General features: G+C 42.6%; 2 protein-coding genes and 1 long non-coding RNA gene across 7 annotated transcripts in view; 2 read left to right on the top strand and 1 right to left on the bottom strand.

The window, feature by feature from the left end:
• The first annotated feature begins 56,682 nt into the window (after positions 1-56,682).
• On the top strand, positions 56,683-122,461 carry LOC124280395 (galactocerebrosidase-like). Of its 5 annotated transcripts, none has more exons than XM_046716301.1 (20): positions 56,683-56,829; positions 56,974-57,259; positions 64,127-64,195; positions 64,717-64,780; positions 66,356-66,444; positions 66,891-67,021; positions 91,912-91,945; positions 103,777-103,815; positions 105,338-105,468; positions 106,162-106,279; positions 107,525-107,562; positions 107,909-108,033; positions 113,205-113,344; positions 115,103-115,195; positions 116,284-116,388; positions 116,843-116,984; positions 118,298-118,475; positions 118,816-118,985; positions 119,726-119,805; positions 121,842-122,461. In XM_046716301.1, exons 2-20 carry the CDS (start codon positions 57,125-57,127, stop codon positions 122,064-122,066), a joined length of 2,106 nt encoding a protein of 701 aa, XP_046572257.1. In that variant the 5' UTR covers positions 56,683-56,829; positions 56,974-57,124; the 3' UTR covers positions 122,067-122,461. The 5 variants fall into 5 exon arrangements, with proteins under 5 accessions (XP_046572257.1, XP_046572256.1, XP_046572254.1 ...); XM_046716300.1 differs by lacking the exon at positions 91,912-91,945 and adding an exon at positions 67,587-67,620 and having other exon boundaries at positions 56,684-56,829; XM_046716298.1 differs by lacking the exon at positions 91,912-91,945 and having other exon boundaries at positions 56,684-56,829; positions 66,891-67,055.
• Positions 122,462-125,650: 3,189 nt separating this feature from the next.
• Positions 125,651-126,249, bottom strand: LOC124280396. Its single transcript, XR_006899671.1, has 2 exons — positions 126,050-126,249; positions 125,651-125,737 (listed from the first exon to the last, which is right to left on the bottom strand). It is a non-coding gene; the product is annotated as an uncharacterized LOC124280396 (long non-coding RNA).
• Positions 126,250-135,441: 9,192 nt separating this feature from the next.
• The window catches only part of LOC124280394 (zinc finger MYND domain-containing protein 15-like), an 11,036-nt gene continuing 2,298 nt past the window's right edge, over positions 135,442-144,179 (top strand). The window contains 8 exon segments of the mRNA XM_046716296.1: positions 135,442-135,479; positions 136,346-136,562; positions 137,361-137,565; positions 138,390-138,536; positions 138,922-139,088; positions 140,038-140,166; positions 140,805-141,023; positions 141,775-141,863. Coding sequence (XP_046572252.1) covers positions 136,379-136,562; positions 137,361-137,565; positions 138,390-138,536; positions 138,922-139,088; positions 140,038-140,166; positions 140,805-141,023; positions 141,775-141,863 — 1,140 coding nt within the window. The 5' untranslated portion in view covers positions 135,442-135,479; positions 136,346-136,378.

Below are 144,179 nucleotides of genomic sequence, written 5' to 3'. Positions count from 1 at the left end.
AAATACATGGTGGTAACCTTAAGGTTCTGTCGATACACACATGGCTAAACATGCTGGTCACTTAAGGTCCTGTCGATACACTTAGAAATAGATGGTGGTCCCAAGGTCCTGTCGATACACACATAGAAATAAATGGTGATCACCTTAAGGTCCTGTCGATACACACATTGCCATACATGGTGGTCACCTTAAGGTCCTGTCGATACACACATAGAAATAAATGGTGATCACCTTAAGGTCCTGTCGATACACACATTGCCATACATGGTGGTCACCTTAAGGTCCTGTCGATACACACATAGAAATACATGGTGGTCTCAAAGGTCCTGTAGATACACACATAGAAATAAATGGTGGTCACCTTAAGGTCCTGTAGATACACACATAGAAATACATGGTGGTCACCTTAAGGTCCTGTCGATACACACATTGAAATACATGGTGGTCACCTTAAGGTCCTGTACATACACACATAGAAATAAATGGTGGTCACCTTAAGGTCCTGTCGATATACACATAGATATACATGGTGGTCACCTTTAGGTCCTGTCCATACACACATAGAAATACATGGTGGTCACCTTAAGGTCCTGTAGATACACACCTAGAAATACATGGTGGTCACCTTAAGGTCCACCAGATACACACATAGAAATACATGGTGGTAACCTTAAGGTCCTGTAGATACACACCTAGAAATAGAATTGTGATCACCTGTAAGGTCCTGTCGATACACACATAGAAATACATGGTGGTCACCTTTAAGGTCCTGTAGATACACACATAGAAATAAATGCTGGTAACCTTAAGGTCCTGTCTATACACACATGACTAAACATGGTAGTCACCTTAAGGTCCTGTAGATACACACATAGAAATACATGGTGGTCACCTTAAGATCCTGTCGATACACACATATAAATACATGGTGGTCACCTTTAAGGTCCTGTAGATACACACACATAGAATTACATGGTGGTCACCTTAAGGTTCAGCAGATACACACATAGAAATACATGGTGGTCACCTTAAGGTCCTGTACATACACACATAGAAATAAATGGTGGTCACCTTAAGGTCCTGTCGATATACACATAGATATACATGGTGGTCACCTTTAGGTCCTGTCCATACACACATAGAAATACATGGTGGTCACCTTAAGGTCCTGTAGATACACACCTAGAAATACATGGTGGTCACCTTAAGGTCCACCAGATACACACATAGAAATACATGGTGGTAACCTTAAGGTCCTGTAGATACACACATAGAAATAAATTGTGATCACCTTAAGGTCCTGTCGATACACACATAGAAATACATGGTGGTCACCTTAAGGTCCTGCAGATACACACATGGCTATACATGGTGGTCACCTTAAGGTCCTTTAGATACACACATGACTATGCATGGTAGCCACCTTAAGGTCCTGCAGATACACACATGGCTATAAATGGTGGTAACCTTAAGGTCCTGTCGATACACACATATAAATACATGGTGGTCACCTTAAGGTCCTGTCGATACACACATGGCTATACATGGTGGTCACATTAAGGTCCTGTACATACACACAAGGCTATACATGGTGGTCACATTAAGGTCCTGTCGATATACATTTGGAAATACATGGTGGTCACCTTAAGGTCCTGTCCATACACACATGGCTATACATGGTGGTCACCTTAAAGTCCTGTCGATACACACATGGAAATACATGGTGGTAACCTTAAGGTCCTGTAGATACACACATAGAAATACATGGTGGTAACCTTAAGGTTCTGTCGATACACACATGGCTAAACATGCTGGTCACCTTAAGGTCCTGTCGATACACACTTAGAAATAGATGGTGGTCCCAAGGTCCTGTCGATACACACATAGAAATAAATGGTGATCACCTTAAGGTCCTGTCGATACACACATTGCCATACATGGTGGTCACCTTAAGGTCCTGTCGATACACACATAGAAATAAATGGTGATCACCTTAAGGTCCTGTCGATACACACATTGCCATACATGGTGGTCACCTTAAGGTCCTGTCGATACACACATAGAAATACATGGTGGTCTCAAGGTCCTGTAGATACACACATAGAAATAAATGGTGGTCACCTTAAGGTCCTGTCGATACACACATAGAAATACATGGTGGTCACCTTAAGGTCCTGTCGATACACACATTGAAATACATGGTGGTCACCTTAAGGTCCTGTACATACACACATAGAAATAAATGGTGGTCACCTTAAGGTCCTGTAGTAGATATACATGGTGGTCACCTTTAGGTCCTGTCCATACACACATAGAAATACATGGTGGTCACCTTAAGGTCCTGTAGATACACACCTAGAAATACATGGTGGTCACCTTAAGGTCCACCAGATACACACATAGAAATACATGGTGGTAACCTTAAGGTCCTGTAGATACACACCTAGAAATAAATTGTGATCACCTTAAGGTCCTGTCGATACACACATAGAAATACATGGTGGTCACCTTAAGGTCCTGTAGATACACACATAGAAATAAATGCTGGTAACCTTAAGGTCCTGTCTATACACACATGACTAAACATGGTAGTCACCTTAAGGTCCTGTAGATACACACATAGAAATACATGGTGGTCACCTTAAGATCCTGTCGATACACACATATAAATACATGGTGGTCACCTTTAGGTCCTGTAGATACACACATAGAATTACATGGTGGTCACCTTAAGGTTCAGCAGATACACACATAGAAATACATGGTGGTCACCTTAAGGTCCTGTACATACACACATAGAAATAAATGGTGGTCACCTTAAGGTCCTGTCGATATACACATAGATATACATGGTGGTCACCTTTAGGTCCTGTCCATACACACATAGAAATACATGGTGGTCACCTTAAGGTCCTGTAGATACACACCTAGAAATACATGGTGGTCACCTTAAGGTCCACCAGATACACACATAGAAATACATGGTGGTAACCTTAAGGTCCTGTAGATACACACATAGAAATAAATTGTGATCACCTTAAGGTCCTGTCGATACACACATAGAAATACATGGTGGTCACCTTAAGGTCCTGTAGATACACACATAGAAATAAATGCTGGCAACCTTAAGGTCCTCTAGATACACACATGGCTATACATGGTGGTCAACCTAAGCTCCTGCAGATACACACATAGAAATACATGGTGGTCACCTTAAGGTCCTGTCGATACACACATAGAAATACATGGTGGTCACCTCCAGGCCCTGCAGATACACACATGGCTGGTGTTCACATCAAGGTAAAGCAGATACACACATAGAAATACATGGTGGTCACCTTCAGGTCCTGCAGATACACACATGGCTATACATGGTGGTCAGCTTAAGGTCCTGCAGATACACACATGGCTGTACATGGTGGTCACCTCAAGGTCCAGCAGATACACACATAGAAATAAATGGTGGCCACCTTTAGGTCCTGTGGATACACACATACAAACACATGGTGGTCACCTTAACGTACTGCAGATACACACATGGCTGTACATTGTGGTCACCTTAAGATCCTCTAGATACACATATAAGAATACATGGTGGTCACCTTAACGTCCTGCAGATACACACATCGAAATAAATGGTGGTCACCTTAAATACCTGTAGATACACACATGGCTGTACATGGTGGTCACCTTAACGTGCTGTAGATACACACATAGAAATACATTGTGGTCACCTTAAGGTCCTGTCGATACACACATGGCTATACGTGTAGCCACCTTAAGGTCATGTAGATACACACATGGCTATGCATGGTAGCCACCTTAAGGTGCTGTAGATACACACATGACTATACATGGTGGTCACCTTAATGTCCTGTCGATACACACATAGAAATACATGGTGGTCACCTTAAGGTCCTGTCGATACACACATAGAAATACATGGTGGTCACCTTAAGGTCCTGTCAATAGACACATAGAAATACATGGTGGTCACCCTAAGGTCCTGTAGTTACACACATGGCTATGCATAACAGCCACCTTAAGGTCCTGTAGATACACACATGGCTATGCATGGTAGCCACCTTAAGGTCCTGTAGATACACACAAGGCTTTAAATGGTGGTCAACTTAAGGTCCTGTCGATACACACATGGCTATACATGGTGGTCACCTTAAGGTCCTTTAGATACACACATGACTATGCATGGTAGCCACCTTAAGGTCCTGCAGATACACACATGGCTATAAATGGTGGTAACCTTAAGGTCCTGTCGATACACACATATAAATACATGGTGGTCACCTTAAGGTCCTGTCGATACACACATGGCTATACATGGTGGTCACATTAAGGTCCTGTACATACACACATGGCTATACATGGTGGTCACATTAAGGTCCTGTCGATATACATATGGAAATACATGGTGGTCACCTTAAGGTCCTGTCCATACACACATGGCTATACATGGTGGTCACCTTAAAGTCCTGTCGATACACACATGGAAATACATGGTGGTAACCTTAAGGTCCTGTAGATACACACATAGAAATACATGGTGGTAACCTTAAGGTTCTGTCGATACACACATGGCTAAACATGCTGGTCACCTTAAGGTCCTGTCGATACACACTTAGAAATAGATGGTGGTCCCAAGGTCCTGTCGATACACACATAGAAATAAATGGTGATCACCTTAAGGTCCTGTCGATACACACATTGCCATACATGGTGGTCACCTTAAGGTCCTGTCGATACACACATAGAAATAAATGGTGATCACCTTAAGGTCCTGTCGATACACACATTGCCATACATGGTGGTCACCTTAAGGTCCTGTCGATACACACATAGAAATACATGGTGGTCACCTTAAGGTCCTGTCGATACACACATAGAAATACATGGTGGTCACCTTAAGGTCCTGTCGATACACACATAGAAATACATGGTGGTCACCTTAAGGTCCTGTCGATACACACATTGAAATACATGGTGGTCACCTTAAGGTCCTGTACATACACACATAGAAATAAATGGTGGTCACCTTAAGGTCCTGTCGATATACACATAGATATACATGGTGGTCACCTTTAGGTCCTGTCCATACACACATAGAAATACATGGTGGTCACCTTAAGGTCCTGTAGATACACACCTAGAAATACATGGTGGTCACCTTAAGGTCCACCAGATACACACATAGAAATACATGGTGGTCACCTTAAGGTCCTGTAGATACACACATAGAAATACATGGTGGTCACCTTAAGGTCCTGTCGATACACACATAGAAATACATGGTGGTCACCTTAAGGTCCTGTAGATACACACATAGAAATACATGCTGGTAACCTTAAGGTCCTGTCTATACACACATGACTAAACATGGTAGTCACCTTAAGGTCCTGTAGATACACACATAGAAATACATTGTGGTCACCTTAAGGTCCTGTCGATACACACATAGAAATACATGGTGGTCACCTTAAGGTCCTGTAGATACACACATAGAAATAAATGCTGGTAACCTTAAGGTCCTGTCTATACACACATGACTAAACATGGTAGTCACCTTAAGGTCCTGTAGATACACACATAGAAATACATGGTGGTCACCTTAAGATCCTGTCGATACACACATATAAATACATGGTGGTCACCTTTAGGTCCTGTAGATACACACATAGAATTACATGGTGGTCACCTTAAGGTTCAGCAGATACACACATAGAAATACATGGTGGTCACCTTAAGGTCCTGTACATACACACATAGAAATAAATGGTGGTCACCTTAAGGTCCTGTCGATATACACATAGATATACATGGTGGTCACCTTTAGGTCCTGTCCATACACACATAGAAATACATGGTGGTCACCTTAAGGTCCTGTAGATACACACCTAGAAATACATGGTGGTCACCTTAAGGTCCACCAGATACACACATAGAAATACATGGTGGTAACCTTAAGGTCCTGTAGATACACACATAGAAATAAATTGTGATCACCTTAAGGTCCTGTCGATACACACATAGAAATACATGGTGGTCACCTTAAGGTCCTGTAGATACACACATAGAAATAAATGCTGGTAACCTTAAGGTCCTCTAGATACACACATGACTAAACATGGTAGTCACCTTAAGGTCCTGTAGATACACACATAGAAATACATGGTGGTCACCTTAAGATCCTGTCGATACACACATATAAATACATGGTGGTCACCTTTAGGTCCTGTAGATACACACATAGAATTACATGGTGGTCACCTTAAGGTTCAGCAGATACACACTTTGAAATACATGGTTGATACCTTAACGTCCTGCAGATACACCCATGGCTATACATAATGGTCACCTCTTGGCCCTGCGGATACACACATAGAAATACATGGTGATCACCTCAAGGCCCTGCGGATACACACATATAAAGTATTATTACACCTGTAAAAGGTTTGACATTCTTCACCCTCTGATACCCAAACAACAAAACTCACTGCAAATATATATGTTCGTTTTGCATATGTATATGTCAATTGTATATTTATCAGATATTTTATATGAATCTATTCATAGCACGGTATATTGTATATGTATCAAAATATGTATAAGGTTCTCTTCACGGTTGAGTTATGATAATGTAAAAAATATTAATACTATCATTTTATATGCATAAGATTGTTGTATTTGAATTCAAGATTTGGTGAATATAAAAGTATTCATTACAGATGCCTGGATGTAGTACTGTCTTGATGTGTTCAATCTTCTTCTCAGTAATGGTGATTGCGAACTACGGTGTGGCTATGATAATGTTGCATCTTATGTTGGTAGGCTCTATTACGAACCTATTGCCGTGGCACTGATAAACCACCGAGAACAGCGATATGAAACAACACCCTCGTCAGGGCCAGGCTGTATAGGGTCTGATGCAGAGTAAGGTGTATCGCTACTTGATCAGTTTATCACTCATATTGGCAAGCCGGGTCTAGATTGTAATTTTGAGATCTCGGTTCATTACGCACATTTTGGCATACTTGATATATGATGACTAACTGTCAATCAAGATGCACATATACATTTCCTAATTACCTTTTACTGGAATTGCATACTGTAAGTATGATATGCCCTGGGTGATATCACAATGCTGATTAAACCTGAGACAGATGCCATCAGGGATTAGCTGATGCACAAATACACGGAGGCCAAGGTGAATCTAGTGTATCTCACTACAACACCGTAAATAGATAACAATCATCCGCTTCAATTTGTAATTGACCAACACATAACAAATAAATCGTGTTCTGCTTGTCATTTAACGCCGGAATATTCCAGCAATATGGCGGTATCGTGTATCTAATCTAATCTGAACCGCACTATCCAGTGATTGATACTATGTAACCGTTCTTATTATCAATAAATATTAATAAATAAAGTAGAGGATATTCCATTTGTGTGTGTGTTGTGTGTGTGTGTGTGTGTGTGTGTGTGTGTGTGTGTGTGTGTGTGTGTGTGTTGTGTGTGTGTGTGTGTGTGTGTGTGTGTGTGTTGTTATTTTGGAACCAAGTTGCATGATTGTATAGAGATTTAGAAAAGGATCGTTCCATTCACGTGTTATGAATCACGTACAAACACGCTAATTTCGTGCAAGTGTTTTTCATGATGGGCGCGTGAATGCCGTCGGGGTAACATTTACAGTGGAACGGAACAGTGTGTTGCTGTACATTTCAGTAATGAAACCAGAATGAAGATTGTTAGATAGTGGTTTATTCAGCAAGAGACGTAGGCCATCGGCCCATGACACAGCAGTTATACAGCAGCCACAATACATACTGCCTACATCAACAGATTTTTTCTTAATTGCATAGAATTCGCAACATACATAGCCAACTTTCTTATAAGATCACTGTGCACTGTTCTCACTTGACATTAAACGATTAAATTTAGCTAATGTTGGAAATACGTAGTATTTCCTTGGAATAAACTGTTCACGTAAATCGACATAAGCCTGGCATACTTACAAGAAGTGGTACTCATCTTCGACATAGTTCATTTTACAAACATCACAAAATCGTTTATTTCTTGGAACATTTGAATATCTACCCATCTCAATTTTCAGGAGGTGATAACTACATCTAAACTTAGCTAAAGTGACACGGAATTTCCGAATAGTTATAAGCTTAATATAATGCTCTGGATGTAAGTTTAACTTGTACATAGAATAATTATATGTTTTAGAACCTTGTGACAAAGATGTATGCCAAACTTGCTGATAAATACATTTAGCTCTATCCATAAATTCTGATAAAAATGACTGAATATTATCAATACACTGGTTATCCCAAACATAGCCGAATCCCATTTTAAATATAACATTTCTCAGTTTTGAGCCCAATTACATTTACCATGACTCATATCTAATATTAACATGTTATAACATTTTTTGGGCAAGCGTGAGTTTGGCATGGATAGCAGTTTCTACCAATATTTTATACAACGCTTATAGGCAAAGATATATACCGGGTATCTCCCACACTCGCCACGAACAACATGGTTTGAAGTGGACGTTTTCACACCAAGAAAATATTTGCATGCTTGAACATGAACTCCTTCAATAACACTGCTAATCTTACATTCAAAATCAAAGACTAGTCCCCATATTTCAGAACCTTACAATAAAATTGACATTGCTTTACTATCAAAAACCTTACAGAAAACAGCATATGGTAATGGTCTAAGCTTCGACAGACATTTTAAAACACCAAATAATGCTTTTGTAGATTGCAACGATGAACTAATAAACTGCTTATTCCAAGTTAGATTCCTAGAAAATACCACACCTAAATATCTATAAGATGAGACACATTCAATAGAGTTTGCCATCAAAATACCATTTTTCGCCCCTCGAAAGAACTCCTCCGTGTTTAAAGACAACCACTTTAGTTTTATCTAAATTTACAGTTAAATTATATTGGTGACAATACTGTTGTAACACGTTGATTCGATTTTGTAACCCTCCAATCGTGTCAGATATAAGCACGACGTCATCCGTAGCTGTAATAAGAATATATGAGTATTATCAATAAATATTATCAATAGATATCAATAAATAAAGTAGAGGATATTCCATTGGGGGGTGTTGTTATTTTGGAACCAAGTTGCATGATTGTATAGAGATTTAGAAAAGGAACATTCCATTCACGTGTTATGAATCACGAGCAAACACGCTAATTTCATGCAACTGTTTTTCATGATGGGCACGTGAACGTCGTCGGGGTAATATTTACAGTGGAACGGACCAGTGTGTTGCTGTACATTTCAGTGGTGAAACCAGAATGAAGATTGTTATGATATTTCTTTAAAAGCCAATTAAAGCTTTTTGACACAGGGCGTCGGTCACATCAAGAAAGGGTGAGTACAATTGGCATGTTGGGTATTTGAACATAACAGAGAAAGGCACGACCTTTTAACGTTCCATGGTCAGTAATTAGGAGATTACAATCACGATATCGACCACATGTAACGTTGTTGACAGACGTCAATCTGGTCAACCAAGGGCGGCAACTGGCGCACAGGACCGTTTCATCGGAACGAATGTGTTACGAATGTGTCAAAAATGAAGAAATCAAAGAATGTGTCTCTCAAAATTTAGATGTACTTTGCAAAGCTACCGTGAGTAGACAGACGATTCGTAATCGGCTACATAGATGAAACATGCATGTCCGACGTCCATGTGTTATCCCAACACGGACGACCGTCTTTGGTGTCACGAAGAGGCAGCGCTGGGCCAGTCGTCGTTGAGCAGTTATGTTTTCGGATAAATCCAATTTACTTTGAACTTCCTTCGCGCAACAAGTTTGGCGTAGGCGAAATGAGGGTTCCATGCCGTTAACGTTAGACAGAACGATCGTTTTAGGGGTGTCTCAGTATGGTTTTGGGTGGGATCATTGTGATTGGCAGTATACCTTTACAAGTTACTCATGGACATGTCACTGGGCAGTACTGCCGTAACACCATCTTGGAGGCACGTGAGGTGCAATTTTCGTGCTGACGTGGACGTCGTTTTGTGTTTCAGTCTGACAAGGCAAGAACACACATGGCTCGTATTGTTACTGAGTACCTCCAACAGTGGAACTTAACCACCTTACCATGGCCAGCACACAGGCTAGACTTGTCGTCACCCTCACCAACCACTGACCCCACTCAGCGAACTTGGCGCTGCCCTACAGGAAGAATGGGATGGAATAAATAAATCTGGATTCACTTGATATTAATGAGTTAGAATTTTCATGGCTAATTCGGTGATGGACAGTACTGTGCTTTGGGTCAGTCATCTAACAAAATCTATGGTCATCTGACGTTCAACAACTAATGCAAATGTCAGTGAGATGTCCCTGTTACACTGTCAAATCAGTTATATAATATATGAAATATCAATAACTGTGACACCTTCTCCTTGAATACCCTTACGTTTCTTAATAGTGAAAAAATATAGAAAAGTAAGCTGCACATGCTTTATGTGAATTGTATTTCTGTCGAAACAGGGATAAATTCATACGCAGTAAAGCATTATCACTCACTTTATTTCTGCTGTTTCTGAATGCAATATTTACCCCATTGCTTTATACAGTCAGCCAAATGGTGTATTCTGCAGCAACTGGCACTGATGTCCAACACCGACACTGTACGAGCCACAAGACCAGGCTACGTGCCATGTTGTTTGATTAATAGTTGAGTAGTAGACTATTATTAGTTGTAGACTAGTAGTAGTAGTTGTGTAGTAGTTGAAGTAGTTGAGCAGTAGTAATAGTACTAGGAGTTGAGTAGTAGTAGTAGTAGTGTTAGTAGTAGTAGTAGTAGTAGTAGTGGTAGTAGTAGTAGTTGAGTAGTAGTAGTAGTAGTAGTAGTAGTAGTAGTAGTAGTGGTAGTAGTAGTAGTTGAGTAGTAGTAGTAGTAGTAGTAGTAGTAGTAGTGGTAGTAGTAGTAGTAGTTGAGAAGTAGTAGTAGTAGTAGTAGTAGTAGTAGTAGTAGTAGTAGCAGTAGTAGTAGTAGTAGTAGTAGTAGTAGTAGTAGTAGTAGCAGTAGTAGTAGTAGTAGCAGTAGTAGTAGTAGTAGTAGTAGTAGTAGTAGTAGTAGTGTGCAGTAGTAGTAGTAGTAGTAGTAGTAGTTGTAGAAGTAATTGAGTAGTAGTAGCAGTAGTTTCTAGTAGTAGTAGTAGGAGTTGAGTAGTATTTGTAGTAGTAGTAGCAGCAGTTTCTAGTAGTACTAGGAGGAGTTGAGTAGTAGTAGTAGTAGTAGTAGTTGAGCAGTGGTAATAGTAGTAGGAGTTGAGTAGTTGTAGTAGTAGTAGTAGTAGTAGCAGTAGTAGTAGTAGTAGTAGTAGTAGTAGTAGAGTTGAGTAGTACTAGGAGTTGAGTAGTAGTAGTAGTAGCAGTAGTAGTAGTAGTAGTAGCAGTAGTAATAGTAGTAGGAGTTGAGTAGTAGTAGTAGTAGCAGTAGTAGTAGTACTTGTAGCAGTAGTAGTAGTAGTAGTAGTAGCAGTAGTAGTAGTAGTATATGTATTCGTAATAGTAGTAGTAGTAGTAGTTTCTAGTAGTAGTAGTAGGAGTTGAGTAGTAGTAGTAGTAGTTGAGCAGTAGTAATAGTAGTAGGAGTTGAGTAGTAGTAGTAGGAGTAGTAGTAGTAGTAGTAGTAGTAGTAGTAGTAGTAGTAGTAGTAGTAGTAGTAGTAGTAGTAGTAGGAGTAGTAGTAGAGAGTAGTAGTAGGAGTAGTAGTAGGAGTAGTAGTAGTAGGAGTAGTAGTAGTAGGAGTAGTAGTAGTAGGAGTAGTAGTAGGAGTAGTAGTAGTAGGAGTAGTAGTATTAGGAGTAGTAGTAGTAGTAGTAGTAGGAGTAGTAGTAGTAGGAGTAGTAGCATGAGTAGATAAGATAGGTAAACAGCATAGCAGTAATGTATAGCTGTTCAAGGCTGATCTGATTCATTGTACTAATTGTTATTAAGAGAGGTGGTATTTTGGCATTACTTTCGCGATGATAAACAAAACCCTTTCCCAGTCACCCTTGGCTAAAGCTCGAGCCGGCACGTCACAGACTCGTCTTACAGTATGTCAATTTCTTCTCTGTGTCATAACTTTCCTCCATCTCACGTCTGTAACGTCAATCATTAACGGTCATACGTTCTGATTTAATATCAATTTCGACCATAGATACGCTTCCAAAACGCTTTCATGCTTATGAAAAGCGCAAATTAAGTTCACCTGGACTACATTCTCCATGTGCTAAGCACCTTCACCTTAAACTTCCGTCTGACCAATACATTGAAAGAATGAACCTAGTTCGCTGAAGTAGACGCCGTGATATAGGGGCGCCTATTGCTGTCAAAGCAAACACTTCCGATGCTCTCCCACTCGCTGGCACTGATGGATACGCCAAGCGACTCAATACGAAATTTGATTTGTTGGACTTGAGGTCCGTACTCTTCGTTTGATTTCAAGCTGCTCTTTTCATGCTTTCATTTGCCTCGGCAAACTATTCCGTCTTATCGGGTCCAATTTGTCCCCACAAGAACCGATACAGAACTAACGCGATTTATGAGGGTAATTGCTTAAGCTTTGAATGGAAAAGAAAGGACCTCTTTCGGATTTTCTACCCGATTGAGGATATGGGTTGATTGGTCAAGTTTGATTATGTTTTGTGATGGGCAGTTTATACTCGATTAACGACACTGCCCACAAGGAATGGCTGTTTGTTCTTTGATGTTTACTTGCTCACAGTAATGGTACGGATGATGGATTCCGCGGAACACATTCTCACATATCCAACGCTATCCCGATAGTAGGAAGTAGCCTCGTCAACATAGAAAGCCGAGAGTTATTGGCTTCTTAAAGTATCATTTGACTTTGAAAGGACAATCATTATGTCTGAAAGACGAGTCTTCATTGAGAACCACAACACGTGGCAATGTGTCAACAGTGGTGTAAACAAAAGCAGACATACATATGGTGCTGAAATGTTTAGAATGGTTATAATACAATATATTGTATGTTTATCTGGGTACACCCATGGATAAACAAGCTGGACATAGATAGATATAGATATGACGAAAGGTAGATAATTCCGTTAGACAGATACAGGTGTGAATTTGACACTGTGTAACGCTTTTATAAAACACGTGTAGAATGGTTTGTTATATATAACAAGTTTTATGGATAACAACTTCTTTATTTTCGTGAGTGCGACGTTTCGATACAGATTCTTGTACCGTTGTCAAGCAAGAGTGATACATGAAGTGTAGGAGGTGCATATATATACTGTATATAACAATGAAACAACATAATAGACAAAGGAAACAACATAATTGCCATGATTGGCTAAGCAGTAAGCTGATGAAGCCAGTAAGTACATAAAGGATAGTGAATGGAAGCCAGAGATGTAGTTACAATGAGATGTTTATACAATGGATGCGAAGTTTATACAATAGACTGGCTTGGTGGAGGAGTGGATCATAAGCAGATGGAATGAAGTATCCTTGGTCACGGTTGATGGTAGGCTTGTGGCGTTTGATGTGAATGGCTTCTGTGAGCTTGCGTTTAGTGAAGTCCGTTTGGTTGTTGGCGAGAATGGTGATGTCGGACCACTCTATTTGATGATTGGGGTTGGCTTTGATGTGGTCAGAGATAGCTGATTTGGTGTCGGAATTAGCAACAGAGGTGCGATGTCCATGCCAACGGAAGAAAAACAACCCACCGTCAACAACAACAACCCGAAATGTGTTATTTACAAAATAGACTGTGATTGTGGACAATGCTACATAGGTGAAACATCCCGACCCATCAACACCCGAGTCAAAGAACATCGCACCTCTGTTGCTAATTCCGACACCAAATCAGCTATCTCTGACCACATCAAAGCCAACCCCAATCATCAAATAGAGTGGTCCGACATCACCATTCTCGCCAACAACCAAACGGACTTCACTAAACGCAAAAACACGTGTAGAATGGTTTGTTCTGTATTCAATCACTTCATCTAACGGTGCTGTAGAGATACCAATTTATGTCCATCTCCAATTTATGTCCATTGCAATAGTTCACTGTAACTATGTACTTGTGTTGGTGTCGCCTTTAATATTACAACAAATGAGTATTGCTCTTTCGTAGGCTCGTTTACATCTATTTTGAGATCCTCACAAGCATAGGTGTTTCTCTTAATTGTGCAGTAGCAGAATCTCTGCATTTGTTCACAGTAGACTTTAAGCAAAACATTACGACATTCAGGCCGCCGTGGTAGTATTGGAAAACTGCTGTGCGGCGTCAGGGGACATATGAAAACTATATGTAATGCGTGTGCTACCGGTCGAGGATATTCTTATACTTGCTATACCACGTGTCACCATTCCTTCATTTTATGTTCTCCATGAAGTTCCACTAACATGGAATCTGTGTCGGTATACGTTGAGACTAACTATTCTCTGGCGTTGGCTTTATATCACAGTACAATATAATATTGGAAATACAGATTTTTTATTGAGATAAAGTTGGTAAGAACTATTTCGGTTTAGCAAAAGCTATAATTTGCATCTCTCCGACTTGCTCCAGCTCTCACACAAAATCAACGTGTTCCTGTATTTCTTCTTGTAATGCGATAGTGGTAAATAATCACGCATAGTATTTAAAGATGTCGTTTCTGGTAAGCGCTTTTATAAATTACACTTCAGCACAAGATTGGCCAACTCAATGCGGAATATCTGCTGGTGTTTCTTGTAGCATCATCTTCTTTCCGCGTTATATATGTTGTCAGAATAACGTCAGTGCCATAGAGTGGCGGTGTCACCTGTCTTGAGCCATGTGTAAATGACAGAGTTCATATCTGACACAAACTACTGCAACCCATAAGTCAGCGTGATTGCTTTACCATGCTGAACGTTTATGCTGGTAATAATTAAACTTTACAATGGTATCCAACACCGATAAGTAGATGTAAATCGAAAATGCCAGGAATAGTTTCTTCTTCTTGATATATGGTCATACGTTGATGTTCTTCTACACAAAAGTACTTAATGCAGTGGTGTCACTGATAGTCTGATCATGAAACTGTTCTGTTGACCACCGGGTTTCACGTCCTGTCTCCATGTCACTGCAACAGTAAGATTGTGTTTCCATCAAGAAAGGGGAGGGTTGGTGGTAGGACGACTGTATGTTACTTGTCATGCATACGTTTTGGACTATTAGACACACTTTCTTACGTCACGTGCATAAATCATAAGCGTGATTGGCGCTTGGCGTAGCTCTCCTACGTAGAGCTTGTAATTTGTTTTTTCGTTATTATTTCATACATTTTTTTCTAGCTCCAATCAATGTACTGTTGTTGTCACCCAAGCAGACTAAACTCTGCTAAATGGCCAAGCAATATTCGCTGGTGATGACCTGTTGCAGCCAGTTTGGATTTGATGTAACAAATGTATTCTGTACATCGGTGTGTTAATAACATAGAAGGATTAAAGTCACTAACAAACTAGTGGTAGGTTCGGTTTGCCAGTATTAACACAAAACAATATCGATGTATCTACAGATATGGGCATTCTCGCTGCCTGGTTGAACGCCATGCAACCATTAGCAAGCCAAACATGAGTTGGTCACATGCAGTGAAGCTAACACATTAAAAACACATGCAGCATCGGTCCTGTTGGTATGAAACAGCTATGTTTCAACTATTCAGTCAATTACATTCAGGCTAGACTGGAAAATGATATCACATAACTGAATTCCCCGAAGACTTTCATTTCAAAAAGAAACAACAAACATTTCATTTTTAAATAATATTACTGGCACCGGTTCTTTCATTTCCACTGTTGTCTATTTATAATGGTCTCCCTGGATTTGCCAGTGAAAATAACTCAGGCCACTTAGTGTTATTGCTGTGGCACTTGATGCCTTAATAACAAAATTGAACAACAAAATATCGACATGACCCAGTTAGCCGCATCCAGATGTCATGTAAGTGTTGTCATTAGCGAGCTGAATCAGTGACTGAACAAAACCGCTGGCTCCAGCATTGTGGAAGTGTTATATACTCAGCAATATTCCAGCTATACACATGGCGCCGGCCTGTAAGTAATCAAGTCTGGACCACACAATGCAGTGATCAATAACATGAGCATGAACCTACGCAATTGGGATACGATGACATGTGTCAACCAAGTCAGCGAGCATGACCACTTGATACCGTCCGTCGCCTCTTACGACAAGCATGGGTTGCTAAAGACCAATTCTAACCTGGATCTTCACGGGGGAGACAAGCATCGGTTGCTGAAGACCAATTCTAACCCGGATCTTCACGGGCGAGACAAGCATGAGTTGCTGAAGACCAATCTAACCCGGATCTTGACGGGTATGTGAACACATCTAGAGGTGTTTCCTGTGTGTGAAGACGTGCTATATACACAGTTCCTCATACTTTGTCAGAAATCTCGACTTAACAAGATTAAAAATCCGAGAATTGTATCAATCCGAGAAACTTTTGAGAAGAACCCATTCATGTTTATCTTAAAACTACATAGATGTCATCGGGAAAGTCCGTCAGTGAACTGAAGACGAAAGTGGATATATCACGTCAGCCATGGGCAGCACAGCAACTTGCTTTAAGGATGGGAAAAGTCAATACCGACATTTGCAATCATTAGTATACTATAGGGCTGTACGGAGTCTGACACAAAGATCCCATAGACTTCGCATCAATACGGTATACGCAGGAGGTTAACTACTGTGTAAGAGGTATCACCTCGAGAAATCACACACACAGTTTCATTTGACAATTACTTACGATGTTCTAATTATCTAAAATGGAAATCGGGCACTGGTAGCGGTCTCTCGGAGAAAATCGATAGAAATCAAAAGACAAGGAACAATGAGTTATGTGCATTTTTTTCTGAATTCAAAAGACAAGGAACAATGAGATGTGCGAGTGTTTTTTTCTGAAAGGGGACGTACTAAAATTGACACGTTTACATAAACCAGAGTCAACCACTTACACTGTCTGTCGTTGATAAACGTGAATCCTGCTTCGCGAGAAGAAACAAACGAGCGCAGTGACCGGTACATCAATGTGTCATGTGTCTGGGGTTGCCTACATAGTTTATGTCCTTGGAACAACTGGAAAAAAGCAAGAGGTTTTACAGGCGTAGTTACACAATATATAGTGGTAAAATATAGTATCAGGCTGAGAAGTTAACATAATTGCTATGCGGTGTACATAAATTCAGAACATTAATACTAAATGCATTATCAGATCCTCGTGTCTCTAGTTACCCCGAGACCCAACGTCTAATATACGAGGTGTAGAGCACATATATCCACCATGTACCAGATAACTGAACATCAACGGGCACGTTACAACGGCGTTAATGGCTGCTCCCGACCACATCCATTGCCTGGTGAACCTGCCGGAATTGTCTCACTGACTTGTTTGCTGTGCGTCTTCTCAACCCAACAAGGGTTCTGGAAGACGGTACTGACACTGGCAAGTATGGTGTAGTATTTGTGTTAACGTACACATTAGGCAAGTATGGTGTAGTATTTGTGTTAACGTACACATGTGGCAAGTATGGTGTAGTATTTGTGTTAACGTACACATGTGGCAAGTATGGTGTAGTATTTGTGTTAACGTACACATGTGGCAAGTATGGTGTAGTATTTGTGTTAACGTACACATGTGGCAAGTATGGTGTAGTATTTGTGTTAACGTACACATGTGGCAAGTATGGTGTCGTAGCTGTGTTAACGTATACACAATACACATGCATGTGGTTACTTTCACTCAGTTCTTAAGCTATTTCGTAGTACATTCCTACCATCAAATATATATTCATTTCATGTGATCATTCAACAACCTTGCATGGTCTTAACAGGGGCTCATATTTCAGTGGGTCGTTTTATAATCGAGCGCAAAACGCATTTCTCTCTGCCAGTGGCGAAACATAATTATTTGGCTCTGAATGATCATCTCACGTTTATTCTAGTGCTGCATCACGTAATAGCACTCATTCAGCCATATGGTACTGAGATGTGGAGAGGTTAACCCGCTTGGATCATAACATAGCCAGTAGACTAAACACTCCTTCCCCTAAAGTACTATGATCACTGAATGCGGATCTGAACGTGTCCATTCTGTACGGCAGGGTGATCTACCCTGCCTCTGGGGCTTTCTGATAATGGTAATCTATTTTTGAAGTATTAGTTATTTCCAAAGTTTATGCCGCCTTACACTCCAATTTACTGCCTGCCTGCTTAACACATAAGTTTTCCTATCAATTATGCTGACTAATGTCACGTCATATTGTAGTGATGGCACATTATTGATTATTATTTCCTAACAGACATGTCTCCTCTCTCCTCCGTCTTGGCCATGGGTGCCAGGACTTCCGCGCCTTGCTATAGCTTGTTTATTGTATAACCACCTCTGTATCATATCCCAATCAATATTAAACATCTATAGCGTATGTGATTCTGCACCATCTTAGCACTGATTAAAATGCTACATTGTAACTACTGTCCAGTACTGACCAGTGTGTACGGCGCCATAGCAGCAAGCGTGTGGTCTGGACCAACAGACAGCTTCAATTATATAGATACAATGCTACTCAAGGAACTAATTACAACGTCTTTAAATAGCCTGGATAAGGACGCCGTACCGTGGAATCTAGTGTCTGTTTAAGGGACAAGACCATATGATGGTCTGAAAGGGTGAAGGGGGTGCGTTTAGACGTTAATTTATCCCCCCTTGAAGATCAAATGGCTAGTCCCTAAGATAATTCTGTCACTGTTTCTATTCTCAGATCTTCAGATGTTCTACAGACCAGTATAAAGCATCACGTGACTATACTTGTCACCATCATATAGAGTCAGTCGAATGAGGTAAAACCCTTCATGTAGTAGGGAATGAGTAACGCCCAATATCGGAGTTTGGGTGTGTCGAGAATACCAATATTCTGACAGGTGGTTAATATATAACTGAACACCAAAAATCGATGTCGTGCATATATTTCACACCTGGACGTTCACTCTGACGAACCGGGTAAACCTGTCCCCCTGCGTTCTGCTCTAAGAACGATGGCGTCAGGTTTTCAAAGTTCATGTGCAGATTCCCGAAGAGACTGCCATAAGTAAGGACTTCCCAACCTCCACTAGTATTACACTGGTAAATACATGACGTAGCTTTCAACTATAACATTTACCAAAGACTGTGCAGAAGTTATATATTAGACAGGTAAATATGGCACAGCCTCGAGCTTGTTTCATTTCCAATCTGAATATGATACGTGATCTCGGTCCGCCAACACACGTCTTTTTATGGTCACACTTGTAATGGTGGCTGGACAAAAGAAGCTACCAGTCAAACTTGTCTTACGTGATATTAAATTGATAGTTAACAACACACACTGGAAGCACAGATGTGATAGTAAGATGTGACCTCTAGATACCATTACGCCTGAAAGGAATGGACAAATAATCTGGATCAACGCCTTTTCCCAACACGTTAACCTGAAGTTGTCGAGGAGGTATTCTACGGAATTGTTGTTACCGGTAAAACATGCTTTTGCAGCGCATTATAATTGCATGCCTTTTTCTTTGTGACGAGTAGAAACAGCCAGCGCGATCCTGCACGACTTTATCACACGTGTGGCGTTGCTTGATACGCGAAATATCCCATGAGTTGAGTCGAAATAAAACCGTTAGAATGTTTCCCCAAGAGGCACATCTGTTCTCTGTGTCTTATACAAACATTGGTAACGGTGATACTGAACATAGTCCTGTTCCACAATACAATAAAAGAGGATAATCACTTGCGTATGTTCTTATCTGGGGAGCGAACAAAAAGCAAGTGTCAAACTACTTAAATAAAGTTCGGACATTGTACGAGTTGTCTCCGTCTCTCCCAAGCGACTTTGGGGCAGTTTCTCCACACGCTGAAATGACCAAAGACGCTGTACATCGGATTTAATCAATATCCCGAAGGAATGGGAATTTGATATGGTTTTATAAAGACAGTAATGTCACTGGTAGTGGAGCTTTTCATTCGGCAACATGGAATGACTGTATTCAATGCCCGGAAAGACAATGGGGCGGGTATTAGATGCTGAGGATGACGTTGTGATGGGTGAAGGAGGAGAGAGGTGGACACTGGAGATGGAGCAGATTCGAGAGGGGCGACCGCCATCTTGACACTCACAATTGCCATCCTGTGTAAATGCCCGTTTAGACCATTATCAGCGTGTATAGAATATATGTACACCAAACATTTAATTCTTGTTAAGGATCATTGTTAAAGTTATCTCACAGGATACATTCCCCTAAGGCATTCTACATCAGACAGGCAATGTATGATATATTATATATTATTCGTTCCCTTGCAGATGACACTATTGTATTGAAATACAAACATTCTTGCTGATAGATAATGTGTTGATAATTCGCGCTGATCATATATTTCATCCAATCGTTGCAGTAATGAAAGATAGTTCCTGTTCGCGATAAGTTCAGGTAACGCAGATAAGGAATGCTGCCAATGAAGGGATGTGTATTGAATCAGTTTATCGACTGGGGGCTGTGTATGAGTTATTGATATTTGTAAATGATTATTCCTTTTACAATATAAGTTCATATGTCCAGCTGGTATTCTGTGTAATCACTGTTACTAATGTTTGATCTACACCTTATCCCTTTTAGCATTGATTACAAGTGTTGTTTTTGCCTACTTTGACAGTCGTAATTAGATTATGTCAGAGATATGCGTCTATGTTACACAGTCAGTAAACATGAGAAGTTGATTCCGGTCATTGTCACTTCAGACTTTCATATAATCTGCGATGTATATTGATAATGCTTTCTTCGATTTTACTAATGATAGCGTGTTGTGTTGTGGAGTGGAGTGGAGTGGAGTGGAGTGGAGTGGAGTGGAATCAAAGTATATAACTAAAAAAAAGTATTTAACAGTGGTGAGCAATACCCACAACCACGGGTGAGATGGTGTAAATCCTGCTGGGTAATCATGGTGATCACAGAGATGGTGTAAATCCTGCTGGGTAAATATGGTGATCACAGAGATGGTGTAAATCCTGCTGGGTAATCATGGTGATCACAGAGATGGTGTAAATCCTGCTGGGTAATCATGGTGATCACAGAGATGGTGTAAATCCTGCTGGGTAATCATGGTGATCACAGAGATGGTGTAAATCCTGCTGGGTAATCATGGTGATCACAGAGATGGTGTAAATCCTGCTCACAGAGGTAATCATGGTGATCACAGAGATGGTGTAAATCCTGCTGGGTAATCATGGTGATCACAGAGATGGTGTAAATCCTGCTGGGTAATCATGGTGATCACAGAGATGGTGTAAATCCTGCTGGGTAATCATGGTGATCACAGAGATGGTGTAAATCCTGCTGGGTAATCATGGTGATCACGGAGATGGTGTAAATCCTGCTGGGTAATCATGGTGATCACAGAGATGGTGTACAATCCTGCTGGGTAATCATGGTGATCACAGAGATGGTGTACAATCCTGCTGGGTAATCATGGTGATCACAGAGATGGTGTACAATCCTGCTGGGTAATCATGCAGGAAACAGACCATGTCTTCATGATCTCCAGAGGCGGTCTAGAGTTGGCGGCCAGTGGTCAAAACCCTCTTATGATATGAATTACATGTATACCAAATTCACTGTTGTTAAAATTATTTCTTTTAACATTGATGTAGTTTTTTATACCTTAGCTGTGATATCTATCTTAATGTGTTACTGTCCTTTGTCGACGGAACATGATAATACCTAATTAACTTGCTAACATCATCTTGCAAAATCCCTGATGTGATTCAAAATCTGAACTCTCTCGCGGTGACATATAAGTTTCAATTGTCATTCGGAAACGCCTATACTCAGGCTATAAACGGGCTACTGACTCCAACCTCCAGGCAATATTTAATGCTACCTATACAGATTATGTCGCTTCTCAATTACACCAGGCGTGCCACATGGCCTCACAGTGGGCATCTGACCTGCGGTCATCGCAGTACAGGAATGTTGCAATATTTATTTCCTTAGAAGAGCACGTGTGGGGAAACAGCTGTGAAAATGGTCAAGAAGAATTAACACAAGACTCATCAATAAATAATTTTCCAAAAGACACTGACCTCTGAAGACCTCTGCATCTCAGTGTCAGCTACATAATCATAATATTATGCTATTAACATGTTTCCTTTGTCAAACGTTCTTCTGCAGTAATATTGCACTGATTGTTTCAGGTTCGGTATCCACAGAAGTTACTGTAACAATGTACGCCGTATTAAAGCATTGCTACATCCTATATGTTTATATGACACTGATATTTAACGTTTCTTTGGGGGGGGAGGAGTCACTTCACGACATTGCCATGTGATAAGACGGGTTCCGCACAAATGCCTGTTGATGAAACATTCGTTGCATCTGATATGATTTCAATTTATTATAAACCAACTACAAACGAAACCTACGGAGATAGTCCGTGTAATGTGATATTTGCCGTTTTGGAATAGCTGAGTAATTATTTTTCACTCATCAGCCTGGTTTTACTACCAACATGACAACATTTCAATGGACCAACCGATATTGTGTAGAAAGTATGTGGAGAGGCGAGATGGGTTTGGTCGTGGAGATATTTGTGGAAAAATATTAGGGGCAAATACAACATTAAGACAAGAGTGAGACAGACAACAAAATTTGTATTGATGAATCAATATATTTAAATGTTGTGTTTTTCCTATGGAAGTGTTGGTTCTTTTTTTGATAAGGGTTGATGGGATGTCTTATGTCCCTAACGTCTCGCAGAAGCTGGTGAATCAGGCATATTACCATTTATGAGAGTCAGTCGGCAGACTCATGGGGCAGCAGGCGCTCCACGTAAACCCTTGCTCGGCAAGGGAGGCGAGGTTAATAGCTGAGAGTCTGCTAGTATCCAAGATCTGTGACTGGCGAGACTGAGCGCCTACATATTTGAAAGATTTTTTAAATGACCTAGCTGTATGTAACAAATGTTACATTGTCCACCTCTAATTACCGAAGAAATTAGTATGGTAAACTATAATGTGCGAAGTGACATCTCTCAAAAATGAGAATAAGTTGCAAAATAGATACGAACGTCCTGGTATATAGCGATAATGATAACTCGTGGTGGGGTGGACAGTATCAGCCAACGGGAACATCAAAAGGATCCCGACGGTGTCACTCAGCAAATATTCAGAACAGGGAGATGTTTTACCGTTGAATCACAGCAAGGACAAAAGGAACAACTTTGTTTAGGGTTAACAACAGAGCGGAAATATGTGATAAATGTGAGTGTCATTTGTCATTCTTTGACTCCAAACCGTGTGGCTGTTGCAAGTGAAAGAGTGTGGTTTTGGTTTGCCTTTAGCAGTTTTCCACCAATATCACTTCGGGAAACACCAGTAATGTACTACACCTTGTACCCAGGAAGGGAATAGAACCTTCGAAGTGACAAGCGATCCCTTTTACCACAGTGGTACCCCTCCGCTCATTTGGGACAATACGATTCGTGTATGGAAAAAAATGTCGACACACATATGTATCAAGTTTGAGGTAATAACCAAATTGGCATGATGTAAGTGCAAAAGCCTTAATTAGATTCTGGACAAATGTCACCTCCTAAAAATGGGAAGCTGCTGATCAATATTTAGTTCATTATGCGTCATAACCGATTGTAAAGTAATCCACTTTAGATCATTAAACGTATTTCGCAAACACTGTCTCAGATTCCTTAAACGGTTTTGAACAAACTTTTCGGAACTACCAGCACTAACATTTAGGAGCATGGCCGGCCATGTTTCATTATCATGTTGTACTGGAGCTGGTGATATCCGTTGCAATAACAGTGGTGTTTAAGTAATGTATTTACAGATATTGAAAAGCAAACCGACACTATAGTTGGCCGCAGGACTGTATGGATATCTTACATTTCCAATATTTCATCAAACTGCCTTCATCTGCTTCATCTTTATTACCTCCCTCATCCAGCTTATTGAAATGTTACTTTAATCTTGGAAAAGGACGTCATCTTGATGTATCGGTCTTATATTTCCCAATCGTTATTATTACTTATCAGAAACGACTTTGATCTGTCAGATCTTAACTTAAATATCAAGTGTTCAAATTCCTAATAAAACTATCCCTATCAAGACAACCAGTAACATTTAACATGCCTTACAATCCCATTTACCGGGGATCAGTCGAAGGAGAGTCGCCTAGACGAGATGGAAGCGGGATCCAGCTTTGCTGAACGGTATCCTACAAAATATTACAGTTTACAAACTTCAAGATACGTGGAATGGGAGGAAAGAGGAGTCACCATATAACATAGTCAATGTTACAATCACAAACACGTAAATGGGTACACTTTCACGTCGGCCATACATTATTATGCATGCATGCATATAGTTAAATATTATGACATATATACACATCAGTCATACATTACTGCATATATACACAGCGGCCTTACATATACATGTATGCACTTACATGCAACTTTATGCCTTATAGTCGAGTAGTTTTACGTTTACGTTCACATCGGTCATACAGTGGTGCGGTCATACAGTGGTGTACTTTCACATCGGTCATACAGTGGTGCACTTTCACATCGGTCATACAGTGGTGTACTTTCACATCGGTCATACAGTGGTGTACTTTCACATCGGTCATACAGTGGTGTACTTTCACATCGGTCATATAGTGGTGTACTTTCACATCGGTCATACAGTGGTGTACTTTCACATCGGTCATACAGTGGTGCACTTTCACATCGGTCATACAGTGGTGTACTTTCACATCGGTCATACAGTGGTGCACTTTCACATCGGTCATACAGTGGTGCACTTTCACATCGGTCATACAGTGGTGCACTTTCACATCGGTCATACAGTGGTGTACTTTCACATCGGTCATACAGTGGTGTACTTTCACATCAGTCATACAGTTGTGCACTTTCACATCGGTCATACAGTAGGGCACTTTCACATAGGTCATTTATTGTTGCACATATTCCAACTGTCATTTATATATAGGAACACATCCGAATAGTTAAGTGTACATTCACACAGATCATAGAATGGTGTACTTTCACATTTGTCAGACATAAGGGTATGTTTACATCGGCCTCACGGGAGTTCACTCTTGCATCTGTCATTCAGACTGCACCTTTATCGTAGTATATTTTGCAAGAGTAGTGTATACATGTATTCTCATCATCATGTAGTTGGGCTTCTACACAACTAATATGTAACATTCTTCCTCCTGTCCAGTAATGTATTAAGTGAGGCTGTTTCGTCACCATGTTCATATTTTATGGTGCCATCCATATGAGACAACTTACGTCTCTGCATGACAAGCTTGTTTTGTCTCTTCCGAATGACATGCAGACGTGATTTTTTAGTATGTCGATGTCGTAACGTGTAAATGCTAAGAGCAATTTCGAACATGTATCTTCTTAATCTGGATTCCTCAGACTTCTTCGTTTTATTGGATAACCTCAATACAAAATGGCATCTTAATTGTAATTCTACGCATGCGTAAAAGGCCACCCGAGAGAAGGATCGATGGCAGTCTCGAAAAATCTCGTCAGATAACGTAGCTTTTTTCCTAAGAATAATTGACAAAAATTATTTGCTATTCGAAGCGATGTTGTATTTCTTTCATTGAGCCTAACCCAAAGTGGACATTTTCTGGTTCACTACGCAAGTAGCAGTTCTCTAAATTTCCAGTTTACTGCTAAAATAAGCCAAATTACTCCATATCAGTGATACCCTAACTCTATTGAGAAAACACGGTTTTAGAAGGACTTGAGGAAAGAAAGAAGATTGATAGAGCCCATTTATTATCGAGTTTGACATGAACATCAAATGATGGTTTTCTGAAACTCTGGACGCATATATCCTCAAACGGAAGAAGAGTGGTTTTAATTGGGCTGACCTAGAACATTAGATGAAGCGCTACTAATCTAACACATAATTTTGGTAATCAATAATGTATCGTGCCTGTGTTAAAACAGTGAGTTGTGTTTTGTGGTTAACAAACGTCATGTCAAAATGAACTCTGTTTCCAAGCGACGTGAAACCTCCTGCCCTGTATCCACCAGCATGTAGCATTATGCATCTTTTTTTAAAAAAGAGTGACTGCACAGTATGGAAAAGTCGAAGAATTAAACGATCTTAACATATTTTTTATATTTATCTTTAAAACATCTTCTTAAAACTTTTCTACCCTTCCATGATAATGGGAAGACACCAATTTCACCGCCTATAATTCACTAAGCTAAATAAAAGTCAAAGAAAATTGATACTTTTGCCGCTCTGTACCTTTATACAAAGGCGGCGACTCAATCTTTAATCCTCCTCATCGAAACGATGGATTAAAGGACTTCCGCCCGCCATCATTAAAATCAATTTGCCAGCTTTGTCTCTCAAATGGTCTTTGTCAGATGTGATTGAGCTTGAAAGATTGCAAGCAGTTCAGAGTCTCAGAATTTCAGGCCAGAACGAAAACTATCGATCGTTGTTTTGAAGATGCTAAATCCTTTCATTGAACCTTGTTCAAAATGGCGTCGGCCTGGGGTGGTATATTTAACAGACCATTGTGAAATCGGCAATTCAAGATGGCGAATACCGAGCTCCAACAGAGATGAACAAAATGTTTGAAACGAGTTAAGCTCACAGTTAGGTGCTGGTGTAATGACTTTATTGTCACCAGAGGGCCTCACAATGAGTCAAGTCACGTGCAAACAGTGGTCAAGTAACGGGAGGTTATGGTACAGAGAGTGCGATAATTGTGCTAAATTGATTACTGTAATCTAACCATGCAAAGACATTTAATGAACTCTTCGATCTGGCCTGTTAAAGTCATTCTGTGTTAGAACAGTAACCATGTTCCAATAAAACACTTCGTGTCTTACTAAAAGTAAGTTTTGAATGTAATAATCAAATTTATCAAACGATTTGAAATACAGTTATACAATACACATGTACACAATCACGTATTCATTGTGTATCTTAGCTACTATGACCATCCAGAAATCCCAGTCAAATCTTCTCAGCATCCCGACGACGCTTTAGTGTGAGGGTGAATATATTTAAGTCGAAATTCGTGCAAAATGAAATAAACCTATTTGTATACTCTGTTAGTGTCATGCGACAAAATGCACATGGGAATGACATTCTAACATCGCATATGAGCTCGTAATGGTGCACGTCATCGATTCATCGTGATATTAATCGCCAGGGACAAAGAGCCAATTACCTGTTTTCAAGTGACATCATATTTGACCTGTGATTGTGTAACTATTTATTAGATAACAAGATATTGTGCACAGCAACTGTCCTCTCAGAGTGTTCCCTTCAGCCGTGGCCATGTGTTAGATAGCTCCATACTCCCCGACAACGATGCAGTAACTGGAATGATTAAACAGGTGTTGAGGTAGAGCTACCTGGGCGTTAAGGCTGATAAGACTTGAGGTGGTCTGCAGGAGAGTGTCTGGATATTTGTGAGTGGGATGCCGGGTGGTAGCAGTGTGTCTGTTATCTTAAAGAATAGGGTCAGATGGGTGTTGGAGAGAAGTAGTCTCTGAACGAGGGATTGTAAACATTGGAGTGTGAGTGAGTGGTTGTAGTGTGCATGGTAAGTTCAAGATGGGACTATCAGTGTGGTGTTGGTGGTGGTCGTGTGGGATTTGGGTAAAGATGGGACTGTAAGTGGGGTGTTTGGTGTTGGTAGTGTGGGTTGGTCGGAGATGAAGCGTCAGTGGGGTGTTGGGTGGTGGTAGTGTGGGTTGGTCGGAGATGGAAGCGTCAGTGGGGTGTTGGGTGGGGGTAGTGTGGGTTGGTCGGAGATGGAAGCGTCAGTGGGGTGTTGGGTGGTGGTTGTGTGGGTTGGTCGGAGATGGAAGCGTCAGTGGGGTGTTGGGTGGGGGTAGTGTGGGGGTTGGTAAAAGATAGGGACTGTCAGTGGGGTGTTGGGTGGTGGTAGTGTGGGTTGGTCGGAGATGAAGCGTCAGTGGGGTGTTGGGTGGTGGTTGTGTGGGTTGGTCGGAGATGGAAGCGTCAGTGGGGTGTTGGGTGGTGGTTGTGTGGGTTGGTCGGAGATGAAGCGTCAGTGGGGTGTTGGGTGGTGGTTGTGTGGGTTGGTCGGAGATGAAGCGTCAGTGGGGTGTTGGGTGGTGGTTGTGTGGGTTGGTCGGAGATGAAGCGTCAGTGGGGTGTTGGGTGGTGGTAGTGTGTGGGTTGGTAAAAGATGGGACTGTCAGTGGGGTGTTGGGTGGTGGTTGTGTGGGTTGGTCGGAGATGAAGCGTCAGTGGGGTTTTGGGTGGTGGTAGTGTGGGTTGGTCGGAGATGGAAGCGTCAGTGGGGTGTTGGGTGGGGGTTGTGTGGGTTGGTCGGAGATGAAGCGTCAGTGGGGTGTTGGGTGGTGGTAGTGTGGGTTGGTCGGAGATGGAAGCGTCAGTGGGGTTTTGGGTGGTGGTTGTGTGGGTTGGTCGGAGATGAAGCGTCAGTGGGGTGTTGGGTGGTGGTTGTGTGGGTTGGTCGGAGATGAAGCGTCAGTGGGGTGTTGGGTGGTGGTTGTGTGGGTTGGTCGGAGATGGAAGCGTCAGTGGGGTGTTGGGTGGTGGTAGTGTGGGTTGGTCGGAGATGGAAGCGTCAGTGGGGTTTTGGGTGGTGGTTGTGTGGGTTGGTCGGAGATGAAGCGTCAGTGGGGTGTTGGGTGGTGGTAGTGTAGTGTGAGAATTGGTTAAAGATGGGACTGTCAGTGGGGTGTTGGGTGGTGGTAGTGTAGTGTGGGAGTTGGTTAAAGATGGGACTGTCAGTGGGGTGTTGGGTGGTGGTAGTGTGGGAGTTGGTTAAAGATGGGACTGTCAGTGGGGTGTTGCGTGGTGGTAGTGTAGTGTGGGAATTGGTTAAAGATGGGACTGTCAGTGGGGTGTTGGGTGGTGGTAGTGTGGGAGTTGGTTAAAGATGGGACTGTCAGTGGGGTGTTGGGTGGTGGTAGTGTGGGAGTTGGTTAAAGATGGGACTGTCAGTGGGGTGTTGGGTGGTGGTAGTGTGGGAGTTGGTTAAAGATGGGACTGTCAGTGGGGTGTTGGGTGGTGGTAGTAGTGTGGGAGTTGGTTAAAGATGGGACTGTCAGTGGGGTGTTGCGTCAGTGGTAGTAGTAGTGTGTGGAGTTGGTTAAAAGATGGGACTGTCAGTGGGGTGTTGTGGTGGTGGTAGTAGTGTAGGTCAGTTGGTTAAAAGATGGGAGCGTCAGTGGGGTGTTGGGTGGTAGTAGTGTGGGAGTTGGTAAAAGATGGGACTGTCAGTGGGGTGTTAGGTAGTAGTGTGTGGAGTTGGTCGGAGATAGAAGCGTCAGTGGGGTGTTGGGTGAGTGGTTGTGTGAGTTGGTCGGAGAGATGGAAGCGTCAGTGGGGTGTTGGGTGGTAGTAGTTGTGTGGGTTGTTAAAAGTCGGAGATAGAAGCGTCAGTGGGAAGTTGTTTGGGTGGTGGTTGTGTGTAGGAGTTGGTTGGTTAAAGATGAAGCGTCAGTAGGGTGTTGGTGGTGGTTGTGTGGTGTGGGAGTTGGAAGAAAAGATGGGACTGTCAGTAGGGTGTTGGGTGGTGGTAGTGTGTGGGTTGGTCGGAGATGGGAGCGTCAGTGGGGGGTGTTGGGTGGTGGTGTGTGGAGTTGGTCGGAGATGGGAAGCGTCAGTGGGGTGTTGGGTGGTGGTAGTGTGTGGGTTGGTCGGAGATGGAAGCGTCAGTGGGGTGTTGGGTGGTGGTTGTGTGGGTTGGTCGGAGATGAAGCGTCAGTGGGGTGTTAGGTGGTAGTGAGGGGTTGGTCGGAGATGGAAGCGTCAGTGGGGTGTTGGGTAGTAGTGGTGTGTGGGTTGGTCGGAGATGGAAGCGTCAGTGGGGTGTTGGGTGGTGGTAGTGTGGGGGTTTGGTCGGAGATGAAGCGTCAGTGGGGTGTTGGGTGGTGGTAGTGTAGTGTGGGTTGGTAAGGAGATGGGAGCGTCAGTGGGGTGTTGGGTGGTGGTAGTGTGGGAGTTGGTCGGAGATGGAAGCATCAGTGGGGTGTTGGGTGGTGGTAGTGTGGGTTGGTCGGAGATGAAGCGTCAGTGGGGTGTTAGGTGGTGGTAGTGTAGTGTGGGAGTTGGTTAAAAGATGGGACTGTCAGTGGGGTGTTGGGTGGTAGGTAGTAGTGTGTGGGAGTTGGTTAAAGATGGGACTGTCAGTAGGGGTGGGGTGTTGGGTGGTAGTAGTGTAGGAGTTGGTTAAAAGATGGGACTGTCAGTGGGGTGTTGCGTGGTGGTAGTGTAGTGTGGGAGTTGGTTAAAGATGGGACTGTCAGTGGGGTGTTGGGTGGAGTTGGTGGTAGTAGTGGGAGTTGGTTAAAGATGGGACTGTCAGTGGGGTGTTGGGTGGTGGTAGTGTGGGAGTTGGTTAAAGATGGGACTGTCAGTGGGGTGTTGGTAGTGTGGGAGTTGGTTAAAGATGGGACTGTCAGTGGGGTGTTGGGTGGTAGTAGTGTGGAGTTGGTTAAAAGATGGGACTATCAGTGGGGTGTTGGGTGGTGGTAGTGTAGGGAGTTGGTTAAAGATGGGACTGTCAGTGGGTGTAAAAGGTGGTGTCAGTGGTAGTGTGGGGTGGTAGTGTGTTGGTTAAAGATGGGACTGTCAGTGGGGTGTTGGGTGGTGGTAGTGTAGGGAGTTGGTTAAAAAGATGGGACTGTCAGTGGGGTGTTGGGTGGTGGTAGTGTGGGAGTTGGTTAAAAGATGGGACTGTCAGTAGGGTGTTGGGTGGTGTAGTAGTGTGGGAGTTGGTTAAAGATGGGACTGTCAGTGGGGGTGTTGGGTGAGGTAGTGTGTGGGAGTTGGTTAAAAGATGGGACTATCAGTAGGGTGTTGGGTGGTAGTAGTAGTGTAGGAAGTTGGTTAAAAGATGGGACTGTCAGTGGGTGTTGGGTGGTGGTAGTGTGGGAGTTGGTTAAAGATGGGACTGTCAGTGGGGTGTTGGGTGGTGGTAGTGTGGGAGTTGGTTAAAGATGGGACTGTCAGTGGGGTGTTGGGTGGTAGTGTAGTGTGGGAATTGGTTAAAGATGGGACTGTCAGAGGGGTGTTGTTTGGTGGTAGTGTAGTGGTTGGTTAAAGATGGGACTGTCAGTGGGGTGTTGGGTGGTGGTAGTGTGGGAGTTGGTAAAAGATGGGACTGTCAGTGGGGTGTTGGTAGTGTGGGAGTTGGTTAAAGATGGGACTGTCAGTGGGGTGTTGCGTGGTGGTAGTTTGGGAGTTGGTTAAAGATGTGAGTGTCAGTTGGTTGTTGGGTGGTAGTTATGAATTTTGACAGGCATACTAAATGCATCATTATTTCAACAACAAAAGTCTTGAAAGTTTTGCTTAAAAATATTAAATAGATTACTTATGTGTATTCTCTCGGGGATCAAAAGACAAAGTGATGAATAAGTAACATTTAGTACCGTTCATACAGCATCAGACAGAACGACGGACTGTAGGAAACAGCGATAAATAATAGAAGCAATGTAGCAATTGTGCCACTTTTTTCTTTGACAGTATAACCTTCTTCTGACACTTCCAGCATTTCCGACCAAATTTATTACTTGAAAGTTAGCATGACAAATGAAATAAACATTGTTTCCATTTTTTTAAAAGAATTTCTTTCGTCTGAAATTGAATTTGGAAATAACATGCAATAAATATCTGATGTCAGAACGTTACTTTAGTGAAAAACAACCCAATTCTCTCAAGTTCCTTCTGAAAAATATTATCAGCAAACTTTCAATATTTCCACGAAAGCTACAAAACTACAGCCACTTATTACACACGCTCAATATCCATTTGACAGAGGATATAAATCATACCTGACCCTGGCTTAGCTCTCCATTATTTATCGCTGGAAGCTTGCCCTTACTGACAACAAACCTGTTGCTATTCATTGTACACCAATCCGGATAAAGTCCGAGCTTTCCCGAGCATATATATGAGGCAATTCGTGCCCTACAGGCTCTTTTTGACACTTTTTTGACATGAAAGTGCAAATTCGGCCCGGTAAATTCAGATAAGGGGAAAACGATATTCTTGCTGCAGACATGATGACAATTTTAGAATGTTCCGGCTTTACGACTGAATTTACAAGGGTCTGAAATATGGAATTTTTGACTGTGAGAATCCTGGAGAATACAGATTAAGGGCAACCAAATGAACGCGAAGAACGTACTGTAATATATTTGTAAAATTTCAGAGAATACATTTAATTGGTATGCGGACGAAGTTCTTCTGCTACACAAGCCTCAATAACGGTTGTGTATAAAATGGCTGTATTTAGAAAATGTGTTCCACGAGATGTCAGCTATGAAAATAAAGGAGTAACATCAATCAACACCCTCATGGTACAAAACCAAATTAGGTCTGAATGATTCCAAGACAGTTATGATATAGGTACATGTCCTATGGCTACCACATTATATATACTGTACATATACATGTAGTTACATCAAAGATGTCATATAGCTAACTGGAACATATAATATCGATACCTCGAACAGCGATACAGCTACAGCGATATCGATACAGCTACTTAAATATGTCATATAAAGCTACTTAAATCATGTCATATACATACCTCGAACATATAACATAGATTATCTCGAACATGCATTAAAGCTATTTAAACGTGTCATATAGTTACCTTGAATATGTCATATACATACCTCGAACATATAACATAGATTATCTCGAACATGCATTAAAGCTATTTAATCGTGTCATATAGTTACCTTGAATATGTCATATGCATACCTCGAACATATAACATAGATTATCTCGAACATGCATTAAAGCTTCTTAAACGAGTCATATAGTTACCTCGAATATCATATACATACCTCGAACATATAACATAGATTATCTCGAACATGCATTAAAGCTATTTAAACGTGTCATATAGTTACCTCGAAAATGTCATATACATACCTCGAACATATAACATAGATTATCTCGAACATGCATTAAAGCTACTTAAACGTGTCATATAGTTACCTCGAATGTCATATACATACCTCGAACATATAGCATAGATTATCTCGAACATGCATTAAAGCTACTTAAACGTGTCATATAGTTACCTCGAATGTCATATACATACCTCGAACATACAACATAGATTATCCTGAACATGCATTAAAGCTACTTAAAACATGTCATAGTTACCTTGAATATGTCATATACATACCTAAAACATACAACATAGATTATCTCGAACATGCATTAAAGCTACTTAAAACATGTCATAGTTACCTCGAACGTGCAACCTGATACCTCGCACATGCCATGAAGCGAGTTAAAAGACGTCATATTGCTATCTCATATAGTTACCTCGAATATGTCATATAGTTACCTCGGGCATATAACATATATATCTCGAACATGTCAAAAGTTTAAAGCTACCAGGAACATGTCATATGACTCCATGTTATCGTGGTATTACATGGAAGGAAAACAGTCAGTGTCATAACCACGGATATTAAAAACACATCGGATACTCCGTGCTTAAGAATATATCTATGTATCACGTTTTTATAGCTGAAAATTATGTCTTCAAGTTCCAGAAAGTTGTTTTTATGATGGTTTTGAATTATGTACGTAATATTGTAACACACCGTGTATATCATCCATCGCGGCAGATAAACAGCTGACTGTTTTATGAGTTTCTATTGATTTCGACTCTTTCTCTGTCTGCATGTTTTGAAATTGATCGAGGATCGTATGAGGGTAGGGCGACGTGTTTTATATCATGTGCGTGAAATGGACAAGTTTAAAAGATCTGCGTTACACGAATGGAGAATAAGTGACGTTGAATCCTCTTGAACGTGACACTGATTTAATCTACACAACCTGTACTGACAGGCGTTAATATCATCTCAGTGAAACACTTAGTAGCAATTGACATCTCTCTGTTACCAGCGACATGTTGAAATTAACATGCTGCAAGAGATATTACCGATGTAAATGTTCAGTCGATAGGCGATTTTGAAAAGCAAAATGGTTTTGTGAAAATCGTAAAAGTTCAGCTTCCTGCTCATAATTTAAGAACAATTGTGAGTTGTATTTACGAAACACCTTCGAATAAAATATCCTAGATATCACATTTTCAACAAACTAATTATTTCACTGACTCAAGTTTCATTGAAAACACAGGTAGTGATAAGAATGTACTAGCAAACCCCACGGTTTTTACCACATACATTCACATCAGTCATCAAGATTAAAGCTCTTTCATGGAAATTGATGTCAATTTTCTTATGAGAACAAGTCCAAATAAATTAGATCCACACATATCAATCATAGTTTTCTAAAGAAGACGATGTTAGTCAGCTATGTTGATGTCTCGAGAAACGTCTTCGTATCCCCAGCCGTGGCAGCATCGGAAGAATGACGTGGTCAAGGGATGACTGGCTATTGGGCTGCGGCGGGAGATAACAATGAGAGACTATCGAAAACATTCCAAACCTTCAAAGCAATGAGCCACAAGTTGATAGAATGTCAGACACCAAGCCCACAGTCGTGAATCACACAGACAAGCTAACCATCGTCCGCATCTCGACTCTCTTGACTTGCCGCCCCTTGTGTAGGGTGGGGGTTAAGACGTCACAGCGTCGTCTGTATCAGCAGGCCCGATGTTGGCACCGCTCAAACAGTGACCATATGCTCTAGGTGACTTGAACAGGTATAGGTACATACTGGGTGTGTGTTTTCTGTGACTCTCGGTGTGAATAAACGGATAATAGCCCGTTAATTTATACATTGAACATTGCTTCAGTTTTATCACGCCGTGAACTGATGTCGACCACGCATTGGGTGATGTCGACCACGTATTGGGTGATGTCGACCACGTATTGGGTGATGTCGACCACGTATTAGGTGGTGCGGACAACGTAATAGAATACTAACATGTAAATGTTTATGTATAGGGGATTGCCTTGTCCATTGCAGTAGTCGCTGGACAGGGTGCATCATTAGGCACTGTTTTGTTAAGGTCAGGAGGTTACAATTTACAGGTAGTGATACTGCTGTTATTGCCAACTGCGAATGATAACGACATCACCATATGACAATGATATATATTTGTCTAATCTGTGTTTGCGCAATGCAGTTGGTGAAAATTTAATCAAGTCAGTATTTCACTGTCTTCGAGAAACATAGTCTCATCTTAGCAATTACCGACAGAATACGACACCAGCCTTAAAAGCGCCTTATTTATTCCCCGGCGACCTTGGACGTTGCTTCTGGTATCAGGAATTGTTTAGATTTTTTCTGGTGTTTACTCGCTTATGTACACATGACCTTGATAAACAATGTTATAGAGTGAGGCGTCAGCACACAAACAAACCTTTAGCGGTTGAACAAATATAGTCGCATATACATTTCATGTTTAACTTAAACTCGACATTTTAAAACACCCTGTCCAACGTCACAATGATGTAAAGCCCTTCACTCATACGAAAGGGTTGCGAATGCCTGACACCTGGTTTCATGTGTCTTGTTAAGGTCCTAGATATTAGTAGGCCTGCACTGATCGCGCTAAGTGGACAGTTTAATGCGATAACCAAGCTGTCAGTCGTGTCAGTAATATGCATATCAGAGAGATAACATGTAATAGCAGAATCGATAGGCATGGCTTGTGAGTCATGTCGGAACAATAACACTGATGAGCCAGGCCCTCCTTGCCCCTCTCACTCGCAACTGAATCACATTCACAGTCATGCTTCAAGGAAATTGTGGCAAGCTTACATAGTTCTTTTTATGATAAGAACATAATTTGAACCAATTAAAACCAATACTTGTTTCAAGAACTACAGGGTATTTCAACAGTCGTGTTAGTGTGTGTGTGTGTGTGTGTGTGTGTGTGTGTGTGTGTGTGTGTGTGTGTGTGTGTGTGTCTGTGTGTCTGTCTGTGTGTGTGTGTGTGTGTGTGTGTGTGTGTGTGTGTGTGTGTGTGTGTGTCCGTCCGTCCGTCCATCTTTGAGTCTTTTTGATATATGTCAGATGAACAAAAGTGAAATGAGGAATACGATCGCCGCAGTGAATGGCGTAAGCAAATGGGAGAGTACCCATTATATCATTTCGTAACTGTATATTGCAACAGCTTAGATGTACCCGTAACCCGCCACTTAGTTGTATAATCACTATACTACAGATACTGTGGAAGGAATATATTATAATGCACATAAACTACAATCATTGTGCAAAAACTGTCTTAACGTATCATCTCTGTGCAACAGATGTATGTGATTGCAACAAATGTCTTAAAGTATCATCACTGTGCAACAGATGTATGTGATTGCAACAAATGTCTTAAAGTATCATCACTGTGCAACAGATGTATGTGATTGCAACAAATGTCTTAAAGTATCATCACTGTGCAACAGATGTATGTGATTGCAACAAATGTCTTAAAGTATCATCACTGTGCAACAGATGTATGTGATTGCAACAAATGTCTTAAAGTATCATCACTGTGCAACAGATGTATGTGATTGCAACAAATGTCTTAAAGTATCATCACTGTGCAACAGATGTATGTGATTGCAACAAATGTCTTAAAGTATCATCACTGTGCAACAGATGTATGTGACTGCAACAAATGTCTTAAAGTATCATCACTGTGCAACAGATGTATGTGACTGCAACAAATGTCTTAATGTATCATCACTGTGCAACAGATGCATGAGATTGCATCAAATGTCTTAAAGTATCATCACTGTGCAACAGATGTATGTTACTGCAACCACTGTGCAACAAGTGTTTGCACCTACAGTCAGTTTTGCAACAAGTTGGTTCCAACTGGTTATATGTAAAGGTATCAGTTTGCAACAAATGTCTCAACTCAAAACAAATTCATAACTAATGTCTTTACCCTACAACAATATATATTGTGCAACAGAAGTCTCACCCTTCAACAGTTATGAAATACATGTCGTGACTCACAACCACCAAGACGTCATTGTCTTAACGAGTAACCATTCTGTGAAGTTAGTGTATCAGCTTGCAACTATGTCTGAACCTACAATCACCTGCCAACGCATGTCTGAACCAAGAATAGCCGCGCGACCAATCTCTGAAGCTGAGTCGTCGAGCAACCGGTTTCCGGCCTAGGAACTGGGTTGCATCCCCACACAGTATCAACCAGTGCTGACTCCCGGAACAAAGTGTAAAGAAAAAACATCATGTTATTCGATTACTCCAGGAGATGCATCAAAAACCATTAGTCAGAAATAATTCAGAGCTCAACCTCACGTTTCCTGCTATTAAATGCTAAAAAGCAGCGCAATGGTTGGGTTAAACCGAAAATTACTTAGTGCTGACAAAGATGAAATTAAACTCGTTTTTCGTTAGCAGTCGCAATCTCGACGGATTCTGTCTATTCTCGGAGGATACCATCATAGTACACCGTGTACATGTCGATTGTAAATGCCATGTGCCATAAAGAATGATATATGCTACCCGTGTAGGGCAAGGATATAATTCACTGTATGTAACATGTCATACATACCACGTTGTCTCTCATTGTGGACGAAGGGACCTGCGTGTCACTTGTATGGAAATGTATCGATTGACTATACCTACAAGACCACACCGACCTATGCCTCACATTCAAATCTTTGGAGATCAGGATAAATTGTAAGTTTGTAACTATGGAACTCCATTCTCCGGAGCCAATAAGCAAATTTTGCAGAAGCCCAGCGACATAAAAACCTATTAGGATGACATATACACAATATTGCTTCTGATCACCACCGAGGACTAGCATTCCCCAAGAGACTAAACAAAATTTGTATTGAACTAACTGGTAAATGGTTGTCATAATAAATCATTAAGATAATCAAAAGTGAAGATATAGATCCATCAACCATACCTAACAGATCAGAACTATGTGAGAAAAAAATGTTCTGCTTTTTGTGTCCTGCCTTGAAAGATTAAAACACCGTTCTTGACCTGACCACATACCACGAGCTGGTCGTATCAAGACCATCACGAATGCGTATCTGACCAGGCGCCATACCCTACCCACCAGCTTCATATTTAATACAGCTGTGCTTTTGATACTATCTTTCTTAGAGTTAGGTTCAAGTCATCAACAAATCCATGTGGTAATTCCAAGTAAATCTTCGCCAACGTTATCAATATGACTGTTGAATGCATCTCCCACATATGCCTGAGAGCTTGTTCACTCCGTATTGCGTGTCAAACCCAATAATGTTCGCATGGCTGAGCAGACTGGCAGTTACACGACCTGTAAGACAGAATAGCATTAATCCTTTAAGAGATCAGCCCTGTTTTATCGGCAATATTCTGCCCTTATGAAACGATGCAAGATCGAGATTTGAGCGTGTCCGACCAGCGATCACTCAGAGAGATGCGCTTATCGAACAATGCCACTCATTTCCTTACCATTATGGGGTAGTAGAGGCTGGCCACTTTCCTCAATTACCCGGCCGATTGTTTAATTGTTGGCTTGAAGGTCGGCAGTGGGTCGATTAAGACTGAACGGTGGTCATTCAGAAGAGTGGACGTCGGGCAGTACTGTATGCAGGCAGGAATAACGTGCTGTATGGGCAGAAGCTGATGGCGAGCGGGAGATACTCCCAGCGTCTTTGTCGGAATATGCTAATTATGCTAATCTCGCAGTTTCCCAAACATTTAATTTGGGCGTAGAATTCTATCAAGCTGAAGATCTTTAATTTTATTCAGATGATATTCAGATATGAATTCGATATTCTGTTTCCTCGAGAAAGTTCATCAACTTCGGAATAGAAGCCGGCTAAAGTAATATTTCCTTAAATTACAGATCGATTCAATTTGCTAGATTGGTAATGGATACTGTGACGTCTTCTAAGACGACCCCGCGAGTTGACGTACCGCTGCAGTACAGGGGTGGGGATTCGCTGCTGCCACATGTCGCGGTCGTATTGGGTGTACCCAGGGGAGGGCGCGGCAACGTGTAAGGTATACTCTTTATAATACGACATGTGCATCACGAAACATTTCCATTCCATGTCGTCCTCTCAGTTGGTAGTATTCTTTTCGAGATGGATATGATTACTATTTAATATTCTTTTGTCAGGATGTGTTTTAAACTTCCATTTAGAGCCACGGAAAGTAATAATTTGTGTGTCAAATGTTTTCACAAAGGGAGGAGAGGGGGATAATTGTTGTCATTTTGAATGCATAATCTTGAAGCCCGGGAACATGTATTTTCCTCATGGATATCTCACCATCTCATCCCGTATGAGTAGTTAGATTGAACATAGGTGAACACATGCGGTATGTAGATGACGGCAGGTTATACATAACTGTCACATAACAGTAAAACAACGTCCACACGTCACGTCGGCCACGTTGACAGTTGGGGAGGTAATAAGTAACGGAAGCGGGCTACGTAACATGTCATTAAATCAAATTCTCTGAGTGGCATTTTAGAAGTTGGGATGTACGTTATTGACAAACCTTTTGGATAACTACTTCCTTTCATTTCGTGAGTGCGACGTTTCGATACAGATTCTTGTACCTTTGTCAAGCAGGACACTTAAAGTTTCAAGGTTGGTCCTTTTCAGGGGGAGATGAGGGGTGAGTGGAAAGTTTCGTTTTTTGACGTGTTTTGAGTTTGACTCAAGCCATTGAGTATGCAGTACAAATTGGGCAGGCGACAAGACTATAGTATGTATCACATGACTGGTCTATGATGGTTGGTGATGGTGACCCCCTCAATACGGCCTGGGTGTAAAGTAGGTCTATCAGACTATGTGGGAATGGCGTGACACAAGGGAACATATGACACAGATAGCTGGATTGGAGATATGTACTTTGTAAACATAATGATTAAACAAATTAAATTTCTTTTGTTGCACGGAGTTAATGTGTTGTGTAAATGTCAGGTCATTTCTGATTATAACCATGCTTGCTGACGTTGCTGAAGCAGGTCATTATATCCGTAGATTGATGTTCGTGATCTCTGCCACAAGAAGTGCCAGTACATAGGTGGATCCCATGCTTGTCATAAGGGGCGACAATCGGGTTGTCAGGTTCACTGACTTGATTGTCACATGTAATCGTATCCAAATTGCGTAGGTCGATGTTCATGCTGTTGATCACTGGATTGTCTGGTTCAGACTCGATTATTTACAAACCGCCGCCATATAGCTGGAATATTGCTGGGTGTGGCGTAAAACTAAACTCACTCATGTGTTCTTCCTCCCATATGAAAACACTGCATGTATACCTACGTGATAAAATATATGTTTGCCATCAGATAACTACCAGTGAAGAACCCCTTCGGTGTACGTCGGTGGAGCATGCATGTACCCCTACAGACATGATTACACAATGCCATTTCAGAAAGTGGTCAACATATGTAACATATGTGATATTTGGAATTACACTTTCTTTGTAAAGTATAAATTCTAGTACTTTTTGTCTAGTACTTAGTTACAACAAAGTCTCAGTGGCTGAGCGGGTTAGGCGGCTGATTTTGTGTGCTGGCGATTAGGTGCCTGACTCTGAAGGTGTGGGTTCGAATCCCGGATGGGACTTAACCCCAAAAGTACTAGAATCTGTACTTTACTAAGAAAGTGTAATCCCAAATATAACATATGTTACCTTACAGACATGTTGGTGTTATTGTGTATCTACTGGAGGAATGCACGTCGCACTCACAAAGAGCGAGTCTTAAGTATCGCTGCGTGTAAGAGTCAGTCCAAGTCAGTGAGTGCCATGTCATCCAGTGCACGTGCTTCAATGCAAATGTTGACTTCAATGCAAGATGTCTCCGCTCGTACTGGGAAATCCTTATCAGTTCAAGTAATGACAATTCGTGTATTCAAACGGATTTCAGAAACTCTTGCGTCTGAAACTAATGGCAATACTTAGTTTCTGCGGTATTATGCATCAAGCTGATTCTTAAATTTGGCTTTTGTTTCGTAGATAGTCTCAAAGGCAAGCATATTTATCACCTCTTGTCCATGTTCATATATTCTCTCTTCACATGTTTACTAGAGGAATATAAAGAGACTGTTGTATGTCTTTTGCACTGCACTTTGTTTTACTGCTGTGTGTAGTTATAATGTGTAACTATATGGTCAATTAACTTCTTTGAGTGGGATGTTAGAAGCTGGGAAGTACAATACAGACAAACTTTATGGATAACAACTTCTTTATTTCGTGAGTGCGACGTTCTGATGACGTATGATTCGATACAGATTCTTGTACCGTTGTCAAGCAGGAATCGGTATATTTCCTGCTTGACAACGATACAAGAATCTGATTCGAATCATACGTCTATATTATATGGTCAGCATTACTCATACATAATATATTGGATCTAGCCAAACCAGATGTGCGCACACCAAAAGGCTTATAGGTTATCGTATATAATATGCTTATATGAATGAGTGTAAGTAAGTTATCGGGACATGTTGCACGTGCGGAAACATGTACACATATTGGCGCTAAAACACAACATATGTCCACACAGTATGCCAACAGGGTCATGGCGTATACACTGTCAGTATGGCTTAGCAGCGGTTCAAGAAGAACTTGTGCACTTTACCTGGTCGGAAATATCCGACATATACTCATGGAAACGAATAAGGGAACACATGAAAGTACAAGTGTTCCTTTATTTATTGCCAGAAATTCACCCACATTGCAATACATACCTTGTAAAGAAACCTGGAAAAGAATAAAGGAACACTTGTACTTTCATGTATTCCCTTATTTGTTTCCATGAGTATATATTGCCTTTTGTCAGTTAAAAGACATGTGTTTACCTTGTAAACGCGGTGCACATTGCACAGGCCTATTTAGTGTTACTGTACATTTGAACTAATTGGCGTTTACAAGAGATCCGTAAACAATCTGTTGATATCATTTACCCAAACTATACATTTATTGGTTGTTTTGGTGGGGTATTCTACTGTGTCACAGTGGAATTTTAAAGACCTACAGAACTTCAAACTGTCCGAACTTTTCGCAGACAACCATAAGCCACGAGCCATACTCTCTTAAATGTAGCATTGATTCACAGCTAATTCCACAACGTTAACTTCGTGTCTTGAATTTGCAATAATCGCGCTTTTTATGTGATTTAGAACCGCCCAAAGCCTTCCAGCCTCAAAGCGCCTACAGGACGAATGGTGATATCTCCAGAACAAATTTACACGGAGGAAATTGAGTGAATAGAGATTGGGCGAATCAATGTGGTGGTGGTTGTGCACTTGCTTCTCAAGCCCATACTTAGAGGGCTTCCCTGGCGGACATTCGCTGGCAGTACACAACCCAAAGAAGAAGTTGATAATCAAGATTTCAGTTGCGCTTGTGTTAGTTGGAACTTAATTACTTAATGACTGATAGCAGTGGAAGAGATCGGCGCTATGTAAAGACAGCAGGACACGAGATGGACGTTATTGTGCCGTCTTTGGTGATCTTACAAGTCCAAGTCTGGCATAGAACTGCAGCAGTAGTCCAAATGATCCCATGCAGTGATCACCAATACTCTGCTCCCACGTCCCTTCGCAATCAATACCCAGTACAAGCAACTCTCTGTCCCTATCACAAACGCAAATGCCTTTGAGCATCGTGATTAGGGTGTAATAGTTTGTCAACCGTAAGACGTTTTTCTTGCTCTTTTTTAACTTCAACCGGTCGTTCATTTTGTTATTCTTTCACGGCTTCAAGAGTGCAGGGAGTTTTGTGATTGTATTATGGGTTGTTACACGATTTTAAATCGCAACCTTTCTTCCAATTCCAGTGATCTTCAGTTATTGAAAAACATCAATATTTCGAAAAAAAATATTATTGGAGCATTATGCAGTATTTGAAAAAGAATTTACCATAAAGGGGTTTTCCCTCATGATAAGATTAATATTTCCGGGTGTTTGCTTAATCGAACGAATCAATTTTAAGACACGCCTCCATCGATCGAATACAGCGGACACCCATGTCCACAGGGAACAAAACACAAATGTCAAGTCACACAGCAGTATTTAAACTGCCTGCTGAGGGGTGTTTAGGGGACAACACGGTTTGCTGTTACCATCTACAATAAATTTACACCATATGTACCTGTTTACACATGTCCATCATAACAACTGAACGTTTTTACCTTCAGGAATTTTATCTTTTGTTGGATTACTCAGATGAAAATTAAACGGAACGTTCATGGGTTGATATAAACGAAATCTAAATACATATTTTAAGTAAACTTGTAACACCCAGTAAGCATTTGCCACTTCACAATGACATCTCATCTTTATGAATCTATAGAATGAACAATGGGGAAGGAGTAGGGAGAGATCGCACTATCGATATCGATACAGTGGGTTTGCCTTTGAGCTAGTGACAATACATCCGTGGCAAGGTAGGATATCAACAGGTAATGCTGATGCTATACTGGACTGTCCACAGATGAAATAGCACGAAACAGTTATTGTTATTCATTTGCTCTTGTCGTTCGTTTTTCTCCACAATATATATTGGTCACGTGGGTATTAATTAAAACAACAATAATATACATCAGAGGTACCTTATACACCCTCTGAACAACGTCAGCTGCCGTAATGGGCGACTAACGGGATCAGGTGGTCAAGCTCGCTGACTTGGTTGACACATGTCATCGCATCCCAATTGCGTAGATTTATGATCATGCTGTTGATCACTGGATTGTTTGGTCCAGACTCGATTATTTACAGACCGCCGCCATATAGCTAGAATATTGCTGAGTGCGGCGTTAAACAACAAATCACTCAACCAAACCAACCAACCTTTTCGCATGGTCACATATGGGGACATTCAATATAGGTTCATAATGCCATATTGCATGAAAGAAGAGGAAATATTTTGTGACTGCAGGGACCGAGCGATGGGCAACTTGTATGAAGTGCAACATTCATGGACATGCCAATGTCTTTGACGAAAACGACCTTTTACCCCGAGACTTTACCGAGTATTTCACTGCCGCTTCGCTAGGAGTGTCTGGTACGCCTGTCCTCTGCTTGTAATACCGCTCCACTGTTGGGGTTGTTTTGGTGTATTATGTGGAGTCGGCTTTCTAGTAGTTTCCTGGAACGGTGTAACATGTCCACAATGGTTGTCAATGTGTGTCATGCGCAGTCATGGTGCAAGACACGTGACATGTTCTCTGGTGGTATGTTTTAATGAAGCAAGACAAGGTTCCATGAGAACTGGTGGTCTTGTGTGACACTGTGAGATAGACACCGGGTGTCATGTCTCACGGATATTAGCCTCGCCAGGAGATGGTACTGTCCAATTGCAAAAGTAATTAGAACATGTCTCCATATGGAAACTTAATATGGCTGGAGTCGGGATTGGAACGGAATGTTGTGAGCGGATATTGGAGTGTGTTAGGAAGGTAAGACCTCAAGACGAACAGAGTATCAGTGCCCGCAGCTTCAGATATTTCAACAAACAAGATCCAAACTATGCTCAAAATCAGTGTTGGTAACGCACAGAATGAATCAATAGCTTAGACGCCCCATAGAACATAAACCTGTGATCGAACGTTATATGTCATATAACGGAATGTTCAGTCATCAACATAGTAAAGCTACATTTACCGTCAAAAGGAAGGGTGATGATACATAATCCGTGGTGATTACACTCATCAATAATAAGCATAATAAAAATCTCGCTGTTATACTTTCAAAACGTACAATAAACGATACACAAAGTCCACAAAACGATGATGGTTTCTTACCTATTCAATATTCCCTAGGCAAACTTTGGCTAAGATCCAATGCATTGAAGCCTAGACTTCTGTTTCTTAATTGATTCTTTGAATTTTTTTTAAATATGGACAAGTCCGGAAAATTAGCGTCGCAGCGAAATGAATGGTCACACGTTTTGCTTCTTCGTTTTCAATTTCTCAAGAGATGGCCAAATAGAATCGGCTGCAAATATTATGAAAAAACGAGGAAAATTGACAAGTGACGAAATATAATCACCCCCTATTGATGAAACAGATGACCAATCTGTTTCGCTAGACGGTAAATTGGGTATAATTTTAGTCCATCAAAGACGTTGTGAAACATTTGAAACTTTGGGCAGCTTAGTTGTCGTCTGCTCGAAAGCCGTATTGCCCTGAGTGAGTCAGCCTATAACGAGGCTGCCTCTGGCTAATGGCGCTGAATCAATATGCCGTTTGTGGGCACATGAGGTCGTCACAGAAATAGTGAACAAACTGTGGATAGGCTTAGGGGGTTATCAAAAGGGATTAGAATAGAGGACACACTATGACCCTCTCCAATTTTGATCTCGTTATGTTTTGATCGATATAGAATTACTCTGACTCATCAACAATAACTTCTGATATTTTTGACAGAGTGCAACAAAATACGTGTTGATCCGATAATTGCTCAAATGCATTTTAAATTATTTTTCATCTTGCTATGATTAGCGTTTAAATGCAGTGAATCATGACCCACTGAAATAATTAAAATTTGTTCAATCAGTTTTTTTAACAAAAAAACTTCTGTAAGCTGTACGGTGTTCTGTACGATGATGAATTTGACAAAATTGAAAAACATAGCAAATAAGCAACAGGAATGGTTACAGGTACACTCTAAAGTCTTCCAGCGGTATACTGCATAGTAACATCCGTGTGTAGCGCTCACATCGGTGTGTCACAATTTGTGTGGAGACAATACACAATTGACGACTCGACCATGTGGTCGTTGTGTGGAGCTCCATGACGAGGGAGACAGTGCACACTTGACGACTCGACCATATTGTCGTTGTGTGGAGCTCCATGACGAGGGAGATAGTACACACTTGACGACTCGACCATGTGGTCGTTGTGTGGATCTCCATGACAAGAGAGACAGTACACACTTGACGACTCGACCATATTGTCGTTGTGTGGATCTCCATGACGAGAGAGACAGTACACACTTGACGACTCGACCATGTCGTCGTTGTGTGGAGCTCCATGACGAGAGAGACAGTACACACTTGACGAGTCGACCATGATGTTGTTATGTGGAGCTCCATGACGAGAGAGACAGTACACACTTGACGACTCGACCATGTCGTTGTGTGGAGCTCCATGACGAGGGAGACAGTGTCGACCATGTTGCCGTTGTGTGGAGCTCCATGACGAGAGACACAGTACACACTTGACGACTCGACCATGTCGTCGTTGTGTGGAGCTCCATGACGAGAGAGACAGACACACTTGACGACAGACCACACGTCGTTGTGTGGAGCTCCATGACGAGAGAGACAGTACACACTAGACGAGTCGACCATGATGTTGTTATGTGGAGCTCCATGACGAGAGAGACAGTACACACTTGACGACTCGACCATGTCGTTGTGTGGAGCTCCATGACGAGGGAGACAGTACACACTTGACGTTTCGACCATGTTGCCGTTGTGTGGAGCTCCATGACGAGAGACACAGTGCACACTTGACGAGTAGACCATGATGTCGTTATGTGGAGCTCCATGACGAGGGAGACAATATACACTTGACGCCTCGACTAAGTTGTTGTGTGGAGCTCCATGACGAGAGAGACAGTACACACTTGACGACTCGATCATGTGGTCGTTGTGTGGAGCTCCATGACGAGAGAGACAGTACACACTTGACGACTCGATCATGTGGTCGTTGTGTGGAGCTCCATGACGAGAGAGACAGTACACACTTGACGACTCGACCATGTCGTCGTTGTGTGGAGCTCCATGACGAGAGAGACAGTACACACTTGACGACTCGACCATGTCGTCGTTGTGTGGAGCTCCATGACGAGGGAGACAGTACACACTTGACGACTCGACCATGTCGTTGTGGGGAGCTCCATGACAAGAGGTACAGTACACACTTGACGACTCGACCATGTTGTCGTTGTGTGGAGCTCCATGAGGAGGGAGACAGTACACACTTGACGATTCGATCATCTCGTTGTATGGAGCTCCATGACGAGGGAGACAGTGTACACGACTCGACTGACTCGTGTGGAGCTCATGTCGTTGTGTGGAGCTCGACCATGGGCATGAGAGACAGTACACACTTGACGACTCGACCATGCCGTTGTTGTGTGGAGCTCCATGACGAGGGAGACAGTACACACTTGACGACTCGATCATGTCGTTGTGTGGAGCTCCATGGCAAGAGAGACAGTACACACTTGACGACTCGACCATGCCGTTGTGTGGAGCTCCATGACGAGGGAGACAGTACACACTTGACGATTCGATCATCTCGTTGTATGGAGCTCAATGACGAGGGAGACAGTACACACTTGACGATTCGATCATCTCGTTGTATGGAGCTCAATGACGAGGGAGTCAGTATACACTTAACGCCTCCACCATGTCGTTGTGTGGAGCTCCATGACAAGAGAGACAGTACACACTTGACGACTCGACCATGTCGTTGTGTGGAGCTCCATGGCGAGGGAGACAGTACACACTTGACGACTCGATCATGTCGTCGTTGTGTGGAGCTCCATGACAGAGAGACATATACACTTGACGACTCGACCATGTTGTTGTTGTGTGGAGCTCCATGACGAGGGAGACAGTACACACGATTCGATCATTGACGAGCTCTCGACCATGTCGTTGTGTGGAGCTCCATGACGAGGAGAGACATTACACTTGACGAGCTCCTCGACCATGTCATCGTTGTGTGGAGCTCCATGACGAGGAGTCAGTACACACTTGACGACTCGACCATGTTGTGTGGAGCTCCATTGTGTGGAGCTCCACTTGACGATTCGATCAGACACACATGCCGACTCGACCCATGTCGTTGTGTGGAGCTCCATGACAAGAGAGACAGTACACACTTGACGACTCGACCATGTCGTTGTTGTGTGGAGCTCCATGACGAGGGAGACAGTACACACTTGACGACTCGACCATGTCGTTGTGTGGAGCTCCATGGCAAGAGAGACAGTACACACTTGACGACTCGACCATGCCGTTGTTGTGTGGAGCTCCATGACGAGAGAGACAGTACACACTTGCCGACTCGACCATGTCGTTGTGTGGAGAGACAGTACACACTTGACGACTCGACCATGCCGTTGCTGTGTGGATCTCCATGACGAGAGAGACAGTACACACTTGACGACTCGAACATGTCGTTGTGTGGAGCTCCATGACGAGGGAGACAGTACACACTTGACGCCTCGACCATGTCGTTGTGTGGAGAGAGAGTAATGGTTTGACATAATTGTGAACTAACCATCGGGGAACACTTGAGTTTCTTGTATCTATGTTACACGAATGTGACTTGTTTCCCTATAGATGATATGTCCATCAGATATATGACTGGCTGACATTTACATGGAGAATAAACCGCACTGATCTAAGATGGCAATACGTAAAACGAACTACGACTGGTTAGATTTCATTAATAGTAGTTAGATAATGCTATGGTGGAGCCAACACAGTGGCTCTATTGCGTATCAGTTTTACACAGACAGCTCAGAGAATACGCCAACTAGATCCACCAGTTGAAGATGAATCTATAACAACAGACTGTAACTTCAAAGGGCGCAAAACCCGCAATGCTCTAAAGCATCTTTTCAGAAGTGCAGGCACGCAAGCAAAAGAGGAATACACGTCCGTTTCCCAAAGGTTCCTGAAGTGAGTAATATTTAGATCTTAAGCATTTGTTCATTTTATAAATGTACCAGATTTATCATTCTGTAATATAAGTTGGATAGAAATCCTCCTCAGGTTTTGTTGAGGAGAATGTAGGCAATGGAATAAGGAAATACAGGTTGGGCTTTCACGTTAGCCCATATTTTCCCGAGCGTGGAGTATCAGGGGAAGACCTTCGAGTCGGTGTTATCATATGACAAACAGGGGTCCTCCCACATATTACAGGATTGTAGAATCACACACGCACGCACGGATTGTCAGTGACAAACTACTTCCTCTCTTCTAACTGAAACAACCTCAACTCCCCTACTACCACACTGCCTTAGCACCACAAGTTCTGCTTCCGGCTCTGACTCTATCATCAGAGACAGAGATGGGCCAAGTACTCGTTGGCAGCGACGTGACTGGCAGAGCGTCATCTTCACTGATGCAAACCGGTTCTGTCTGTTCAGAACGGATGGAAGACAGCGTGTTTATCGAAAGGAAGAACGAACGGCGGCATATGCATGTTGCGTTTAGAAGCTCCTTTGCTGCATTTTCCATTTAGAACTACCCGTTCATATTTGTTTCGGGATGCAGAAATTAGAAATGTTACGCTGCTGATACCTCTGCAATCAACGCTGATTGGTTGACTGTACAGATCATATGGCCACATCTTAATGCTCGCGTCTTACCATGGATTATTTTTGTGGTGGTTCGGCACGGTGTCAGTGAGTTTGGAAAACGGATGTACCATCTTTACGTGAAAGTGTTATATACATCAACTCGCTTAGGAGCACCACTTGCAGTGTACACAACCAACAAGTGACAGACGAAATCAACAATGGACAGATAGACAAAATATGCTTGCTTCCTTAGACCATCAATTATTCATATTGGTCAACTATACAGTACAATCAGAAGTATGTACCTGCTTGGTACCGAACTCATAAGAATGAATGTGCATTATTTCATTTCTGTAATGATCATGTCCAACATAACTCAAACTGTTTTGTTTCCATTAATATTGTGTATCAACGTTAACAATGCATTGAACATCTATAACAACAGACTGTAACTTCAAGGGCGCAAAACCCGCAATGCTCTAAGCATCTTTTCAAGTGCAGGCACGCAAGCAAAGAGATATTTTACGTCCGTTTCCCAAGGTTCCTGGTAGTATGTTAGATCTTAAACATTGTTCATTTATAAATGTTGCAGATTTATCATTCTGTGTATAAGTTGGATGAAAATCTCCTCGGGTTTTGTTGAGAATGTAGGCAATGGAATAGGGAAACTGGGTTGGGCTTTCGTTAGCCCATATTTTCCGAGCGTGGAGTATCAGGGAAGACCTTCGAGTCGGTGTTTATCCTTGACAAGCTTGGGGGTCCTCCCCCATATTACAGGATTGTAAGAATCACCCACACGCACGCGTGCACGCACGCGCGGATTGTCAGTGACAAACTACGCCTACCTCTTCTAACTGAAACAACCTCAACTCCTACTACCACACTGCCTTAGCACCACAAGTTCTGCTTCCGGCTCTGACTCTATCATCAGAGACAGAGATGGGCCAAGTACTTCGTTGGCAGCGACGTGACTGGCAGAGCGTCATCTTCACTGATGCAAGCCGGTTCTGTCTGTTCAGAACGGATGGAAGACAGCGTGTTTATCGAAAGGAAGAACGAACGGTGGCATATGCATGTTGCGTTTAGAAGCTCCTTTGCTGCATTTTCCGTTTAGAACTACCCGTTCATATTTGTTTCGGGATGCAGAAATTAGAAATGTTACGCTGCATGAAACCTCTGCAATCAACGCTGATTGGTTGACTGTACAGATCATATGGCCACATCTTAATGCTCGCGTCTTACCCATGGATTATTTTGGTGGTTCTGTACGGTGTCAGTGAGTTTGGAAAACGGATGTACCATCTTTACGTGAAGTGTTATATACATCAACTCGCTTAGCAGAGACACCACTTGCAGTGTACACAACCAACAAGTGACAGACGAAGGCTCAACAATGGACAGATAGACAAATAATAACACTTCCTTAGACCAGTTGATGTGATGGCAGGCACCGCCAATGGGATGGTGGTGACCAGTTAAGGCTATAAATGTCATACAGTAATTAATGAAAGTGACAGAGTGGTACAGGGTGGCTGACAAGACAATGTACAATGCGGTAGTGATAAGGATTAAGTATGCAGATTAGCGTCATATAGATAATTACAACTAACTCTCACATGGCTTGGCTACAAAGTTTTTGGTCTTTAGAACTATTTGGCTGTCCTGAATTAGATGCTATGACAATATAGAACTATTTGGACGATGGCTGTCCTGTATTAGACGCTATGACAATATAGAACTATTTGGACGATGGCTGTCCTGAATTAGACGCTATGACAATATAGAACTATTTGGACGATGGCTGTCCTGAATTAGACGCTATGACAATATAGAACTATTTGGACGATGGCTGTCCTGAATTAGACGCTATGACAATATAGAACTATTTGGACGATGGCTGTCCTGAATTAGACGCTATGACAATATAGAACTATTTGGACGATGGCTGTCCTGAATTAGACGCTATGACAATATAGAACTATTTGGACGATGGCTGTCCTGAATTAGACGCTATGACAATATAGAACTATTTGGACGATGGCTGTCCTGTATTAGAATTAGAACTATTTGGACGATGGCTATGACAATATAGAACTATTTGGACGATGGCTGTCCTGAATTAGACGCTATGACAATATAGAACTATTTGGACGATGGCTGTCCTGAATTAGACGCTATGACAATATAGAACTATTTGGACGATGGCTGTCCTGTATTAGACGCTATGACAATATAGAACTATTTGGACGATGGCTGTCCTGAATTAGACGCTATGACAATATAGAACTATTTGGACGATGGCTGTCCTGAATTAGACGCTATGACAATATAGAACTATTTGGACGATGGCTGTCCTGAATTAGACGCTATGACAATATAGAACTATTTGGACGATGGCTGTCCTGTATTAGACGCTATGACAATATAGAACTATTTGGACGATGGCTGTCCTGAATTAGACGCTATGACAATATAGAATTACACAACATACATATGTTAGTCACGATACATGTTTTCCATGTTAAAGCAACAGTTTACATATGACTGAACATAATATCCCTGACACATAGTCCATTCAATGACCGAAAATATATAAACCTCACACACTTAACACATGTAGCTGATACATTACCTGTGTGGGTACCAGTATTCACACCAGATACATTACCTGTGTGGGTACCAGTATTCACACCAGATACATTACCTGTGTGGGTACCAGTATTCACACCAGATACATTACCTGTGTGGGTACCAGTATTCACACCAGATACATTACATACCTCAATCTTACCAACTTAACAGGGTAATATCGAAGTCTGTATGATTTTACACCAAGCATTGTGACACGCCCTTGAAGACATGTGGTGTCAAAAGTCAGTTCACAAATTCAATATGGGTGTGTGGACAGGTCCAGAGAAACAGCTGGCCAGGGGAGTACCGGGACGTTCTGCTGTCTCAGTAAATCTGTCACAACACGAGCGACATGTGGTACGGGCATCATCTTGCTGATTTTCTGTAAGCCGTGGCATGACGTAAGCACAGTTTAGGTTGACTTAACGTGTTTACCACAACATTCAGATGCTAGAGAGTAATTGACCACTCTTCAATTTTCAATATCAGATGTGCGAAGTTCAGGTGTCAAAAAGCATGCAAAAAAGTGGGTAAGTTCAGATGTTTGATGGGCACTTAGAAGTGCACGAGCCACGTGCAGAACGTGACATCAAAGCAAAGTGCTTTGATTCATGTTTATTTAGGGTTATTTCAATAACTTTTTAAATAACGTTTATTTTATGCAATTATATATTATGCACAGTTACCTTTTTCTGTTAGTATATCTATGCAAGACCCCACAGACAGTTTTGTTTTCTCATTAGAATCGGGTTGAACTTTAGTGACGCTGTTTAACTAACGAATAAAACAAAATACAAACATTAACCATCAAACTGACTAAAGTTATAGCAATAATATCAGGTTACTAACTTGTTCGAGGAATGTATCTGCAGCTCACAAAGAAACCTGTTCCATGGCATGTGTCATTTAACAGTCTATTATGCAAAATGTGTATATAACGTTATAACAAGCGATAGTTTCTCAACTGGTCACGTGACTGTTTCAGGTTTTTCACATTGGTGTATAGGTTCATTGGTTACCCTAGATAGCTCGCCTGACAACTATGATGTCCATCAACTCTTTAAAAAAGTAAGTTAGTTACGCCGTAGACCCGGGTTCGAATCCCCACATGGGTACAATGTGTGATGCCCATTTCTGGTGTCCCCGCCATGATGTTGCTGGAATATTGCTAAAAGCGGCGTAAAACCAAACTCAGTCAGTCAGTCAGTTAATCAACGTATTGGCGGTTAATCCTTTGAAGGAAGGACGTTGGTTTTACACAATCACTTTACGACAGAATGTGAGTGGATTCTGTTAGTAAATCTACATACATAAACACTACCTTTTGACAAAATCCGCTGCGCAGGATAAACGTAATACATTTAAATCAGTCAGCGTGTTGTCGGTTAATCCTTTGATCGATGTTTGTCTTTTAACTCAGCTGATCATTCCTCATGCTGCACTTCTATGCGCATATTGCATAACATGTAATACATTTGCCACACCAGACATTAATTCATAATGTTGTTTACTCCAGACACGAGAAATGCTAAATGTGAACCTTTGTCTGGTAATCTGAGTGGTGTTACCACTAATTATACCTGTTATAAATTCAGTAACTGACCATCAAGTGAATGATGACAAATAAACAGGTGTAGGTTTATACTACCAAACACGGGTTACAAGGGAGTAGTAGTCGCTGTATTGCATGCAATTCTAATTGCCTAAAACACTTAGGGGTAGAGACTGTTTCGAGGATACGAACGGAACTTCATTGTTGCATAAGAAATACATGTAAGTATTTGCTGTGCACTGAAGATAAAAACTGTATATGCCTACACTCATGCGTTTTCAGCAGTTCATGTCGACATATTTTCATATTTTGACTGCAATCGTCATTAAGACAATTCCTATGAAATGCACAATGCAATTTAGAAAGTGGTCAAATGTATGCTCATCGGTGGAAGCCGCGGTGGCTGAGCGGTCTAGGCATCTGACTTTGTGTGCTGGCGCTTAGGAGGTGCCTGACTCTGAGGCAGTGGGTTCGAATCCCCGATGGGACTCAACCCAACGAAAGTACAATGCAGCATCTGTACTTTACTAAAAAAGTGTAATCCCAAATATAACATATGTAAGACAATTCATATTTTTGAATCCCGTTAATCATGTCGTGGTTGTTTGTAAACGTTTGTCATAAAAAATGAAAACGACACATATAAAGTGCATGCAGAAAATGTTTTCCACGTAATGCACGTGCAATGTGTCCGAAACGTCCAATGCGTAGAGACATCGACTATGAAGGGCCAAACCAATTTCATCATTTCATTACGAAATTTACGACGTAAACGAATATAAGAATGCCAAGATTGAATTCTGCTGACCGAAATATCGTCACCCCACCGCCCGACATGTGGACAGATTTGGTTGAGAATGCGTCATGGTGTGGGGAGCCATGTCCGACAAGGGTAGATCTGAGCTAGTGGTGGTTCAAGGCAATTTTACAGCAAATCGCTACATCGACCAAATCCTGCGACCTCATCTCTTCCCACTTTTTAACCGCCAGAGGGAGCTGTTTCAACACGACAACGCTCAACCCCACACAGTCAGCTCGTATAAAAGGTGCCTATCTCGCCAGTACAAACATCAGTGGCCTTCCAAACCGCCTGATCTGAACCCGAGCGAGTATTTATGGGACCAGTTGGATCGACGCGTCCGTAAACGTCACCATCGTCCTCAGACGGTATCCCTCAGACTTGCAGAACTTACCAACGCGTTGCAGGGGGGAATAGCGAAGAATTCCCCAAGCAAAAGTCCGACGACTTGTGCAATCCTTTCCAAGGTGGTGTCGAGCAGTGGACAGCTGCAAAGGGTGGTGTCACCAGGTATTGACCTGAATGCCCCCCTGTGTCCACACGTGCAGTGAGTTAACTGAATTGATGCTGACAATGACAATACATATGTTATCCGTGTGTCGAATGTCCTTCATCTACGTTCAAGCTCAGTCGACTTGTGTACACTTAAATACGTTTATTACATTTCCTTATTTTTGGACTGTGCGTTTCTTTTTTTCTTATTACCTAAGTACATTTTCAGATTTTTCCAGCAATGGCAAAGTATGGTTGATTTAGATTCCAATAAACCAAATGTGTGTTTTTGATATCATAGCTAAATACACATCAAGCTGTTACATGACATGATTAAATATCAACGTAAAAAACACAGAAATAGCATTAACTTCGATCAGTCATCATTACACCACACGCATTAGAAAATCCGAAAAGCCTACACTGCTGGGATACTGTGTTACAATCAGACAAGAAGTACCGGGAATATTTTCAAATGACGGCACCTGATGGGCATCCACCGTTCTCATGGTCCCTCATTGGTTGAAGAAATTCTGCCAAGGCGGACAGCTGCCCAGTCCCCGTGTCCGTCACGGTCGAGGGAGTAGGGACTGACAGCCTGACGTATTAGATTGTTGGCGCGAAACATTGATCGCTCTGGATCAGTGCCCCATTAATATGTTGCATCTAGCGTGATAAAATATTTGTAAACATTTCCCTCCATGTTAATTTAATGTGCTTCGTGTTCACTACAAATAACACTGTGAGGTGAAATTGGGTTTAACGTCATGCTTGAGAATATGTCGCTCATATGACGACGTGTATGCGTGTGTGTGTATGTGCGGCTGCTTGTACTAGCCCAGACTTAAGCTGGTCTTATAGTGCTAGCCCACTGAGATACCATGCCGCAGTGAAGCATGAAAACCAGCGTTTAAAATTCCCGCCTGCCCGACCGTCCGGAATGGTCTATTTTCATCTCGGACGGTCAAATATCAAAAGTAGCGTGTCCGGTGGTCTGGCAGATATTTTTACCCCTAAGTGTAAATATTTCATAATATCAGACAGGTTCTCGTGTCGTCAGTTTTAGGTGTTTAAGGTATTATGAAAATTATGTTAAACTACACACGATTGTACAGTTTATGTTACGATAACCAATCATAACACATGTACTTTCAGTTTACCCAAACTCGGCGCATTGCCTGTCAGTGCTATGTAGTTCGTTGCGATCCCTACAAACATTGAATGGCAGTTACAGTTTTTTATTGTTGAAAACCGGACAGGCAAGCTTGTGTCCGGACTGGTAATTTTTTAAAGTTATCAGTCCGACTGTCTGGCTTGGAATTTTTGGAGTTTTAAACACTGTGAATACCCCACTCAGACACATTATACTGACTCCGAGTCGACCAGTCCTTGTTGTACCCATTCATTCCGAGCGCCAGTCAGGGACCAACAAGTACCATATTTTAACGTCTTTGAGTGTGACGCGGTCGGGGATCGAACCCGCGACCTTCCGCTCTCCGGGCGGACGCTCTAACCACTACACCACCGGAGGCGGTCGTATGTGTTTGAGTGTCGTTTGGTAAGGGATTTAAGTTAAAACTGTACGGTGTACACTGTTATTTTAAGAGTAAAGTCCGAATAGAAGTTGACAGTTTTGGTGAGCCATGGTAGGTTAACTAGACATGATTCGGATGTTGACAGAGTAACATAATCGCACTGAATGTGGGATTCGAACCTACGACCAACTATTGTATCGTGCGAGCGAAGGGACGCAATTCTGTACAGACATTTGCTATGCCTCGATCATTTCAGCTATATGTACACACACTGGACCTATACAAACCGTTGTCCGTGGGGTGTAGTCGGTATTGAGACATGCACTGTGCCTGAATACACATTCATGTGACGCAGTAACCCTAGCAACCCTAGGTGTCACTGTTGTCGTCGTAAGCGTTGGTGGCCGACATTCCTTTGGACGATTTCACTAACACAAAGGTATTAAGTGTTAGGCTACGTTTAAAAATATAACATGTCACGTGAATCACATCCATTGACACGGATGAGTTTGTTGTAAAAAACATTAAAGACTTGCGTCAATATATTGCCTCCTGCACTCTCATTATTGGCACATTTGTTTAGGTTAGGTGAGACGGTGTACTGGTAGCGTCTTTTCTGGAACTACTTTGCCGGAAACTTATCGACGCGCCCGAACACAGTTGTACCTGTCGCCAGTGCAGCTAACATAGCAGATGGGCTTGGATCATCGGAGGGACAGAGAACTGTATCCGAGATGAAGTTACTGGCTGTAATATGTATCTATTTCACCATGAAGCGTGGAACTGATGCATCGTCCATTTATAACATAGATGATTCAGCTGGATTAGGAAAACGGTTCGACGGCATTGGAGGTCTCAGTGGGGGGTCGGTAAGTGACGCTTCGGTCTCTTCCGCGTTTCCGCAAAGGGGCATCTCAAAAGTTGTGCATCACTTTTAGGTGAAATAATCAACAGGTGCGAGACCAACTAAATTTATGACGTTTTGTTATACATACGTACATGTTGTTCGTGGTGTTTTATAATAAAAAATAGTTAAATAATTATGCATACAATAAAGTGATATAGGCCTATATATATATATATATATATGGAGATAAGGGAAGTAAAAAACATGATCCGGAAAGACTTCCGATCGTCCCAGCCAATTATATGCTTTCTTATTAACTAAAAATATATCTATAAGCAATATGAAAGTAAATTTGCTATGAATTGTATAAGGGTTATAGAGAATTTAATCTCACCCCAAGTTTCTACTGATATCAATTACATCACCACGAGTTGATAAAGTTACAAATATCCGAGGCATGCCGAGGATATTTTTACCTTTATCAACGAGTGTTGATATAATTGATATCAGTAAAGACGAGGGTGAGATTCTATTTATCATAAAAAATCATTCTTCATTAGTTTTCAATGAAAAATGTCCATCTCTCAACAATGTACTACCATTAGACTTGCAGTGCAGTGATGTCATATAGCATTGTGACCTCATCAAGTTGATGACATCGTAGCATTGTCAGGGCATTGTACAAGATCTACTGTCATTAAACGATATCTCCATATGTATGATCTCACGCAAGCGATATCTCCTGTGAAACACAGTTTTGGATGATAAACAGTTTTAGTATCCATATGGTGAACATAACCAGTGTCATATGTGCACATATAACTTTTACCTAGCAACCATTGTTTCTCTATTCCATCGTCTGTGACGTCATTTAAATAATTGAACCTGACTTCAATGAACAGTCACACTTGCTTACTGTTTTACTGCACAAATGTACATGAATAAAATGGATAATAAAGAAATTATTACACTCGCAAGTGTGCCATACGACTTATACGAAACTCCTGCAAAATCGCTCAGGCAATACAAAATTTCACATTCGTTTCATATAAGTCGTATGCCACACTTGCTCGTGTAATAATCTCTATTTACAACCCCAACCCTAACCATGCATAACCATGTCCACAAAACGAAAGTCGCAGGAACGATCGTAATTCGTTGTTAGCATCACCCAAATGGCAACAGTTTCCACAATAAGCCTATTTTCAAGTCTTGAGAGATACCATGAAGATCCAGGGCAGTCAGACTTGTTCAGCATGTTGTAACTTATGTAAGAGGCGACTAACGTCTTGTTTGTTGGTTTGTTGGGGATTGCCTAAAACTCGGGCTGGGGGGGGCAACGGCATTATTGGCTACTTTATCCACTAACGAAAACCATGCCTACAATTTATTTATGCATCTTACACCCATGATAATAGTGAACAATCAGAAGCCGCAAGTGTGTACCATAATATATTAGCTTTTTTATTGTGAGTAAATCAATTATCTAATTAAAACTCAGTAAGACCAATGGCCTGATCTAATGTGTCTGAGCAAGGTTACGTCTAAGAGTGGAAACGTTACATGAAACAGGATTCAAAACGTATAAATACTTCCGTCTGTACTGATACACATTTCTGTCGGCCCGGAAAAAGCTTTTTCATCTATATCCAAGCAAATGCCACCCCAGAAGGTCACTGTTCATCATGTTTAGAGAATATGCCAACTGGTAAGAGATCAATCTTTCCTTACACTCTCATCCTTATCTCTGTCACAATTGTTCAGTCCTGCTTGGCACGGGTGTCAAAAACAACCTCACAGATCTATCTTGAATTGTGTTTACATCTGTAGAATGGTATTACATCTACCTAAATGACAGTTTGTATTGTTACAATACATCACATGTAAAGATAGCTGGTACATTGAAGTGAAGCCATTTTCCCTCTCCATATAGCCTCAGTCAAAAGTGTTGTCTCTGTTCTGCCTGACATGGCCTGGGCTCTCAAAAGCAGGTGTAGGACAATTCCCCACACAGACATTTCCCCACATGACAATTCCCCACCAGACAATTCCCCATCACGTGAGTGACAATTCCTCACACCTTAGCTCTTTTTATGATTTTTCAGATCAACATAAGTTGCTTAGTTGACTAATGTAGCAGTCAAGACCCAGTGATTGAGTTCAAATTTATATTCACATCGGCAATATGACGTAAAACGGTTCTATTTAAATAATTTATAATGTTATACCTTAATTTCTGTCTGCGAAGGACAGTAAAAGAACTAGAATATCACTGTGAGAGATTTAAAAGTAGCATGTGACTTAAAAGTATATACTATTTATGACATTACAATATACAAACAGGCTATAGATCACCAGCAACTGAAGGTAGATCACCATACTATGGACCATGGGAACTTACAGTGCCTTTGCTACCTGCATGGACCCTAGCCGGATTTACACCATCCCTTCATCCGCTGGCGATAGGACCCTAGCCGGATTTACACCATCCCTTCCGCTGGCAATAGGGACCCAGATTTACACCATCCCTTCAGCTGGCTTATAGGACCCTAGCCGGATTTACACCATCCCTTCAGCCGCTGGCGATAGGACCCTAGCCGGATTTACACCATCCCTTCAGCCGCTGGCGATAGGACCCTAGCCGGATTTACACCATCCCTTCAGCCGCTGGCGATAGGACCCTAGCCGGATTTACACCATCCCTTCAGCCGCTGGCGATAGGACCCTAGCCGGATTTACACCATCCCTTCAGCCGCTGGTGATAGGACCCTAGCCGGATTTACACCATCCCTTCAGCCGCTGGCTGGCCTAGCCGGATAGGACCCTAGGACCCTAGCCGATTTACACCATCCCTTCAGCTGGCGATAGGCTAGGATTTTACACCATCCCTTCAGTCAGCTGGCTTATAGGACCCTAGCCGGATTTACACCATCCCTTCAGCCGCTGGTGATAGGATCCTAGCCGGATTTACACCATCCCTTCAGCCGCTGGTGATAGGACACAAAACGGTACACTAGAAAAACCACAATGAGGTGGGAGTGTTCAAGCAGATTGTCTTTATCTTGCAAAGGTGCCCTGACTTCTGATGTACAATACATAATAAACGTGTCTGATACTGACAATTAAACTGGACCTATTGATACTGATTATTGTTAAGGAGCGTGAAAAAATAAATAAATATATCATTAAAAAAACTCAATTTGTTGTTATTCATACTTTTTTATGTGTGGGGAATTGTCCAAGTGGGGAATTGTCCTGTGGGGAATTGTCCAAGTGGGGAATTGTCCTGGGAATTGTCCTGTGGGGAATTGTCCAAGTGGGGAAATGTCTGTGTGGGGAATTGTCTGGACTCCCTCAAAAGCACCTTATAAGATACACGATAAGCCTCTATGAAGTGGTATTTAGGTAGTAGATATAATACCATATTGCCTTTCATGTGTAACTCAAGTAATCAACAAAGCTGTAACAGCTTTAACCAATATTCAAACATGTCATATTTGTCCATTGACATTCGCCCAAATCCTCTTTGCATTAACATAAACATCCTGCCCTGATTCAGCATGAGGCATTAAAGGTTAATTAGGGAGCCCCAATATTTTAATTAAGGAAAAACACTGTCACTTCCTGCCTGAGGACATCACAAGCTAACATAAGTAAGTAACCTTCTCATCAAAGAAAACACATAGCAACAAGACGGTGGCTTTTGTATCACTTAGGGACACTCGGTATGTAGTCAGAATTTTCTTTTTATTTCATGATTAAATATACATTTTCAATCAAACTACCAGGGATGGCAATTTTCTGCTGATCCACAGATTTTTGCCGATTTTATATCAAATTGATCAATTCAAACCCCCCATTCGATGACACAATATTAATTTTACAGCTGAAAATAGATTTTCCTGTTGCCATCCCTGAACTATACATTTGTGAATGCAGGAAGTATATCTACACAGATGCACAGGTTTCATTTTAATATTCTGCAGTCCATTTTTAGTTGTACCTGACCTGACTTTTCTTGGCCCGAGTTTTAGGCACTCTCGGTTTGTAGTTTAACACTGCACTCACCAATGTTCAAGCTATTGGACTGTAAATAATCAAGTCTGGACCAGACATTCCAGTGATCAACATCAATTTAATGATCTACGCAATTGGGGTATGATGACATGTGTCAACCAAGTCAGCGAGCCCAGGCAACTAACAAGATCAGGTGATGAGGCTCACAGATTTGGCTAACACATGGCATCATATCTCAGTTGTGTAGATCAATGCTTTTGATGTCAATCACTTGATTGTCTGGTCCAGACCTGATTGTTTGCAGAGCGTGGTGACTTGTAGCTGGTATACTGTGGAGTGTGGCAGTTCTCACCCTGGTTATCTGGGTATGATGCGCGCTCAGGTTCTACATTCACCCAAGCAATGACTCCACTGGACAAACAAGTTTGACAGTCACAATATGTGTTGACTATAGAAAATCCCAAGAACAAAATGGTGGTTAGAACTCACATATTAATTCCCAAAGTAAATATTAATCCCCAAAGTATATAATGGATCATGTAGGTAAGATGTCATCTGGCATTGTCTTCACGTTATCAACAGATGGAGTATTATTCATGTCTTCTGGAATGCTCATTGTGGCACACTTCAAATAATGATTGCTGTAAAACAAAACATGTTCATTAAAATATGCATAGCTTGTGTTCATGTGAATATTGGCATCATTAGCCTGTGAGTATAGTTTTGATATAGTCATATTTGTTATAAACATATTAATCATTTGGCGTTAAAAAAATACAAAATGATATGGTCCGTCAAGTCACTTTTGTTTCACTTACAGCAGTTACCATGAATGAAAATGAAATGTCTTGATATATCGGTATATCCTGTCATGAACAGTAATCAAAATAGGTTAAGCAAACATGAATTTACCAAAAGCCATGAACTTCCAGCACATACGGGCAGTCCTGTCATCTAAGTCACAGCAAGTCACTGTGCAGAGTTGCCTCCCCTGTAATGCCAGAATCCGGTGATTATGGGTTCGAATCCTGGTTAGCCTGGAGTTTGTGTCTCAGTTTGTCATCCTCATACCAGTGCTTGTGGGTTTTATCAAAGCAATAAAAGGTTTGGAGACTGGCATCACTTCAAGCTGACAAACCACGGTATAACTGGAATACTGTTGAGAACACCATTAAACCCAACTCATTCACTCATACATCTCTCGGCATTTGCGACCCATGAAGACCCGGGGTAGAATAGGTCTTCAGCAACCTATGCTTGCCATATAAGGCGACTATGCTTGTCGTAAGAGGCAACTAACGGGATCGGGTGGTCAGGCTTGCTGACTTGGTTGACACCCGTCATCGGTTCCCAATTGCGCAGATCGATGCTCATGCTGTTGATCACTGGATTGTCTGGTCCAGACTCAGTTATTTACAGAGCGCCGCCATTAGTGCTGGGAATTGGTCAAAATCTCATAATTGATGATTGGTTGATTACAACCGATCAATCATCGAAAATAATTGGTTAGCATCATTTATGAAATTTTCCTGATTATTTTTGTTAATGGACAAAAAAATAAAGATAAAACCCTGTAGTTCTTTGGTGTTGTTGCAAATTGCACAAAAAGCATTGGCAAATTTCACATCTTTAAAGGATGACTAGTAGGTTACGAACATTAATTTCTTGGAATCTTGAAAATAAATTCAACCATGACTTGGAACGAGCTTGTAGTGGTCATGAAATGTAACAGACAAAACCAACCTTGTGAAAAATATTGTCAATGCAAACAAGTGTCCAGAATTGTTTGTCTTTGATTGTGAGAAAACATGATCGATTGCTTGGTCGTTTAGACACTGCAACCAATCTTCGATTATTTCAATTAATCGGACCACCACTAGCCGCCATATAGCTGGAATATTGCCGAGTGCGGCGTAAAACTAAACTCACTCACTCACTCACTCAGTCACTCACTCACTCTCTCGACATTTGCATTTGAATGCAGACATTATCTGTCTCCAAATTGGCCCATATATTTTAGGAACATTGATTCATGTACTTTTACTCATTTGCTCAGATTGTTTTGGGGCAGAGGCCGCCGAGTCATCTTCGGTAACATGATTATCAGTACAGGGTTACATCCCTTGGGCATGTCGGGATCCTATCACTGTGTGTTTCCATAAAAGATTCATTACTGTCATGTGTCAACCTGTCTAAACTGATATCATCTTCAGAGTTAGCTGAACAACTAAACCAGTGTTCGTGGTGAACTTCTGACACCAGCATCAACACATTAGGATATTATTAAACTACTCACTCCCTCATCTGATGTATTTACTGAGTCATGTCTCATTCAAGTCTTCAGGCTTTCTTGGACTGAATGGAGAGCTATCTTCAGCACTAACTGTTGCACCTAATGCTTCAATAATCAGTTTGAGTAAACACTGTTATTAATAGAGCCTATTTATTGTTTTAAAAAGACACTACTGACAAACAAAGTAATATTTATAAATGAAATATACCTTAACCTGTGTGTTGACAATAATCTTACACACACAACGGACGGAAGGACAGAATAAAGTTACTACATTTTTCAAGGTTGATGTTTTTGAAGATGTATGTGAACTGTAGTCTGAGGTGTATCATGCAGTATTTGTAAATTTGTTGTGTTTCATATCTGGCACTTGGCAGATATCAAACTCGGTGACAGTTTGTTCACACCATGTACTTTATCAGGAATTAAGTTTAGATATGATTATTCATTATTGTTAAACACAAATGAAATGATAGTCATTTAGATAATGCCTATATTACTATTATTAGTAACTTATGCTTTATAATGGTATGTTGTATAACAAGCTGTAGTGTCATGTTGGTCTTCCTGAACTTCCAGGCTACATCCAAACTGCTGAAAGCTTATCTCATCCAACAGAGGAACCAGGTGTTAGATATTCTCTTTAAGGTACGTGTTCATGCTATGTTATGATACAACCACTGTGTTTTATAGGCCAATCATTATTCACAGATGTGATAACTGTTTGTGTTCAAGGGGTCCAAATCTTACACGGTAGACCTTTCCAAAACATCATTTACCAATAATGCCATATATATTTGAACCCATCTTGCTGTACATCTTGTCGATACAAGACAATATTTGAACCCATCTTGCTGTACATCTTGTCGATACAAGACACTATTTGAACCCATCTTGCTGTACATCTTGTCGATACAAGACAACTATTTGAACCCATCTTGCTGTACATCTTGTCGATACAAGACACTATTTGAACCCATCTTGCTGTACATCTTGTCGATACAAGACAATATTTGAAACCATCTTGCTGTACATCTTGTCGATACAAGACAATATTTGAACCCATCTTGCTGTACATCTTGTCGATACAAGACAATATTTGAACCCATCTTGCTGTACATCTTGTCGATACAAGACAATTTTGCCATGGTTGTGGTTTGTTTTTGCAGCCCAACTTTGCAGCCTCACTACAGATTCTGAAGGTAGAGATTGGAGGGGACTCTGAAAGTTCGGGTAGGTTGGCTGTTAGACATTATGTGCCAATGTATTCACTCACTGTAGTGTACATGACCAATGTATTCACTCACTGTAGTGTCCAAGGCCAATGTATTCACTCACTGTAGTGTACAAGGCCAATATATACACTCACTGTAGTGTACATGACCAATGTATTCACTCACTGTAGTGTACATGACCAATGTATTCACTCACTGTAGTGTACAAGGCCAATGTATTCACTCACTGTAGTGTACAAGGCCAATGTATTCACTCACTGTAGTGTACATGACCAATGTATTCACTCACTGTAGTGTACATGACCAATGTATTCACACACTGTAGTGTACATGACCAATGTATTCACTCACTGTAGTGTACATGACCAATGTATTCACTCACTGTATTGTACATGATCAATGTATTCACTCACTGTATTGTACATGACCAATGTATTCACTCACTGTACATGATTGTATTCATCACTGTAGTGTACATGACCAATGTATTCACTCTGTGTAGTGTACATGACCAATGTATTCACTCACTGTAGTGTACATGACCAATGTATTCACTCACTGTATTGTACATGACCAATGTATTCACTCACTGTAGTGTACATGATCAATGTATTCACTCACTGTAGTGTACATGACCAATGTATTCACTCACTGTAGTGTACATGACCAATGTATTCACTCACTGTAGTGTACAAGGCCAATGTATTCACTCACTGTAGTGTACAAGGCCAATGTATTCACTCACTGTAGTGTACATGACCAATGTATTCACTCACTGTAGTGTACATGATCAATGTATTCACTCACTGTAGTGTACATGATCAATGTATTCACTCACTGTATTGTACATGACCAATGTATTCACTCACTGTAGTGTACATGACCAATGTATTCACTCACTGTAGTGTACATGACCAATGTATTCACTCACTGTAGTGTACATGATCAATGTATTCACTCACTGTAGTGTACATGACCAATGTATTCACTCACTGTAGTGTCCAAGGCCAATGTATTCACTCACTGTAGTGTACATGACCAATGTATTCACTCACTGTAGTGTCCAAGGCCAATGTATTCACTCACTGTAGTGTACATGATCAATGTATTCACTCACTGTAGTGTACAAGGCCAATGTATTCACTCACTGTAGTGTCCAAGGCCAATGTATTCACTCACTGTAGTGTACATGACCAATGTATTCACTCACTGTAGTGTCCAAGGCCAATGTATTCACTCACTGTAGTGTTCAGGGCCAATGGAGGGCTGTCAGTTCTACTGTCTGTGTTTTTCTTGTAAATGCTATTTAAAAAGTGGTCAATTGGATCTCGTGTTATATTTTGGGATTACACTCTATCAGTAAAATACAGATTCTAGTACTTTCGTTGGGTTGAGCCCCATTGGGGATTGAAACCCACACCCTCAGAGTCAGGCACCTAATCGGCAGCACACAAAGTCAGCTGTCTAACCCACTCAGCCATTGCAGCTTCCAAATGTACTACAACCTGTACTTTACTGAGAATGTGTAATCCCAACTATAACCTGTGTTATAAAAGTGTTGTGCCTGTTGCAGATGCCACGGAGGCTTCACACATGCACAACAGCTGGGATGAGAACTACAACCGGGGATACGAATGGTGGATGATGGCAGAGGCTAAGAAGGTACACAAATCAGTGTTGTGTCCAGATCTTCATGTGGCCCAGGCCATTAACACCGGAGGAAAGCAATGTCCCTCTAGTTCTGAAAAATAATGTCCTTAAACGCTGCTCAGACCTGTTCTGTCACTTTCACAGTTTTGTGACACTCAGATATTCTGTCCATTGTACAGATTTATGTAGGATTTAACAAAGTACCCGTGCCAGGAAAATTGGGATACATTGTATTATTTCATCATTGTTTTGTTATTATAAAATGCAATTGTGAAAAAGTAAGCATTAAGACGGTCTTGTCAGTCCCCTATACTGGTCCTGTTATAAGGAAAATACTTGTCGTATCAACAAAGTCTTGACCCAGTTGATGCAGACACAATTGTCAATAACTTATTGAAAATGTATGGTTTATTTTAGGTTCTAAAGGGAGAATAAATGTTGCTCTCTGGTTGTTTCAGAGAAATCCCAGCATCAAGTTGTATGGCCTTCCCTGGAACTTCCCAGGCTGGATTGGCAACAGCACACAGAACCCTTACAACAACGTGAATGTCCTGGCCACGTACATCAGGAAATGGGTGCAGGGAGCACGGGACGTCCACAATCTGACCATAGATTATATTGGGGTATGGAGCCACTAGGGAGTTAAGATATCCACAACCTGACCATTGATTATATCGGGGTATGGAGCCACTAGGGAGTTTAGATATCCACAACCTGACCATTGATTATATCGGGGTATGGAGCCACTAGGGAGTCTTAGATATCCACAACCTGACCATTGATTATATCAGGGTATGGAGCCACTAGGGAGTCTTAGATATCCACAACCTGACCATAGATTATATCGGGGTATGGAGCCACTAGGGAGTTTAGATATCCACAACCTGACCATTGATTATATCGGGGTATGGAGACACTAGGGAGTTTAGATATCCACAACCTGACCATTGATTATATCAGGGTATGGAGCCACTAGGGAGTCTTTGATATCCACAACCTGACCATAGATTATATCGGGGTATGGAGCCACTAGGGAGTTTAGATATCCACAACCTGACCATTGATTATATCGGGGTATGGAGCCACTAGGGATTCTTAGATATCCACAACCTGACCATAGATTATATCAGGGTATGGAGTCACTAGGGAGTCTTAGATATCCACAACCTGACCATAGATTATATTGGGGTATGGAGCCACTAGGGAGTTTTAGATATCCACAACCTGACCATTATTATTTTATTATAGGATATTTATATAGCACACATATTCATGCACTAGTGCATGCTCAAGGCGCTGGTATTTGATTATATCAGGGTATAGAGCCACTAAGGAGTCTTAGATATCCACAACCTGACCATTGATTATATCGGGGTATGGAGTCACTAGGGAGCCTGAGATATCCACAACCTGACCATAGATTATATCGGGGTATGGAGTCACTAGGGAGCCTGAGATATCCACAACCTGACCATAGATTATATCAGGGTATGGAGTCACTAGGGAGTTTAGATATCCACAACCTGACCATAAATTATATCAGGGTATGGAGGCTCTAGGGAGTCTTAGATATCCACAACCTGACCATTGATTATATCGGGGTATGGAGCCACTAGGGAGCCTGAGATATCCACAACCTGACCATAGATTATATCAGGGTATGGAGTCACTAGGGAGTCTTAGATATCCACAACCTGACCATAAATTATATCAGGGTATGGAGGCTCTAGGAGTCTTAGATATCCACAACCTGACCATTAATTATATATCGGGTATGGAGCCACTAGGGGAGTTTTAGATATCCACAACCTGACCATTGATTATATCGGGTATATAGCCACTAGGGATTGAGATATCCACAACCTGACCATAGATTATATCGGGGTATGGATCCACTAGGAGCCTTAGATATCCACAACCTGACCACCTTGATTATATCGGGTATGGAGCCACTAGGGAGCCTGAGATATCCACAACCTTTTAGATATCCACGGGTATGACCACTTGTCTTAGATATACAACGGGACCATGGATTCACTATGGAGCCACTGAGATATCCACAACCTGACCATAGATTATATCAGGGTATGGAGTCACTAGGGAGTTTAGATATCCACAACCTGACCATAAATTATATCGGGGTATGGAGCCACTAGGGAGTCTTAGATATCCACAACCTGACCATTGATTATATCAGGGTATGGAGCCACTAGGGAGCCTGAGATATCCACAACCTGACCATAGATTATATCAGGGTATGGAGCCACTAGGGAGTCTTAGATATCCACAACCTGACCATAGATTATATCGGGGTATGGAGTCACTAGGGAGCCTGAGATATCCACAACCTGACCATAGATTATATCAGGGTAGGGAGTCACTAGGGAGTCTTAGATATCCACAACCTGACCATAGATTATATCGAGGTATGGAGCCACTAGGGAGTTTTAGATATCCACAACCTGACCATTATTATTTTATTATAGGATATTTATATAGCGCACATAGGAGCACTAGAGCATATCCACAACCTGACCATAGATTATATCGGGGTATGGAGCCACTTGGGAGTTTTAGATATCCACAACCTGACCATAGATTATATCAGGGGGGTATGGAGCCACTAGGGAGTTTAGATATCCACAACCTGACCATAAATTATATCAGGGTATGGAGCCACTAGGGAGTCTTAGATATCCACAACCTGACCATAGATTATATCAGGGTATGGAGCCACTAGGGAGCCTGAGATATCCACAACCTGACCATAGATTATATCAGGGTATGGAGCCACTAGGGAGTCTTAGATATCCACAACCTGACCATAGATTATATCAGGGTATGGAGTCACTAGGGAGTCTTAGATATCCACAACCTGACCATAGATTATATCAGGGTATGGAGCCACTAGGGAGTCTTAGATATCAACAACCTGACCATAGATTATATCGGGGTATGGAGCCACTAGGGAGCCTGAGATATCCACAACCTGACCATAGATTATATCGGGTATGGAGTCACTAGGGAGCCAGAGATATCCACAACCTGACCATAGATTATATCAGGGTATGGAGCCACTAGGGAGTCTTAGATATCCACAACCTGACCATAGATTATATCAAGGTATGGAGCCACTAGGGAGTCTGAGATATCCACAACCTGACCATAGATTATATCGAGGTATGGAGCCACTAGGGAGTTTTAGATATCCACAACCTGACCATTATTATTTTATTATAGGATGGACCTGACCAAGCACATATTATGGAGCCACTAGGCATACTCCAAGGCGCTGGTATTTGATTATATCGGGGTATAGAGCCACTTGGGAGTTTTAGATATCCACAACCTGACCATTGATTATATCGGGGTATGGAGTCACTAGGGAGCCTGAGATATCCACAACCTGACCATAGATTATATCAGGGTATGGAGCCACTAGGGAGTTTAGATATCCACAACCTGACCATAGATTATATCGGGGTATGGAGCCACTAGGGAGTCTTAGATATCCACAACCTGACCATTGATTATATCAGGGTATGGAGCCACTAGGGAGCCTGAGATATCCACAACCTGACCATAGATTATATCAGGGTATGGAGCCACTAGGGAGTCTTAGATATCCACAACCTGACCATAGATTATATCGGGGTATGGAGTCACTAGGGAGCCTGAGATATCCACAACCTGACCATAGATTATATCAGGGTATGGAGTCACTAGGGAGTCTTAGATATCCACAACCTGACCATAGATTATTATATGGGGTATGGAGCCACTAGGAGTTTTAGATATCCACAACCTGACCATTAGATTTTATTATAGGATATGGAGCCACATTATATGGAGCCACTAGTGCATATAGATATCCACAAGCTGGTATTTGATTATATCGGGGTATAGAGCCACTTGGGAGTTTTAGATATCCACAACCTGACCATAGATTATATCAGGGTATGGAGTCACTAGGGAGTTTAGATATCCACAACCTGACCATAAATTATATCGGGGTATGGAGCCTCTAGGGAGTCTTAGATATCCACAACCTGACCATTGATTATATCAGGGTATGGAGCCACTAGGGAGCCTGAGATATCCACAACCTGACCATAGATTATATCGGGGTATGGAGTCACTAGGGAGTCTTAGATATCCACAACCTGACCATAGATTATATCAGGGTATGGAGTCACTAGGGAGTCTTAGATATCCACAACCTGACCATAGATTATATCAGGGTATGGAGCCACTAGGGAGTCTTAGATATCAACAACCTGACCATAGATTATATCAAGGTATGGAGCCACTAGGGAGCCTGAGATATCCACAACCTGACCATAGATTATATCGGGGTATGGAGTCACTAGGGAGCCAGAGATATCCACAACCTGACCATAGATTATATCAGGGTATGGAGCCACTAGGGAGTCTTAGATATCAACAACCTGACCATAGATTATATCAAGGTATGGAGCCACTAGGGAGTCTGAGATATCCACAACCTGACCATAGATTATATCGAGGTATGGAGCCACTAGGGAGTTTTAGATATCCACAACCTGACCATTATTATTTTATTATAGGATATTTATATAGCGCACATATTCACGCACTAGTGCATACTCAAGGCGCTGGTATTTGATTATATCGGGGTATAGAGCCACTTGGGAGTTTTAGATATCCACAACCTGACCATTGATTATATCAGGGTATGGAGCCGATAGGGAGTCTGAGATATCCACAACCTGACCATAGATTATATCGGGGTATGGAGTCACTAGGGAGCCTGAGATATCCACAACCTGACCATAGATTATATCAGGGTATGGAGTCACTAGGGAGTCTTAGATATCCACAACCTGACCATAAATTATATCAAGGTATGGAGGCTCTAGGGAGTCTTAGATATCCACAACCTGACCATAAATTATATCAGGGTATGGAGCCACTAGGTAGTTTTAGATATCACAACCAGACCATAAATTATATCAGGGTATGGAGCCACTAGGGATTCTTTTTTATATATTCCTCCTTGGGGTACTTATAAGCATTTAAATGTCCATTTAAAATCCCTACGACAGTTGTAACAATATTTGAATAAAAATATTTACAAAACAAAAACTACGTTTTGTCTTGTGAGACCACCCTTACAGGGCCCTCCGGCCCCCTACAGCCTAGAGCAGGTAACTCTAGACCGTAACCTCGTACCTCACTTTCCATGCTGTCGTTTCCTGACATGGGTCCATTACAAGAAAGTTTTCTTTTCCTGACGAGAATTATGAGTGGGTCAGAAACAGCAACTGTATGTATGGTTCTCTTTTTTACCTGCATGGGCGATTTGAAGGCTTGTTCTGAACTTTTTCATTCATAATTTTTAGTTGTAACTTGGTACCTGTCGCGGTCGGCTTGCGGTGCGTGCCAAGATGGTGCCAGGTCCCTTCAGCTATCATCACTGTTCATTGGTTTCCCGTGTGGTTTTTCAATGTTACAGGTGGTTTTAGTAATATTTACTTATATGTGGTTACATGTAGGGCGTTTCCACTGCTTGCATTTTCTATCTTACGATAATAAGTCGTAGTTATGTCAGTGCGTATTATGGTTATTGTCAACTGTATGCTACGTTGTCGCATTAGTTGTGTCGCCCATGCGTGTTTTTTCATATATGTATGTGTGTATGGGGTTGATTGCTGCACAGGTTGTTTACTTGTTGCAGTTTAAATCCTGTACTTCGTGCCTCGCTGCCATTCCCGTCAGGGACACACACGAGGTGTGCTTACGTTGCCTCACCCAAACTGAGCATGAGGAAGAGGGGTGTGCGGCATGTGCCACTTTCACGCCTCAAACTATTAGAGCACGACGAGTGGATCAGCTGATTCGGCAACCTGATTCGGGCGGGGCGTGATATCTGGGCGCAGGATCCCCCGTCCAAGCGCTCACAAAAAAAAGGGGTCTACGGGAGCCGCTTCCCATACGGAGCCGGCTCCCAAAAGAGCTAAAGGTTCCAAGGAGGCATCTAATCCCAAACCTCAACCTGCTCCTGTCTCTACCCCACCCCCACCCACCCTGTTGTGTCGGCATCAGTTGTGCCTGTTGAATCACTAACCACTTTATTCCAGGAACAGATGGCGTCAGTGAAATCTCTCATCGATATGGCGTTGGATGGGTTCCGTAAGGAGCTCAGCGCGCCGGTCGTGGGGTGTGGATCTGACACATCTGGGGGGGGTTGGCTGCGACCCGAGCTTCGGCTCGGGGAACGCGCCTCCCCCAGGGCAGCTTGATCCCGGCTTCGGCCGTGGAGATAGCGCGCCCTCGGCACCTTGTGGCGGCCTCGCTTCGGGCGTAGGTCCGTCACAGGTGGCTGGCGCCGGCGATGTAGGGTTGCCCCTGGCTTCGCCTGGTGCCCTGACTGGCAGTAGCCTCGGCACTGCCCAGCTCGGGGACACCTCGGCGCCTGGCAGCCAGTCTGGGTTGCCGGGGGGGCCTGTTGCGGCAGGCTCCTCTCGGGCGCCTCGGCGACTTGGGGCGAGTTCTGCCCGGCTGGGCGACTCGTTGCCTCTGGCGCCTCTTGACCTTTATGGTCTTTCGGGTTCAGCCTCTGGTGTATCCTCGGCGGTCTCTCAGGAGTATGAGAGTACGGCTGCCGAGGATTATGCCGAGGTGGACATGGAGGACGATGGAGGGAGGGAGGAGTCGGAGGCGGGAGTGCCGTACTCCTTTGGCTCGTCTCTGAGGCTTAGCGGGAAAAAATTGCCGAAGCCCTGCCCCAGGTGGCCGTTCCCACACAGGCGCCCGACCCCGCGGAGTTTCGACTCCCGGGGGAGGCTTTTGCGCCTACCAAGGTCGCCGAGGCGCGCCTCCACATTCTACCATCACTGGTAGGTGAGGTGGTAAATCCTCTCTTGACTGGTTCTCGCTCGAGATTTGATCTGCCCGACGTTGGCAAGAGGTACCAGTTGGGAGAGGAGGCGCTATTCGAGCCGCCAGTGGTGGACGAGTGTGTCTTTGCGTCCGTTACTTTGGGGGGATCGTCCTCGTCTTCCCTGGCCAGGCAGGGCAGGCGCCTTCCCCCTTTTCCTACTAATTCCCTTACGCTGAAGTCTGCGTAGCGGTCCTTCGAGGAGTGCTACCGGTGCGCAGCCCAGCAATTAAAGGTGACGGTCCACTCAGCCTACCTGTCTGCTCTGCAGGGGCAGCTGGTGGACCAGCCAGTGCTCGCGCGGCAGCTCACGGGGGTACACTCACATCTGGCTCGGGATAGCATTCGGTGCTGTGCCAGTCAGATGATGGGTGCCGTGATGGGCCTGCGCCGCCTGTGGTTGTCTGTGGCGCGGTATTCACCGGCCACGCAACAGGCGCTCCTGTCATTGCCCTATACCATGGGATCTTCCCTGTTCCCTGGGGCATTGCAGGTTGTACGGGAGGCCGCGGAGGCTGTTTCTACCTTCAAAGACTCTAAGCCTTTGTTGGAGCAACCCTCCGCTCCTCGCCACCGGCCTTCCCCGCTCGCTTCCGCTTATCCTTCTGCCCCGGCGAAGGACGCTGCAAAGTGGACTGCCCCTTTGCAGTCCAAGCGGAGCAGGCGCGCAAGAGGCAAGGGCAGGCCTGCTCAAGCTCAGCAGCCTTTTCGGGGCAGGGGGAAGCCAGCCCCGGCTTCCCACTGATCACTTCCCCAGAGCCCTTATTGCCCTCCCACTCACGCAAGCGGAGACTTGCCGACTGTGGGGGTGCACTGCCTCATGCCACACGTCCCTGTCGCTGGCCGGTTGTCCCTATTCCTTCGGGAGTAGGAGGCAGCCACCTCAAATCCCTGGGTCCTGTCCACGCTCAGGGATGGCCATTTGCCACGGTGGAGGCGAGATCCTCCGTCCTTCTCCGAGGTTCGGCATACGCCTGTGCCGACCTCCCGCGACAAGGCGGACGCGCTCCGTGCCGAAGTTCAGTCCTTACTGAACAAGGCAGCCATCGAGGTGGTTCCTGTGGGTCAGCAAGGAGAGGGGTTTTACTCCACCTACTTCCTAGTGACCAAAAAGGACGGAGGGTTCAGACCCATTCTGAATCTCAGAGGGTTGAACCAGTTACTGGAGGTGCCGTCTTTCAGGATGGAGACACTCAGGTCAGTGATCTCCTCCGTCGAGACAGGGGATTGGCTTACGTCAATCGATCTCAAAGACGCATACCTCCATGTTCCAATGCACCCCGAGTTCAAGAAGTACCTCCGGTTCTCCTTCGACGGGACGTGCTACCAGTTTCGCGTGCTCCCCTTCGGCATCTCCACGGCGCCAAGGGTGTTCACCAAACTTATGCTAATCCCAGCTCAGTTAGCCAGGTCTCAGGGCAGGTGTTGTCACCCGTACCTAGACGATTGGCTTCTCAGGGCCTCAGTTAAGCAGAGCCTCCACACTGTGCGTGATGGATACTCTGGTGTCACTGGGCTGGATTATCAACCTCAAGAAATCAGACCTCGTTCCGACGCAGGATCTGATATTCTTGGGGGCCAGATTCAACACGGAGCTAGGGATTGTTTCCCTTGCTCCGGACCGCATCGTCAAAGTCCAGAGGACTGTTACACAGTTTCTCCAGTCGCCCAATGCGTCAGCCCGAACATGGCCGGTTGCTAGGCAACATGGCGGCGACAGTGGACGATGGTTTGGCGTCTTGGCGTCTGAGGATCGCGACCAGTTCAGCAAGCGTTAGCTCAGCTGTGGTCCCACTCGCAGAGCTCACGAGATTATTCTCACAACGCCAGAGTGGTTAATTCCTCACTTTGCGATGGTGGTGGACGTCGGGGAATTTGTCAGGGGATCCCCTCGACACCCGACACCTTCCCTCTCAGTTCAGGACGGACGCCTCCCTTACAGGTTGGGGGTCCTGGAAGCGAGCACTCAGCCTCCGGCCTCTGGTCCGAAGCGGAAGTCAGCCTACACATCAATGTGTTAGAACTGAGAGCAGTCCGCAGGGTGTTCGACTGCTTCCGGGTGTTGGTGCAGGGCTGTGTGGTTCGTCTAGAAATGGACAATCAAACGACCATGTCTTACATTCTCAAGCAAGGCGGCACAGTGTCTCCGTCGCTCCTTCAGGAGGCGTGGCAGTTTCTACTGTGGTGCGATCAGTTCAGCATTCGGGTTTTGCCTGTTTATCTCCCGGGGGTAGACAACGTCCATGCAGATGCACTCTCACGGCGATATACTAGCCCACACGAAAGTGGATGCTCGACCGGGAAATATTCGGGATTATCTCCCAGTTGTTTGGGTCGTTCCAGGTGGATCTGTTTGCGTCTGGGGTGACGAACCAGATTCCTGTGTTTTGCTCCCCGGATTCCGGATCCGGGAGCGTTAGACAACGACGCCTTTCAGCTCGATTGGACGGACAGGGTACTGTGGGCGTTCCCCCCGATACCACTGATTTCCAGGGTCCTGTCACAGCTCGGCTACTTGTGCTTCTGGCACCCCTTTGGTCGGCACAACGCTGGTTTCCGGTAATTTTCAGGTTTCTGGCTCAGCCTCCTGTTCTATTACCTTTTCGACCGGACCTCCTATCCCAGAACGGGCCCACCCGAATCCCAGGATTCAGTGGGTGGCTTGGCCGCTGTCAGGGATCGCCTCCGTGCGAGCGGAATTCCTGCTCCAGTTGCAGACACAATTCTGGCTTCGCGGAGGGATTCGACAAACGTTCAATATGGGGATAGATGGGCCTGTTATTCGCGCTGGTGTGTCAACAGAGGGATTCTTGATCCCTTTTCTACAGATTTAGTCTGTGTTTTAGAATTCCTCCAGTCTCGGTTGGACGCCGGTCTAGCGGCTTCAACTGTTCGAGGATATTCTACAGCTATTTCTGCGTTTCATATTCCTGTTGACGGTGCTCTCTTGGGGCAGCACCCTCTTGTACAGCAGCTTGGGACTTGTCAATCGTTCTTGATTGGCTGTCCGGTCCACTGTTTCACAATCTGTCGGCTCTTTCACTCCAGCTGTTGACGTGGAAGACGGCGTTTCTTGTGGCGGTGACTTCAGGCAGGCGGGTTGGCGATATTCACGCAATGTCGGCCGATCCCGCGCTTACTGTTTTTCACAAAGACAGAGTTAGCATACGGCTGCCTGATACTTACCGTCCTAAGAAGGATAGTCCCTTCCATGTGACGGCGCCTATTGAGCTCCCAGCTTTCACTCAGCCTTCCCTGTCCGGTACCTCTCTACGACGTGCTCATGTCTGAAATGTCCGTAAGACACTTAAGGCTTATATCAAACGAACAAGGGGTACCCGTAAGGGTAACCAATTGTTTTGTTGTTATGGCGGGGTTCAGGCTGGTCTTCCGGCGACCAAGCAAACCATTTCTCGGTGGCTTGTCTCTGCCATACATATGAGCTATACTCAAACAGAGTATCCCGCCTGTAGGGTTGAAAGCTCATTCGGTTAGGGCAGTTGCTACATCGAAAGCTTACGCTGCAGCCCTGCCCATTGAGGAGATCTGCTCCGCGGCTATTTGGAGCCGTCCGAGTACGTTCATCCGTCATTACCAACTTGACAGACTCTCCAGTGAGTGTGCTCGGTTCGGTCAGTCAGTTCTCTCCAGTGGGCATGGTTCCACCTCTCTAGCCGATTGAGCTTTCGAGGAATTATGTGAACCATTCTATGCAAAAAATTTTAACACTGGTGTTGGGTTTTTAAAAATCTTGTTTACATATTCCCTTGGTGCCGGGTTTTATGTGGTGATGGTTTTTATTCCCATGTCTTTTGCATTCTGCTCTAGACTTTACTGCCCTTGGAAACTTTGCTAAATATATACATATTAAGGCATTTCGTTTCTGGCGGCTTATTGCGGGACCCTTATCTTGGCTTCGAGTAGATTACGGGAAGGAGGGAGGGTGTGTCTCGTTAGTTTGCTTTAGCGAGGTTTGGCTGGGCAATTTACATATGTTCGACCCTGACCCTGGCTCATGCCCCCGCCTGATTGGCTATGGTGGACACGTGACCGGGTAAGTGTGCTTTTTCTGCTATAATTACCTTGGAAATTCCACTTCTTGTCGGGGGTGTTTTCTGCAGACAGAATGCCGCTCCTTAGCTCCGTCTTTAGGAGTCTGTCTTATGCTTATAAAGTACCCCAAGGAGGAATATATAAAAAGAATCGAACTAACCTGTAGAGGTTTCAGATTCTTTGAATATATTCCTCCTCCGATGGCTGCCTCCGCCCACCTCCCCACATTCTGTCTGATGTCGTTCAGCATGGAAAGTGAGGTACGAGGTTACGGTCTAGAGTTACCTGCTCTTGGCTGTAGGGGGGCCGGAGGGCCCTGTAAGGGTGGTCTCACAAGACAAAACGTAGTTTTTGTTTTGTAAATATTTTTACTCAAATATTGTTACAACTGTCGTAGGGATTTTAAATGGACATTTAAATGCTTATAAGTACCCCAAGGAGGAATATATTCAAAGAATCTGAAACCTCTACAGGTTAGTTCGAGTTTTAGATATCCACAACCTGACCATTGATTATATCGGGGTATGGAGTCACTAGGGAGCCTGAGATATCCACAATCTGACCATAAATTATATCGGGGTATGGATTCACTAGGGAGTCTTAGATATCCTCAACCTGACCATAGATTATATTGGGGTATGGAACCACTAGGGAGCCTGAGATATCCACAATCTGACCATAAATTATATCGGGATATGGATCCACTAGGGAGTCTTAGATATCCACAACCAGACCATAGATTTTATCAGGGTATGGAGCCACTAGGTAGCCTGAGATATCCACAACCTGACCATAAATTATATCGGGGTATGGATCCACTAGGGAGTTTTAGATATCCACAACCTGACCATAGATTATATCGGGGTAGGGAGCCACTATGGGAGTCTTAGATATCCACAACCTGACCATAAATTATATCCGGGATATGGAGCCACTAAGGAGTCTGACCATAGATATCCACAACCTGGACCATAGATTGCATAGATATCGGGTATGGAGCCACTAGGGAGTTTGAGGATATCCACACAACCTGACCATTGAATATATCAGGTATGGAGCCACTAGGAGCCTTAGATATCCACAATCTGACCATAGATTATATCGGGGTATGGAGCCACTAGGGGAGCCTAAGATATCCACAACCTGACCATAGATTATATCGGGGTATGGATCACTAGGGGAGCCTGAGTCTTAGATATCCACAACCTGACCATAGATTATATTATATTGGGGTATGGAGCCACTAGGGAGCCTGAGATATCCACAACCTGACCATAAATTATATCGGGGTATGGATCCACTAGGGAGTCTTAGATATCCACAACCAGACCATAGATTTTATCAGCGTATGGAGCCACTAGGTAGCCTGAGATATCCACAACCTGACCATAAATTATATCGGGGTATGGATCCACTAGGGAGTTTTAGATATCCACAGCCTGACCATAGATTATATCGGGGTATGGAGCCACTTGGGAGCCTAAGATATCCACAATCTGACCATAAATTATATCGGGGTATGGATCCACTAGGGAGTCTTAGATATCCACAATCTGACCATAGATTATATCGGGGTATTGATCCACTAGGGAGCCTAAGATATCCACAACCTGACCATAAATTATATCGGGTTATGGATCTACTAGGGAGTCTTAGATATCCACAACCTGACCATTGATTATATCGGGGTATGGAGCCACTAGGGAGCCTGAGATAACCACAACCTGACCATAAACTATATCGGGGTATGGATCCACTAGGGAGTCTTAGATATCCACAACCTGACCATAGATTATATCGGGGTATGGAGCCACTAGGGAGTTTTAGATATCCACAACCTGACCATTGATTATGTCGGGTTATGGAGCCACAAGGGAGCCTGAGATGTCCACAACCTGACCATAGATTGTATCGGCGTATGGAGCCACTAGGGAGCCTGAGATATCCACAACCTGACCATAGATTATATCAGGGTAGGGAGTCACTAGGGAGTCTTAGATATCCACAACCTGACCATAAATTATATCCGGATATGGAGCCACTAGGGAGTCTTAGATATCCACAACCTGACCATAGATTATATCGGGGTATGGAGCCACTAGGGAGTTTAGATATCCACAACCTGACCATTGAATATATCGGGGTATGGAGCCACTAGGGAGTTTAGATATCCACAATCTGACCATAGATTATATCGGGGTATTGATCCACTAGGGAGCCTAAGATATCCACAACCTGACCATAAATTATATCGGGTTATGGATCTACTAGGGAGTCTTAGATATCCACAACCTGACCATTGATTATATCGGGGTATGGAGCCACTAGGGAGCCTGAGATAACCACAACCTGACCATAAACTATATCGGGGTATGGATCCACTAGGGAGTCTTAGATATCCACAACCTGACCATAGATTATATCGGGGTATGGAGCCACTAGGGAGTTTTAGATATCCACAACCTGACCATTGATTATATCGGGTTATGGAGCCACAAGGGAGCCTGAGATGTCCACAACCTGACCATAGATTGTATCGGCGTATGGAGCCACTAGGGAGCCTGAGATATCCACAACCTGACCATAGATTATATCAGGGTAGGGAGTCACTAGGGAGTCTTAGATATCCACAACCTGACCATAAATTATATCCGGATATGGAGCCACTAGGGAGTCTTAGATATCCACAACCTGACCATGGATTATATCGGGGTATGGAGCCACTAGGGAGTTTAGATATCCACAACCTGACCATTGAATATATCGGGGTATGGAGCCACTAGGGAGTTTAGATATCCACAACCTGACCATAGATTATATCGGGGTAGGGAGCCACTAGGGAGTTTAGATATGCACAACCTGACCATTTATTATATCAGGGTATGGAGTCACTAGGGAGCCTGAGATATCCACAACCTGACCATAGATTATATCAGGGTAGGGAGTCACTAGGGAGTCTTAGATATCCACAACCTGACCATAGATTATATCGGGGTATGGAGTCACTAGGGAGCCTGAGATATCCACAACCTGACCATAGATTATATCAGGGTAGGGAGTCACTAGGGAGTCTTAGATATCCACAATCTGACCATAGATTATATCGGGGTATGGAGACACTAGGGAGTTTAGATATCCACAACCTGACCATTGATTATATCGGGGTATGGAGCCACTAGGGAGTTTTAGATATCCACAACCTGACCATAGATTATATCGGGTTATGGAGCCACTAGGGAGTTTTAGATATCCACAACCTGACCATTGATTATATCGGGGTATAGAGCCACTAGGGAGCTTGAGATATCCACAATCTGACCATAGATTATATCGGGGTATGGAGTCACTAGGGAGCCTGAGATATCCACAACCTGACCATAGAATATATCAGGGTATGGAGTCACTAGGGAGCCTGAGATATCCACAACCTGACCATTGATTATATCAGGGTATGGAGCCACTAGGGAGTCTGAGATATCCACAACCTGACCTTACATTATATCGGGGTATGGAGCCACTAGGAGCCTTAGATATCCACAACCTGACCATTCAGGATATGGAGATTATATCCAAACCTGTCCATAGATTATATCGGGGTATGGAGCCACTAGGGAGCCTTAGATATCCACAACCTGACCATTGATTATATCGGGGTATGGAGCCACTAGGGAGCCTGAGATATCCACAACCTGACCATAGATTATATCGGGGTATGGAGCCACTAGGGAGCTTTAGATATCCACAACCTGACCATAGATTATATCGGGGGTCATGGAGCCACTAGGAGATTCTTAGATATTCACCACAACCTGACCATAGATTATATCGGGGTATGGAGCCACTAGGGAGCCTTAGATATCCACAACCTGACCATTGATTATATCGGGGGTATGGAGCCACTAGGTATGGAGAGCCTGAGATATCCACAACCTGACCATAGATTATATGGGGTATGGAGCCACTAGGGAGCCTGAGATATCCACAACCTGACCATAGATTATATCGGGGGATATGGAGCCACTAGGGAGTCTAATAGATATCCACAACCTGACCATAGATTATATCGGGTATGGAGCCACTTGGGAGCCTTAGATATCCACAACCTGACCATAGATTATATCGGGTATGGAGCCACTAGGGAGTTTTAGATATCCACAGCCTGACCATAGATTATATCGGGGTATGGAGCCACTTGGGAGCCTAAGATATCCACAATCTGACCATAAATTATATCGGGGTATGGATCCACTAGGGAGTCTTAGATATCCACAATCTGACCATAGATTATATCGGGGTATTGATCCACTAGGGAGCCTAAGATATCCACAACCTGACCATAAATTATATCGGGTTATGGATCTACTAGGGAGTCTTAGATATCCACAACCTGACTATTGATTATATCGGGGTATGGAGCCACTAGGGAGCCTGAGATAACCACAACCTGACCATAAACTATATCGGGGTATGGATCCACTAGGGAGTCTTAGATATCCACAACCTGACCATAGATTATATCGGGGTATGGAGCCACTAGGGAGTTTTAGATATCCACAACCTGACCATTGATTATGTCGGGTTATGGAGCCACAAGGGAGCCTGAGATGTCCACAACCTGACCATAGATTGTATCGGCGTATGGAGCCACTAGGGAGCCTGAGATATCCACAACCTGACCATAGATTATATCAGGGTAGGGAGTCACTAGGGAGTCTTAGATATCCACAACCTGACCATAAATTATATCGGATATGGAGCCACTAGGAGTCTTAGATATCCACAACCTGACCATAGATTATATCGGGGTATGGAGCCACTAGGAGTTTAGATATCCACAACCTGACCATTGAATATATCGGGTATGGAGCCACTAGGGAGTTTAGATATCCACAATCTGACCATAGATTATATCGGGTATTGATCCACTAGGGAGCCTAAGATATCCACAACCTGACCATAAATTATATCGGGTTATGGATCTACTAGGAGTCTTAGATATCCACAACCTGACCATTGATTATATCGGGTATGGAGCCACTAGGGAGCCTGAGATAACCACAACCTGACCATAAACTATATCGGGTATGGATCCACTAGGAGTCTTAGATATCCACAACCTGACCATAGATTATATCGGGTATGGAGCCACTAGGAGTTTTAGATATCCACAACCTGACCATTGATTATGTCGGGTTATGGAGCCACAAAGGGAGCCTGAGATGTCCACAACCTGACCATAGATTGTATCGGCGTATGGAGCCACTAGGGAGCCTGAGATATCCACAACCTGACCATAGATTATATCAGGGTAGGGAGTCACTAGGGAGTCTTAGATATCCACAACCTGACCATAAATTATATCCGGATATGGAGCCACTAGGGAGTCTTAGATATCCACAACCTGACCATGGAATATATCGGGGTATGGAGCCACTAGGGAGTTTAGATATCCACAACCTGACCATTGAATATATCGGGGTATGGAGCCACTAGGGAGTTTAGATATCCACAACCTGACCATAGATTATATCGGGGTAGGGAGCCACTAGGGAGTTTAGATATGCACAACCTGACCATTTATTATATCAGGGTATGGAGTCACTAGGGAGCCTGAGATATCCACAACCTGACCATAGATTATATCAGGGTAGGGAGTCACTAGGGAGTCTTAGATATCCACAACCTGACCATAGATTATATCGGGGTATGGAGTCACTAGGGAGCCTGAGATATCCACAACCTGACCATAGATTATATCAGGGTAGGGAGTCACTAGGGAGTCTTAGATATCCACAATCTGACCATAGATTATATCGGGGTATGGAGACACTATGGAGTTTTAGATATCCACAACCTGACCATTATTATTTTATTATAGGATATTTATATAGCGCACATATTCACGCACTAGTGCATGCTCAAGGAGCTGGTATTTGATTATATCGGGGTATAGAGCCACTAGGGAGTTTTAGATATCCACAACCTGACCATTGATTATATCAGGGTATGGAGTCACTAGGGAGCCTGAGATATCCACAACCTGACCATAGATTGTATCGGCGTATGGAGCCACTAGGGAGCCTGAGATATCCACAACCTGACCATAGATTATATCAGGGTAGGGAGTCACTAGGGAGTCTTAGATATCGACAACCTGACCATAAATTATATCCGGATATGGAGCCACTAGGGAGTCTTAGATATCCACAACCTGACCATAGATTATATCGGGGTATGGAGCCACTAGGGAGTTTAGATATCCACAACCTGACCATTGAATATATCGGGGTATGGAGCCACTAGGGAGTTTAGATATCCACAACCTGACCATAGATTATATCGGGGTAGGGAGCCACTAGGGAGTTTAGATATGCACAACCTGACCATTGATTATATCAGGGTATGGAGTCACTAGTGAGCCTGAGATATCCACAACCTGACCATAGATTATATCAGGGTAGGGAGTCACTAGGGAGTCTTAGATATCCACAACCTGACCATAGATTATATCGGGGTATGGAGTCACTAGGGAGCCTGAGATATCCACAACCTGACCATAGATTATATCAGGGTAGGGAGTCACTAGGGAGTCTTAGATATCCACAATCTGACCATAGATTATATCGGGGTATGGAGACACTATGGAGTTTTAGATATCCACAACCTGACCATTATTATTTTATTATAGGATATTTATATAGCGCACATATTCACGCACTAGTGCATGCTCAAGGCTGGTATTTGATTATATCGGGGTATAGAGCCACTAGGGAGTTTTAGATATCCACAACCTGACCATTGATTATATCGGGGTATGGAGTCACTAGGGAGCCTGAGATATCCACAACCTGACCATAGATTATATCGGGGTATGGAGCCACTAGGGAGTTTAGATATCCACAACCTGACCATTGATTATATCGGGGTATGGAGCCACTAGGGAGCCTGAGATAACCACAACCTGACCATAAACTATATCGGGGTATGGATCCACTAGGGAGTCTTAGATATCCACAACCTGACCATAGATTATATCGGGGTATGGAGCCACTAGGGAGTTTTAGATATCCGCAACCTGACCATTGATTATGTCGGGTTATGGAGCCACAAGGGAGCCTGACATGTCCACAACCTGACCATAGATTGTATCGGAGTATGGAGCCACTAGGGAGCCTGAGATATCCACAACCTGACCATAGATTATATCAGGGTAGGGAGTCACTAGGGAGTCTTGGATATCCACAACCTGACCATAAATTATATCCGGATATGGAGCCACTAGGGAGTCTTAGATATCCACAACCTGACCATAGATTATATCGGGGTATGGAGCCACTAGGGAGTTTAGATATCCACAACCTGACCATTGAATATATCGGGGTATGGAGCCACTAGGGAGTTTAGATATCCACAACCTGACCATAGATTATATCGGGGTAGGGAGCCACTAGGGAGTTTAGATATGCACAACCTGACCATTGATTATATCAGGGTATGGAGTCACTAGTGAGCCTGAGATATCCACAACCTGACCATAGATTATATCAGGGTAGGGAGTCACTAGGGAGTCTTAGATATCCACAACCTGACCATAGATTATATCAGGGTATGGAGTCACTAGGGAGCCTGAGATATCCACAACCTGACCATAGATTATATCAGGGTAGGGAGTCACTAGGGAGTCTTAGATATCCCCAACCTGACCATAGATTATATCGGGGTATGGAGACACTATGGAGTTTTAGATATCCACAACCTGACCATTATTATTTTATTATAGGATATTTATATAGCGCACATATTCACGCACTAGTGCATGCTCAAGGAGCTGGTATTTGATTATATCGGGGTATAGAGCCACTAGGGAGTTTTAGATATCCACAACCTGACCATTGATTATATCGGGGTATGGAGTCACTAGGGAGCCTGAGATATCCACAACCTGACCATAGATTATATCGGGGTATGGAGCCACTAGGGAGCCTGAGATATCCACAACCTGACCATTGATTATATCGGGGTATGGAGTCACTAGGGAGTCTTAGATATCCACAACCTGACCATAGAATATATCAGGATATGGAGCCACTAAGGAGTCTAAAGTCCATAGATATCCACAACCTGGAGCCATAGATTATATCAACCCTGATGGAGCCATTTTGGAGTTTGGAGATATCCACAACCTGACCATAGATTATATCAGGTATGGAGCCACTAAGGGCCTGGGATATCCACAACCTGACCATAGATTATATCGGGGTATGACCATTGATTATATGGGAGCCACTAGGGGAGGAGTTTACAATATCACAACCTGACCATTGATTATATCAGGGTATGGAGTCACTAGGGGAGCCTGAGATATCCACAACCTGACCATAAATTATATCAGGGTATGGATTCACTAGGAGTCTTAGATATCCACAACCTGACCATAGATTATATCGGGGGTATGGAGCCACTAGGGAGCCTGAGATATCCACAACCTGACCATAAATTATATCAGGGTATGGAGTCACTAGGGGAGTCTTAGATATCCACAACCTGACCATTATTATATCGGGTATGGAGCCACTAGGGAGCCTTAGATATCCACAACCTGACCATAAATTATATCGGGTATGGATCCACTTGGGAGCTTAGATATCCACAACCCTGACCATAGATTATAGTGCATGGATCCTCAAGACCTAAGGTATCTGACCATTGATTATATCGGGTATAGAGCCACTAGGGAGTTTTAGATATCCACAACCTGACCATTGATTATATCGGGGTATGGAGTCACTAGGGAGCCTGAGATATCCACAACCTGACCATAGATTATATCGGGGTATGGAGCCACTAGGGAGTTTAGATATCCACAACCTGACCATTGATTATATATCGGGTATGGAGCCACTAGGGAGCCTGAGATAACCACAACCTGACCATAAACTATATCAGGGTATGGATCCACTAGGGAGTCTTAGATATCCACAACCTGACCATAGATTATATCGGGGTATGGAGCCACTAGGGAGTTTTTAGATATCCACAACCTGACCATTGATTATGTCGGGTTATGGAGCCACAAGGAGCCTGAGATGTCCACAACCTGACCATAGATTGTATCGGGCGTATGGAGCCACTAGGAGCCTGAGATATCCACAACCTGACCATAGATTATATCAGGGTAGGGAGTCACTAGGAGTCTTAGATATCCACAACCTGACCATAAATTATATCCGGATATGGAGCCACTAGGGAGTCTTAGATATCCACAACCTGACCATAGATTATATATCCCATATAGGGGGTATGGAGCCACTAGGGAGTTTAGATATCCACAACCTGACCATTGAATATATCGGGTATGGAGCCACTAGGGAGTTTAGATATCCACAACCTGACCATAGATTATATCGGGTAGGGAGCCACTAGGGAGTTTAGATATGCACAACCTGACCATTGATTATATCATTATATCAAATTGTATGGAGTCACTAGTGAGCCTGAGATATCCACAACCTGACCATAGATTATATCAGGGTAGGGAGTCACTAGGGAGTCTTAGATATCCACAACCTGACCATAGATTATATCAGGGTATGGAGTCACTAGGGAGCCTGAGATATCCACAACCTGACCATAGATTATATCAGGGTAGGGAGTCACTAGGGAGTCTTAGATATCCCCAACCTGACCATAGATTATATCAGGGTATGGAGACACTTGGGAGTTTTAGATATCCACAACCTGACCATTATTATTTTATTATAGGATATTTATATAGAGCACATATTCACGCACTAGTGCATGCTCAAGGCGCTGGTATTTGATTATATCGGGGTATAGAGCCACTAGGGAGTTTTAGATATCCACAACCTGACCATTGATTATATCGGGGTATGGAGTCACTAGGGAGCCTGAGATATCCACAACCTGACCATAGATTATATCGGGGTATGGAGCCACTAGGGAGTTTAGATATCCACAACCTGACCATTGATTATATCGGGGTATGGAGTCACTAGGGAGCCTGAGATATCCACAACCTGACCATAGAATATATCAGGATATGGAGCCACTAAGGAGTCTAAACCTGTCCATAGATTATGTCGGGGTATGGAGCCACTTGGGAGCCTTGGATATCCACAACCTGACCATAGATTATTTTGGGGTATGGAGCAACTAAAAAGTTTCAACCTGCCCATAGATTACATCAGGTATGGAGCCACTAAGGAGCCTGGGATATCCACAACCTGACCATAGATTATATCGGGGTATGGAGCCACTAAGGAGTTTTAAATATCCACAACCTGACCATTGATTATATCGGGATATGGAGTCACTAGGGAGCCTGAGATATCCACAATCTGACCATAAATTATATCGGGGTATGGATTCACTAGGGAGTCTTAGATATCCTCAACCTGACCATAGATTATATTGGGGTATGGAACCACTAGGGAGCCTGAGATATCCACAATCTGACCATAAATTATATCGGGGTATGGATCCACTAGGGAGTCTTAGATATCCACAACCAGACCATAGATTTTATCAGGGTATGGAGCCACTAGGTAGCCTGAGATATCCACAACCTGACCATAAATTATATCGGGGTATGGATCCACTAGGGAGTTTTAGATATCCACAACCTGACCATAGATTATATCGGGGTATGGAGCCTCTTGGGAGCCTAAGATATCCACAATCTGACCATAAATTATATCGGGTATGGATCCACTAGGGAGTCTTAGATATCCACAATCTGACCATAAATTATATCGGGTATTGATCCACTAAGGAGTCTAAGATATCCACAACCTGACCATAAATTATATCGGGTTATGGATCTACTAGGGAGTCTTAGATATCCACAACCTGACCATTGATTATATCGGGGTATGGAGCCACTAGGGAGCCTGAGATAACCACAACCTGACCATAAACTATATCGGGGTATGGATCCACTAGGGAGTCTTAGATATCCACAACCTGACCATAGATTATATCAGGGTATGGAGCCACTAGGGAGTTTTAGATATCCACAACCTCAGCATTGATTATATCGGGGTATAGAGCCACTAGGGAGCCTGAGATATCCACAATCTGACCATTGATTATATCGGGGTATGGAGCCACTAGGGAGCCCGAGATATCCAGAACCTGACCATAGATTATATCAGGGTATGGAGCCACTAGGAAGTCTTAGATATCCACAACCTGACCATAAATTATATCGGGGTATGGAGCCACTAGGGAGTTAACTTATCCACAACCTGACCATAGATTATATCGGGGTATGGAGTCACTAGGGAGCCTGAGATATCCACAATCTGACCATAGAATATATCAGGATATGGAGCCACTAGGGAGTCTTAAATATCCACAACCAGACCATAGATTTTATCAGGGTATGGAGCCACTTGGTAGCCTGAGATATCCACAACCTGACCATAAATTATATCGGGGTATGGATCCACTAGGGAGTTTTAGATATCCACAACCTGACCATAGATTATATCGGGGTATGGAGCCACTTGGGAGCCTAAGATATTCACAATCTGACCATAAATTATATCGGGGTATGGATCCACTAAGGAGTCTTAGATATCCACAATATGACCATAAATTATATCGGGGTATTGATCCACTAGGGAGCCTGAGATATCCACAACCTGACCATAGAATATATCAGGATATGGAGCCACTAAGGAGTCTAAACCTGTCCATAGATTATGTCGGGGTATGGAGCCACTTGGGAGCCTTGGATATCCACAACCTGACCATAGATTATTTTGGGGTATGGAGCCACTAAAAAGTTTCAACCTGCCCATAGATTACATCAGGTATGGAGCCACTAAGGAGCCTGGGATATCCACAACCTGACCATAGATTATATCGGGGTATGGAGCCACTAAGGAGTTTAAAATATCCACAACCTGACCATTGATTATATCGGGATATGGAGTCACTAGGGAGCCTGAGATATCCACAATCTGACCATAAATTATATCGGGGTATGGATTCACTAGGAGTCTTAGATATCCTCAACCTGACCATAGATTATATTGGGGTATGGAACCACTAGGAGCCTGAGATATCCACAATCTGACCATAAATTATCGGGGTATGGATCCACTAGGGAGTCTTAGATATCCACAACCAGACCATAGATTTTATCAGGGTATGGAGCCACTAGGTAGCCTGAGATATCCACAACCTGACCATAAATTATATCGGGGTATGGATCCACTAGGGAGTTTTAGATATCCACAACCTGACCATAGATTATATCGGGGTATGGAGCCTCTTGGGAGCCTAAGATATCCACAATCTGACCATAAATTATATCGGGGTATGGATCCACTAGGGAGTCTTAGATATCCACAATCTGACCATAAATTATATCGGGGTATTGATCCACTAGGGAGCCTAAGATATCCACAACCTGACCATAAATTATATCGGGTTATGGATCTACTAGGGAGTCTTAGATATCCACAACCTGACCATTGATTATATCGGGGTATGGAGCCACTAGGGAGCCTGAGATAACCACAACCTGACCATAAACTATATCGGGGTATGGATCCACTAGGGAGTCTTAGATATCCACAACCTGACCATAGATTATATCAGGGTATGGAGCCACTAGGGAGTTTTAGATATCCACAACCTCACCATTGATTATATCGGGGTATAGAGCCACTAGGGAGCCTGAGATATCCACAATCTGACCATTGATTATATCGGGGTATGGAGCCACTAGGGAGCCCGAGATATCCAGAACCTGACCATAGATTATATCAGGGTATGGAGCCACTAGGAAGTCTTAGATATCCACAACCTGACCATAAATTATATCGGGGTATGGAGCCACTAGGGAGTTTAGATATCCACAACCTGACCATAGATTATATCGGGGTATGGAGTCACTAGGAGCCTGAGATATCCACAATCTGACCATAGAATATATCAGGATATGGAGCCACTAGGGAGTCTTAAATATCCACAACCAGACCATAGATTTTATCAGGGTATGGAGCCACTTGGTAGCCTGAGATATCCACAACCTGACCATAAATTATATCGGGTATGGATCCACTAGGAGTTTTAGATATCCACAACCTGACCATAGATTATATGGGGTATGGAGCCACTTGGGAGCCTAAGATATTCACAATCTGACCATAAATTATATCGGGGTATGGATCCACTAAGGAGTCTTAGATATCCACAATATGACCATAAATTATATCGGGGTATTGATCCACTAGGGAGCCTGAGATATCCACAACCTGACCATAGAATATATCAGGATATGGAGCCACTAAGGAGTCTAAACCTGTCCATAGATTATGTCGAGGTATGGAGCCACTTGGGAGCCTTGGATATCCACAACCTGACCATAGATTATTTTGGGGTATGGAGCCACTAAAAAGTTTCAACCTGCCCATAGATTACATCAGGTATGGAGCCACTAAGGAGCCTGGGATATCCACAACCTGACCATAGATTATATCGGGGTATGGAGCCACTAAGGAGTTTTAAATATCCACAACCTGACCATTGATTATATCGGGATATGGAGTCACTAGGGAGCCTGAGATATCCACAATCTGACCATAAATTATATCGGGGTATGGATTCACTAGGGAGTCTTAGATATCCTCAACCTGACCATAGATTATATTGGGGTATGGAACCACTAGGGAGCCTGAGATATCCACAATCTGACCATAAATTATATCGGGGTATGGATCCACTAGGGAGTCTTAGATATCCACAACCAGACCATAGATTTTATCAGGGTATGGAGCCACTAGGTAGCCTGAGATATCCACAACCTGACCATAAATTATATCGGGGTATGGATCCACTAGGGAGTTTTAGATATCCACAACCTGACCATAGATTATATCGGGGTATGGAGCCTCTTGGGAGCCTAAGATATCCACAATCTGACCATAAATTATATCGGGGTATGGATCCACTAGGGAGTCTTAGATATCCACAATCTGACCATAAATTATATCGGGGTATTGATCCACTAGGGAGCCTAAGATATCCACAACCTGACCATAAATTATATCGGGTTATGGATCTACTAGGGAGTCTTAGATATCCACAACCTGACCATTGATTATATCGGGGTATGGAGCCACTAGGGAGCCTGAGATAACCACAACCTGACCATAAACTATATCGGGGTATGGATCCACTAGGGAGTCTTAGATATCCCCAACCTGACCATAGATTATATCAGGGTATGGAGCCACTAGGGAGTTTTAGATATCCACAACCTCACCATTGATTATATCGGGGTATAGAGCCACTAGGGAGCCTGAGATATCCACAATCTGACCATTGATTATATCGGGGTATGGAGCCACTAGGGAGCCCGAGATATCCAGAACCTGACCATAGATTATATCAGGGTATGGAGCCACTAGGAGTCTTAGATATCCACAACCTGACCATAAATTATATCGGGGTATGGAGCCACTAGGGAGTTTAGATATCCACAACCTGACCATAGATTATATCGGGGTATGGAGTCACTAGGGAGCCTGAGATATCCACAATCTGACCATAGAATATATCAGGATATGGAGCCACTAGGGAGTCTTAAATATCCACAACCAGACCATAGATTTTATCAGGGTATGGAGCCACTTGGTAGCCTGAGATATCCACAACCTGACCATAAATTATATCGGGGTATGGATCCACTAGGGAGTTTTAGATATCCACAACCTGACCATAGATTATATCGGGGTATGGAGCCACTTGGGAGCCTAAGATATTCACAATCTGACCATAAATTATATCGGGGTATGGATCCACTAAGGAGTCTTAGATATCCACAATATGACCATAAATTATATCGGGGTATTGATCCACTAGGGAGCCTAAGATATCCACAACCTGACCATAAATTATATCGGGTTATGGATCTACTAGGGAGCCTGAGATATCCACAACCCGACCATAGATTATGTCGGGGTTCGGAGCCACTAGGGAGTCTTAGATATCCACAACCTGACCATTGATTATATTGGGGTATGGAGCCACCAAAAAGTTTCAACCTGTCCATAGATTACATCAGGTATGGAGCCACTAAGGAGCCTGTGATATCCACAACCTGACCATAGATTATATCGGGGTATGGAGCCACTAGGGAGTTTTGGATATCCACAACCTGACCATTGATTATATCGGGGTATGGAGCCAATAGGGAGCCTGAGATATCCACAACCTGTCCATTTATTATGTCGGGGTATGGAGCCACTAATGAGTCTCAACCTGACCATAGATTACATCGGGTATGGAGCCACTAAGGAGTCTCAACCTGACCATTGATTATGTCGTGGTATGGAGCCACTTGGGAGCCTGGGATATCCACAACCTGACCATAGATTATACTGGGGTATGGAGCCACTAAAAGGTCTCCACCTTTCCAAAGATCACGTCGGGTATGGAGCCACTAGGGAGTCTCAACCTGTCCATAGATTACATCGGGTGTGGAGCCACTAAGGTGTCTCAACCTGACCATAGATTATGTCGGGGTATGGAGCCACTTGGGAGCCTGGGATATCCACAACCTGACCATAGATTATATCGGGGTATGGAGCCACTAGGGAGTTTAGATATCCACAACCTGACCATTGATTATATCGGGGTATGGAGCCACTAGGGAGTTTTAGATATCCACAACCTGACCATAGATTATATCGGGGTATGGAGACACTAGGGAGTATTAGATATCCACAACTTGACAATAGATTATATCGGGGTATGGAGCCACTAGGGAGTTTTAGATATCCACAACCTGACCATTGATTATATCAGGGTATGGAGCCACTAGGGAGCCTGAGATAGCCACAATCTGACCATAGATTATATCGGGGTATGGATCCACTAATGAGTTTGGGATATCCACAATCTGACCATAGATTATATCGGGGTATGTAGCCATTAGGGAGTTTTGGATATCCACAACCTCACCATTGATTATATCGGGGTATGGAGACACTAGGGAGCCTGAGATATCCACAATCTGACCATAGATTATATCGGGGTATGAATCCACTAGGGAGCCCGAGATATCCTCAACCTGACCATAGATTATATCAGGGTATGGAGACACTAGGGAGTCTTAGATATCCACAGCGTGACCATAAATTATATCGGGGTATGGAGCCACTAGGGAGTTTAGATATCCACAACCTCACCCTTGATTATATCGGGGTATGGTGCCACTAGGGAGTTTTAGATATCCACAACCTGACCATAGATTATATCGGGGTATGGAGCCACTAGGGAGCCTGAGATATCCACAACCTGACCATTGATTATATCGGGGTATGGAGCCACTAGGGTGTTTTGGATATCCACAACCTGACCATAGATTATATCATGGTATGGAGCCACTAGGGAGCCTGAGATATCCACAACCTGACCATAGATTATATCGGGGTATGGAGCTACTAAGGAGTCTAAACCTGTCCATAGATTATATCGGGGTATGGAGCCACTTGGGAGCCTTGGATATCCGCAACCTGACCATAGATTATATTGGGGTATGGAACCACTAAGGAGTCTCAACCTGTCCATAGATTACATCAGGTATGGAACCACTAAGGAGCCTGGGATATCCACAACCTGACCATAGATTATATCGGGGTATGGAGCCACTAGGGAGTTTTGGATATCCACAACCTGACCATAGATTATATCGGGGTATAGATCCACTAGGGAGCCTTAGATATCCACAACCTGACCATAGATTATATCGGGGTATGGAGCCACTAGGGAGCCTGAGATATCCACAATCTGACCTTAAATTATATCGGGGTATGGATCCACTAGGGAGTCTTAGATATCCACAACCTGACCATTGATTATATCAGGGTATGGATCCACTAGGGAGCCTAAGATATCCACAACCTGACCATAAATTATATCGGGGTATGGATCTACTAGGGAGTCTTAAATATCCACAACCTGACCATTGATTATATCGGGGTATGGAGCCACTAGGGAGCCTGAGATAACCACAATCTGACCATAGATTATATCGGGGTATGGATCCACTAGGGAGTCTTAGATATCCACACTCTGACCATAGATTATATCGGGGTATGGAGCCACTAGGGAGTTTTAGATATCCACAACCTGACCATTGATTATGTCGGGTTATGGAACCACAAGGGAGCCTGAGATGTCCACAACCTGACCATAGATTGTATCGGCGTATGGAGCCACTAGAGGGCCTGAGATATCCACAACCTGACCATAGAGGAGCCACTAAGGTGTCTCAACCTGACCATAGATTATGTCGGGGTATGGAGCCACTAGGGAGCCTGGGATATCCAAAACCTGACCATAGATTATATTGGAGTATGGAGCCACTTAAAGGTCTCAACCTGTCCAAAGATCACATCGGGTATTGAGCCACTCAGGAGTCTCAACTTGACCATAGATGACATCTGGTATGGAGCCACTCACTTAGGGAGCCTGGGATATCCCCAACCTCACCATAGATTACATCGGGGTATGGAGCCACTTAGATATCCACAACCAGACCATAGATTTTATCAGGGTATAGAACCACTGGGGTTTCTTAGAGCCTATTCGATTGTGCTAAACCGGTTTTGGTTTCTGGAAAACCATGCACTCGTTTATGTCGAAACCTAAAACTGGGTTCTGAAACTTCAAAACCATCTCAGAGGCAGGTTTCACAGTTTCGGTTTCGTGTTCTCTCACAACAAACATGGCGGAAAAGACCTTGGTGGCAAAATAGAGCAGCAGTTTCTCTAACCAAAATAATGATAAAAATCAACTGAGAACTGAAAATATTATTTAAAACCCCAGTCTATTGAACATGACTATTTTATGTAACTTGTATACATATAATTACTTGTAACAGTATAATTACATATACGCAAATATTTACTTCCAAAAGCATCTCATCTCTTTATTATTTGTTAATTCCCTGATAAAATGACCAAAAATATTACCTTTGGCAATGCTGTCATTCAATTCGTTCCTCATATATACTCAGCAGCAAAATAAAATGTCAGTACGAATTCAAAATCAGAGAGGCACTGCAATCAAATCATTACAGAAATGGACATAATAAGCAGATCAAAAACATTATTTTTCCTTATCCTGACTAATGCTATTTTGCTTGTCTTCTTCTCCTTGCGAACGTTAGTGGAACACTTGAATCCCCTTTTTGAAGTCCCTTAAAAAAAGCAGACGTAAAATCACTACTCACCAAGAGTTATCTCCCTTCCCAGTTTTGGCGGGAAACGGCGCCACTCGTCTCCCAGCTCCTCACTCTCTCCTTCTTCGCTCTAGTGGACGGTTGGGAGAGCACCTGGGTCTCCTACACGGCACTATATCCTTTTCTAACTTAGATATTACCCTCTAAATTACCTGTATAAGGTTTCAGGCAGTATCCTTCTACAATATGCTTTGAAATTTATTATCAATTTTGACTGTTTATTCATGTTTTTACGTGATTGTTCAGTTTGTTTACATTTCATGATAACCTGTTTTCGTTGCAAATTTAGGTTCTCTGCTGCAGACCCGCATTTATTGTGCCCCAGTTGCACAACAACATGTACTTCCAGCTCTCGCTGTAATATTTGTCAGCATTTAACAGATTTTGATTTTAATAATTATCAATTTTCTCTGCTTAGACGCGTGCTAAGGATAAATCCAGATGGCTGTTGCAAGTCATGGCCAAACCGGCTGAGTCTTTAAGGAACCGTTTGTTATTGTCAGGACGAGATGCTTCCTTCCAGTGATCTCCGAGGCGTCTTAGGAAGATGGGCATGGGATAGAGTCCGCCATTACCTTGAGAAAGAGATCGTCTACTTGGACAACTCCTCAGCCCATACTAAGAAGAAGAGACCATCATCTTCTCAGAAGAAGCCTTCTGCAGTTAAGCCTTCATCGAAGTCTTCCGGGGCTCATCACAGAATCTGAGGACCTTTTGTACTGAGATCGTCCCGATTGATGAAATAGGCATATATGACGAACCTCCTATCCTCATCCCAGAGGTATTGCCTAAAAGAAGACGAAAGCCTCAGCTACGGTAACGTGGACCAGCAACCTTATCTACGCGAGGCGTCCGAGATACCTTTATGGCGCAGACATCAAGGACCCATGAGGCACAGTGATCCTTGGAACATATCGCTACCCTCTCAGATCGGCGATAGACCGTCACTATAGTCGAGCCGCAGACGTTCAATGAAGGACCTTCATGCAGCAATTTCTCCCAACAGATGATGGACCTGATGGAGGAAGCGGTTCGCAGGCTCCACGAGGAGGAAAGGACCTTGCATGATGGACAGCCAGGTGGCTCTCATGCTCAAGTCATCAACCTCCTCGCAGATCTCCGCGCAGATCTTCATGCACGAGGAGGACACTCACGATATTCAACTGGACATGATAAAGAGGACGATGGCGGAATCATATTTTCTGATTCAGAGATAAAATATTGGATGGCTAACGGACTGGACCTGGCTTCACCCTCTAAGGAGGAGAATGAAGCACTCACGTACCTATTGACGGATGATGATGTGGACACCATCACCCTACCTCCAATTGACCCTGTCTCGGACGTACCTGAGCACCTTGATGCAGCCTTCAGGAAGGCAACAAAGTTCCAGGCCCCAAGTATTCCGCAGTTCAACGCAAAGAAGTTCTCACTACATAATATGGACCCCTTCATGAAGGCACCAGAGATAGATGAGAACTATAAAATCATCAACGACTCGGACCAAATCTTATAAGATTGATGACAAAAAGCTGGCACAGATAGACACTATGACCAGGCGGACCTTCTTCGGACTTACCAGATCGAGGGCAATTAATGAGACGCTCATCTCCAAGTTCAGGAACTCAACTTCGGAGGAGGACCGGATGATCAACTCTGCCTTACTAACGCAGAAAAAGGACCACCAGTTTATGTCAGAGCATTTTGCATCCATATCAGCAGCATTGACGCTTGCCAGAAGACAGGGACTTTTGTCTTCATGCAACTGGAAGCCGAGCAGCTTTACTAAGACTCTCTACAGAGCCGTGGTCTACAACATCGGTCTTCGCGGGAGAGATTGACGAGGTTGCCAAGGAAGTCACGAAGGAATCCAGGGAGGTGATGATGATAAAGTCTATTGATACACTAGCCAGTGTCATCAGGCAGGCGTCCTAACGCTACTCCGGCAAATCTAAATTTGCAGGCATCCAAAGAGCAAGAGAAAAGAAATATGGGACCTCCAGAGGAGGAAAGGACTCTTTTCGTCGCTCATCCGGGACCTATAGAGGACGATCCGGACAAGGCAGGGCACCCAGAGGTGCCAGAGGCTCTAGACGATGAAGGACGGGTTCGGAACGACTGGAGTCTTCCACCCCCAGCCGTTCCTGTACAACCTTCCCAAGTGGGTGGACGTCTACAACGCTACTGGGAGAATTGGGGAATTCTTCAGGACCAATTTGTATCCAACATCCTGCACGCAGGATATCAAATACAACTACAAGCAGCCTCTCCATTGACGGACAGACCTCAGGGCTTCAACATCGCTGCCCATCGGATAGAGAGGCTGCGCGAAGCGGTCACATCTCTACTAGAGAAGGACGCTATAGAAGTGATAGATCAGGACCAGATCTCACCAGGGTTCTACTCCCCAGTTTTCCTTGTACCAAAGAAAAACTCCAAAGAAAAGTTCCGACTTATATACAACATGAGGACATTCAACAGAGATTATCTACGCAGACCGGCAAAATTCAGAATGATTCATCTGCCTCCATTACTACATCTCGTTCGTCCGTCGGACCATGGCCAGCATATGGCCAGCATAGATCTACAGGACGCATACTTGCGCATCCCTATACATCCGGAATCAAGGAAATACCTAAGATTCCTACTAGACAGACGACACTAACCAATGGAAAGTCCTTCCATTTGGAATATCATCGGCCCCCTGGTTGTTTACACGAGTGACGAAGCCCATCATCACATACCTACATCATCGAGGTCTACGCAGTGCATTCTACCTGGATGATGGGATTCAAGCTCATCAAGATCCCAGTCATCTCAGACTACAACTATACTTCACCATCAGGCTTCTCACTCAACTAGGGTGGCTAGTGAATCTCCTCAAGTCGGAACTAGAGCCTACACAGGACCTGCAGTTCCTAGGAATTCGGCTCATCACAACAGAAAACCGCATAGCGGTTCCAGAGGACCGTTGGCTGAAGATACAACAAATGGTATCTCAAGCTCTACTCTCTCCGTGGCCACTACGAGATTGGCAAAGCCTGTTGGGTCTCCTCACGTCAGCACAGGACATGACGCGCAGAGGGAGACTACAACTACGCCCACTACAGGTCTTCGTGAATGCCCATCTGGACGATCCGGACCCCTTCGGACTTCCGGACAGACTAAAACCATATCTACTATGGTGGACTCTGAGATCGAATGGTTGCGGAGGGACCTACTTAGCAGAGCCGAGTGCAAAACTCATCTCTACGTGGGACGCATCTCTTCAGGGATGGGGAGCGCCTCGACAACGAAGTGTCAGCTGGGAAATGGACGTTACAGGAGAAAAGTCTGCATATCAACATGCTAGAAATGAAAGCAGTCATAAACGCCATACTCTACTGGACCAGCATTCTAAAAAAATGCTCATCTGATGGTACATACGGACAACTCCACAGTGGCGTTCTACATAAACAAACAAGGATCGACAAGGTCGGCGAACCTTCTGGACCTTTTCTTTCATCTGTTCAGCATAACGGACGATCTGAACATCCACATAAAAGCATGCCACATTCCAGGAGCCAAGAATGTGATAGCAGACGCACTATCTCGTCCAACACAACCATCCCCAACAGAATGGATGCTACATCCACAGATCTTTAAACAGATCATACAACAGATGGGAGCTCCGCTCATAGACTTGTTCGCCACAAGATTCAACAATCAACTGGCAACATTCGTCTCTCCAATACCAGATCCACGAGCATGGGCAACAGATGCTCTGAGCATCTCTTGGGAAGGACTAAACGCTTACGCGTTCCCCCCTCCAGCTGTAATAACCTGCAACTGATTTTGGTCGCACCTTATTGGCCGGGGGGGGGGGGGTCCCATTCTCATACAAGAACTAGGACCTCCTCAACTGCAACTACCAGTGTGGACGAACTTGCTAGTACATCCGCACACCAAGCAAGCACATGGGAACCCCACAGTGTTCCGCCTACACGCATGGACCGTATCAAGGCTTGCTTGAATGAGAGAGGATACTCCGCCAGGGCAGCAAAAGCGGTCACGCTAGCTTTACGCAAATCAACCTGCAACTTGTATGACGACAAGTGGCAAAGTTTTGAGACCTATGCTTTGAGGAAGGGCTTCACAGCCATGAAAGCGACACACCCTCAAGTGGCGAACTGTCTTTGTCATCTAAAACAAACAAATCGGTTAAAAGGTTCAACACTCTCAACATACCTAGCGGCATTGAGCTCAGTTATCACCATGAGGACGAGTGTAAAACTGACTAAGGTACCCGAGATACTGGCCTTACTACGATCCTTCAAATTGGAGGACCAACAACAGAGATTTAAAGCTCCGGCTTGGGACCTCAATATAGTTCTACAGCATCGTACCAGTGACGCTTATGAACCATTAGATAGGACATCTTATGAGTTCTTGACACAGAAAACTCTATTCCTGATTGCCTTCGCAACAGCAGCACGGATGTCGGAAATACATGCTCTGGACTTTGAAGGGACACGATTTGATGCGCAACACAACATCGTACATATGGGACTAAGATGGGACTTTATAGCAAAGAATCAACTACCAGGTCAACCTGACAGACAGTTCCACATCCCAGCATTATCATCAGTCCTTGGGCCTCAGGATACACAGGACCTATCCTTGTGCCCAGTAAGAGCATTAAAAGTCTACCTACAAAGGTCTAGGACCAGGAGACGAAAATTCAAGTGCCTTTTCATCCCTATATCGGCAGAGACACCTACAGAGATCTCTCGCACAACGATATCAATATGGATGAGAGCTGTCATCCTAAGGGCCTATAAAGCAGCAGGACTTGATCCTCCATGAGCCTCCAATCCAAATGAAGTTAGAGCTCTGGCGTCAACACTCGCTCTACATGGAAACTGCTCCATCACTACGATAATGGAGGGCTGCTTCTGGAAATCAGACATGGTGTTTGCCAACCACTACCTGAGAGACATCGCCACCGAGGACGTCTCCTGTATTCACCAGTTCGGACCTCTTGTTGTAGCGCAACAACTGACAGTTCCACAGAGGCGCTGAGACAGTCTCTCGCCCTTTATCACGTGACTTGCAAAAGCCAACACTCTGGGGAGTTAGAGCTTTAGAGTCCATGTGCACGTCTAAGACAGACCAGCATGAGTGATAGACCCTGTACTTGTAAGGACGTACTCGTACATAAGAAGGGTCGCTTCTCCACTTGATGCATGCATCAAGAGATGGAGTTGCTCAAATCCACACATAATGTTAACAGAAGAAAGGACCAAAAGTTGACAAGTTGTGGTCCCCCCATCAGAGAAAGCTGGAAGCAAGGGCAGCAGCAACAGAACCTAGCAGTAAATTAACAGTGCTACCATGAAGTTCCCATAGGGGGGTATGCAGGACGTAAATCACCAAACTTGGAATCCAGAAGTGGCATGACCCACCACCAAATCCATGGGATTCTACAAGCAAAATAGCATGAGTCAGGATAAGGAAAAATATGTAATTTTCTGAGTAAAATTGATATTTTATACTTATCCTGACTCATGAGATCAGCCCTCCCAACCTCCCCTCAAGGCACTTTTGGATTTCCCAGCAAATCTAAGTGTCGGGCTTGAAATATGGAGAGAGTGAGGAGCTGCGAGACGGGTGGCGCCGTTTCCCGCCAAAACTGGGAAGGGAGATAACTCTTGGTGTGTAGTGATTTTACATCTGCTTTTTTGAAGGGATCTTCAAAAAGGGGTTTCAAGTGTTCCACTAACATTCGCAAGGAGAAGAAGACAAGCAAAATAGCATGAGTCAGGATAAGTATAAAATATCAATTTTACTCAGAAAATTACATTTTTTGTGTACAATATCTTGACACATCAATGAATAACTCAGCACAATTTCAAGACATTACGTGAATGTTTGCAGGTCATTCAGACCCTTGACTTCAGTAGCTAGTGTGACCACGACGAGCGGCAATAACTACAGCACAGCATCTATACATGGAGTGCACCAATCGATTGATGAAGGCCATTGGCACCTTGAACCACACTCTGAGAAAGGCCTGGCACAATAAATCGGCTGTGTTCGGCCTTGGTATGACATGATTCAGTCTCCTCTGAATTTCATCCCAAAGATGTTCAACTGGGTTTGAATCAGGACTAAGGGCTGGCCACTGCATAATGTTGACACCGTTCTGCTGAAGGAAGTCCCGTGTAGCTCTGGCAGTATGGGCCCGGGTGTTATCATGCTGGAAAATCTTGTTCCAGTGACATGCGAAATGTGGTATGACGTTGGGTCTGAGAGCTTGGTCGATGTACATAGCGCACCACTGTGATGCCGCCTCCTCTCCCTGGACCAAGGTTCCAGAACACCACAGGACCCACTCATTGGTTCAGGCCTATTCCACCCCATACCATGATGCTTGCACCTCCCCATGAGTCTCTTTCCATAACACATTGGTCTGAGTAACGCTGGCCACGTCGTAGCCATATTCTTGTTCTGCCATCTGCAGTTTATACGCAGTACCGACTCTCATCCACAGAACAGTTCTCCATTGCCTGTATCACCAGTTTTGGTGTTGTAGGGCAAACAGTAGACCCCTGTAAGGTCTACGGCAATGGAGGTTCCCGCTGTTAAGACGTCGGCGTACTGTATCAGTACTGACTGGTCTTCCGTGTGTTCCCACTGTCTGGCGTGCTGTTTCGGATGCCTGCATGAAGGGATTCTGTACATGCTGTTGTACAATATGGCGGTCTTGTCGTCGTTTGGTCACCCTTGGTCTGCCAGTACGGGGGCGATCATTTGTGGTGTTGGTGGCCCGGAAACGTTGCTGCAGCCTGTAGATGGTCCGAACATTGACCTGGGAGTGATTGGCAACGGCTTGTGCAGTGTGGCCATCTTCAAGTCTTCCTAGCGCCTGGTTCCTCTGAGCTGTGATGAGAAGGGCCATCCTGCTAACGTTGTAATGTGAATGTTTCAACCAGGTTTGGGGGTGCATTTTATAGGGCTGGTCCTTGTGAACAGCACGTGCAGCATGAGTTGCATGAAAAACATGGAGAACACTGTACCAACTCCGAGATCAGGTTGCGTTTTTGAGACCATTTCCTGGGTTCCATTCTGAGTTTGGGAAGGAATGTCTTTGCTCAGGTCAAGTTGGAGATGTTGTCAAAAATATACAATCAAAACATTAAATGAGTTTACAGTTATCCGTTTCTGCGAAGGAAAATTCCAAACTGACGTTTCTTTTGCTGCTTTGTATATAATAGCTGAGACATTTAGTTTGTATCGATTTTGAAACCGGATGGTGAAACCATCCACTCGTTTATAAAACTAGAAACTAGTTTCACTTTGAAACCATATATCCGAAACTAGACACTCGTTTATAACAGGGGAAACCAGTTTCAGAAACCAAAACCAGTTTCGCAATAATCGAACAGGCCCTAAGATATCCACAACCTGACCATATATTATATGCGGGTATGGAGCCACTAGGGAGCCTGGGACATCCAGAACCTGACCATAGATTATATCGGGGTATGGAGCCACTAGGGAGCCTGAGATATCCACAACCTGACCATATATAGATTATATTGGGGTATGGAGCCACTAGGGAGCCTGGGACATTCAGAACCTGACCATAGATTATATCGGGGTATGGAGCCACTAGGCAGCCTGAGATATCCACAACCTGACCATAGATTACATCGGGGTATGGAGCCACTAGGGAATCCACAACCTGACCATATATAGATTATATCGGGGTATGGAGCCACTAGGGAGTTTAGATATCCACAACCTGACCACAGATTACATCTGGGTATGGATCCACTAAGGAGCCTGAGATATCCACCACATGTCCATAGATAGTATATATCGGGGTATGGAGCCACTAGGGAGTTTAGATATCCACAACCTGACCACAGATTACATCTGGGTATGGATCCACTAAGGAGCCTGAGATATCCACCACATGTCCATAGATTACATTGGGGTATGGAGCTACTAAGGAAACAGGCATATCCATTGGGTTTGAATAATGGTGATCCTATTCAGATGCATTAAGTATCAAATGCTCTCTTAATGAATGGTTCTACTGCAGGTATGGAATGAACGAGCTTGTAACACCACATACATTAAGGTAAGTACCACGTGTCACAGTAACCTTTGATACTGGGTTTATTCATGAACGCCTACAATAACCAGTGTCCGATACTGAAGCTATTAATGCAAAGGTATAATGATACTACTTTGGATACCTTCCGCTTTTGTGACTTCAAGTTAAACTTACAAAATGGCTTATCAAACTATATTGCCTCTTCCTCATACAAACATAGAACCTTAATGAAAGTGTATTGTAGATGTTTTCTCAAATTTAATCAAGTCATATCAATTCAGCATAAACAAATGTCCATTTCAAAGCATATGCCTTCTAACCATAACAAATAGGAGACATTCTGATCTTTTCATAAGAAAACCTGGACTCCCTAAATTGTTAAAGGTCACATGCAACGTAAAACACAACTTTGCAGATTCTGATACCTTTCGGTATGGATTTACCGAAACAAATCGTCAAAAATGCAAATTCAACTTATAAAGTTGAAAAATAACGCGATGAAAAAAACCGTGCGAAATCTTAGTTCAAACGATTCACTAATTTTCCCCTGACTTTTCGGGAACGCTGGTTTCAACAGCTGGACTAAGCTCATAGCACGTGCGCAGTGAAATAGGTTCGCGCAGCTTGGAAGCGGGTTGTCCGGTGAATACTCGGTGAAGGCTTTGGTGTGAGCTATTTTTCTAATGTTTTGTTGATATCTCACAGGCGGAGCCTGTTATGACAGTAAATTAACTGTTTATATAATTTCATTTATCTATTTCACCACACGTTCTGCTTACCGAGTCACTTTCTCAGTTCGATACTTAAAAGCAATGTCATTATTTAGCGTTGACAGAATTTCTTACTGTGATATAGATATGTCGTTGTCACAGACAAAACTCAATGTCTTGTTTTATTGACACCTGTGTGTCTGCCTGCCTGTCTGCTAATGACAATATTCAATACACAGCTGCTATCACTGACCACATGCAATTTGAACTTAACACCTATCGGGCTATACACCATAAACAAAACGCATTGATTTATGGCCCGAGTTCGGTCTCTGTCACATTATGTAATTACACAGACAGGCAGGTGTGATACTTGTACACATGACATGTTATGATGTCTGTTGATTGCAAAATGTTATACACAAAAAATGAGCATGTATTTACAAAACCCAACATCTCTATATATACACACACAATGAGCCGTGACGGCATCTGCAAATGAACCAGCCGTTACACTTGAGTGCACACCCACCCGCTCTGACTGGGTTTGGTATCCCGGCTGCTTGTTTCTTGGGAAGTAAACCCAAGTACACAATATTGCACTTTTGATTTGCGATTGTACGCTTATAATTTTGTTTATATGTTTTTTCATAACCAGCAATGTATATTATATGTCATGAATAAGTGATAATTGTGTTTTAATTATGTTTGATTTTTTGGTTGCATGTGACCTTTAAGGAAGTTACCTTAAAAAAGAACTTTTGGGGCCCCACACAAAGCTTAGACTTAAAAGTTGTATGTCTACGCAATGTCATGATATGTTATTTGTTTACCAGAGGTTGAGACAGGAACTTGATGTACATGGGTTCTCCCATGTGGGTATTGTGGCAGGAGACAATGGAGCGTGGGGCATAGAGAATGACATCCTAAAAGATCCAGATCTGGCCTCGGCTGTGGACGTTATTGGGTAAAACTCTGATGGTCCTTCTGACAGGACACATGTTTCATAAACTGAGCTGCTAGTAGCTGCCATGTATTGATGAGGTGGAGACAGCCGTTGTGTACGTGAAGCAGCTTGTCCTGTGTTCCTCATCCATAACATCATGCATCAATATACACCACACGATGGAACAGTATTTCCCAAATTTACTTACGTTAGGAAATATACGTTTCATCCGGCAGACATATTAACAATGTTGAAATATAACTATCATCTGGCTGTCGGATTTACACACGTTTAAAGTAGAGCTGTGTATGGTGGCCTAAGTGGCGAGCCGATATATTTTACATTGAATTGTTTGTGAAAGCATTGGTGTAGAAACACAACTTCCCAAGGGAAACTTCAGTTTCAAATTTATTTATATTAGATCAAGGTATACTGATTATGTGTTTGGCTGTACTTTCTTGAAATAACAGGATTGGGTAGTCAGGCTCCCTGACTTGGTTGACACATTTCATTGATCCCAATTGTGTAGATCAATGCTCAAGACGTTGAACACTGGATTGGCTGGTCAAATTTGATTATTTACAGACTGCACCCATGTAGCTAGTATATTGCTGAGTGCATTGTTAAACAAGAAACAAACAACAACAAAACAGAAAAAGAGCTTTTAAGTTGCATGATCCTTGACCTTACTTTTTGTACATTTGTGTGTTTTAGAGTTCACTACCCAAGGAAGGCCACACCTTTAGCAGCACTGAAGACTGGCAAACTGCTGTGGGCATCAGAAGACTACAGCGCCTATAACAATGCAAGGGGAGGTGGACTCTGGGCCAGGGTGAGTCTCAAACACATTCAACAGCAGTGAGGGAAAGAAATGGATGTGTGCCAGGATGAGTTCTGTTTACCTTAACTATAAGGGGGAGAGATGGATCTGGGGAATGGTGAGTTCCGTTTACCTTAACTATAAGGGGAAGAGATGGATCTGGGCCAGGGTGAGTTCAGTTTACCTTAACTATAGGGGGAAGAGATGGATCTGGGTCAGGGTGAGTTCCATTTACCTTAACTATAAGGGGGAGAGATGGATCTGGGCCAGGGTGAGTTCCATTTTCTTAACTGTAAGGGGGAGAGATGGATCTGGGTCAGGGTGAGTTCCATTTACCTTAACTGTAAGGGGGAGAGATGGATCTGGGTCAGGGTGAGTTCCATTTTCCTTAACTGTAAGGGGGAGAGATGGATCTGGGTCAGGGTGAGTTCCATTTTCCTTAACTGTAAGGGGGAGAGAGATCTTCCATTTACCTTAACTGTAAGGGGAGAGATGGATCTGGGTCAGGGTGAGTTCCATTTTTAACTGTAAGGGGAGAGATGGATCTTAACTGTAACTGTAAGGGGGAGAGATGGATCTGGGTCAGGGTGAGTTCCATTTTCCTTAACTGTAAGGGGGAGAGATGGATCTGGGTCAGGGTGAGTTCCATTTACCTTAACTGTAAGGGGGAGAGATGGATCTGGGTCAGGGTGAGTTCAGTTTACCTTAACTGTAAGGGGGAGAGATGGATCTGGGTCAGGGTGAGTTCCATTTTCCTTAACTGTAAGGGGGAGAGATGGATCTGGGTCAGGGTGAGGGTGAGTGGATCTGGGTCATTTACCTTAACTGTAAGGGGGAGAGATGGATCTGGGTCAGGGTGAGTTCCATTTTCCTTAACTGTAAGGGGGAGAGATGGATCTGGGTCAGGGTGAGTTCCATTTTCCTTAACTGTAAGGGGGAGAGATGGATCTGGGTCAGGGTGAGTTCCATTTACCTTAACTGTAAGGGGGAGAGATGGATCTGGGTCAGGGTGAGTTCCATTTACCTTAACTATAAGCAGGAGAGGTGGATCTGGGCCAGGGTGAGTCAGTCTGTTGCAGCTTGAAAAAATGATAGATTAGTGGAAATCTTGCTCTAGTGTGAAATCAATCAGTGACCTAGCATTTGTTTAAGGAATCACTACCACACAAGTGGGTACATTTACTTCTGATGGATACTCTCTAGATCATTTCATCTTGTTCTTTTCATGACTCTTAAACCAATAACTCATTGTTTCAGGTATTAAATGAAAACTATGTTGACCGCTATTTAACAAGGTAGGTGGAATCAAGCTGGTAGCATTTCTTAACTGCAGTCACAATTCACTATGACACCATTTTCATATAATGGAAAACAGTGGCACCTTTTATCATATATATCTTGCATACAGTCTACGAGTTGTTTGGGATTTTTGTTCAGGAAATCATAATGACATTAAACTTTATCAATTGTAATAAAATGTTTAAGAATACATAAACCTGTGAAATAAAGTTTTGACACCGAGATATAGCACTGAACATGTATAAGTAGCATAAGGGAGCAACTTCCATGCACCTTACCACACTGCAAAGTGGTAACTCACTCACTCACTCACTCACTCACTATTGGCCTGCTCTCTTGCAGCACTATAGCCTGGAACCTGATTGACAGCTACTATGAGGGCCTGACCTGGGACCGCGACTCCCTGATGACAGCCAGACAGCCTTGGAGTGGCAACTACATCGTGGAGAGTCCTATATGGATGTCCGGTGAGCACTGTCTGATACCCACACATTGTGTGATTGTTGGAACAGTAAAGTGACAACATATTAGCATCAGTGTGATGCTACACTTTCAGTAGTCTCAATATATTGTAATATTTAAATATTTTACTTACAATACATTACTGCTCTCAGGTCGAAAGGATAAAGAAGACTTCAGAGTTTGTGATGTTGATGTTGAACCTGTAGTAAGGTCCCAGTGACTGCTCCCTCCAGTTTCCTCCCATTACATTGGTTTGTGCTTTACTTCCCCATGGTGGGAACACCTGGGTCATAGAACTCAGAAAGATTGTTCAACAATACTGATACCCTTGCTTGAATTGTTTCTAATCCATCGCCTAGTGGTTAAAGCGTTTGCTCGTCACGCTGAAGACCCGGGTTCCATTCCTCACATGGATACAATGTGTGAAGCCCATTTCTGGTGTCCCCCGCTGTGATATTGCTGGAATATTGCTAAAAGTGGCATAAAACCAGGGGTTTACCTTGAGTCCTGTATCTGAAGGTCCCTGGGACTCATACTCATAATTTTCAGGGGTCCTGGACTACAAAATGGGGATCCCAGACACTTAAATATTATTATTAATACTGATATTGTATTGTGTATCATGATCCTCACGTTGATTGTTACAGTAATTAAATTGCAAATGATGTCATAACCCAGCTAGTAACAAACTCAGTGATAACTTATTGTTACTTGATTGGAATTTTTACCAAAAGTATTTGGACGTTTTCTGCATCCCTGTGAATGCGCTAATACATTTCGTCGCGTCCATTGTCAATTTTTATGCGTATAGGACGCAGGAATTCACGTCCTGTAAATCCCTGATAAAACCATGCTCACTCATTCACTCTAATCCATCACTCGGCATGTCTTCTGTTCAATGTACACTATGCCCATGGAGTATACTGTCTATTGCTGCTATATTGTTTTACTGTTGTTCCTGTGTGTGGCCATCAAACAGCTGGATGGATTATGTTAGCTGACTACTCTAACATCAGGGTGGATTGTTTATGAGCAGAAGTGACAGAACTAATACCAACTGTCTGTCATCCATGTGAGGACTATCAACCTCTTATTTGAACATATGGTGGAAAATCATGTTCACCTAGTTCTATCCAGTCCACTCAGATCTTCCTTTGGCAGAAGTGGTGGTGATCATGAAAGACTACTCCACAGTCATCTATTGTATCAACAACGAAGTGCTACTCCTCCTTCCAAGTTATTTCCCCACAAGACCTTCTGCTTCTGTCCCCTGACCAGATCAAGATCAGGCCAGAGTGAGACCTGAGAAGCACAAAATGTTATAGCCAACACCCTACCCCATCCAGATTATCTACTGACCGCCATGTCATCCATGAAGGTCCGGGTTAGAATGAACCTTCAGTTATCCATGCTTGTCTAAAGAGGCGACTAGCGGCATCGGGTGGTCAGGCTCGCTGGCTTCGTTGACACATGTCATCAGTTCCCAATTGCGCAGATCGATTCTCATGATGTTCATCACTGTATTGTCTGGTCCAGACTCAATTATTTACAGACCGCCGCCATTTAGCTGGAATATTGCTGAGTGTGGCGTAAAACTCAACTCACTCACTCACTCTGACCGCCATGGAGGGATGCTACATGCAGAACGCTTTCACTTTGTCTGCCACCATCATCAGGCATGGGAAATAATGGCTGTTCTGTGTTGAGTGACAGATGAAATCCAGACACTTTTCCTTCATGAGTCCTGGGACTGTTATCAAATTTGCGAATGTCACGTTCCATATCTGTTGAGATTTGCAGTGCAAGTCTTCGTATGATATTTTTAATGTATCCAGAATTATAGCAAATTTACATCTCTTGATCTCAGGAAAAATTCCCATGGCAGTATTGTTCAACCAATATCTATATAATCATTATCATCCGATCCCATTAGTTGCCTTTTACGAAAAGCATGGGTTACTGAAGATCAATTCTAACCTGGATCTTCGTTGGTCGTATTTAGTGTTGTTGTTGAGGTTATGTTGGGAGTCACAGGATTATTAGGGAGCCCTGCTGACAATTTCTGTCTTGTCTGTATGGTGCTGGTATAATACCCGTAACCCCCAGAATTATAAGACAGAATTATACTCACAGGTATAATATTACTCTGCTCTAGTCACGTCAGGAAGTGTAAACAGATGCAGACTTTTGTATTTTTTGTGGAGTATGTCTCCTCAGGAAGCTGGATTTTCCAAACCGACAGACAGGGAGTAACTGTTGTCTCAGTGGAGATGTTTTCCTTGTTTAACTTGTAGTCTTGTGAAGAATATTGCACTTTTTCTCAAAAAGATCATTGTCTAAAATTGTATTGAAATTAAGTATTTCTGATGTATCAGTGTTACGTACAAACTATCACTTTACTTCCTCCACATTGAATATGACCCACTGAATTTGCAACAGTGAAGAGGTAATCCAGAGACGTGTCTTAAAGGAGAATCCAGAACGAAAACAAAACTATTGTAAAGGATATTCTAAAAGTCACCTTCCGTGATTAAAATTGAACAAAAAGTTTGTAAAATAGCAATAAAAACACAAAAAACATACTCGTATAAATTCCGCCTTTTACGGAAACACCCGACAGTTTATGAGCAGAGGGGGTATAACGTGACTTGACGTCATAAGTGCCTGTTGCTGATGGCTGCCTCTTTGATTTTACCTCACAACTTAACAGTGTCCATGGATTCTGAAGCAGTAAAAGGTGTTCCTGATGTCATTTCTGAAATGGATGTTAGACCGTATCAATACGATCCGATTTTACATCTTGCAAGACAATCTTCCAGTGAAGATGAAGAAGAGGAATCAAGCGGAACGGAGGCACCGCTTGAGTTCAAAATAAATTTTAAAATATACCATATCATTTAACAAGAATACTATTTGACAGCAAAATATGATACAGTTCCAACCAGCAAACCCACCCCTATAAGTATATGACCAGTCCCTAAGAATTATATTTTTTGCAATGTGATTGCAGTTCCTTTTGTGTCAAATGGGTGACTGTAGGGTGTCTGGGATTTAAAAACACAATAATTATGCTTCAGACGGGGGCAAATAGAAATTATCTGCTACAAAAATTACGCTGGAGTTGAAAAAAAAATTAGGATCCTAGTTCTCATTAATAACGTAGCAAGTCTCCATACAAAATCCCAGCCTGGTCGAGCAGAAATAATATTCGCGACGCATCTAAGTGATTCCCCGAAAACTGGTGAATTATTAAATACTTGTCAGGACAATGTATGTTTCCCCAGTGTTTGGTTATGGAAATAGTACTCGGCCATAGCCTTAGAATGGCATCTTGTCAGCCAATGTGAACACAGAACAACTTTCACGGCACACACTACTGACAATTAGCGAGTCTGATGCCGACGTGCGTAATAGGACAAAATGGAAAACAGTGAAAGCAACAAGTACTTCATGATTTGCCGTTGTATTCGGCAATGTTTCGGGTAGTCTGCAGCATTTAGGGCTCCAAACCGAAAAGAACGTCATAGCGAAACATTTTCAAGCTCATGTGAAATCTCTTACTGATTTTGATATCTATCTCATGGGTACCAGTGGAACTGCGCCAGCTACAAAATGCCCCAGCAAATTTGGTCATTCATTCTAATTTGGTCAAATTTATTTAAAATGATTAAATATATGCCGTAATTGCATAGTTTTGTCAACTTTGATATCATGTTCTTCATATAAAAGTTATTAAGAACTAATATTTCTGATAAATGTTCCATCAGTAAACTCATAACTATGTATATACTTTTATATGAAGAACATGATATCAAAGTTGACAAAACTATGCATTTATGGCCTATATTTAATCATTTTAAATAAATTGGGACATTTTAACTACCCCCCTGGGTCAATTTGACCAAAACTTCAGGGCAATTTGACCAAATTTGCAGCTGGGGTCAATTCGACTGGCAATCGTACTTGCTTTAATTTATATTAAAAATACCACTGACAGTAAGCTGTAACAGGGAATGAATCTCGTGGGTAATTCTTCCTTCTTCAGCCTAGCTTTGGAATTTGTATGTCCCATGTGTGCTTGTCTCTTTCATATGCGTCCGACTCAGAATGATTGGACCATTTCTCCTGCCTAGGTCTTTCTCTTTACTTGGAAAACGGAAGAAATGGTGACTTTCCATTGTTCGATGATTCCATGCATCCCCAGGCAACAGAATACACCATCGCACAATTTACAAAAACAACATAAACAACACGATTTGTACTACTGTAGCGCTTGGTCTTTGGCAATATGGCGGACTCCAGGCACATTTGACGTCACGAGCGGAAAGGTCATGTGGGTTCCAGCGAAATATGCATAATGGCCGAAGCTGAGATTTACAGAAACTGTTTTCGCGATTAAGACATAATTATACATAATTTTTAATTGAAAATTTGGAAATATGTTTCTGATGACTTTATCTTTCACCCAGCAAATTATTGCAATTCACTCGTATTCTCCTTTAAAGCCAGATTCCTTAAATCAGAAATCTTCCAAAGTATCACAAAACAATATAAAGCTCAATCTGTGTATTTGCATGGATTTCAAATGGTAATTGTAAAATGGTAAATTTGCATTTTGTCACACCATGAATAAGAAACACTGGCTATTGTTAGGGTATTTTTCTTTTTGAAACTGTAGGGGTCACAGATTGCCTTATTGTATAAAGTGACAACACTTAGTGTGGAACATTGCACTCCTGAGTTACAACAGGATCCAGCAGATGCCTTGCCTTGAATTGTTAAACATTATCTGACTGAGGGACATTGTTAGGTATTTACCATTCTATGCATTGAAAGTTCAACACTCAGCTGAATCAGCTCAATTACAGATCCCAGACTCATATGGTCGACGGGCACATGTCTTTCAAATTTAGATAGAAGCCCACTCATGTGTAGTGTATTAATGTTTCTACATGTTGGCTCATTGGTATGTTCAGTTGTATAATCAAATAGAATGAATCCAACCATACATTGCTCTGCCTAACAATCAATCTCATAAGATTTTTTTATTTCAGTTTGATACCAGGGTGCCTCCTATCCTCTTAATTCGTGGTATTTTAAACTCATTTGGCTTGGGTTCATAAAATTATTGTTCTGATTCTTACTGGTCAGCACATTCTGTGTGATATGTTGGTAGGCCATACTACCCAGTTTACTGCGATAGGCTGGAACTATCTGAATCATGGATCTGGAGTGGGCCGGCTTGCAAAGGGAGGGACGTATGTCTCACTGGTCAGTCCAGACACCAAGGACCTCTCCATCATCATTGAGACAATGGTATGTAGCAGAACATGCACCTTGACTAACTGTGAACAACGGTATATAGCAGAACAGGGACCTTGACTAACTGTGAACAATGGTATATAGCAGAACCTTGACTAAGAACAGAACATGGACCTTGACTAACTGTGAACAATGGTATATAGCAGAACATAGGAACCTTGACTAACTGTGAACAATGGTATATAGCAGAACATGGACCTTGACTAACTGTGAACAATGGTATATAGCAGAACATGGACCTTGACTAACTGTGAACAATGGTATATAGCAGAACATGGAACAATGGTATATAGCAGAACATGGATCTTGACTAACTGTGAACAATGGTATATAGCAGAATATGGACCTTGACTAACTGTGAACAATGGTATATAGCAGAACATGGACCTTGACTAACTGTGAACAATGGTATATAGCAGAACATGGACCTTGACTAACTGTGAACAATGGTATATAGCAGAACATGGACCTTGACTAACTGTGAACAATGGTATATAGCAGAACATGGACCTTGACTAACTGTGAACAATGGACCTTGACTACTGTGAACAACGGTATATAGCAGAACATGGACCTTGACTAACTGTGAACAATGGTATATAGACTAACTGTGAACAATGGTATATAGCAGAACATGGACCTTGACTAACTGTGAACAATGGTATATAGCAGAATATGGACCTTGACTAACTGTGAACAATGGTATATAGCAGAACATGGACCTTGACTAACTGTGAACAAAGGTATATAGAACAAGTATATAGAATAACATGGACCTTGACTAACTGTGAACAATGGTATATAGCAGAACATGGACCTTGACTAACTGTGAACAATGGTATATAGCAGAACATGGACCTTGACTAACTGTGAACAATGGTATGAACAAATAGCAAGAATATGGACCTTGACTAACTGTGAACAATGGTATATAGCAGAACATGGACCTTGACTAACTGTGAACAATGGTATATAGCAGAACATGGACCTTGACTAACTGTGAACAATGGTATATAGCAGAACATGGACCTTGACTAACTGTGAACAATGGTATAGAACATGGACCTTGATAAGCAAGAACATGGACCTTGACTAACTGTGAACAATGGTATATAGCAGAACATGGACCTTGACTAACTGTGAACAATGGTATATAGCAGAACATGGACCTTGACTAACTTGACTAACTGTGAACAATGGTATAGTAGAACATGGACCTTGACTAACTGTGAACAAAGGTATAACAATGGTATATAGCAGAACATGACTAACTGTGAACAAAGGTATATAGAACAATGGTATATAGCAGAACATGGACCTTGACTAACTGTGAACAATGGTATATAGCAGAACATGGACCTTGACTAACTGTGAACAAAGGTATATAGAACAATGGTATATGGCAGAACATGGACCTTGACTAACTGTGAACAATGGTATATAGAATAACATGGACCTTGACTAACTGTGAACAATGGTATGTAGCAGAACATGGACCTTGACTAACTGTGAACAAAGGTATATAGAACAATGGTATATAGCAGAACATGGACCTTGACTAACTGTGAACAATGGTATATAGAAGAACATGGACCAAGTATGTATCATAATATACTGAATCAGTATAGGGGGGCAGAGCTGCCAGGCAGACCATTCAATGTGGTTAGATTTCATCATGTGCTCCTCAAGTTAGTTTCACTTATTTATCTGTGATACAAGTGGCTCACATCGGGGTTCTTCATGATATTGCAGACACTGAACCACTCACTCTGTACAAGGGAGGTGAGATGCTCCCCCCGGCCTGTTGGGCCACAGACCGTCACCCTGCACATTGGAGGAAGCTTTGTAAGTCACTGTGGCATTGAATTCATGAACATTATAAAGCTGTGTCTTCCTACCTATACCATTATACCTGTCCCCTGATAATATACCTGTATGATAATACATGTCCTCTGATAATCTACCTATACCATAATACCTGTCCTCTGATAACCTACCAATACGATTATACCTGTCATCTGATAATCTACCTATACCATAATACCTGTCCTTCGATGACCTACCAATATGATTATACCTGTCCTCTGATTATCTACCTATATGATAATACCTGTCCTCTCATAACCTACATATACCATATATAATACCTGTCCTTCGATGACCTACCTATATGATAATACCTGTCCTCTGATAATCTACCTATATGATAATACCTGTCCTCTCATAACCTACCTATACCATATATAATACCTGTCCTTGATGACCTACCTATATGATAATACCTGTCCTCTGATAACCTACCTATATGATAATACCTGTCCTTTGATGACCTACCTTTATGATAATACCTGTCCTTTGATGACCTACCTATATGATAATACCTGTCCTTTGATGACCTACCTATATGATAATACCTGTCCTTTGATGACCTACCTATATGATAATACCTGTCCTTTGATGACCTACCTATATGATAATACCTGTCCTTTGATGACCTACCTATATGATAATACCTGTCCTTTGATGACCTACCTATATGATAATACCTGTCCTTTGATGACCTACCTATATGATAATACCTGTCCTCTGATGACCTACCTATATGATAATACCTGTCCTCTGATAACCTACCTATATGATAATACCTGTCCTCTGATAACCTACCTATATGATAATACCTGTCCTTTGATGACCTACCTATATGATAATACCTGTCCTCTGATAACCTACCTATATGATAATACCTGTCCTTTGATGACCTACCTATATGATAATACCTGTCCTCTGATAACCTACCTATACCATCACTAATACTTTTGAACTTTCTTTACATGTAAAGTGGACACCATGATATGAATGAAATACTGTTGATTGTTGTGATAGACATCTCTCTCAAGAATATAAGTGTACAGCATATTGCTTCTGTGTTGTAGGCTGATGTGTCCCAACTGAATGTGTGGTACAGCAAGCTTAGTTTTGACAGTAAACAGTCGGTGTACTTCAAGCACCTGGATCCTCTGAAGGTATCTACAAAGGTTGTGAGTGAGTGAGTGAGTATGGTTTTATGCCGCTTTCAGCAATATTCAATCAAAATCAGTGAAGGGGACACCAGAAGTGGCCTTCACACAATGTACCCATGTGGGGAGTAGAACCCAGGTCTTCAGTGTGATAAGCAAACACTTTATCCACAAGGCTACCCCACAACTGTTGTAGGCTTTCTCCTAAGTACAAATCCTGTAATATATTACCCATCAACTGATTTTCTGGTCCACACTTACTTACAGGCCATTGTTGTTCTAGCTGTAATATGTCTAACAATGGAGTAATACGTCCCTGAGGATGTTACTGTATACGACATTGCTGTAATGTGACTGCAGATGGAGTTGATTACCGATACCCTTAGAGGCTCGGGTGGATATGACCAAGCACTCAGTGACCACTCTCAACACAACCTAGTTTGCTGATGCCAAGCACACTCTGTGTCTGTTTCAGGTGACACAAGGTATGGCTAGCTTCAGTGTAGGTCTGGACGAGGTGTACTCACTGACCACTCTAAACACAGGACACAAGGGAGACTTCGGGCCACCACCTGCAGCCAAGTCCTTCCCTCTTCCATATGTGGAGGATTTTGATAGTATGACAAAAATTTTAGAGACTGTTGTATAGGATATAAAGGATATATAGCGACATGTTGGTTCACTAATACGTATTGTCTCTGCCACCAGTGTTGTATATTAGACCTAATGGCCATGTTGTACAGATGCATGTTACAGTGTATGGCCATGTTGTACAGATACGTGTTACAGTGTAGGGCCGTGTTGTACAGATGCATGTTACAGTGTATGGCCATGTTGTACAGATACATGTTACAGTGTAGGGCCGTGTTGTACAGATACATGTTACAGTGTATGGCCATGTTGTACAGATGCATGTTACAGTGTATGGCCATGTTATAGAGATGCATGTTACAGTGTATGGCCATGTTGTACAGATGCATGTTACAGTGTATGGCCATGTTGTACAGATGCATGTTACAGTGTATGGCCATGTTGTACAGATGCATGTTACAGTGTATGGCCATGTTGTACAGATACATGTTACAGTGTATGGCCATATTGTACAGATGCATTATAGTGTATGCCATGTTGTACAGACATGTTGTATGGCCATGTTGTAAGATAGTGTATGGCCAGATGCATGTTACAGTGTATGGCCATGTTGTACAGATGCATGTTACAGTGTATGGCCATGTTGTACAGATACATGTTACAGTGTATGGCCGTGTTATGCACAGAGTGATGCATGTTTACAGATGTATGGCCATGTTGTACAGATGCATGTTACAGTGCATGTTGTACAGATGCATGTTACAGTGTATGGCCATGTTGTACAGATACATGTTACAGTGTATGGCCATGTTACAGATACAGATGCATGTTACAGTGTATGGCCGTGTTATAGAGATGCATGTTACAGTGTATGGCCATGTTGTTACAGTGTACATGTTATAGATGCATGTTACAGTGTATGGCCATGTTATAGAGATGCATGTTACAGTGTATGGCCATGTTGTACAGATGCATGTTACAGTGTATGGCCATGTTGTACAGATGCATGTTACAGTGTATGGCCGTGTTATACAGATGCATGTTACAGTGTATGGCCATGTTGTACAGATGCATGTTACAGTGTATGGCCGTGTTGTACAGATGCATGTTACAGTGTAGGGCCATGTTATAGAGATGCATGTTACAGTGTGGCCATGGCCATGTGTTACAGTGTACAGATGCATGTTACAGTGTATGGCCATGTACAGATGCATGTTACAGTGTATGGCCGTGTTGTACACATGCATGTTACAGTGTATGGCCCGTGTTATAGAGATGCATGTTACAGTGTATGGCCATGTTATAGAGATGCATGTTACAGTGTATGGCCATGTTGTAGGCTATCCCGAGCATGCTGAGGCTTTACTCCTGGCACAGCAGAATGGTGCGTTTGAGGTAATCTCCACGGGCTCTGGCAATGTGATGAGGCAGATGGTGACTGAGATGCCGATAGTTTGGTGCCAGACAAACTTTGATCACTATACAGCTACCATGGACGTCATTGGCTCTGCTGACTGGTAGGCGTTTGGCTCTGTTGCTCTGACCGGGTAGATCAGCATGTTGTACTGCAGCCAACAAGCTGCACAAACCAGGAAACTATGATTATTAGTTATCACATTTATTTGGAAACTTTAAATTGACCTTTTGAATTAGGTCATTTTAAGTATCTTATGGCAATCATGAAAGTAGGAAACGCTTTATATTTCTGAATCAAATGATTTTTAAATGCTTCTGTTATGCATAAAATAACCAAATTGGTTAACCTCTGTTAGCAAACTGTTATGATTAGGATGTATGTTATGACTCCACGCAATGGTGCAGAGACTTATTCCAGTGTTTGTTTCATGTTGGTTGTAGGAGTGACATATACATTGAGGCAGAGGTGCGAGTTGGCAGGGTCAACGGTACACACGGCATATACATTGCAGCACGCATCAACAACACTGGATGCACCTACTTCAATGCAAGCGGGATCTTCTTCTTCATCTTCCCTGGCAAAGGGTCCTTCAGTGTCTCCTCAGATATTGGTGAGACAGTTGACACTGGCTTCTCAAGTGGGCAGGTCTAACCATTTGATTTCCAGTGTTCTTACCATCAACATTGATTGTGTGAAGAAAATTATTTGTTATATTTGCTCTAATCACTTGTTTAACACATATTAAGTCACTTGTTTTACATATATTTAAGGGGCGGTGGGGTAGTCTAGTGGTTAAAGTGTTGGCTCGTCACGCCGAAGACCCAGGTTTGAATCCCCACATGGGTACAATGCGTGAAGCCCATTTCTGGTGTCCCCCGCCGTGTTATTGCTGGAATATTGCTAAGAGCGGCGTAAAACCAAGCTCAGTCAGTCAGTCAGACATATATTTAAATGGGCCCTGATGCATAAATGTTAATTGCTCTCTAGTCAATTGCAAATCTGAGTTATTTCAAACATGAAGTAGTTGCGTATTTTAGCATTATGGAAGAATATACATCAAGTTATCGCAGGTACAGTTAAACCTAACTGGATCGGGTGGTCAGGCTCGCTGACTTGGTTGACACATATCATCGTATCCCAATGGCGTAGATCGATGTTCATGCTGTTGATCCCTGGATTGTCAGATCCAGACTTGATTATTTACAGACTGCCGCCATATAGCTGGAATATTGCTGAGTGCGGCGTAAACCTAAACTCACTCACTATTGTTGGGCCACTGTTATATGTCTGGAATGTTGAGGTTTGTTTTGTTATGTTATCATTAATAACACTGCATGCATCATCTTCCAGAGAGACTCCACATGTACGCTGAGGGAGCCGCTCCACAGCTAAGTCAGTACGGCTGGAACAAGATGTCATTGCATACCAAGGTGACTGACATAAACCACTGTAACCTTGATGTCCCTCCCAGGTAACTGACATACACTACTGGTGATGACACTCCCAGGTAACTGACATACACTACTGGTAATGACCCTCCCAGGTAACTGACATACAGTCAGACCTCGTTAATACGAACACTTTGGTTTTTTGAAAAAAACGTTCGGATAGTGAAACGTTCGTACTGCTGAAACCACAGTATATGCACCGAGTTACTTTCCCTTGATATCTTTCCTTACTATCGAGACTCTGAGGTCATAGATGAAGCCTATGTTTATGAAGGAAATTATAAGCTTGTAAAACGTTATTGCTACTACATCCCATACATCATTTAAAAGATCTAATCCTACTGTTGATAAATATGAAGTTTAATTTTACAATGTTATTCAAAAACTATGGCGATTTTTTTCCATTTGTGACATGTCATAACATGCCCGTGCCTTTTTCTTTTATATTTTCATTTTTACGTCATCAGAAAATTATTATAAAAAGATTTCTTAAATAATATGTATGGTCAGCCTATTTCCCGATATCTGTGGCTTTCCACTTTCGGTAACATGACATAACAACGGAAAATACCTCCGTTTTGAGCGTCGTTATGAATAACATGGGAGGCTTAATCGTTTGATGTCGGTATCGTTCGAAAGCTCTGAACATCAACAACATCACTGAACCCTTGCCGAGAGTATTTTCACAGTTGTAAGAAGCGATTTTATTGGATAAAAATTGGTTTCTGAAGACGCTTTTTCCGCTACAGTCTGCTATATGGGTCGTGATTGGTCAAAATCAGACACGTGACCTAAGGCAGCCAATCATATTACGACAATGGATACCATCCTCGAAAACGAAAACTTTTAGATTTAGATGAAAGTTTTGGGTAAAATAATGCTATTTTGAACATATTAAGCAAGAAATTGCTACCTATACGTAAATCATGGATTTTATTCATTAGTTTATTCAATTTACATCGTTACTTTGCTCTTTGACAATGTTATTGTGGACCCGCTGCCGAAGCATGTGTCCGAGAATCGTTGATTTCAATAACATTGCGAAAAATAGTTCATAATTTTAATTCAGTACCGAGCATATATTTCTGGATTGAAGTCCCAAAACAGCGTGGTCGTCGAAATTTCCATATCACTTATGATAAAGGGATCAAAGGGATGAGTCGCTAAACAAACAACGTGTCACTTTGGGTGGACCAGTCAGCAGCGCGGTCAACTTCAATCGTTCGGATTAACGCAGCTGTTTACAACTTAATTAGTCCAATCCGTTCCGACTGACCAGCGTTCGGAGGCGGAAACTGAATCATCGGATTAACGAGGTGTCAATTATATACAATATATAGGGAGATGATTTGGTGCCCGGTGAGTAGCGTTCGGAAGTCGGTGGATTCGGATTAACGAGGACCGGATTACCGCTGGCCTGACTGTACACTACTGGTGATGACACTCCCAGGTAACTGACAGACGCTATTGATGATGTCGCTTCCAGGTAACTGACAGACACTACTGGTGATGATGCTCCAAAGTAACTGACAGACAATACCTGTGATGACATTCCCAGGTAACTGACAGACACTACTGATGACGCTCCTAGGTAACTGACAGACACTATTGATGATGCTCCCAGATAAATGACAGGCACTATTGATGACGCTCCTAGGTAACTGACAGACACTATTGATGACGCTCCTAGGTAACTGACAGACACTACTGATGACGCTCCTAGGTAACTGACAGCCACTATTGATGACGCTCCCAGATAAATGACAGACACTACTGATGACGCTCCTAGCTAACTGACAGACACTATTGATGATGCTCCCAGATAAATGACAGGCACTATTGATGACACTCCTAGGTAACTGGCGATTGGCTTTGTAAACAAGCTTAATAATTGAATGGTTCTTTGTTGATATCTTAAACTGTAGACCATATATATGGGTGAGCAGGTCAGTGCCAAAGCACTCTATTTATCAGCTGTGGTCTCTGCTGATCCAGTACGTATCTGCTGCTTGTTTCAGGGAAGTTGGGCAGTGGGCTACATCAATGAAAAAGTTGTATTCAACTTGACAGTTGCTGCACAGCCTGCTCGTGGCTTTGTTGCAGTGGGCACAGATGTATTTGGCATCGCTGACTTTGACAACCTGAAGCTGGCCAGCAGTGCGGCTGAAGCTGACTGGGTCAAGGGCAAGAGTAACAGATTTTACCACAGTCTTCTAGAAACACAGTACCAGAACCAGGGATGAAACATCCACTTTCAGACCAAGACATCAATAAACTGAAATGTGTGTCTATATGTCACTGTCCTTTGCAGTACAAATGTTTAAATGTTTTTTCTGGAGAATAGATTGCTGTACTTTGTCTGTCCATCTAGTGGTCAAATTGGTTTGCATCTATTCTCAGAATATATATTTTTTGTTAGAAAACTGTTTAAAAACAAACCTACACGAGAAGTTTTCACACTAAAATGTGGCCTTACCAAAATGACTGCTATATGTGGCACTTAACAAAACTTCATAAATACTCAGTTTCAAGTCATATTTTATTGTTAATGTGTGTAAAGTGTTTTTAGTTTCTTTTCAGAAATGTTATCTCAATCACATTTTGTAGATCTTAGAGAGACATAAAGATTGGAAGGATCCATTTACAGATGTTTCATAACACATCTTGTGATAAATCTTACACCATGTTGGAAGAGGTGTTACTGTATACATGTACATGATGGTGTCCTGGTGTGTGGTGTCTAGGGGATGTGATGAGGACACTCCAGTACAGATGGTGTTACTATATACATGTACATGGTGGTGTCCTGGTGTGTGGTGTCTAGGGGATGTGGTGAGACTCCAGTACAGATGGTGTTACTATATACATGTACATGATGGTGTCCTGGTGTGTGGTGTCTAGGGGATGTGATGAGGACACTCCAGTACAGATGGTGTTACTATATACATGTACATGATGGTGTCCTGGTGTGTGGTGTCTAGGGGATGTGATGAGACTCTAGTACAGATGGTGTTACTATATACATGTACATGGTGGTGTCCTGGTGTGTGGTGTCTAGGGGATGTGATGAGACTCCAGTACAGATGGTGTTACTATATACATGTACATGATGGTGTCCTGGTGTGTGGTGTCTAGGGGATGTGATGAGGAGACTCCAGTACAGATGGTGTTACTATATACATGTACATGATGGTGTCCTGGTGTGTGGTGTCTAGGGGATGTGATGAGGAGACTCCAGTACAGATGGTGTTACTATATACATGTACATGGTGGTGTCCTGGTGTGTGTGGTGTCTAAGGGATGTGATGAGGACACTCCAGTACAGATGGTGTTACTTTATACATGTACATGGTGGTGTCCTGGTGTGTGGTGTCTAGGGGATGTGATGAGGACACTCCAGTACAGATGGTGTTACTATATACATGTACATGGTGGTGTCCTGGTGTGTGGTGTCTAGGGGATGTGATGAGGACACTCCAGTACAGATGGTGTTACTATATACATGTACATGATGGTGTCCCTGCGTGTGGTGTCTAGGGGATGTGATGACACTCTAGTACAGATGGTGTTACTATATACATGTACATGGTGGTGTCCTGGTGTGTGGTGTCTAGGGGATGTGATGAGACTCCAGTACAGATGGTGTTACTATATACATGTACATGATGGTGTCCTGGTGTGTGGTGTCTAGGGGATGTGGTGAGGACACTCCAGTACAGATGGTGTTACTATATACATGTACATGGTGGTGTCCTGGTGTGTGGTGTCTAGGGGATGTGATGAGACTCTAGTACAGATGGTGTTACTATATACATGTACATGGTGGTGTCCTGGTGTGTGGTGTCTATGGGGATGTGATGAGACTCCAGTACAGATGGTGTTACTATATACATGTACATGGTGGTGTCCTGGTGTGTGGTGTCTAGGGGATGTGATGAGGACACTCCAGTACAGATGGTGTTACTATATACATGTACATGGTGGTGTCCTGGTGTGTGGTGTCTAGGGGATGTGATGAGGACACTCCAGTACAGATGGTGTTACTATATACATGTACATGATGGTGTCCTGGTGTGTGGTGTCTATGGGATGATGATGAGACTCCAGTACAGATGGTGTTACTATATACATGTACATGGTGGTGTCCTGGTGTGTGGTGTCTAGGGGATGTGGTGAGGAGACTCCAGTACAGATGGTGTTACTATATACATGTACATGGTGGTGTCCTGGTGTGTGGTGTCTATGGGATGTGATGTGACTCCAGTACAGATGTTGTTACTATATACATGTACATGGTGGTGTCCTGGTGTGTGGTGTCTATGGGATGTGATGAGACTCCAGTACAGATGTTTCTATATACATGTACATGGTGGTGTCCTGGTGATTGGTGTCTAGGGGATGATGAGGAGACTCCAGTACAGATGGTGTTACTATATACATGTACATGATGGTGTCCTGGTGTGTGGTGTCTATGGGATGTGATGAGACTCCAGTACAGATGGTGTTACTATATACATGTACATGGTGGTGTCCTGGTGTGTGGTGTCTAGGGGATGTGATGAGGACACTCCAGTACAGATGGTGTTACTATATACATGTACATGATGGTGTCCTGGTGTGTGGTGTCTAGGGGATGTGATGAGACTCCAGTACAGATGGTGTTACTATATACATGTACATGGTGGTGTCCTGGTGTGTGGTGTCTATGGGATGTGATGAGACTCCAGTACAGATGGTGTTACTATATACATGTACATGATGGTGTCCTGGTGTGTGGTGTCTAGGGGATGTGATGAGACTCCAGTACAGATGGTGTTACTATATACATGTACATGGTGGTGTCCTGGTGTGTGGTGTCTAGGGGATGTGATGAGACTCCAGTACAGATGGTGTTACTTTATACATGTACATGGTGGTGTCCTGGTGTGTGGTGTCTAGGGGATGTGATGAGATACCCAGTACAGATGGTGTTACTTTATACATGTACATGGTGGTGTCCTGGTGTGTGGTGTCATGGGATGTGGTGAGACACCCAGTACAGATGGTGTTACTATATACATGTACATGGTAGTGTCCTGGTGTGTGGTGTCTAGGGATGTGATGAGGATACTCCAGTACAGATGGTGTTACTTATATACATGTACATGATGGTGTCCTGGTGTGTGGTGTCTAGGGATGTGATGAGACTCCAGTACAGATGGTGTTACTATATACATGTACATGATGGTGTCCTGGTGTGTGGTGTCTAGGGGATGTGATGTGACCCAGTACAGATGGTGTATTACTATATGCATGTACATCGTGGTGTCCTGGTGTGTGGTGTCTATGGGATGTGATGAGACTCCAGTACAGATGGTATTACTGTATACATGTACATGGTGGTGTCCTGGTGTGTGGTGTCTATGGGATGTGATGTGACTCCAGTACAGATGGTATTACTATATACATGTACATGATGGTGTCCTGGCGTGTGGTGTCTATGGGATGTGATGAGACTCCAGTACAGATGGTATTACTGTATACATGTACATGGTGGTGTCCTGGTGTGTGGTGTCTAGGGGATGTGATGTGACTCCAGTACAGATGGTATTACTATATACATGTACATGATGGTGTCCTGGCGTGTGGTGTCTATGGGATGTGATGAGACTCCAGTACAGATGGTATTACTGTATACATGTACATGGTGGTGTCCTGGTGTGTGGTGTCTAGGGGATGTGATGTGACTCCAGTACAGATGGTATTACTATATGCATGTACATCGTGGTGTCCTGGTGTGTGGTGTCTAGGGGATGTGGTGAGGACACTCCAGTACAGATGGTGTTACTATATACATGTACATGGCATTGAAAACCCAATAAGATCGAAAACAGCTGGTGGGGATGTTCCAAATGCCTACCAAACTTTGGCCAAACTGTGCTGCCATCAGGTGCCGATTCCGGTATGGTCTGACACTTATTTAAGACGGCAGCAGACCCCAACTGTGCAAGTACTTAAATGTGAATTGAAAAGTTTCTTGAATTGTGTTAGTGCTAAATGACACCTGGTGATTATGCAGACAAATATATAGATTGGAAACTGGAGTGGCATTGCTCTTGTTAAAGAAAGGACCACTTTCAGATCTTCTATGCACATTCCATTCTGATGACGTTAGTGTAGGTAATGTAGGTACTATTTGGTTTGATGGAAAATGACACTGTTGTCACAGAGGTGCTTGAGGATGCACCTGATGAAAATCTGATGGGATATGAAAGTAAATAAAGCATGGATCCGAAATTTAGATACGTTGTGTTGTAAAGACATTTGTTATGGTACTACAAGTGTTTGTTCAAAGGGTCTGTAAAATAAGTTATCTTGTAGAAAGGGTCTGGTCGAGACAAAGACCGGTATGCAACCATGATGAAATCAGCAGGTGCTTGCTATATAGTCTGACGGGTTGAATGACAGGAGTTTATCCCTTAAATCTCCACTTGGTGTGAATATATTTCTTTCTTATTCAAAACACGTTTTGATACAATTCTACGTTCGATTAATTTCGCTTTGATGAAATAAATGCTCATTAATTATATATTGCGTTCATACAACTTGTCTTTTCTCAGTTGTCTTTTCTCCTCACGGTTTTATCGTGGGGCTTTATTTGTCCAGCAGGGATGTGTCATTGTCCATTCTACCAACAATGTAATGACGTTATGTCTTACAAGTGTGCAGGGGCGGTGGGGTAGCCTAGTGGTTAAAGCGTTCGTTCGTCACGCCAAAGACCCGGGTTCGATTCCCCACATGGGCACAATGTGTGAAGCTCATTTCTGGTGTCCCCCGCTGTGATATGGCTGGAATATTGCCGAAAGCGGCGTAAAACCATACTCATTTGCTCACTTACAAGTGCGCGTGTTCATGTAGAGGGACAATGGTACGGCACATTGCTGATAGATGTCTTCAAAAAAAGAATGTTACGTTTTCGTATATTTTATGGTTCTGGATTCCAAATTTAAATTGACCATCTCGATCTGTGGTCTAGTGGATATGTATCGTCGGTCAGCAGAGTGGACGGTCGGTGGTTACCTCACCTGGTACTTCATGGCGAAAGACTTGTTTCTAGGTTAAGCAAAACCTAGTCTGCTCGGAGTCATTATAATGCTGAACTGTTGCATTAGTCGCATTGTTGCAACAGCCATATATGGGTGCACGTCCTATACGAGGGCAATAACACTAGTCTGATGTTAATTAAACCCATTCACTTCACAAAATGAAAATTCTGGGAAATATTCAATAAAACCTCTTTCATAAATGGCACATTTGAAGGGTGTATCGCACACATAAAGCGTATTAAAATTACTTAAAGTGTACCAGCGAGGATCCAATTTAGGGTTTGTCTTCAGCAACCCATGTTTGCTGGAAGAGACGACTAACGGGTTCGGAGTGGTAAGGCTTGCCAGCTTGGTTAATACATGTGTTCGTATAGATAGATGTCCATGACGCCTCCGCTATGTATGGGATACTATACTAGGCACATAAAGAAACTGTGCATACACAAATTTAAAATCTAAATTTATCAAACCTGTGTAGACACATAAGGATTCAAACTCAGAGATTAGTGACATGTATCCAACATGCATGCACGTGCCATGTTCCGTGACATCAGTGGGTTCGTCCTTGAGACGTGCAATATGTTGTTGCACGTGCATTCCGGGAAAGGGAAACAGAGCAAATGAATGACACACAATACTGTCACTTTGGAAAGCTCAACCCCTGCCCTTGCGATCGTTCAAAAAATTAAACGGCTATTGAAACGCATAGCATGCCAAGGCTCACGTCTGCACAACGTCATGAGGCCATTGGGATGGTCCGTGGGGGAATGTCTCAACGACAAGTGGCTGCACATTTCCACTGCCATCGGAACACCAGTTCTGCACTGGTGAGACGCTACCAGAACACAAATGACGTCATCGATCGACCACGTTCTGGACGTCCACGTGTAACAACACCAAGACAGGACAGATGGATAAGGGTGACCCATCTTCGGTACAGGTTTCAGACTGCAGTGATGACTGCCCTATCCATCCCAGGACTTCGCCGTATCCACCCCAACACTGTTCGACAACGTTTACGTCATCACGGGATCAGACCACGACGTCCCGCCATACAGCCTATCCTGACACAACGTCATCGACAAGCTCGCCGAATGTGGTGCCGAAATCATGTCCGCAGACCCTTGTTTTGGTGGAGAAATGTTGTTTTTTACAGATGAGTCCAGGTTTAACATTTCCCATAGTGATGGACGTCAACGTGCCTATAGACGCGTGGGAGAACGTTATGCACAGGCCTGTGTCTTGGAGAGGAATCGCTTTGGTGGTGGTTCCGTGATGATTTGGGGTGGAATAACAGCACGCCAAAGAACTCCTTTGGTGATTGTTCAGGGCAACTTAACTGGTGTGGGCTACAGGGATCAGATTCTTCGACCTGTGGCAATTCCTTTTCTGCAACGTCATGGCCCTGGGTTAACATTCCAACAGGACAATGCCCGCCCTCATACGGCAAGGGTTGCTATGGATTTCTTGCAACACCACAACGTTGACTTACTGCCTTGGCCTGCAAATCCACCGGATCTCTCCCCGATAGAGCATGTTTGGGACGAGATGGATCGACGTCTACGCCGTCTTCCTCATCCTCCAGATAACGTCCTTGACCTTGCAACAGAACTTGAGAGAATGTGGCGTGACATCCCACAAGCCTTCCTTGCACGTTTGATAGGCTCTATGCGTCGTCGATGCACTGCTGTTCTCAATGCCGATGGTGGACATCCCCGTTATTGAGCTTGTGACATGGTCGTTTGACCCCTGTCCCGCTTGTGGACTCGTGACGTCATTGTGATTGACTTTTCAATTGAAATTCTCCCGACTTGTTATGGTCTCATGATCCCTCCATTAATGTTTATATGTACCTTTGACATTGTTATCGTACTTATCAACTGGGATCATATTTTGACAATGCACAGTTTCTTTATGTGGCTAGTATATATTACGCAGTGTACATTTTGATACGGACTGTCGTATTACTGAGGAAGACGCAAGTATCAAATCTAACTATGCATGACGTCAACGTCAATAGATCTATCCATGGACCTCAGCCTCTCGATATACGTGCACTTGTTTGTGATCACGTGTGACTGTACTAGTCAGGACTAGTTTTATCCAAAGGATCTGGTAGTATATACGACCAACGTTGTCCACTCGTTTTTACTTGACACTTCGTCTTCCTCGTCTATATCAGAAAGTCTATATCGAGATCATGACGCCCCCATGGTGGTTGGAGCGACTGTCCGGAGAGGGCCGCCAAAATACTTCAGACGTTACAAGATGGCACTGACGCTCGGCATCAAGGGATAAACCAGGTAGTGGTAGTCTCGGGAGTTGGTAGAATGTACCTGGGACTATGTTCTGTGTTTCCCATCTCCCGCTCGCACTGATTTTCGTTCTGACGTGGAACAAAAACATAACGTTCCTACCTCGATTTTCTCCATCGCTCCAGAAATGTATGATCTGATATGATAAGTAAAATGGCCTTGCCGTTGCACACCAGGTCCGTTTGATCTTTCTCTATGTATATTTAGTAAACAACATGTATTCGAAGCAAAGCGACTCGACCGACATCAAAACATTTATTCAAAGACTAATACCAAGTGATCCAAATTGTATAATATCACCACCCGTGAAGGTCCGGGTTAGAATGAACCTTCAGTAACCCATGCTTGTCGTAAAAAGAGGTGGATAATTAACGGGATCGGGTGGTCAGGCTCGCTCACTTGGTTGACAGATGTCATCGGTTCCCAATTGCGCAGGTCAATGCTCATGCTGTTGATCACTGAATTGTCTGGTCCAGACACGATTAATTACAGACCGCCACCATATAGCTGGAATATTGCTGAGTGCGGCGTACTCACTCACTCACTCACTATAATTTCACAAAATAGTTTATTGGGATAGCCAAAAATCCCATTTCTTTCTATTTTATTTATTTATTTATTTATTTTTAATTTTTCAACTTCAAAACGTCACACAAACACGTGTAGGTTTAAGGGAGCCACACGTGCATGCTCGTTAGGATAATAAGCCCTGACCACAGCCTACCTCACCTTGGCTATATCCATGCGCCTGACCAGTAGACGGGATTCCAGGTAAGAAATTGCTTGGATTATCTGGACAGGTATCCCATCATCAGGATGTCACTGTATCCCATCATCAGGATGTCACTGTATCCCATCATCAGGATGTCACTGTATCCCATCATCAGGATGTCACTGTATGCCATCATCAGGATGTCACTGTATGCCATCATCAGGATGTCACTGTATCCCATCATCAGGATGTCACTGTATGCCATCATCAGGATGTCACTGTATGCCATCATCAGGATGTCACTGTATCCCATCATCAGGATGTCACTGTATGCCATCATCAGGATGTCACTGTATCCCATCATCAGGATGTCACTGTCGGGATCACTGTATCCCATCATCAGGATGTCACTGTATCCCATCATCAGGATGTCACTGTATCCCATCATCAGGATGTCACTGTATCCCATCATCAGGATGTCACTGTATCCCATCATCAGGATGTCACTGTATCCCATCATCAGGATGTCACTGTATCCCATCATCAGGATGTCACTGTATCCCATCATCAGGATGTCACTGTATCCCATCATCAGGATGTCACTGTATGCCATCATCAGGATGTCACTGTATGCCATCATCAGGATGTCACTGTATCCCATCATCAGGATGTCACTGTATGCCATCATCAGGATGTCACTGTATCCCATCATCAGGATGTCACTGTATGCCATCATCAGGATGTCACTGTATCCCATCATCAGGATGTCACTGTATCCCATCATCAGGATGTCACTGTATCCCATCATCAGGATGTCACTGTATCCCATCATCAGGATGTCACTGTATCCCATCATCAGGATGTCACTGTATCCCATCATCAGGATGTCACTGTATCCCATCATCAGGATGTCACTGTATCCCATCATCAGGATGTCACTGTATCCCATCATCAGGATGTCACTGTATCCCATCATCAGGATGTCACTGTATCCCATCATCAGGATGTCACTGTATCCCATCATCAGGATGTCACTGTATCCCATCATCAGGATGTCACTGTATCCCATCATCAGGATGTCACTGTATCCCATCATCAGGATGTCACTGTATCCCATTTACGTATTCTATGTTCATGATATCTATCACTGGATTGCCTTGTCCAGGCTGCTTATTTACTGACCGCTGGAATATTGATGAGTGTGGGATTAAAAAATTGAAAAACAAACAAGCTGAAACGAAAATGCATGATTTAATACCACTTAGATACCATCATGAAACAAGCTTGAACATGTCGTGTCTGAATGCCTTGATTTACATCAATAAAACATATCAAACACATTTGGAAAAAAAGATTAAGTATTTCTAACACATCGCAGGCACGTAACAGTGACATTGTAGTGGAAATTATAGTGGAAGTGGAAAGGATTGATCTTTTATTGTGATTATTAAAAAAAATTGAAATATGATAATGAGTTCCCGAAAATGTCCTGAGATTTCACCAATTAGACGGTCGCACAGGACGTGATTCATTTTTAAACATAATATTATATAGTGGGTCCAAAGCATGCTTCAGAGAGATAAATTGTATGTTTTGAATCTCATAATGATTAAATGTTAGGTTCGTACAAGTGTCGTTTTTGTGTCTGCAATGTCTGTTCATAACATGGCAATAAGATTTCTTGGAATATGAGCTCAATTGACAATTATTTTATTTATTTATATATATATATTTATATAGCGCCAATATTCAGATCATCTGCTCAAGGGCGCTTTGTTTTTCCCTCGATCATTGGATGTCAGTCTCAAACGGCACAGTGTATTATCAATCTCAACTCCCTGGGGATCATACAACTCTTGCAGCCACTAGGCGCACCTAGTTAATGTGGCCTTCCCATCCTTACGAGGTACACATTCACACCTGGGTGGACAGGGACACATAGTCACAGTATTTTGTCCAAGTTTACTGCACGTTGCTGTACCCGCAACTATAGTCCGTTTGGCTCAAAAGCAGACCGATGAATTGCAATCAAACTCGAAAACTAATAACATAAAATACTCAATGAAACGCTGATCATGATCAAAACATCATACCAACTCTGCAATTCATCGGTCCGCTTTTGAGCCAAACGGACTATAGGTGTTTGCACGTATTCATGTGGCCACCATCTGCTCATATACCAACGGAATCGTGGGTATATACTACTCACTTGGCTGTGGGCACTTTTAGCATGCCGATTAAATAATTAATTGACAGCTCGGCAACGGGTTTTTTTTAAATCAGTAAATATGTTAACAACAGTTTGCATTGTAGTGGAACACTGTATGGCGACAACGCTTTGGAAACACTATATGAAAGTCATAAATTGGCGTAACATTTCATGAACATTCAAAAACATTTTGACATCATGACATCATGTACATGTCATGTAGTGGGTTTGAAAATGCTATTTATAATACTTAGGAGCATCTCTCTTAACATTTTAATACCTTTTGTGATGAAGGGAAACGTTTCAGGACGTTTTTAGCATTCTTAGCAAAACTATCATGAAACGAGATAGTGATGGAGGAAACTGATCATTATTCACTATTGAAATTATATTCAGTGACACATGAATGTATTTTGGGCCAGTGGCCTTTCTATTGAATAAAAAACTGCCTGTCTGTATGAAATTGTGTTTTATCGACATGGTCTGCCTCAGTCCCTGAACAGCATATATAAATAATAATATTTTCCCTACTGCCTAAGCCGTCCCTGCAATGCTAAAACCCTAAACGAAGCAAGTCTACATTTATATATTTAATTATACGAAGTAACGGGGGTATTAAGCGTTCATTCTGTCCTTCCGTCCGTCCCGAAACTTTGTCCGTAGCATATCTCTTAAAGTTTACATGCTAGATTCACCAAACTTCACACACATGTTAATCATTACCCATTGATGTGCCTTTTGCTATTTTAAAGTTTTTTCAGCATTTTGGGTTTTTTTGCTGTTTCCATGGAAACACGACTTAGTACCAAATGTATTTGATGGTTTTGTCCGGAGCATATCTCTTAAAGTTTACATGCTAGGTTCACCAAACTTCACACACATGTTAATCATTACCCATTGATGTGCCTTTTGCTATTTTATTTTTTTTCCAGAATTTCTTTTTTTTTTGCTGTTTCCATGGAAACACGACTTAGTGCCAAATGTGTTGGTTTTGTCCGGAGCATATCTCTTAAAGGTCACATGCAACGTAAAACACAACTTTGCAGATTCTGATACCTTTCGGTGTGGACTTACGGAAACAAATCGTCAAAAATGCAAATTCAACTTATAAAGTTGAAAAATAACGCGATGGAGAAAAACGCGCAAAATCGTAGTTCAAACGATTCACTAATTTTTCCCCAGCGTTTGGGGGGAATTGAAGTGGTTTCAACAGCTGGGCTACGCTCATAACACGTGCGCAGTGAAATAGGTTCGCGCAGCTTGGAAGCGGGTTGTCCGGTGAATACTCGGTGAAGGCTTTGGTGTGAGCTATTTTTCTAATGTTTTGTTGATATCTCACAGGCGCGAGCTTTTTATATGTTATGACAGTAAATTAACTGTTTATATAATTTCATTTGTCTATTTCACCACACGTTCTTCTTACCCAGACACTTTCTCAGTTCGATACTTAAAAGCAATGTCATTATTTAGCGTTGACAGAATTTCTAACTGTGATATAGATATGTCGTTGTCACAGACAAAACTCAATGTCTTGTTTTATTGACACCTGTGTGTCTGCCTGCCTGTCTGCTAATGACAATATTCAATACACAGCTGTTATCACTGACCACATGCAATTTGAACTTAACACCAATCAGGCTATACGTCATAAACAAAATGCATTGATTTATGGCCCGAGTTTGGTCTCTGTCACATTATGTAATTACTAGGGCTGTAACGAATACACTATGTGGCGAATACGATACGTATCACGAATATTGGGTAACGAATACGAATAATTATTCACGAATACAGTAATGTTGTGAAGTGAAAAGCAATAATTTTAGTTTCAAGCACAGTCATTTTTTCCTTTGCAGTTGAATGCAAATATCAGATATAGCTGAGACATCTTCAGCTACATGAGTCAACAAATATTATTCAGATGATACTGTAATACCTTGCCCACAGTCACATTCCAACATATAGTACATGTTAATAAAGATTTGTGGAATTAATCCACATCCTCGGCAAGTTCCAACATTACATGAAATCATACTAGAATAAAGTGACATGTTGTTTAATCCATAAAATGTTTGATCCACTGCTCATTAGAAATTGAAATTGAAATAGCATTAAACCTTTACACTTTTCTAAGACATTTCCAAAAGAGTTTTGAATCCTTGCTGCACAAGTGTTACATTAAAAGCACATTAAATGGTAATTAAATTACTAATTACACAGACAGGCAGGTGTGATACTTGAACACATGACATGTTATGATGTCTGTTGATTGCAAAATGTTATACACAAAACATGAGCATGTATTTACAAAACCCAACATCTCTACAATATTGCACTTTTGATTTGCGATTGTACGCTTATAATTTTGTTTAAATGTTTTTTCATAACCAGCAATGTATATTATATGTAATGAATAAGTGATAATTGTGTTTTAATTATGTTTGATTTTTTGGTTGCATGTGACCTTTAAAGTTTACATGCTAGGTTCACCAAACTTCACACTCATGTTAATCATTACCCATTGATGTGCCTTTTGCTATTTTAAAGTTTTTTCAGAATTTGTTTTGTTATTGTTTCCATGGAAAATGGTGCAAAATGTGTTTGATGGTTACCTGGCCACAGCATATCATCGAAAATATACATGCTAGGTTGACCAAACTTAATACACAAGTTAATCATGACCCACAGATATGTCATGTGCTAAAAAAATAACAATCTTCATCTACGTCCACTTCATTGTGTGCAACTTGAGACAGTCAAGTTCAATTGTATGTCAGGTTTCCACGGAAAAAAAAATTAATGTTTCCATAAATTATTACTGTAATCAGTACATGGCAAAACTATTATCTAACATGTATATAAAGTTTAGTAGAGTCAAGGAGAAAGTCTTGTGAGCTGCTGATCCTTGTCACATTATATATATCAATATCAGTCATTTCCATGTCCCAAAGTGGGAAGCGGGGGGTATGTGAGCTGTGCTCACTTCTACACTTGTTTTGATAGTAAAAGTAACTCCTAATTAGGAGATATTATCTCCTAATTAGGAGATAGCTAAGTCCTAATTAGGAGATAGTAAGTCCTAATTAGGAGATGCTATCTCCTAATTAGGAGATAAAAAAATTCAGACTGTGGCACTAGGACGCTTCCGTAGTCTCCTTTTCAATTTAAATAGGATTATTTTTTACTATCAAAATTAAATATACTCAGAGGCTTAGCAGTAATAGACACAACGTGTATTTACAAAGCTCCACAACATGACAATGAACAGTTGCGCTGTGGGGAGAAGCAGCAAAGGACAGATAACTCTGAGTGGCGTGCGACGAAAGAACGCTTCGGTAAGAAGTGTTTAGCAAATGTTGACTGATGTCCGTTTCTCAACACATATCTAACGGTTGTCCTAATGACACGTAGAGGCATTGTAGGCTGGCGACACACTGCCGATTCGGAAACTAGAACTGGCAATTTGAATTATGTCAGTGCATCCTTAACATGTTTATCATGTTTCTCGCTTTGTGATTGATATACCGGCAATCATTCATCTAAACTGTAAAACATGATAGAAATTTAGAACGGAAAGATAAACTATAATGCTTTGATTGAAGTTAACTGACAGCTTGACAAAGGTGTTAATAGTCAAGTCAAAGTCAAAGAGTTTATTGTATTTAAGGCAATAGTGGCAATTAGGGCCAGCGAAAGACACATCACCGAAGCAGAGAGCCGCGGTGGGGACGCTACAGTCAACAGGTCAAGACATAACGCCCAGATTTGGCTAAGCCTAATAGCGTACTGTCTTGATCTTACACCTGCTTTGAAGCACATTATGCTGTTTTTACCAAACATGCATGTTGTGGAGAGCATGCTGCCCTTATCAAACATCCATGTTTTGAGGAGAGTATGGCGGCATGATCGAGCTCAAAGATTTCAGTGTTTTAATCAGAGTAGACACGTACAGGTCTAGATTAGGCTGAGGGCGTGCTGTCTTCAGTGAACACCTAGATTTGGAGGAGGGCATGCTTTTCCAACACAAAACAACATTCAGCAGCTTGTAACTGTTCTGATATTCTGTACATGCCTATATTATACATATTTGTGAACATATTCACAATTATGATAGTTTTCCAATGTATTTACACTAATAATTTTTTTTATGATTATGCTATATGGTATCTACGATACTTTTATTTGTTTATTAATGTTTTAGCACCGATTTCAGTCCTGATACACTTAATTCATCATGGATGCTGAATCTGATGAAGTTAAGAAATATGTGGACAAGGTTTTCGCGGAGGATCCTGAGAGGTTTGCAAAATTTGAAGAAGACATCAGAAGGAAGATGGACCTATGTAAGGGACAGGAGGAGAAGATAGCAGCATTGCCGATGGAAGACACAATCTGGTTTATTAAAGAAATGGAAACAGGTGAAAAAGCAATCATAGGATGATTTGTTTTAGATTGTAAAATTGAGATCTATGATCTATGAACCATTTGCTTTACTGGCAATGTTTCACAAATGCAATGTATGTGAACCAGATGGGGTGGGGGCCATTTCATGGAATACTCTCCCTACAATTACAAACTGGGCTGCAGTTGCCATGGTCATCCTTTGAGTCCTCAGGGATGTTCTGCATACAGTGTAATATGAGTTGTCTTTATATATTGAAATCATTTTTGCATCCCACATTTTTAATAGCTGGTATCATTAAGCAGTGACCAGGTGTTTGGAGTGTGGTATGAAGGTGTGTAGTATGCACCACATCACTACTAGGGATCATGCAATGTAATCAGGAATAACAGCCTCTTTGTAGCCCTACAGCATCAGTTAGCTCATTGTGTCAACTTACTCTCATATTGTTTTGAAATATTCATGAGTGACATCAGTGGAGCTCCTGTGGAGTTGGGGGCGATGGGGTAGCCTAATGGTTATGGCATTGGCTCGTCATGCCGAAGACCCGGGTTCGATTCCCCACATGGGTACAATGTGTGAAGCCCATTTCTGGTGTCCCCGCCGTGATGTTGCTGGAATATTGCTAAAAGCGGTGTAAAACCAAACTCAGTCAGTCAGTCAGTCCTGTGGAGTTGAACATATTCTCATAGAAAAATAAAGTCCTTACACAAGGTTACTTCATGGTCCAACTGGTGTATTGAATTGGGGAGGGCCCATATGCTGTGATTCAGTGTGTTTCATCTCTCAAAAGTTTCTCTCTCTTTGTTACCAGTAAACCAAGACGATGGGATTACATACCGCTATCTGTGCATGGTGGATCGGGCTGGGATGGGAGTTGGTGTGACCCACACTGACATGTCCATCTGCTCCATGGCACAGCACAGCTATGACCTCCTCTGTTTCTGCACACTGTTTCCTATGATGAGACAAGCTCGACGACCTAGGATGGTAACATACATGGACAAAACTCTGGCAAAGTAAGTGCTTTGCTTTCACAGGAATCAAAATAATTTATATCAGAATACTAAACTTTAGATTCATAAAACAAATGAACAGTATTAATTCATAGAAGAACCATTATCAAGAAGATTTTCAGTGTTTATACCAAGAACATTATCAGTTGATAACGGCCTTAAAAAGAATATGCAGTTATACGAAAATCATAGTCTACTTTTCATGGAAATAAAATATGAATCAGTATTTACAATGCTGTGAAAATAACCATGCGAGTCTAGCGAGAAGATGCATATTCAAGTCTTACATCGCAGTGATACATGACTGTGATCACTTTAATGTAAATAAATACTGACATCATGCTGACATCAATTCGATTAATTTTCCTCCAACAAACATCCCATGAAGATGACCACTGGTCTTTGCCCTCCCGCAGTGTTGTTTACATAAATCAATGCACATTCCCATTTGGGCACCGAAAAACAGTTTTGAATGTTGTTTTTAAGGTTTCTTGTTCCTCCAGAAACGAAATATCAATGATGAATGTTGGAAGTTCAAAACAATATGGCTTTGTAAAAAGGGTAAATAACATGGTATTAAACTTATATGAGGCAGAGATTGATTCAGCTATGTTAAGAAGGGAAAGTTGCTGTCAGTGTACACAATGATGTCTTGCTGATTTTCCTAATGGTTACTTCCTGCTATGCGAGGTTTGATAGGATGTTGATTCAAATTGTTAATGTCATATTTTTCATGTGTTTTCAGCATTGTGTATCTGTAAAGTTTGTCAGTGAAAAAAGACAGAAGGAAAACTGTTTCAAGCTTGAGCTGTATGATTGGCTTTCAGGGACAATGCTTTGGATCTCAAGAGACTTGGTATTAAATTTGTGTCTCCTGGCCTGAGTGCTGAACCTTTGAGGGACCTTGAGAGCCCCTGGATGAGAGAGTGCAGTATCTGCAGGAGGAGAGGCACAGCAGACCTCTTCAAGACGTGGTTAGTCCTTACTTCACACTTCAGCAAGTCTGTTGTACATGAGCCTGTAGTGAGATCACATGTGCATTGATTTTACCATGTAGAACCTGTAGCAGATTTAACCTGATTCTCTTCTTCATGTTTAAGCAGAAATGTGTCTCCAGCTTTGCACACTTCTAACATGTGAAAGGTTCTTCAAGACTCTGACTAGCTCACAGTGTACAGTAGTTGATCCCTCTCTGGAATGGTGACCTTCAGAAAAGATTCTTACCTCTCAGCATGACCTTGTATCCCAGTGATGTAGGTGTCTGCTACCACTGATGGTTCAGTTTTGTCGCTCTGCCTAATGTTTGCTTTTAACTTCATCTATTCCAAAATGGCTACTGCATGGAGTGTTGAATTTTAGTTCGTCCTGCCAGGCAGTGATCTACTGCAGTCGAGAGTGTCAGAAGAAAGGCTGGTCCCTGCAGGGCGATATGAAGGAACACAGTCATAAAGTGTGGTGTGGCAAGATGAAACACTTCATGTCGAAGACAGCAGAACTGACCCGACTGCCCTTCACCTTCGCACCAGGTACACACCCTGCACAATGAATGGGCTCTGTTAATGGTAGCACAAGCATATGTTACTCAAATGTTACTACACATAATACATGTAGATCCAGTTAGATCAGATTCAGTCATTGCTGCAGGTGTCAAATGTTCAACAAATATTGAACAAAAATATTGATGCAGTTAAAGCAATTGTTTCTTTTACCAAAATCAGTCAGTACAGCTTATGTGGAAGGTAAGTGTGCACATACTCAATATGGTTGGAGATTGTATGTTGGTTGTATATGGCAGGGTTAACCATAAACATGCTACAACACTATGTTTTACCTTACTTGACAATAAACAGTCCTCAGCCACAGGCGCCTGACTCTGATGTAAAAGAAAATATGACCTATATATATAACAAAAGTTATATATATAGGTCACTTTTTTTTTTACATCAGATTCGGGCTCCTGTGTCCTCAGCAACCTCTAAATTTGACTAAATGGACTGGTCCCCAGCAACCTGTGCTGGTCACATGTTTACTAATTGGATTGGTTCCTGGTAATCTCTACTGGTCATGCAAGCCAACCAAATGGACTGGGTGGCTAGGGTCAGTGACTTAGTTCATTGTCTGTCATGGTAGAATCTAGAATCATTAAGCTCATGATCATATCAATGACAGGACAAGGGAGATAACTCTATCTATATGAAAGGCTAAGCCTCAGTGACTTAGTTCATTGTCTGTCATGGTAGAATCTAGAATCATTAAGCTCATGATCATATCAATGACAGGACTAGGGAGATAACTCTATCTATATGAAAGGCTAAGCCTCAGTGACTTAGTTCATTGTCTGTCATGGTAGAATCTAGAATCATTAAGCTCATGATCATATCAATGACAGGAGAAGGGAGATAACTCTATCTATATGAAAGGCTAAGCCTCAGCACTGATATTCTTTCCTTTAGTACACAATTATGTACTTTGTAGAGACAACGGCATTTGAGTTCAACATTCTGCGTTGTGAAAAGTTCTTGGTGGAGAGGGGTGTGTACAACCAGGGCCTGTGGCGGAGAGAATGTACAACATGGGTCACCCAGGGGCACTTCATACCATTTGGTGAATACACTTGTCATACATCTGTATCAGTCAGGTTTACCATGTATACTCACTGTCAGTATGTGGTGCCAAACACAAACAGGAATATATACAACACCTGATATCTTTATGATGGTGCTCGAAGGTGCATGTAAAATGTACACATGTTAAAAAGTCTGAGTATTGTGCTAAATGCATAATGGAACAGGCTTCTTTTCAGTAGTGTCTTCAACTGGGAACGAAAAGATTGAAGTTCTTATTGATAAACATGTTGTTTTTTTCAAGAGATTAGGGTCAGCAACTGAGAAAGTTTGATAGCCTATTGCTGTTTGGTGATGTTAGTATGTGCAGGTCCCTAGAACAGAGAATCACTCAGCTTAGGTTGACCTATCAGATATTTGAATTATGGACAGATGTTGTCATAGTAGGCTAGAAGCAGAATTTTGAATTTTATCCATTTTTTGACAAGCAGCCAGTGGGGGGTTTGATGACAAGTGAAATTGGGTCTCTGTGGCAAGTATGGGGTAGCAGCTCTGTGGTTTGAATGCTTTGAAGTTTCGCTGGTAAGGATAATAAAATGTTGCAGAAAGAGGAGTTGCACTAATCTAGTCTCCTGTCGGGTTATTTATTATAAATGTAATATTGTATACATAACTCAGGTGAGCTGCCCCCCTGTGATGACCCCGTGGTTCTACCTGTGGAGAGCTGTATGCTGGACGACCCTCCTGCCAGCAAAGCATCTGACCCATCACAGCCAATCTCTGACTGGGAATCATACTACAAGTGGCGAGGACTCCGGCTGGACTCACCAGTAGCTGTTCTGCTCAGCTTCCCTCTCACCCTGTATCATATACTGACAACATGTCTTCCTAGAGACTGTGAGTCCCTTGTGTTATATACTGACAACATGTCATCCTAGACACTGTGAGTCCCTTGTGTTATATACTGACAGCATGTCTTCCTGGAGACTGTAAGTCCCTTGTGTTATATACTGACAGCATGTCATCCTAGACACTGAGTCCCTTGTGTTATGTACTGACAGCATGTCTTCCTGGAGACTGTAAGTCCCTTGTGTTATATACCGACAGCATGTCATCCTAGACACTGAGTCCCTTGTGTTATGTACTGACAGCATGTCTTCCTGGAGACTGTAAGTCCCTTGTGTATATACTGACAACATGATCCTAGAGACAGTCCCTTGTGTTATATACTCATCCTAGACACTGAGTCCCTTGTGTTATATATACTGACAACATGTCATCCTTTAGAGACTGTGAGTCCCTTTGTGTTATATACTGACATGTCTTCCTAGAGACTGTGAGTCCCTTGTGTTATATCATGTCATCCTAGACACTGGAGACTGTAAGTCCCTTGTGTTATATACCGACAGCATGTCATACGACAGCATGTCATCCTGGAGACTGTAAGTCCCTTTGTGTTATATACCGACAGCATGTCATCCTAGACACTGAGTCCCTTGTGTTATGTAGTCCCTCACTGATAGCATGTCTTCCTGGAGACTGTAAGTCCCTTGTGTGACAGCATGTCTTCCTGGAGACTGTAAGTCCCTTGTGTTATATATATACCGACAACATGTTGACTGGTGATGCACAACTCTCCTTGTTCCAGATCCGGGTATGAAGGTGTGTGCAGGAAGACAGTATGTCATCGACCTAGTGGGTGTGGAGAAGGAAGTCGAGATGCTGCCAATATTTAAGGTAAATAGCACAGGGATAGGATACATTGTAACATGCAGGGGGGATATGTGGTGTCATCTGTATCAGGGAGAGGATACATTGTAACAGGGAGGGAGATACATGGTGATACCTGTAACAGGGGTGGGGGTTGGGTTGGGTTACATGGTGATATCTGTAACAGGGAGGGGGTACATGGTGATACCTGTAACAGGATGTGATACTTGGTGATACCTGTAACATGAGGGGATACATGGTGATACCTGTAACGGAGGGGATACATGGTGATATCTGTAACAGGAGGGGGGGTACATGGTGATACCTGTAGCAGGGAGGGGGTACATGGTGATACCTGTAGCAGGGAGGGGGTACATGGTGATACCTGTAGCAGGAGGGATACATGGTGATACCTGTAGCAGGAGGGGTACATGGTGATCCCTGTAACGGGAGGGGATACATGGTGATACCTGTAGCAGCAGGAGGGGGTACATGGTGATACCTGTAACAGGAGGGGGTACATGATGATACCTGTAACAGGAGGGGGTACATGGTGATACCTGTAACAGGAGGGGGTACATGGTGATACCTGTAACATGAGGGGATACATGGTGATACCTGTAACAGGAGGGGATACATGGTGATATCTGTAACGGGAGGGGATACATGGTGATACCTGTAACAGGAGGGGATACATGGTGATACCTGTAACATGAGGGGGTACATGGTGATACCTGTAACAGGAGGGGATACATGGTGATACCTGTAACTGGAGGGGATGCATTGTGATACCTGTAACAGGAAGGGGTACATGGTGATACCTGTAACAGGAGGGGGTACATGGTGATACCTGTAACATGAGGGGATACATGGTGATACCTGTAACAGGAGGGGGTACATGGTGATACCTGTAACAGGGAGGGGGGTACATGGTGATACCTGTAAACGGGAGGGATACATGGTGATACCTGTAACATGAGGGGATACATGGTGATACCATACATGGTGATACCTGTAACAGGGAGGGGGTACATGGTGATACCTGTAACAGGAGGGGATACATGGTGATACCTGTAACAGGAGGGGATACATGGTGATACCTGTAACAGGAGGGGATACATGGTGATACCTGTAACATGAGGGGAAACATGGTGATACCTGTTACATGAGGGGGTACATGGTGATACCTGTAACAGGAGGTGATACATGGTGATACCTGTAACAGGAGAGGATACATGGTGATACCTGTAGCAGGGAGGGGGGTACATGGTGATACCTGTAACATGAGGGGGTACATGGTGATACCTGTAGCAGGAGGGGATACATTGTGATACCTGTAACATGAGGGGATACATGGTGATACCTGTAACAGGAGGGGGGTACATAGAGAATACTACAAGAGGTCTCATTACATACGAATTATACGAAACGAGTGTCCTTCCTATGGTATCTGACCGAGCGAAAGCGCAGGTCAGATAACATAGGAAGGTCACGAAGCTCTCGTGATAATTCGTGATGTAATGAGACCGAAAGGTGGTATTTTATTTATTACCCACGCCTTACATGCATTTAAATTGACAAAATAGCCGTATTTTTGTTATGTTTTTGGTTTCAAACCAAACCGGTTTCATAAAGAGGTTGGCGGAAGAGTTTTGTACTGTAGTACAATATTTGCATGACGCCACAGTAATGACGCCACTGCCATGGTAACCGACGCCACGATGCATGTCAGTTGCCATCGCACCGCACAGCCTCCTACAGTAAACTACTCCGCTGCACCTCGCTTCTTGGTTTCCAGTTGCTTCATTCGCTAACATCACTGGTGGAAACATTGCGCTTTATGTTTTTCGACGGATATAATGTCTCAGTTCGACTCACAATTAAACAGCTTTACACGCAACGTTCGCAATGTTTACATTCCCACAATGCATTTAAGTTGTAGAATGAATGAATTCACGTGTTTGTTATGAATGAAAAAATAGTTACGTCAGAATGTGACCTAATTGAGAGGTCATCGGTTATCCAATCAAATCGTTAGAATTTCAGGTCAAGTCGTTACGACACAGGTCAACGCGATACGACACTCGTGTGACGTACGAGATTAATATGCAACTACCCATACGTTGACCACGTGGGTAATAAATGGTGATACCTGTTACGGGAGGGGGATACATGGTGAAACCTGTAACAGGAGGGGATACATGGTGATACCTGTAACAGGGGGGGATACATGGTGATACCTGTAACAGGGAGAGGGGTACATGGTTATACCTGTAACAGGGAAGGAGGTACATTTTCAACCTTTTAGCAGGAAGTATGGTTGGGATAACATTGTGAACCCTT

Source organism: Haliotis rubra, unplaced genomic scaffold, assembly GCF_003918875.1.
Source record: "Haliotis rubra isolate DU_JTF1 unplaced genomic scaffold, ASM391887v1 Scf267, whole genome shotgun sequence".
NCBI classification, from domain to species: Eukaryota; Metazoa; Mollusca; class Gastropoda; order Lepetellida; family Haliotidae; genus Haliotis; species Haliotis rubra.
The sequence above is the reverse complement of the archived record's forward strand: the minus strand, read 5'-3'. Positions and strand labels throughout refer to the sequence as shown.

Excerpts from the sequence above, each read along its gene's own strand:
- LOC124280395 (XM_046716301.1), top strand. The coding sequence starts at position 57,125 with ATGAAGTTACTGGCTGTAATATGTATCTATTTCACCATGAAGCGTGGA. Across the intron at positions 106,280-107,524 it reads GAGGTGGACTCTGGGCCAGG|GTATTAAATGAAAACTATGT; the intron begins GTGAGTCTCAAA and ends TCATTGTTTCAG. Across the intron at positions 113,345-115,102 it reads CCATCATCATTGAGACAATG|ACACTGAACCACTCACTCTG; the intron begins GTATGTAGCAGA and ends ATGATATTGCAG.